Below are 144179 nucleotides of genomic sequence, written 5' to 3' on the forward strand. Positions count from 1 at the left end.
AGAATTCCATTCATAAACACTTCCTGGGATACAGCTTATGTCCTCAAGAACTTCTAAGAATATGAATCCTTTCTCTTCCTTGGCTCCCTGCCCATTTGGATGGTAACTATCTTGAATTTCATTTCATTTGGATGGTAACCATCTTGCATTTCATTTCATTTGGATGGTAACCATCTTGCATTTCATAGGTTAAAACATCTGTTTGAGGGGATCAAGACACTACCTAGGAAAGTAACCTGTAGTTCTAGAACCATAACAAGAAAAAAAAGAAATTCTAGAACCGTATCAAGCCCCAACCCTTAATTGCATGGGGGAGTCTAGAAATTGTTCTTTATCAAATACTCACAATTTGATCAAACTCAGTGATTAAAGAAGCTCAGCTTTTATTACTGTGTGTATATTCATTTTAAAGAAAAAGTATTCTCTATTTGTAGAACAAGTGAATCAAAGTAACCAGATCTACGAGGGTCGCCCAGAAAGCAATGCACCACATTTTTTCAGCCTACAGTAATGGTACAAATGCAAAACTTTAGATATACATTATTTGAATTGTCAGGAGTGCTTGTGTAAATTTTGTGTTTCTTCAGACAGATAGCCCAGCTTCAGCAGTTTCAAAATGGCGTCTGTAAGTGTTGTACGTCACAAGCAGTGTGTCATTGACTTTCTCAATGCAGAGAAAGAAACTGTTGGGGACATTCACAAATGTTTGTATACAGTTTATGGAAAATCTGCAGTCAACAGAAGTATGGTTAGTCGCTGGGCACAGAGGGTGAGGCCATTAGAAGATGGGAAGAGATGATTCACACAGTACAGAAATAGCTTTGTGACCAGAACAAGGAGTCGTACTGGCAGGGCATACATGCTCTTGTGTCTCATTGGAAGAAGACCATAGAACAGGATGGAGATTACATGAAAAAATAGGGAGTGTAGAAGAAACATCATTTTTCTTGTGTGTAAATTTCATTGTATTCAGTAAATAATTGTTGAAGGAAAAAAATGTGCTGCATTATTTTCTGGGCAACCTTTGTACAATAAGCATAGAATATCCGGCACATACAAATAAATCTTTGACCTATTTTACTCTGGAAACTGGGCCTAACTTACAGGAAGCTAACATTTTCCGTCTCACAGGTATTATTCTATGGAAAACTTTGCAGAATACTTCATGAAGTATACTAATCTCAAAGCAGAATTTTCTCCAACAAAATGTAATAGGCAAATGAATTCCAATGAAAGAATTTAAACACAAAGCAGAGCTGCTGACAGCTCTTCAGGAAACCATGCCTTTATGTTGACGTAAATTACCTTCAATGTTTAGAGATCCCTTTCCAAATATTGTGCAAGACTGTTGCCTATTCATTCATCCCAATATTGCTGAAATCAGATGGAGGAAAGTTTATGAAATCCTAAATCTGAATTTATACATTCAAAATACCTTATCAGTACAAAATAATTCTGCCCAACCTGACACCATTCAATACCATTAGACTAGAACCGTCATCATCTCAAGTTTGCATTGCTGTTGGCAATGGAAATGATAAGATGCTCAGTTCAAAGCATCAAGAGGCCAGGGATTTGGAGTGATTGATGTAAAATGCATGTTCAAAAGTTGAACAGACTTGCATTCAGGATACACTTGGAATCAGGTTACACTTAGAAATTGGGAATGTGGGCTGAAGAGAAGGGAGAAAAAGAGTGGTCTAGAGGTTGAGCTCTTACCTCACAATCAGGAGATTGTGAGTTCAAACCTAGGTAGGAGCAGATATTAGATCTCCAGCTTGGGCAGAGGTTGGACTAGATGACCTGCCAGGTGCCTTCCAACTCTGTTAATCTGTTATCTGATATAAATTACTAAATGTATATAGTACTAAAACTTTTGTGCTTGTTTGATACTTTGTAACCTTCAGTTAGGCAAAATTGGAATGTATAGGATAACAATTATCGAACTCAAGTGGACTAACATCCAGAATACTAAGATCTATTGCTCCAAAGGGAATGAAATTTGGGGAACTTGTGGCTGCTTCGGTTTAATTATAGTCAGGAAACTCAATGGAGAAGAAGGCTGTAAGACCCTGCCTCTCCAGTTTTCTCAAGAAAGCAGAACTCTTGAAATGATTATCATTTCAGAAGGAACTTTTATTGAAAGACAGTGGTAGCAAAGGAAATGTAGTCAGGATCTGAACTTTCCCACTTGTTCTATCCCGGGCCTATGCAGATTGAAAACAAAGGAGGAATCCACTCACTGATATTTTAAATCAACCTTTTTATATAGAAAGCATCATTATACAAGACAAATTCTTGCATGTGAGTTTATCTTGGCAGCTTCTTGGTAAGAGGAGTTAAGAGATAACAGTTCAGCGCCTAGGCTGCTAACGGAGATCAAAGTTAATTGCACATTTAACTTTGAGATAAGGATTCTTCAGTTTCACTGACTTATAATTACAGCTTTCCAGACTCTCCACAGACAGGGCACTTTTACTCCAAGGATTTTAGCAGGAAAATAACAGTTGGCTAGTGTAACATAACTGACACCCCAAACCTCAACGGACTCCATTACAAAACAATGAAACTGCACCCCGAATTTCCCAACAGCCATCATTAAATACTTATGGGGAGTGGTCAACAATTCCCTAGAGCTAACCAACTACAAACTACTTCCTTTTCCCATACAAGTTGTTGAGTATGTTAATATGCCATGTAAATAGTTGCCTGAGGTGAATGCTGTTACCAGGCAGATTGGAAATGCTAGGAGGCGTCTGATTGGCTCAGACGCAGGACAGCTCTTTTGGCGCGAGCCTTAAGAGTATAAATAGAGCCGAGTTTCTCATTGCCGGCTGGTGAGTTCCCAGCTGATTGTCACTTGCGGAAAGAGCTGAATAAAGGGAACCACTGTTTTAGCACTTCGTCTGGCGTCTCAATACTTTTCACTGGCGACGAGAACCGGAGAGAACCTACAAGCAAGATGAATCCTTCGCAGATCGGCCGAGCACCCGACTACTTCGACCCCGAAAAAGCGTCTTGGGAAGCCTACATGACCCGCTTCGAAATCTTCCTGGAAGCCGCCGGAATGGGGACCGCCGAAGACGACAGGAAGCGAGCCATCTTCCTTAACTACTGCGGCCCCGAGATCTTCGACTTGGTTCAAACGCTCACCGATCCGCTTCCTGCCAAGAACGTGCCGTGGCCAGACTTACAATCCAAGCTTGCGGGTCATTTCAAACCCACGAAGCCAGCTGTGGTATACCGCCATCAGTTCTCCAGGATGGCCCAACGGGAAGCTGAGTCTATTAATCAATTCGCCACAAGACTCCGAACCGTACTGTCAAAATGCCGTTTTGACAGCCCAGAAGCTCGACTAACAGACGCGATCATATTCGGCATGAAAAACGCCACCGTACGCGGCAAACTCCTCACCGAGGACGAACCTACCTTGCAAACCGTCATCAAGCTTGCCCAGACAGCCGAGGTCGCCAAAGCGGCTGCCAAAGACCTCCAAAGCCACGTCAACAAAGAAACCGTCTCTAAGATCTCCTCCACAGCTGATCCAGCCGACGACCTCAGCCCTCCAGCCGCCACCGACGATTCCTGCCTCCTGCTTCCCAGCGACCCCTCACGACAACCGAGATACCCTCGCACACAAGCTCCATGCCCAGGTTGCCGGGGAAATCATCCGCGACTTCGCTGCCCGTTTCGGGAAGCCATCTGTCGCCGCTGCAATCGGCGCGGTCACATCGCTGAGGCCTGCCGGGCTCCCCAGCCAGAAGAAACCTTTTCCGCTCCGCGCCAACAGCGTTTCTCCTACCAGGCTCCACAGGCCCGTGAAAACCGGCCTCCAAGATCTTTTACCCGGAAAAACAACTCAGCCGCTAACCGCGACTACAACAGAGGTAACTGTCAAACTTACGTAAATTGCGCAAATTCAACGCAAGGCACCAAAATCATTATTTCTCTACTTTTAAATGGCAAGCCTTGTGATTTAGAACTGGACACCGGGTCTAGGCACTCTATTATGCCTTGGGACAAATTTAAAATGTATATGCCACATGTCTGTAAGTCTAAGTTAACTCAAACTGCTTTGATTATAAGGGATTTCCAGGGACATGTAATCCCTGTATTGGGTAAAATTGATATTCCTGTACAGTTCAAATCTGTTAAATGTTCCCTACCTTTGGTAATAGTGGATGGGGCAAGGCATTCCCTCCTTGGGTTAACCTGGATGGCCCCCTTAGGTATTGAGATCTCTGGCATCTGTTTAGTACAGTCCCCCTCTGATACCCCAGATTTTGTACATGAGTTTCCTGAAGTATTCAGTCCCACTTTGGGAACTTATAAGGGGGACCCTATCTCTTTCTCCATAGACCCAAAGATTCCGCCCATTCGCCTGAAACCACGAAGGGTTCCTTTACCTTTACTGCCTAAACTAGACCATCAGTTAGATCAACTTATTGCTCAAGGAATCCTAGTTCCTGTAGAGCAAGGGCCCTGGGAGACTCCAATTGTCACACCATTGAAACCGGACGGTTCGCTAAGAGTCTGTGCAGACTACAAGTCTACTATTAATAAGGCCCTTCAGCATCACCCCTATCCCATACCTGTAGTTCAGCACCTCCTACACTCCCTAGGAGAGGGAAAAGTCTTTGCAAAGATCGATCTTGCTCAGGCATACCTGCAGCTTCCGGTCGATGAGCCTACCTCTTTGGCTCAGACAATTGTCACGCACAGAGGTGCTTTCCGATGCACAAGATTGCAATTCGGGGTAAGCATAGCCCCTGGGATTTTTCAGAGCTTAATGGAGCGAGTGTTAACGGGGCTGGAAGGAACCATACCCTACTTCGATGATATACTAATTTCGGCTAAAACCATTCCCCAATTGAACCAGAGAATCAGGGCTGTCCTACAACGACTCCAATCCAAGGGCCTCAGAGTAAAAGCAGACAAGTGTGTATGGGGCACCACTAGCATTGAATTTCTAGGATATAGAATAGATAGTCAGGGCATCCACCCCACAACTGATAAATTAAAAGCAATTACCGAAGCACCTGAACCAACCAATAAGACTGAACTACAAGCTTTTTTAGGTCTTCTGAATTTTTATTCTATTTTTTTGAGACAGAAGGCAACGGTCGCAGAACCCCTCCACCGACTCCTCCAGAAGGGAATTCCCTGGACCTGGGGCAGACCTGAACGCCAAGCATTTTCTCTAATAAAGACCTTATTGACTTCTAATAGTGTGGTGGTTCAGTACAGTTCAGTCTTGCCCATAAGGCTTACATGCGATGCTTCGGCTTATGGGGTGGGCGGAGTACTGGCCCACGTAATGCCAGACAACACTGAGGCACCTATAGCTTTTTTCTCCAGAACGCTGACCCCTGCTGAACGGAATTATAGCCAGTTGGATAAAGAGGCCCTGGCTTTAATAGCTTGCATTAAGAAATTTCATAATTACTTATTTGGAAGGAGGTTTGAATTAATAACAGACCACAAACCCCTTTTGGGACTGTTGCCTTCAGATAAACCTACCCCTCCGTTCATGTCCCCTAGACTGATTAGATGGGCTCTCTTCCTCTCCAGTTATCAGTATACCTTAATACATAAGGGAGGGAAGTCCATAAGCCACGCTGATGGACTAAGCAGGTGCCCTTTGGCACAAAGAGGGGAAGAACCAGTTCCTTCGGATGAGGTACTACTGTTAGAAATAGAAGAAACCCCCCTAACTTCAGCCAGGGAAGTGGCCGAGCATACTAAGTCAGATCCCATTCTTCAAACAGTGATAAATTGTATACACAGGGGTTGGCTTGGGGGACCAGAGGAGGGGGGACTGGCAGACTTTAAGACAAAGCGACTAGAATTGTCATACATGAAAGGATGTGTACTATGGGGGGATCGAGTGGTCATTCCAACTACACTTAGGAAAAAGGTATTGACTATGTTGCATGTGGGACACCCAGGCATTGTCCGAATGAAGGGTTTGGCAAGGGGATACCTGTGGTGGCCGGGCCTAGATCTCGATATTGAACATTGGGTAGCTCGGTGTGACCCCTGTCAAGAGTCACGACCCAATCCCCCTCGAACTGCCCCCGTAGAGTGGGGAGAGCCCACTGGGCCTTGGTCCAGGATACATATAGACTTTGCTGGCCCCATCGGGTCCCAGTTTTTTCTGGTTGTCGTGGATGCCTTTTCTAAGTGGGTAGAGATAGTGGCTATGCAGAATATAACAACATGTGCCACTATAAAGGCTCTGTATCATTTGTTTGCAACCCATGGGTGTCCTGATGTCCTTGTTTCAGATAATGGGCCACAACTGACCGCACGACAGTTTGAGGTGTTTTTGAGTAATCTAGGGGTCAGGCATGCGCTAATCTCCCCTTACTCCCCATGGGCTAACGGGTTGGCTGAACGTTATGTGCGGGTGGCGAAAGAGGCGCTGCGCAGAGCAGGCCCTGGGGAAATACAAAGCAAATTAGACCAATTCCTGTTAATGCAACATATTACTCCAAATGCTGCCACCCATAAAAGCCCTGCAGAAGTCTTAATGGGGCGAAAACTAAGGTCTCCTTTAGACAGGTTACATCCTCGATATTTAAATACCATGGGACAAGGTGAAATGTCTGTAATACCTGAAAGAAGCATGTATCTAGGCCAGAATGTATTTGCCCGAAATTTTGATGGGGGAGTTCAATGGGTAAAAGGGAAAGTCCTACAACAAAAGGGGCCTAAAACATATTTAATACAATTAGAGGATGGCCGTATTTGGAAACGGCACATTGATTATTTAAGAGGGCGGATTAACTCTGAAAATACGCAAACCGCCATTGTAACCTCTTCCCCCAAAGCAGACTCTTATGTACAACCCGATTTGTTGGATGTAAATTTGGGCTCACCGAGGCTGGAACGCTCCCACGACACCAACGAGCCACCATCATCCTCCTCCGACGTCGATTCAGCTTCCATCCGGACTTCGCTGCAGGCCGGAGCCCCCACTCGGGCCCAGCCAGGCTCCGGATCCGACAGAGAGCCAACCTCCACCAACGAAGTTCCAGACTCAACTGATCTGCGCAGGTCTGAGCGAGCCTCGCGCAGACCCACTCGATTGGAGGACTTCATCACATGGCTCAATTGATGGACAGTTGGCACTTGACTGAGGAGGGAGGGGTGTTGAGTATGTTAATATGCCATGTAAATAGTTGCCTGAGGTGAATGCTGTTACCAGGCAGATTGGAAATGCTAGGAGGCGTCTGATTGGCTCAGACGCAGGACAGCTCTTTTGGCGCGAGCCTTAAGAGTATAAATAGAGCCGAGTTTCTCATTGCCGGCTGGTGAGTTCCCAGCTGATTGTCACTTGCGGAAAGAGCTGAATAAAGGGAACCACTGTTTTAGCACTTCGTCTGGCGTCTCAATACTTTTCACAAGTATTCTTGTCTTTTTCTTAGTCTTCTAAAGCAGGCATCTAACAAAGGCTCATAGTCTTAATAATAATAATAATAATAATAATAATAATAATAATAATAATAATAATAACAACGACAACGACAACAACAATAATAATAATTTATTAGATTCGTGGTGGTTCACAACAATAATAATAACAATATACAATGTAACAAATCTAATATTAAAAGAAAGTATTTAAAAAACCCCATCATTTAAATAACATACAACACAAGCATACCATATACAGTGGTACCTCGGTTTTCGAATGCTTCTCAGTTCGAACAAATCGGTATTCGACCAGGAAATTCAAGAAACTTTTGCCCTGAAATCCGAACAAATATTTGGAACTCGAACACTCGAGAGAGCTGAAGATAGAAGCCGGCAAGCTACAGAGAGAGAGAGAGACAGGGACAGAAGCGGGCAAGCGAGAGAGCTGAAGATAGAAGCCGGCAAGCTACACACAGAGAGAGAGAGCCAGGGACAGAAGCGGGCGAGCGAGAGAGTTGAAGATAGAAGCCGGCAAGCTACACACAGAGAGAGAGACGGGGACAGAAGCGGGCGAGCGAGAGAACTGAAGACGGAAACCAGCAAGCTACACAGAGAGAGAGAGCCGGGGATAGAAGCGGGCGAGCGAGAAAACTGAAGACGGAAGCTGGCAAACTACAGAGAGAGAGAGAGAGACGGGGACAGAAGCAGGAAAGCTAGAGACAACTGAAGAGGGGAATTTATCTTAAATTGTTTCGGTTCTCAACCAAATTGGTTCTCGACCACACTTCCAGAATGAATTGTGGTTGAGAACCGAGGTACCACTGTATATAAGTCAGACCCTATTGTCATTGGCATGTCTGCCACCTCTGGTGGCCTTTCAGGTTCATCCAGGTCTATTTCTCCCTCTCTCCCTCTCTGCATCAGCTGGCAAAACCACTGGCCCAATGCACCAAGATGGGCCTGGCTCGTCCTCCTCAGAATCTATCATTACCAGATTTGGTCGAGGACCACTCACAACACCGCTCAAAGCATTAGGTTAAACCACTACAAACAAAGTCCCTCCCAGTATAAAGTTCAATGTTGAGCCAATCTCTGAAGGGATAACCCAGTGGAACACAGGTTATCCAGCAAATTTATAAAATAAGCTGATCCTGTACTATATCTGCTTGAGGAAGATTGCAGTACATATTCAATTTAGGCCAGAATTCAAACCAACCGACAACAACCAAACCAACAGCGGTGGGTTGCTCTCGGTTTGGTCCAATTTGACAAAGCCGTACTGGTGGTGTTGGAAGGCTCCACCCACCCGCCCGGGATGCTTCTGTGCAGAACCAGTAGTGATGGGATTTACAACCCGCTACTGGAAGTATCCCATTCTCTTTCTATTTCTTTTTTAAAAAACAGCAGAATTTAAGAAAAAGTGTTAAGTGAACAAAAATAAGTAAAAACAATGGCATAATTTACAGAGTAAGGAAACTATTCGCTCTTAGCCTTAATATTATTTATGTATAGAAAAACAAAATATTTAGTTGGAGTGAACAACAATGACATTCCATCTATTATTGTAGTAGGAGACTAGTGCATTGTGATGACAGGAAATTAAAATTGTAGCCTACTATCCCTCAGGATAAGCTGGATTTTTTCCAGACTGACAATATAATTCCAAATTCCATCTTGGAACAGATACCTGGACTTATGCCATTTTTACAATGAATTAACTGGAGTGTGAAATAACACAGCACCAAAGTTGAAAATATAATAAGCCTGCAAATATTCTTACAGATGTTTCCATAACTGGTTTAATTTCTTGTCCTCCCATGTAAAGCTGCTCATGGTTCTCTGTGTGTTTAGCACATACTTTTGTACAACTTTAGTGCAAAGTGAATCCTTCATTGCTATAGTTGTGGTTTTCTCTCTTGCTAGCTGATGTTTCCAGTTATAAAACTACCATGTTTCCTTTAAAATAAGACCGTGTTTTATTTATTTTTTAACCCTGAAATAAGCACGTAGCCTTATTGCCATGCCTTCAAAAGCCAGTGCCTTTGACACTGTGACCAAATCAATTGACCAGAGAAATGCAGTGGACTTAATATACCTAGATTTTTAATATATATATATATTTATTAAATTTTGAAAGCATTCAACAAGGTGGACTACAACCTACTACTCTCCAAAGTAAAGAAGAGCAGGATCGACAGTAACACAGCAAGATGAATTGAAAATTGGTTGACCAATCTCACCCAGTGAAAGAGGTAGGCAGCGGGGTATCACAGGGATCAGTCCTAGGCCCAGCACTCTTTAACATATTTATCAATGACCTAGACAAGGAAATAGAGGGGGAATTAATTAATTAAATTCGCAGATGACAACAAGCTGGTGAGAGTGGCCAATACCCTAGAGCAGCGGCCCGCAAACTACGGCCCGCGGGCCGGATGTGGCCCGCTAATGTCTTTTAACTGGCCCGCAGCAGCACACGAGATTTTACTGATCGATATAATAAGAGAGAGAAAGAGGGAGAAATAGAGAGGGAGGGAGAAATGAAGAGGAGAGATAGAAAAGGAGAGAGAGAAAGGGAGAAATAGAGGGGAAGAGAGAGAAAGTGTGAGAGATACAAAGAGGGAGAGTTAGAAAGAGAGTAAGTGAGAGAAAGAGAGAAGAGAGAGAGAGAGAAAGAGAGACAGACAGAGAGAAAAAAAGGAAAGAGGAAGAGATAGAGATAGAGAGGGAGAGAGAAAGGAAGAGGGAGAGATGGAAAGAGAGAGAGAGAGAGAGAGAAAGAGAAAAATGAGAAAATGATGGAGGAAAGAACGAGGGAGAAGAAAATCAAACAAATGAGAGAAAAGGAAGAGGGAAGAGAGAAGTGGAGAGGAAGGAGGTAGGGAGGGAAGGAAGGAAGGAAGGAGAAACGGAGTTTGTTGATTTAAGTTTAAATTTACTTGTTAATAAAGAAGTATAAATTACTTTATTAATTACTTAATTACTTATTACTTCTTCTTTATTTTAAATATTGTATTTGTTCCCATTTTGTTTTTTACTTTAAATAAGGTATGTGCAGTATGCATACGGATTTGTTCATAGGGTTTTTTTTATAGTCCGGCCCTCCAACAGTGAACTGGCCCCATGTGTAAAAAGTTTGGGGACCCCTGCCCTAGAGGATAGGCTCAGGATACAGAAAGATCTAGACAGACATGTACAGTGGGCTGAAACGAACAAAATGAAGTTCAATGTAGAGAAAAGTAAAATCCTGCACCTAGGTAAAAAAAACCCCAAAACATACATACAAACTGGGCAAAACCACACTCACCATAAGTGACTGTGAAAGGGATCTTGGTGTCTTGGTGGATAACCAGCTAAACATGGGCCAGCAATGTGCAGCAGTGGCTAAAAAAGCCAACACAATCCTAAGCTTCATGAACAGGGGGATACACTCCAAGACTAGAGAGGTAATAATACCACTCTATAATGCCCTGGTCAGACCACACCTGAAGTATTGCATCCAGTTCTGGTCACCACACTTCAAAAGAGATAAAGAGATTCTGGAAAGGGTGCAGAAAAGAGCAACTAAAATGATAAGGGGACTAGAGACCAGGCCATACAAAGAACTGGAACTGGGCATGGACAGTCTATTAAAAAGAACGGCCGGGGGGACATGATATCTGTATACAGGTACATAAGGGGTTGACACAGAGAGGAGGGGGTCCCACTATTTTCCAGGGCACCAGAGGGCCAAACGAGGAACAATGGTTGGAAGCTGACCAAGGAGAGATTCAACCTGGAGATAAGGAAGAACTTCCTGACGGTCAGAGCGATCAACCAGTGGAGGTTGTGAATGCCCCAACTCTGGAAGTTTTCAAGAGGAGATTGGACTGCCATCTGGCTGGGGAGGTGTAGGGTTTCCTGCTTGATCAGGGGGTTGAACTTGATGACCTGTAAGGTCCCTTTCAACTATAATAATAATAATAATAATAATAATAATAATAATAATAATAATAATAATGAAGGGGATATCTTATTTTGGGGGAAATAGGGTATGTATGACTAGACTAAAAAATAATGAAGTGAAATATATAAATAATAATTAATAATAATAATAATAACAACAATAATAATAATAATTTGTTATGAATTGTTCTATTGCTGTTGTGAGCCATCCCGAGTCTACTGAGAGGGGCGGCATACAAATCTAATAAATAGATAGATAGATAGATAGATAGATAGATAGATAGATAGATAGATAGATAGATAGATAGATAGATAGATAGATTTGTATGCCGCCCCTCTCCTATTGCAGGTATTACCTGTGACCAGGTCCTTTCTTTACCTTACTTGCAAGTACAGCATTAGTAGACATTGTATATTTTGAAAACCAAAATAACTTTGAAATTCATCATTGTTCATCTTACACTTTCATTACTTTTACCACAATCATCTGGTAAGCCAAGCAAAAATTTATGTGTAATAATGAGATTATAAAATTAAAATTATATTCCAAAATAAAGAGAAATTCAAATATTTCCACGAACAAATATTAAGATAAAAATAGGAGGAAAAAACCCAGAAACAATTTCATATTCCTATTTCGTAGATACATAAGCAATACAAATAGAGCTACTGGTTTTCAGCTGTAAAACTCCAATCAACCAGTAGATGCCAATAAAGGGCTAGTGAAGTCTTCTGCAGCCCTTAATGGCTAGAACCTATTTTGTTCTATATACCGGTAATTAAATGTTGCAAAATACATAATTGTAAATTGTAAATTGTTTTTTCACTTTGTTGTGAGCCGCCCCGAGTCTGCGGAGAGGGGCGGCATACAAATCTAAATAAACATAAACAAACATAAACAAACATAAACATAATACAAACTAATGAGTAGTAAGTAAAATATACAGTAAAAATAAAATTGTTCCTCAACAAATGTAACAACAAGGCTAGTACCAAAGCCAAAAAACTAACTAGCACAATAAATTCAATAAGATATAACATAATAAATATGCACATCAGATCAAGAGCTAACATAATGTTGGTAATCTGTTTCAAAACATTTAATTGCAATGAATTTCCATAAAGTAATGAACTTAGCCAAAAATCATCTAAAGTAGCAATACTTTTTCCACTAAAGCAGGACATAAAATAACATTGTTTTTAGTTCCTCTTTTAAAATTATATTAACCCAGACCCTAACTGAAAGTTCAGAGGATAAAGCTGGCATTAGATAAAGCGAACCCAGAGATAACATTTTGTAGTCCAGATGAATGGAACTGGCAATAACAAATCGGCTGTTTTATTCACCAAGGAACACCAGGAAATAATAAAGCATGAAAGAGTGTCTGAACTGAGACAACGAATCTAAATTAATGTTAAGACTGGATTAATAGCCAATGTTCTTCTCATAAAAACAGAAGGATATCCAAAACTGTTTTCAGAAGATAGAAAACTGCAATCCATATATCCTGAAAATAAAAGAGGTGGGGGTGAGGAGTAGAGAAAGAAGACTTTGGACAAAAATAATAAAAGACAATATAATAAAATATATGCTGGGTCTTTTGTTTTATGATAGCACAAAGCCCTTGTGGCAAATTTAAAATGGAGCTCTACAAGATCTCCCTGCGTTATGATGTGCTTCATCCTGTCATTCTTCAGCCGCTTTGAGAACAGTGACTTCTTTGATAATTCTTCAGTCAAGATATATCTGCTTTATTGCTTGAATTTATCCTAATTTTTTCAGTTCTTTTCTTGGGTATGGTTTACACCGCTGTTGAAATCAGGGTCTACATATAATCTATTGCTTCTTTCAAGAAAGATTTAAATCCCATGTTGTGTGAGCATAATTCTGCGTGTGTGATTAAATTCTCCCATCCTCTTCTCTCCTCTCCATTCCTCTCTTCTCCCCTTCTAGTCCAGTTCAGCTCCAAAGGCTTCTCTAATCCTCTTAAAAAGGTGTTGAGGACAAGTGGGAAGTTGCAGAGGGAAAGACGCAATCAGTTCCTCCTTGTTTCATTGATAGAAATTGGCCCATTAGTGTCAAAGGGAGGGAAGTTGAATTTCTGGTAAGTGTGTGAACATTCTAGTTTTGTTCTTTGGGACATGCTTTGCAGACTAGTCGTGTGAAAATGCCGCCCCGAGTTTTCGGAGAGGGGCGGCATAAAAATCCAAATAATAAATAAATAAAACTATGGATACCACTGTAATGGAGGTATCATCCGTTTTTCCTCAGATATCAAAATAGAATGGTGAAAAAATGAGAGGAATCAAGACTGCACCTTGATGTTCACGAATATCTATCTACCTACCTACCTACCTACTATCTATCATCTATATACCTATCTATCACCTATCTATTTAATGCAACGTGCACCTCCCTTGGATGTCCAATACCATAGAAACATAGAAGACTGATGGCAGAAAAAGACCTCATGGTCCATCTAGTCTGCCCTTATACTATTTCCTGTATTTTTATCTTAGAATGGATATATGTTTGTCCCAGGCATGTTTAAATTCCGTTACTGTGGATTTACCAACCATGTCTGCTGGAAGTTTGTTCCAAGGATCTACTACTCTTTCAGTAAAATAATATTTTCTCATGTTGCTTTTGATCTTTCCCCCAACTAACTTCAGATTGTGTCCCCTTGTTCTTGTGTTCACTTTCCTATTAAAAACACTTCCCTCCTGAACCTTATTCAACCCTTTAATATATTTAAATGTTTCAATCATGTCCCCCCTTTCACTTCTGTCCTCCAGACTATACAGATTGAGTTCATTAAGTCTTTCCTGATACGTTTTATGCTTAAGACCTTCCACCATTCTTTTAGCCCGTCTTTGGACCCGTTCAATTTTGTCAATATCTTTTTGTAGGTGAGGTCTCCAGAACTGAACACAGTATTCCAAATGTGGTCTCATCAGCGCTCTATATAGCAGGAGCAGAATACCTTTAATCTTTTGATTGGTTGATTACCTCCTAGATAGATTATTTCAGAAAGTTGCCAAAAGGTAGTTCATAATTCAAAAAGGTACTGATAAATTATTATCATTGGGAAGCAAATTGCTGGTTGGGGCAGGGGGGTTGGGAATGTTGGTTGTGGGTCAGACTCACCATCACAGGACAGAGTGACTGACCACAAAAACATTCAGAAACCAACTACTATATAAAATGTATGTACACACGCACAGCTTTTCTAAAATTATACACATTCAACCTTATTTACTGCAATAAGAAAAACATAACCAGAGCCCAGAAGGGGAAAAAAGAAAAAAAACCCTAAATTTTGCTACCGGTACTGTGCACCTGACCAAAATTTTGCTACCGGTACTGTGCACCTGACCAAAATTTTGCTACCGGTACTGCGTACCTGACTGTACCCATAGGAGCCCATCACTGCAACTCATAAGCTAAGAGAACAAATCACCACCCTCATCCTCCACCTGAGCCACAGATATTCACCACAATTGCAAATAAATAGAGTTTTCTTCATATCTCAAATAATAGAATTTAGGAGAATATATTGAAACCGAATAAATGTTTATTTGAGTTTTTTTAAAAACTCAGCATTGAAATTTGCTGTTTCCTGATGAGGTTTAGAAAATATTAATTAATGCCATCAGTGGCTACTAGTATATTTATCACTACCTTAATCCCAGGCAACATATCAGAGGAGACACAACATGGAAGACAAGTTTCACTCCTATATCCTGTTCATTAGCAGCTAGTCATCTCTAACACAGAATATTGCCCTGAATGTGAATATGCTGCTCTTCCTTGAAACCCGTTAGATTTTAACGTTTTAAGCCTAAATTTGCTGGTTGTGAATGTGTTTTTATATGCTTTAATCTTTTTTTATTGTTGTGTTGTATTTTTATTTTTTTAATTAGTTTTGGCAGACATTCATCCAGGAAAGTTTTAGCCTGGGCAAAAGTAGAACTAAGTAAATATATTCAGGAAAAGAAAGAAACATGCTTTTAACATGCTAATGCCGAACTTACAATATTTAACATAATAGCTCCCTAAGAAATTGGGAGTTGTTTGTGGTTACAGTATGGTTGTATAAACATGTATAACAGTAAGCTGTAGTAACATCTGTTGGGCTTTGGTTTTGATATGAAGTAGCGCAGCTGTGCAACGTGTCTTAACCAGCAGGCCCTTCAAGACAGATGCTCTTCTGAGTCAGATAATGAGCAGTTGAAACTTGTAGGCTTAATCATGGTCTTACAGTAGGCTTTGGCAAACAGAAGGTTCCATAGCGGGCGAAGTCATTTTGCCAGGGGAACAAAAGGTCTAGGAGTGAGCTTTGGAAGTGGGAAAAGAATGGAAGGAAGATATTGTGGTTAAACTGGGTTCATTCCAGCACCTTCCAGAATTCCAAATGAGAAAGTAATCAAAGAGTAAAATCTATTTGTTGTTAACTAAGTTTCTAAGTTTTTTGTAATGTGAGGAGTAGAAATTCTTTTCTGGATTCTATAACATGGAAAGGTTCCTTTTCATTGTAAGGAGACATATGGTTTGGATATGCCATAGAGGACACCTATAAATGAGATTAAATTCGATCCTCTATGGTCCATCACAATGGATCACTGTTCAATAATGTAGCTGTCTACAGTACATCCCTGATGTCTTAATGGCACAGAGCACTCTCATCTCAATTCTCAATCTTTTGGTCATTGCTTTTTAAATTTCTTTGATTTGGGGAATTTAATGAACGTGCCAAGTTTCAGGAATGTCCAAAAACAAAAAAAATGGATTTACATTCTACCATTCTATTAGATGAAAGTACAAGAAAGCAGCTGGCAATAATTTTACTTATTTTGTTCCAGCCATATTTTTTCCCCAAAGATGGCATGCTTTTTTTTTTTTTAGAAATAAAAGCATTACTGGTGAATTTTGAGAAGAAATAGCAGTGGTCAAAATGAATACTGAGAAATGAAAACTGACTGTGGCTTAAAAACCATGCTGAGTTATGATAGCTGGTAATATATACGTTATGCTAATAAACACATCTCCATATGTTTAACCAGACAATTCTTTCATAGCACACTGTTTAGGAGAGTATGCATAGACTCTGGTTTAGGCACACTCTTCCAGTTTGCTACCTGTGGCCAGTAAACAAACTTTACCAACATCCCCAATTCATTCTCCCCTAATTGATGTCTATTGAAACATAGAAACATAGAAGTCTGATGGCAGAAAAAGACCCCATGGTCCATCTAGTCTGCCCTTATACTATTTTCTGTATTTTATCTTAGGATGGATATATGTTTATCCCAGGCATGTTTAAATTCAGTTACTGTGGATTTATCTACCACGTCTGCTGGAAGTTTGTTCCAAGGATCTACTACTCTTTCAGTAAAATAATATTTTCTCATGTTGCTTTTGATCTTTCCCCCAACTAACCTCAGATTGTGTCCCCTTGTTCTTGTGTTCACTTTCCTATTAAAAACACTTCCCTCCTGGACCTTATTTAACCCTTTAATATATTTAAATGTTTCGATCATGTCCCCCCTTTTCCTTCTGTCCTCCAGACTATACAGATTGAGTTCATTAAGTCTTTCCTGATACGTTTTATACTTAAGACCTTCCACCATTCTTGTAGCCCGTCTTTGGACCCGTTCAATTTTGTCAATATCTTTTTGTAGGTGAGGTCTCCAGAACTGAACACAGTATTCCAAATGTGGTCTCACCAGCATTCTATATAGCGGGATCATAATCTCCCTCTTCCTGCTTGTTATACCTCTAGCTATGCAGCCAAGCATCCTACTTGCTTTCCCTACTGCCTGACTGCACTGTTCACCCATTTTGAGACTGTCAGAAATCACTACGCCTAAATCCTTTTCTTTTGAAGTATTTGCTAACACAAAACTGCCAATACAATAGTCAGATTGAGGATTCCTTTTCCCCAAGTGCATTATTTTACATTTGGAAACATTAAACTGCAGTTTCCATTGCTTTGACCATTTATCTAGTAAAGCTAAATCATTTACCATATTGCTGACGCCTCCAGGAATATCAACCCTATTGCACACTTTAGAGTCATCGGCAAATAGGCAAACCTTCCCTACCAGATCTTCCCCTATGTCACTCACAAACATATTAAAAAGAATAGGACCCAGAACAGACCCTTGTGGCACACCGCTTGTAACCTGACTCTGCTCAGAATACTCGCCATTCACAACAACCCTCTGGTGTCTATGCTTCAGCCAGCTGCAAATCCATTGAACTATCCAGGGATTAAGTCCAATCTTCACTAATTTATCTATCAGCTCTTTATGTGGAACCGTATCAAAGGCTTTGCTGAAGTCCAGGTAGGCAATATCCACGGCACCACCTTCATCCAACACCTTTGTGACATAGTCAAAGAAATCAATGAGATTAGTCTGACATGATTTGCCTTCAGTAAAGCCATGCTGATTTGGGTCCAATATGTTATTGTTTTTAGGTGCTGATTTATCCTCTTTTTCAGTAGAGTCTCCATCATTTTAACGACAACTGATGTCAAGCTAACTGGCCTGTAATTACCAGCTTCTTCTCTACTGCCCTTCTTGTGGATAGGCACAACACTTGCCATTCTCCAATCCTCAGGAACATCTCCTGTTAACAAGGATTGGTTAAACAAATCAGTCAGGGGGGTAGCAATGACAGATCTGAGTTCTTTAAGAACTCTGGGGTGGATGCCATCTGGACCCATTGCCTTATTTATCTTTAATCGTTCAAGTTCTTCTAAGACATCGGCTTCTAAGATCACTGGAGCTGAATCCGTACAGTTGGAAGCAATGCTATATCCCTCTATAGTATTATTTTGTAAGGTGTCTTTTGAGAAAACTGAACAGAAGTAGCTATTGAAATGGTCAGCGATCTCCTTATTCCCATTAATGCATGTATTTTTCCCGGTACTAAGCTTCGTGATGCCGCAGTTTTTCTTCTTCTTATCACTAATATATCTGAAGAAGGTTTTATCCCCCTTCTTTAGAGATTTGGCAATTTCTTCCTCTTTTGAGGCTTTAGCAGCATATATTATCTGTTTCGCCTCCTTCTGTCTCATTTTATACACCTCCCTATCAGCTATACTTCCAGACTCTTTATACCTCCTATAGGCAGCCTTTTTTTCATTGACTATAGTCCTTACATCATTGCTAAACCATAGCGGTTTCTTCTTCCTTTTACCTTTAGTTATTTGTCTTACATACAGTCCAGTGGCTTTTAAGATGGCCTTTTTAAATACAGTCCACTGGGTGCTCGCTCCTGCCATTTTATCCCTCCCCTTTAATTCATTATCTAAATATTCCCCCATTGCATTAAAATTTGTTTTTCTGAAATCCAATACTTTGGTTGCATTATAGGATTGCTCACAATGAGTTTTTACATCAAACCACAAACATAGATGGTCACTGCAACCTAAATTTTCTCCCACCTTGACATCTGAAACCCAATTCCCATTCGTAAAAACTAAATCTAGAATATTCTCCCCTCTAGTTGGTGTCTTAACCAGCTGTGCCAGAGCTGCTCCTGTAAAGGCCTCTACTATATTCTTACTTTTGCATGTAAGGGCACTGGGGATATTCCAGTCAACATCAGGCATGTTGAAATCACCCATAACCACAATATCTCCCTTTACTGCCATTTGGGTAATTTCATCCACCATCTTGTTGTCATGTTCCTCAGATTGCCCTGGAGGCCTATAGATCACCCCAATTCTAATGACAGAACCTTCTTTATTTTGCATGCAAATCCAGAGAGTCTCTAGATCTTGACATGTATTTTGAATTAGTGTTGTTTTTAGAGTTTCTTTAACATAAATGGCTACTCCACCTCCCCTTCTCTCTATTCTATCCTTCCTATACAGTGTATATCCTGGTATGGATATTTCCCATTCATTAGAATCATTAAACCATATCTCAGTTATGGCAACCAGGTCCAAATTGTCTCTAGATATTATGGCCATTAATTCACAGAGCTTGTTGCTCAAGCTTCGAGCATTCGTGCACATTACACGAAGAACATTATTTTCATTATTAGTTTGCCCCTTATCATCAACAACTACATCTATTTTATTTGCAGCTCCCTTTTCATAAGCTTCCAAAAACTGCTTTATCCTCATTGGTCGGGGACAGAAATCACCCACATCAGTTACATCTCTGTCCCCTTTACCTAGTTTAAATGCCTGTCCAAAAAAGTTCTGAATTCTTCACCGAGTACCTGGGTACCTCTGTATGATGGATGCAAACCATCCCTCTTAAACAACTCCCTATTAGACCACCTACTGACATCATGACTTACATAGCCAAAACCTTCAGCTTTACACCACTGCTTTAACCACACATTAAACTCTATGATACACGTTGTTTTATCCTCTTGGCCACAAACCGGTAACACCTCTGAGAAAGTCACTGAATCTGCTATTTTACCCAGCTCCACACTTAGACATTGAAAATCTCTTTTTACTACATTGACATTTCTCTGGGACAAATCATTTGTGCCAAGATGCACCACCACATCAATGTTATTACCTTTACTCACAGCCTTGATAATGTTTGTAATCCTCCTCCTGTCCCTGCTGGCAGTGGCCCCTGGGAGACACCTCAGCACCTTCACCACGTCCTTACTCTGTCCCAAATCAACACCTCTAACAGTCGAATCACCCACAAGAAAATGTGTCCTCTTTATATTTCTACTAACTGCACTTGATGGTTTGGTGACATTTACAACAACTTCCCCTTTGAATATCCCCTCATTCTCTGCCTGAGGGGCCTTGCTAATATCTCCAACATCCTTACTATTTAAATCCGCAAGAACAGTATAGGAATTCGATAAAGAGAGACCAAAATTACTATGTTTTTGCTCAACTGCACGCAATCTTCCTGAACCGACAGTTGTCCACACAGCCCTCCTCCTCGGGGGGCGCTGTGGAAGTGGAGGCTGGACACATGGCTGCATTACAGCACGTGGCTGGGACAATCTTTCCACTTCTGACTGCAAGCTACAAACTAAGGACTGCAATCTAGAGATCTCGCCATTTAACCTAGATGTCCTAATGCAAAGAGGGCAGTACCCCAAGTTCCACAAGGTACTACGGAAGACAACAGCCAAACAAGTGTTACACTGCACCAAGCCAGTCATCTTAACAATGTATTGAAATACAAGTACTTAGCAATAAAATCCACAACCCCTATTGCTACCAAACTTTGCTGATTTTGGTTTATAGTTATATGATTCGCGCGCTGTTAGGCGCGCGGGCCACTACCTTCCTCTCCTTCTCTGTGATCTGAAGTGCAAATTAAAATGGCTTTTTCCTGTTTTTATCCTTCCCTTTGTCTGTTACAGCCAGTTAAATCTCCCCCTTATCCTTGAATTCCAAAAATGCAAAATGCAAAAAGTAAAAAAGGACTACCTTCCTCTCCTTCTCTGTGATCTGAAGTGCAAATTAAAATGGCTTTTTCCTGTTTTTATCCTTCCCTTTGTCTGTTACAGCCAGTTAAATCTCCCCCTTATCCTTGAATTCCAAAAATGCAAAATGCAAAAAGTAAAAAAGGACTACCTTCCTCTCCTTCTCTGTGATCTGAAGTGCAAATTAAAATGGCTTTTTCCTGTTTTTATCCTTCCCTTTGTCTGTTACAGCCAGTTAAATCTCCCCCTTATCCTTGAATTCCAAAAATGCAAAATGCAAAAAGTAAAAAAGGACTACCTTCCTCTCCTTCTCTGTGATCTATTGCTTCACATGAAGAGAACATTGCATGGGTGTACTGTGTATATACATTCAATGACAATAAATTATTATTAAAAAATATTAGAGGTTTATAACAGAAGAAGACCATAGGAACAATTCAAGGAGCCAAGCACTGAAGGCCTGGTTCAAGCAATAACAGTGACACAACCATGGCCACCCTTTGGATCCAAACTGTGTTTATTTATCAACTAATATTTATTACTCAGCTCAGTCCTTTGTTTTTACTTTCACAACAAACCCAACAAACCCCTTAAATTCCCCCCTCCCCCCAGTTAACCTCTAGACTACAAGCCCTTCTCCTCTTAGCTCGTACCAAGGAAGAGTTTTCTGTTGAAGCACCCTGGTATAGCCAAATAAGGGAGGGAGCATACTGCTTCCTTTTTGCCTCTTGGCCCCTCCAGGCACCATATCCAAGGCAGTTAAACTTTTATAGCCGTCAAACTATAATCTATACGTAGAGCATATTTTTGCTGATAATGAAAAGGAAGGGAGACTAGTATAGATCTATTTCGAGCTTATTATCAGCTAGCCATACCCTTAACAGGTACAGCAGTGGCTTTAACCTCTAGACTGCAGACACTCCTCCTCTCAGCTTGTACCAGGGAAGTTATATGTTATATATGTATATATGTATGTATGTATGTATGTATGTATGTATGTATGTATGTATATATATATGTTTTTGTAGATTTTCACGGGTACAGGTATGATGGTGTTGGCATACTCAGGTTTCTTCCCGTGTAGGATTCAGCAATTTCTGGCAATGTTTCAACGAGGTCCTACTCATCATCTTCAGGCTGGTGCTTCTGTCCTTGTTCTAGGGCAAACACAGCAAGGTAAGTGGGTAGAGCATCCAATAGTTTGCTTGCAGTTTATAACAAGTGAAATAATAAATATTAGCTCTAAAATTCTATTGGGGCCCAGATCGGAAAGCTGTTTACTTCTTCCTAAACAGGGTTGGGAGGCACAACAAAATAAATAAGAAGCATTGATATAGGAAAACACAGCAATATATTAAACCCATTGTATGTCATGTCTCTCTGAGGTATCATATTATTTATCTGAGAATATTATTCAGTTGCTATTTTTTAACTTAAAAAAGAAAAGCAGTCAATACAAAATAAATTGACCTTTAGTTCACAATTCCTGAAGATCTCAACCATGTTAAGCAACTAGAATTAAGGATAATTTTTTTGACGTTGAAAACAGAATGACTTACCTTCAGAAGTTATGGCTGTTCTTTCACTGGAGGTTTTTAAACAAGAGACTAGACTGCCACTGTCCAGAATGGTATAGGTTCCTCTTATGGTCAAGGGATTGGATTAGAAGACATCAAAGGTCCCTCCTGATTCTATTATTCTATATTCTAACTAAATTGATATTTTTTCATTTAAAAGTATAAGTGAATGTGCAAAGGATGGGATTTTGAAGTAAGCCATCATTTATGATGAGTGTACAGCCTGTTTCAAAAGGTACCCCTCTGATATGGAAAATATTTGTCCTCACCTTTCATGTCATGTTGGCTACATTCTAAAGTCAAAACTTTAATAAAAGCATGTGACATATTACATTTTTAAAAATAATTTTGAGAGAGGCAATATCATTTCCACTAATTTGCTGCAGAAAAGCAATCGGCCCCACTAAGAAACCACAGTAACATGTTAAGGTATACAAAACATGGAATACAAAACAATATGTGTAAAATGCCAATGACCTAAGAGGACAGATTCTGTAGCATGTCAACACTTGAGATAGAGTTTTAGAGATGAAATCAGTTTAAATATAAAGTAAATTTGGTAAGGGAAAGGATCTTGAATTCTTTTGAGCATAGAGATTCCAACTGGACAGCAGTGACTCATCACAAAAAATATTCTGACAAAGGATTTAAGACGACGGATGGAAAACTTTTAAAATTAATTTCATTGTTAACAAGGGAGGGAACCTAATCCCAGAATGTGAGCAATAACATATTCTAAAAGGGAATATTAAGAAATGTTTATACAATGGAATACTTTTATATGATTAACTTCTGTTCAAAGTTAAACAAACCCCTCTTGATGAGAGAACAGACACTTTTTGTTCATTTTTATCTATTAACAAAAGAAGAAGAGAAAGCACGTGGTATAGTGCACACATTTTTCAAAATTCTAGTCATTTGAAAATAGTCTCATGTAAATCAAAACAAATTCAGGTGCTCATGATTTTGTACTGCAAATACCACGTAAAGCAATTCCTGTCATTTTCCATTTGAACACTGGTGAAGCCATATTTGGAATCGTGCATCCAATTCTGGTCACCACAATACAAAAAAGATGCTGAGGTCCTAGTACAGAGAAAAGGAACCAAGATGATAAGGTTCTGGAGGCTAAACCATACGATGAACAATTAAGAAAACTAGGTAGGTAATGAAGAGGAAGTCTAAGGATGACATGATTGCAGTCTTTCAGTAGTCAATTTATTTATTCATTTATTTGATTTATATGCCACTTAATCCCATTGTGAATTTAGAAATAGCAATAGCATTTAGATATATATACTGTTTCATAGTGCTTTTATAGCCCTCTCTAAGTGGTTTACAGAATCAGCATATTGCCCCCAACAATCTGGGTCCTCATTTTACCCACCTCGGAAGGATGGAAGGCTGAGTCAACCTAGAGCCGGTGGTTATTCTCCAAAGCACCTGAGATCAGATCAAGAAGTAACAGGTGGAAAATAGTTAAAGAGAGATCCAACATAGACGTAAGGAAAAAATTCCTGGCAATGTGAATAACCAGTGGAACAGGGGGGGGGGGGCAATTTGATTTTTAATAGGGGCAATTGGAACCTTGTTTAAACCAAGTTAATGGCCTTTTTAGGCTTCTTCCTCATAGGAGTTCACTTTTTGAATAGTAAGACATATATGTCACCAGGGTGGGGGGAACTTGAGGAGTTTAGAAAAGTTTAGGTGGGGCATGGGCAAAAAAAGTTTGGGAACCACAGGACTACAGACCTCTTTCCAGAATGGTATTGGGCAGAGATGGCGAACCTTTTAGGCACCGAGGGCCCAAACTATATGTGTATGAGTGTATGCCCAAACTGAAAGATGCATGTGCACATGAAAATGTGAACCTCAGCAATAGATTCCATTAAAAAAAAAAAGAACTTTCAATTTCATATATTTGATCCTATTCATATATTTGATCCTATTGGTTTTGTAACATTGTTTATCTTGTTAACAAAACTTTTTGCTACATGATTTTAAAATGCCCTTGTTTCAGTCCATTTAAATAGACTGCTTCATATATCTACGCTGAAAAAAATGGTTGAAATACATTAATATGTTAACTATTGCCAGTAAATATATAATATCAAAAAGAAGAGTGTGGATCATTTTAAGCAACTTGAAGAAAATAGAATTTATTAATGTATGTGTGTGTGTATGATGTGTCTGTGTGTATGTGTGTATATGTGTATATATATTTGAGAACACATATTATTCTTTCTTACACACACACAAACGCACACACACACACACACATGACAATATAAACGCATATATATTTCAATGTATTTAGCACAAGCAGTTTTTCCATTATGATAAAAGAGTATCATAAAGGTGAGGCTCCTCTCAAATCATATCATCTTTGGCTCTAAAAATTGGCTGTCTTTGTCCATTGGGAAGCAGGCAACCATCACATAGCGTGATTTATACATGTATTGAGAAATGTGGTAGTATTTTCTTTGTGGGTTCTCCCAGCTGTTTTGGCTTTCTTTTTACCCTAATAGCGCAAATAAATCTAAAACACCCTTTGCAAAGTTTTTCATCTTTATTTTTTAACACAATGCAAAATCTTTGGAGAGAAAAAAAGCTAATCTTATCCAATTTAAATCTCACTTTTTATCTTCTGTCCTACATCTGTCGAGGTATGTTTCTCATTAGGGTTTTAAGGAATTTCCGTTTACAGTAAGTTACGGCTGTTTTGGGGTGAGGTCATTTTATTTGTTTTGAATGGCTTCTTTATAAAAGAAACCTAATCCAAAAACGCCCTTAAAGAGTGTTCGACACTACAGGAAAGTAACATTAATGTCATTACATATGCAAACTTATGATAGTAAAATAGGTGTAGTTAAAAAGTACAGTTGTATCCAAAATGCTTACGTTCATAATGGTTTATAATTCAAAATGCTTACGCAAATTGGTATTACAGTATTTTATTTGTTTGATGGCTTTTATTTTATTGTATTATGTACAATATTATGCATTCTTTCTGCTCATAGTCCTTGATCTAAAATGGTAGATAAATGTATAGATTTTAAGCAGGCTTAATCTTCTTAAACCCAGATGTAAATTTCAAAAGAAATGCATTGGGATGATTCTAATTAACAAATGTTATTTATTTTGAAAAATCAGGAAATCCCCAAAATGTAAACATTGCCAACACTTTATAGTTTTTATAGGGTTAGATCTTTTTATAAATTCCATCCCTTGAGGCATAAAAAATATGGTGCAGTATACTTTTAAAAAATTGCTTAACCAATATGTCTACATTTAAAATCCTTTTTCTTTCTTTCCTAAGTAATGACTACTGGTAAGGAATGCATCCAGTTCTGTCAATTGTCGATTTCCAAACATAGTCAACTTTTACTTTCCAAAGAGAAGTTTGAATTCAGACCTCATCTTGAACTGATAGCCTCCAAATTGGTCCAAAGTTTTTTTCCCCAATGGTGGAAGAATCTCAAATTATCTTAATTTGAACAGAATCTCATGGTTGCTGCACATTTCTACTTTGGACTTTTTCTCTGGCTGCATTTCAATTGCCAAAATATTTCTATTCCAAACAGATGGACACAGGTGGAGATAGATGCAGTATGCACCAGTTGTCAATTCAAATCCAATCCATGTCATCATCCAAGAAAATCCTTATTAGGATACCCCCTAGAGATTGCCTTTCAAGACTGCATGCATTTCTTTCCTCTAATCTTTAATCAAGAAATTGATTTGGAAAGCAAAGTTTGGGTTGAGGCAAGTGGAAAGCTTTCTTTCACACAGAAAGATTGCATTCTCAGCCAGCAAATAACATTCCATCCTCCTGATCATAATGAGTTCAGCCCAGAAGGTATTGGCTGCTCATTATTGGCTGGGAAGAATTTTTTCCATCCTGTTTGAACTGACCTAGGGGAGTCACGTCTGTTTGTGATTGCATTTCTGTGACTTGGGTTCATTTTTTACAGTTTCCATACAGTTACCAATATCACAGCTTAACAGGCCAAGAAGGGCAGGGAAAGGGATAGGAGAAATTATCTTGTCATTATTGAAATTATGGCCATCATGCTTTTAAGGGAGGTTCCAGTAAAGACCAAGACCAGTGCAAAGACAACAGGGAAGGACATGTTGGAAGTACGATGGAATCATCTTTATTCTATATACCAGTGTTTCTCAACCTTAGACACTTTAAAATGCATGTACTTCAACTCCCAGAATCCCCTGATATCAAGGTTCACTTAGACAGTGAGGTGGGCAGTATTTACATTTGATAAATTCTGGGAAAATCACACTTCTTAAAGTTGCCAATGTGGAGAAGTACTGCTCTATGTAATGCAAATACCCAATTCTATGGTTAAAACACACAAGACTATAGATAAAGAGACAACATGGGCCCAGATTCATGTTGTTATGTACCCTGTAAGTAATATGTTACTCATTTACATAGGCTGCCCGTGATTGGTTGCTTCATGGGTGGGAAAATCCAAACAGCTGTCATAGCCACACCTACTGAAAATGTAGGCCTTTAAATAGAGATGCCACGTGGCGCGACTTAGACTTTTGCCGCGAACTTCAAACTGTTATATGCTGCTTTGTTGAGAAAGCCGTTTCCTAATAAAGACGAATTTGGCAACCCCGCATATCTCCTTATTCCCCATCTAACAGTGGCGACGAGAGATAACTTATAATGCAAAGGATTCTTAAAATAAACATAAAATTGAAACATCAATTTTTTCTTCTGGCATTATTAGACAAGAAGTTGGAAAAAGAATTGGAACTTTGTAATTGTATATGTTGTCTGTAGCCAGAATTCTATATGCACAGAGATGGGAAGATATATCAAACCCACAATAGAAGAACGGATGGAAAAAAGTGATGGAGCGAGCAGAAATGGCAAAATTGACTATTTTAATTAGAGAGACAATTACGTTTCTACTTGGAAAAATACTTCTGAGCTTTGTGCATGTGACAGGAAAAAACCCTCTTAACTTTGGATTTTGCTGATTAATCTAGTTTGTTGGTGTAGAAATGGTGAATACTTGCTAAACTGGTAAAATAAAATACACTCTAATAAATACTAAATAATAATAATGTTTTGTGTTTTATTATGCTGAAAAAAGTTGAAAGTCAATGCTTTCTCTCCTTTTATTTAGGGGTAGTGATTTCTGACATTCTCAAAATGGGTAAACAGTGCAGTCAGGCGGTAGGGAAAGCAAATAGGATGCTTGGCTGCATAGCTAGAGGTATAACAAGCAGGAAGAGGGAGATTATGACCCCACTATATAGAGTGCTGGTGAGACCACATTTGGAATACTGTGTTCAGTTCTGGAGACCTCACCTACAAAAAGATATTGGTAAAATTGAACGGGGCCAAAGACAGGCTACAAGAATGGTGGAAGGTCTTAAGCATAAAACGTATCAGGAAAGACTTGATGAACTCAATCTGTATAGTCTGGAGGACAGAAGGAAAAGGGGGGACATGATCGAAACATTTAAATATGTTAAAGGGTTAAATAACGTCCAGGAGGGAAGTGTTTTCAATAGGAAAGTGAACACCAGAACAAGGGGACACAATCTGAAGTTAGTTGGGGGAAAGATCATGCCTGGGATAAACATATATCCTAAGATAATATACAGAAAATAGCATAAGGGCAGACTAGATGGACCAGGAGGTCTTTTTCTGCCATCAGTCTTCTATGTTTCTATGTTTATCTTACATGTTTTCCTTTCCCTTTCTTCCCCTTCCCCCTTTCTTTATTGATAGGCCTGAGTTTGTGTGAGTTGGAAGAAACATATCCTGCTGTGAGCCGCCCCGAGTCTGCGGAGAGGGGCGGCATACAAATCTAAATAATAAATAAATAAATAAATAAATAAATAAGTTTCCAAATTCATACTCTTGAGTACAGCTTCCTCAGAGGGCTGTGTGTTGAGTCCACTACAGAGGTGGGCTACAAGCCAGAACGCTAAATTGCGCTCACCACTGCGGCTTGTAAGTTCTTGCAGGGCCAGCACAATTTTGCTGCTGCACCTGTGGAGGCAGCAAAATCACGCATGGAGCTGCAGGTGTGCCTGTGTTTCGGGAGGTTTTTTTGCTTCCATGCAAGCCGAAACACAGGTGCAGTTGCGGTTCCGTGTGTGATTTTGCTGCATCCACAAGTGCAGCAGCAAAATCGCACTGGCCCCGCAAGAACTTGTGAGCCACGGTGGCGAGTGCAATTTAGCATTCTGGCTTGTAGTCCACCGCTGGTCCACTACTGTTCACCTTGGTGACCCATGACTGCTGTGCCAAATCTGCTACAAATCATACTGCGAAGTATGCAGACGACATGCCAGTGCTGGGCCTTATCTGCCATGAGAGTGAAGATGCATATAGGGAAGAGATAAAGGCTCTGATGAACTGGTGCAATTAAAGTAACCTGGTTCTGGCCCCGAGTCTTCGGAGAGGGGCGGCATACAAATCTAAGTAATAATAAAATAAATAAACAAAGGAAATCATTGTAGATTTTAGAAAGAACTGGCATAGTCTTACACCACTCAGTATCAACGATGCAGCTGTAGAGGTGGTCAACAGTATTAAGTATTTGGAGATGCAGATAATTAACAATCTGAACTGGTCTCTCCATACATCATCCTCAGTTAAGCATGCAAATCAGCATCTGCATTTCCTGTATCGAATGAGGAGAGGACATCTTTCTCCTTCTGTCCTGGCCACATTTTACAGAGGCACATGTGAGAGAATTTTAACAAATTGCATCCCTGTTTGGTTTGGTGGCAACAGGGCCTCAGATAGAAAGTCCATACAGAAAGTGGTAAGGACAACCAAGAAGATTATGGGACACTCACTTCCTGTTATTCAGGATACTGCTTATATAAGCGCTAAGTGCCTAGAGCTCAAAGCATTGTTAGAGACACCGCGCACCCACTTTACAGACATTACAGTCTTTTTTATCTTCATTTGTAGCAGGGCTACCAGCTGCGAGAGCAATCATGGGCTTCCCAAATTATGCCCATGTTATACCAACACTCCGCAGTCTGCATTGGTTGCCGATCAATTTCCGGTCAAAATTCAAAGTGTTGCTCTTGACCTATAAAGCCCTTCATGGCATCAGACCAGAATATCTCCGGGACCGCCTTCTGCCGCACGAATTCCAGCGACCAGTTAGGTCCCACAGAGTTGGCCTTCTCCGGGTCCCGTCGACCAAACAATGTCGTTTGGCGGGACCCAGGAGAAGAGCCTTCTCTGTGGAGGCCCCAACCCTCTGGAACCAACTCCCTCCTGAGATTAGAACAGCCCCCACCCTCCTTGCCTTTCGCAAACTCCTTAAGACCCACCTCTGTCATCAGGCATGGGGGAATTGAAATATCTTCCCCAGGCCAATGCTGTTTATGTATGGTATGTTGTGTGAATGTTTTTTAAATTATGGGTTTTTAGCTTTCTAATTATTGAATTTGTATTTTACACTGTTTTTCTGTTGCTGTTGTGAGCCACCCCGAGTCTGCGGAGAGGGGCGGCATACAAATTAAATAAATAAATAAATAAATAAATAAATAAATAAACAAACAAATTCTGTAATAGCTTTGTTCCCTATGCCATCCATCTGATAAACTTGCAAGATTCGTTTTTTTCGTCATGTACATGTATACATCTGAACTAGACTGTGTTGTTTCTTAGTGTCATATAATATATGTGGGTATATGCATTTTATTTATTTATTTAATCATGTTTATATACAATACTGTATATTGGAGGGGGTGACCTTTTTAGAGCTGTACAATTTCATTTTAATGTACACCAATTAGTGTACATTCAAAGTGACAATAAAGTTATTTTAAGGCTTATATTATTAAGTCTAATATTATCTACATTTTCATTTGTATTTTATTCTATGATAATCTTAATAAAATTCTTGGGGTGTGAGGGGGAGAGATTTGTGCAGAGGCCTAGTGTCTTGGGGATTATTCCAATATAAAGAGCCAAAATAGTGCTTGAGTATAACCAGAAGAAGGAGGGACAGAGGAAGAAAGAAAAGATCTCCCACCATCTTTGGTAGAAGTAATTATGAACCATAAATATTGTGATAATCTTCCTTATGATATCAGTTTTTATCAATTTTCTGCTGGCTGAAAGGAAGTTCCCTCCCTCTGGCTCATAGGAGATCAGGAGGAGGAACAAAATGGATCAAATCAGCAAATTTAAAAAAATAACAAGTCTTGCTTGTAATTGCTAAGAAAACATTGTGACAGGATTTCATATATGTCATGACTCATTTAGGTTCATCTCCAGCACTGCTTTCAAATGTAGGAATACAGCTAGTAAAAATTGATGGAAGAACGCAATCCTCTGAGAACAGCTGATGATTTGAAAGTGCTCTCTCCATCTTTTAACTTGCTTTTAATTCTGTGTTAATTCTGCTTTTAACCCTATTTTTAAATGTAGGAATACATTTTATGGTTTATGATTTTAAAGCTTTTGTTTGTAAATTGCCCATTGTCACTTACACAGGGAAATGAGCAGAATCGAACTTTGACAAGTAAATAAATAAAATAAGAATACAGTGGGATCGATCCAATTGCTGACCTAGTCCCCCTACACATACTGATTAAAGAATAATCCTTCAACACACATTTGAAACCAGTAAGTTTCTTTTCTTTGCATTCTCAGAAATTAGGCACTGATGTGAGAAAAAAGTAACATTTGGATACTTGGGTTAATCCTTCAAAGGATGTGATTTAGCTTAAGGATCACCAGTTAATGTAGTACTATGCAAATACAAAAGGAATATCATGATATTGCATATTTTAAAAGCGATATTACTACACATTTACAAGTTTTTTAAAAAGAAGGACTAAGGCTGACATGATAGCAGCATAGATGGGTTCCTACCAGTTCAGACGGGTTCTATAGAAGTGTTAGTAACTTGGCAGCCTGGGTCACAAGAACCGGCATCGACCCAGGCTTGCCAGGCCCCCAATCTTGGCACCATCTTGTTTTCTGCTTCTGCGCATGTGCAGAATCTTTTTTTTAGTACTGTGCATGCATGTGCACACACACAACACACGCCCATCCACGCAAACCGGCAGTAGAAGAATCTGGAACTCACCCTTAGATAACAGCATTTCAATATTTAAGGGGTTGCCACAAAGAGTGGATCAATCTATTCTCCAAAGGCAGGACAAGATGCAATAGATAGAAACTAATGAAAATGAAAATAAACCTAGAACTAAGAATATATTTCATGACAATTAGAACAATTAATTGTCAGAATGCAGCCGGGAGAGCCATTGTGGGGCTTCCCAGATTCGCCCACATGTCTACAACGCTCTGTGGCCTACATTGGCTGCTGATCAATTTCCGGTCACAATTCAAAGTGTTGGTTATGACCTTTAAAGCCCTACATGGCATTGGACCAGAGTACCTCCAGAACCGCCTGCTACCGCACGAATCCCAGCGACCGATAAGGTCTCACAGAGTTGGCCTTCTCCGGGTCCCCTCGACTAAACAATGTCATTTGGTGGGCCCCAGGGAAAGAGCCTTCTCTGTGGCGGCCCCGGCCCTCTGGAATCAACTCCCCCCATAAATTAGAACTGCTCCCACCCTCTTTGTCTTTCGTAAACTACTCAAGACCCACCTATACCGCCAGGCATGGGGGATTTGAGACATCTTTTCCCCAGGCTCCTTATAAGTTATGTTTGGAATGTATGTGTTGTTTGATTTTAATATGATAGGGTTTTAGTTATTTCTTTTAATATTAGATTTGTGCCACTATAATATTGTTTTTATAATTGTTGTCAGCCGCCCTGAGTCTTCGGAGGGGGGCGGCATACAAATCTAATAAATTATTATTATTATTATTATTATTATTATTATTATTATTATTATTATTAATTAATTAATCGGTGGAATGGCTTGCCTCCAAAAGTTGTGGGAGGCTTTTAAGAGATTGGACAATCATTTGTCTGAAATGATAAAGGGTTTCTTGTTTGAGCAAGGAGTTGGACTAGAAGACCTCCGAGGTCCTTTCCAAATCTGCTGTTCTGTTTTCAAATGTTTCTCATCCACAGCACTTATGAAAATAACAAAATTTGGAAGATAGTCTTTTAGCAATCAGGTACATTACTTTTTGCTTTTTTTCAGCAGAAAATATGGATCCAACTTATTCTCTCATTTGACAGTGAAAAAAATGGCAAAAACGATACAAGCATAGTAACTAGAATAGGAAATGTAGGAAGCTAATAAATGGAAACAATTCAACATTTAAAAACAGCAACGAGGTATCACATGAGTGAATGTTAAATTCCAGAACTGAAATATTTACAGGATTCTAATTTATGTTGCAGGATGGAATGAAAAGGTTTCCAAATTCACAGATAACAATTTAGTTAGCTTAGCCATGTCAGAGGAAGTTTCAGCAGAAAATTAAACTGACAATCGTCAGTTCAATGTTTTAGTACTTTAATCTAAAAGTAACAATCTTTGCCAATGTTTAATTCTCTAAGAATCACAATTTATTCAACATCTAACAAATAACTTCATTCCAAAACTGTAAGCACATAACTACACAGGAAATTCATTTATCTCCTGTTTGGTTTTGCTCTGTCTCTCTCTCTTTTGCTTCAGTTTAGACATATGGAACTACTAAATTGATTAGGGAAAGTGCACTGGGAAAAGAGTATTTAATCTTTTTTACATGCATTTTTTTCCATTTGAAATTCATTCTTTTAAAGTGGCGATTAGTTCTACATGAGCATACATCTCCTGCAGGGGAAAAGCCCTAAGTTCAATTAGTCTCTCTTATGGTCTTGTTCTGCAAAAAGTTTTACTAACACACTGTGATAGTAAATACACTGTGAAATACACTGGCTTATTTTGTGGGTGTGGCTTGCTGGCCATGTGACCAGGTGGGAGTGGCTTGATGATCATGTGACCGGGAGGTGGCTTAAAGGTCATGTGACTGACTTAAAGGGGGCCAACTTGACATCACTCACGTCAAGGGTTTGGGTTAGGGTGCCTGGCCTCTCCTCGCCTCAAAGATATACAATTTCCCTATCTATTTACTATTACTGAACATCCAAAATATACTATTTAATTCTATGTATATATGCCATATATATATATATATACATATTAAACACAGGCACACAAAAATATACATTATCTACTATATAAACTCTATGCGCATGTACACACACACACACACACAATTGTTCTAAAATTATAAACATTTAGCCTCATTTACTGCAACAGGAAAAACATACTCAGCCCAGAAGGGGAAAAAAAGAAAAAAAATTCAAAATTTTTCTATCGGTTCTGCATACCTGATTGTACCCGTAGGAGCCTATCACTGATCTTGTTGGGAAAAGTTCTTTCCTCAAATCCTAAGAAGCCACTGGAATGATATTCCAAGCCAACACAAGGTAGCTTTCTATCTTCTCACATCATTCCTACTCAGGAGTGGGCTGTAACTGGTTCACCCCGGTTCAAGCGGACCCATAGCTAACATTATGGCTAATTTGGCAAACCACCAAATCCCACCCCTGGCTGGACCAGCCCACCCCACCCTTCCCCTCCCACGAGTTTCCACCCAACCTGTTTGGATGCGAGGCCAGTGCAGGGCCCATGTGGAGGCTCAGGGAGGGAGGAAAACGGGCCTTCCAGAATTTCTGGAAGTCCAAAACGGGGCTGTTTCCGGCTTCTAGCAGGTTCCTAGAGCCCGGGGGAGGTAGTTTTCACCATCCTAGAAGCTCAAGGAAAGCCTTCGAAGCCTGGGGAGGGCAAAAACAATCCCTTCCATGGTGCAGGAGGATGAGTAAGCCAACCTACCATGGCCATGCCCATGGAAGAGAACCCATTGCTGAAATTTTTGAAGCCCATCCTTGATCCTGCTTACCCTTTATTTTCTGTTCACTAGCACTACTTGTTTTTGTACTGAAGTGCAAATAAAAGGCAAGTAATTTGACAATCACGCTTCTTATACCAGATAATGCAATTATTTCTTCAAAATATTTCTTCATTTTAATCAATTTGCCAACTGCTTTGGACGACTTGCAACAAAAATAAATAAATATCATAGTAAAACCGATCAAACTGAGAGGATGTCAATTCAGAGTAGACAATATTTAAAGCCCAATGTGTATGGGAAGATCCAAATCTTTAACCATTACTTTGATCTCGGTGATGATGTTACTTTAAAAATACAGTTCGATGAGATATGTGTTTCCATTATAATCACTAAACCACAGAGGCCTTTTCTATGAAAGAATTCAATCCTGGGAACCATTAGCATGAGGGAGACACGCCTTGGGTTTGTTCAATGAATTTCATTGACATATTCCTTTATGTCATCAAAAAAGACTAAAGTACTTGCAGTGGTTCAGTATTCCAGAAAACAAAATGGGCTGGACCTTGTCTCAACCACAAGTGCATTGCCTCTCTCATTATCTGCATCTCCCTGCTGTGTTACTAAAGCAAACATTTAACCCTAAGAGTCAGAGATCAACCAAGTCCCGCCCCAGTTTAACAATGGCTCCATATTTTCAAAAGCCTTCCCCTTAACTACACATTTACAATTATAATTAACTGGCTGTTTTAAAGTCTCATTGGAATCCACAGCTGCTTTCAGGAATCCTAGACTTTGATTGGTATTATACACCATTCCATTCCCCTTTGTCCACAGCCTTCTTCTCTTGACACCAAATTCAAATGAATTGATTGACTTGTGGGGGGGGGGGTATCCCCTGCTCGAACAGAGAAAATTTTCTCTGAGAAATGCGCCCTCAGGATAATTCAAATATGGTTTCTATTGTGATGGAAGGATCACAGTGCTTTTACCTGGTTATCAATACAGAAAAGGACCTGAGGTGATCATTAACAAGCATCAAATACTGTACTTTTTTGTTCTAAATTTGGCCATGTTGAAAACTCCATTAGAGTTATTTAACTGATATATTTCATGGAGATTTGTTTAACAGATATTTATGTAAATCAATTAGCAGAGTCAGCTTGCCTTCAGAGGTTGTGGGTGCTTCATCACTGGAAGCTTTTAAAAATAGACTGTACATCCAGTTGTAGAGGGTCTCACATGAGCAGGGGGTAGACTATAAGACCTCCAAGTTCTTGTGTGCTCTGTTCTGATTGATTGGAGGTATCCAGAAAACACACCACTGTACTCTATCACTCCACTTTACTCTATCACTCCAATAAACAAATAATTCACCCAACAGTGTCAAACTATTTACTAAGTCTGCACTACTATTAATCTTTTCATTGTTCCAATCACCCATCTCCTCCCACAAATGACTGTATGACTGTAGCTTGTTGCTTATATCCTTACAATTTATAGTGTTTCCTAATATGATTTGATTGCTTATTTGTACCTGGACTACAATTAAATGTTGTACCTTATGATTCTTGATTAATGTATCTTTTCTTTTATATGCAGTGAGAGCATATGCACCAGAGACAAATTCTTTGTGTGTCCAATCACACTTGGCCAATAAAATTCTATTCTATTCTATTCTATTCTATTCTATTCTATTCCATTCCATTCCATTCTATTCCAGTCTAGTCTAGTCTAGTCTAGTCTAGTCCATTCTAGTCCATTCTAGTCTAGTCTTTAACTACCCTAACATCTCTTAGGAAACAAATTCTGCACTACGTGGAATATTAAACAGGTTTCTGGCATGCTTTTCTGAAAATTTATCACTCAATAGATGGAGGAGAGAACTAGACAGTAAGTTATATTAGAAACATAGAAACATAGAAGACTGACGGCAGAAAAAGACCTTATGGTCCATCTAGTCTGCCCTTATACTATTTCCTGTATTTTATCTTACAATGGATATATGTTTATCCCAGGCATGTTTAAATTCAGTTACTATGGATTTACCAACCACATCTGCTGGAAGTTTATTCCAAGGATCTACTATTCTTTCAGTAAAATAATATTTTCTCATGTTGCTTTTGATCTTTCCCCCAACTAACTTCAGATTGTGTCCCCTTGTTCTTGTGTTCAATTTCCTATTAAAAACACTTCCCTCCTGAACCTTATTTAACCCTTTAACATATTTAAATGTTTCGATCATGTCCCCCCTTTTCCTTCTGTCCTCCAGACTATACAGATTGAGTTCATTAAGTCTTTCCTGATACGTTTTATGCTTAAGACCTTCCCCCATTCTTGTAGCCCGTCTTTGGACCCGTTCAATTTTGTCAATTTCTTTTTGTAGATGAGGTCTCCAGAACTGAACAATGTACTCCAAATGTGGTCTCACCAGCGCTCTATATAAGGGGATCCCAATCTACCTCTTCCTGCTTGTTATACCTCTAGCTATGCAGCCAAGCATCCTATTTGCTTTTCCTACTGCCTGACCACACTGCTCACCCATTTTGAGATGGTCAGAAATCACTACCCCTATTAGATTTAATACTTACTAATACTTACTAAAAGGAGTGAAGAAACTGAGGGAGTGGAAGTTGTAATAACTTAGAGAGACAGAAACTATATCATACTAGAATTCACCATAATGCAGATAAGGATAACCTTGCAGATAATCCTCACTCTGCCAAATACCTTGGAATATTCATATCAAATGACCTATGTGCCAAATCTCACTACAACAACATTGCCCAAAAAGGCTTCAAGAGTTGTTAATCTAATCTTACGTAGCTTCTTCTCTGGTAATATCACACTACTAACCAGAGCATACAAAGCATTCACCAGACCAATCCTTGAATACAGCTTATCTGTCTGGAACCCACACTACATTAGAAAGTGTCCAAAGATACTTTACAAGAAGAACCCTCTATTCTGCTACCCGCAACAATATACCTTACGCAAACAGACTTGAAATCCTGGGCCTAGAAATCTTAGAACTATGTCACCTTTGGTATGACCTAAGCATACTCATAAAATTATCTGGTACGATGTCCTTCCTGTCAACGACTTTTTCAGTTTCAACCACAGTGATACATGAGCACACAACAGATAATAACTCAAAGTGAACCGCCCCAAACGTGACTGTAGAAAATACGACTTTAGCAACAGAGTGGTTAATGCCTGGAACTCACTATCTAACTATGTGGTTTCATCACCTAATCGCCCAAAACTTTATCCCTAGACTGTCCACTGTTGACCTCACCTGATTCCTAAGAGGTTAGTAAGGGGAGTGCATAAGTGCACCAGCATGCCTACCATCCCTGTCCTAATGTTCCCTGTTATCAGAACCCATTTTATGTATATAAACAGTACTGGGTTGCTACCGGAATGGTGGTGGACGCTGTCCCCGTAGCTAAAATGGAGCTGCTCCATCTGAGCAGCAGGTGTGTGTGTGTGTGTTGGCATGAGATTCGGTTTCCCCGCATGTGCCAGAAGCCAAATCTCATGCAAGGACATGCGCCTGAGCGAGATTTTGGTGATTTTCACCAGTTTTTTTCTCCATGCATGCACAGAAGCAAAAAAAAATAAGTGAAATTCACAGAAATCTCACGCTCATGCACGTCCTTATATGATATTTGGCTTCTGGTGCATGCGCAGAAGCTGACTCTTGCATGACATGCACAGGTGCTTGCAGCACCGCAGAGAAGTGCACCAGTAGCAGCGAGGATGAGGAGTCCTTGCTTGTATATAAACTATGTTTTATCTATGTATATTACCAATACATACTTGACAAATAAATATAAATAAAAAGTAAATAACTGAATAAAGTCACTGACTTCAACAAACTAAGAGAAAGAATAGAATGGATTCCATGGATTGGACATTCCACATCATCTCCTCCATGGGGGCATTTGCCCAGGTTCGCCTGGTGCACCATTTGCAGCTCTATTTGGACCGCAACTGGTCCAAATAGGGCTGCAAGTCTCTACTCACAGTTGCTCATGCCCTTATCACCTCGAGATTCGACTACTGCAATGCTCTCTGCATGGCGCTACTTTTGAAGAGTGTTCGCAAACTCCAAATCATGCAAAATGCAGCTGTGCGAGCGGTCATGGGCCTTTCTAGACATGCCCATGTTTCTCCACCACTCTGTGGACTACATTGTTTGCCGATTGGTTTCCGGACACAATTCAAAGTGTTGGTAATGACCTATAAAGCCCTACATGGCATTGGGCCAGATTACTTGCGGAACCGTCTTCTGCCATATGAATCTCAGCAACTGGCTACGTCCCACAGAGTTGGCCTTCTCCAAGTCCCGTCAACTAGATAATGTCACTTGGTGGGGCCAAAGGGAAGAGCCTTCTTTGTGGGGGACCTGGCCCTGTGGAATCAGGTCCCCTTAGAGATTTGCACTGCCCCCAACCTCCTTGCCTTCCGCAAGAGTCTTAAGACTCATTTATGTTGCCATGCTTGGGGCAATTAGATATGGCCAATGAATGTCATGTACGGCCGAAGTCTGAGTGTGTACAATTGATTTCTAAAATATTAGGGATTTTAGGTTAGATTTTAGCTAGTTAATTAGATTTGCCTTTGTATTTTGTTGTTTTTATTATATGTTGTGAGCCGCCCCAAGTTTTCAGAGAGGGCGGCATAGAAATCCAATAAATAAATAAATAAATAAACAAACAAACAAACAAACAAACAAACAAACAAACAAACAAACAAACAAATAAATAATTTCTAGAAGGAAAAACAGTTCAGGATGCTTGGGAACCTCAAAAAATGAGATCATTGTCTCAACAAAACTATGAAAGAAAAATAAGAGACTCCTGACAAGGCAAGCTTGGTTACATAAAGTTATCTGACAAAATAAGGGACAAAAATATAAAAGGACAAGTATAAAAAATGGAAAGAGGGGCTTTCTTTCACGTTTCTACAACACCCCGTGGCCTGCACTGGCTGCCGATCAGTTTCCGGTCACAATTCAAAGTGTTGGTTATGTCCTTTAAAGCCCTATATGGCATTGGACCAGAGTACCTCCAGATCCGCCTGCTACCACACGAATCCCAGCGGCCGATAAGGTCTCACAGAGTTGGCCTTCTCTGGGTCCCGTCGACTAAACAATGTCATTTGACGGGCACCAGGGGAAGAGCCTTCTCTGTGGCAGCCCCGGCCCTCTGGAATCAACTCTCCCCCAGAGATTAGAACTGCCCCCACGCTTCTTGTCTTTTGTAAATTACTCAAGACCCACCTGTATCACCAGGCATGGGGGAACTGAGACACCTCCCCCAGGCTTTTATATTTTATGTTTGGTATGTATGTGTTGTTTGGTTTTAAATGATGGGGGTTTATATGTTTTTTCCTTTTTAATATTAGATTTGTTCCACTGTAACATTGTTTTTATTATTGTTGTGAGCCGCCCGAGTCTTTGGAGAGGGGCGGCATACAAATCTAATAAGTTATTGTTATTGTTATTGTTATTGTTATTGTTATTGTTATTGTTATTGTTATTGCTATTGCTATTGCTATTGCTATTGTTATTGTTATTGTTATTGTTGTTATTGTTGTTGTTGTTGTTATTGTTATTGTTATTGTTATTGTAACACCAGAAAATAGCCCAAATCTGCAAGGACAGAGTCAGGAAGGCTAAGACTCAAAATGAGCTAAGACTTCCAAGAACAACAGTAATAATAACAAGAAAATTTATTTTTATATGTAAGGAATAATAGGAAACTCAAGGAAATGCTCGAGCAACCAATGGGAGAGAATGGCAAAAAGGTGATAAGCAGCACGAAGAAGCTACAACTGCTTAATTCCATTTCTAAATTTATCTTTACACAAAAGGGTGGTGGTGGAAATAGTTCAATCTGTCAAAAGCATCACCGTGGAGAGAGAACCGGCTTGCAGGTCAAAATAGGTGAAGAATTGGTTAGAGAATACCCAGTGTTTCTCCTGGACCCAAGGTGCTGAAGGAGCTGGCAGATGTAATTTCAGAACCAATAAATGAAATCTTTGAGAGCTGCTGGAGTATAGGGAATTGCCAGAGGGCTGGAAAAGAGCTGATAGAATTTCAGTCTTTAAAAAGAGGGGGGAGGGACTGCACCTAGAAGACCAGTCAACAACAGGCAAAAATCAAACAGCAAATTTGTGAGCACCTAGAAATGAATAAAGCAGTAATTAGAAACAGATCATGCCAGACAAATGTTATTGCTTTCTTGATAAAATGACTAAATTAGTGAGCCAGGGAAGTACCATGCATATACACTGCTCAAAAAATAAAGGGAACACTTAGACAACACAATATAACTCCAAGTAAATCAAACTTCTGTGAAATCAAACTGTCCACTAAGGGAGCAACGTTGATTGACAATCAATTTCACCTGCTGTTGTGCACATTCAACTTTGTACAGAACAAAGTATTCAATGAGAATATTTCGTTCCACAGAGAGGGGCGGCATACAAATCCAATTAAATAAATTAATAAACAAACAAACAAATAAATAAATAAATAAATTCGGATCTAGGATGTGTTATATGAGTGTTCCCTTTATTTATTTTTTTAGCAGTATAGTTAAAATTCAGTAAGGCATTTGATATAGTAGACAACAAATATAGCAATGTGATAAAAATAGAACAAATAGAATCCAGATGGATTTGCAATTGGCTGGCCAATCACATTCAGGAAGTGGTCTTTAACGGAACTATATCTATGTGGAGGAGAGTATACAGTGGATATTCCTCAATGTTCTGTCTTGGGTCCAGTACTCTTCAATATCTTTTTAAATTATTTAGATGAATGGATCCATCGAGTTTGCAGGTGATACCAAACTGCAGTGAATTGCCAAACTTTAGAAAATAAGTTCCAGATTCACAAAGATCCTGACAGGCTTGAACATTGGCTGTCATCCAACACAATGCAGTTCAGGGGTGAAAAATGTAAGGTCTTGCACCTAGACAGAAAAAAAATCAGAATAGAATAGCCAGCTCCTGCATCAACAGTAGTAATTATGAGGTGAATCTATGGTAGGTGTCCTAGGCTGTTTCAATAAAGGGGTAGAGATCCAGATCTTGAGAAGTGATAGCGTCATACTCTACTGTACTGTACTCTATGGCCACATTTGGAATACTATGTCTAGTTCTAGTCACTACAACATGAAAAAGATGCTGAAGCCCTACAAAGAATGCAGAGAAGAACAGCAAAGATTTAGAGTCTGAAGGCTAAATTCAATGAATACAGTTAACACAATGATTATACTCTCTCCCTCTGTAGGGAAATTGTAACACAGGGGATTCTAACTCACAGGTTCTGATTTAATATCAGGATCTGGATTCATTACGGTTCTTTGTTGAGACAGCTGGTTCCTCTTCTCCTCCATCAGTGTCCTGGTGCTGCTCAGCATTGAAATCCTGACATTCAGACAGCTGTGCTGGTGTGAAAACATGCTTTATTCACAAGCCTTCTTGAACAGGAGTGCATAGCAATTATCACTTCCCTAGAAAGAGTCTAAGATCACAGCCCCAGTATTGTGCAAAATGGCAGGAGCAATTTTATTTATTCGTTGTGATTTTCATACATTTGCAAACCTGCCTCCTCCAGCTTTTTTCCTTCTCCCTCACCATTCCCAAATGAAAGGGTGTATGCGCTAGGATTTTCTATGCAAAATGCCTTATTCTTATCCTTAAAATCTTTCTACACCCAAAGCAGCCATTTGAATTTTCTGCTGCTCTTTCTCTGTTAAATCCCTATGATAATTGGAAGGCTGAATTGATATGGAAAACACTGTTATCTAATTTCTACCTCAGAAAAAACCCCACCCTTGTCTAAACTTCAGATCGTGCATAATGCAGCTGCGAGAGCAATCATGGGCTTCCCTAGGTATGCCCATGTTACACCAACACTCCGCAGTCTGCATTGGTTGCCGATCAGTTTCCGGTCACAATTCAAAGTGTTGGTTATGACCTATAAAGCCTTTCATGGCATCGGACTAGAATATCTCTGGGACCGCCTTCTGCCGCACGAACCCCAGCGACCGGTTAGGTCCCACAGAGTTGGCCTTCTCCAGGTCCCGTCTACTAAACAATGTCGTTTGGCGGGACCGAGGGGAAGAGCCTTCTCTATGGCAGCCCCGACCCTTTGAAACCAGCTCCCCCCAGAACTGCCCCCACCCTCCTTGCCTTTCGTAAACTCCTTAAAACCCACCTCTGCCGTCAGGCATGGGGGAATTGAGACATCTCCTCTGGGCCTATACAGTTTATGCATGGTATGTTTGTGTGTATGTTTGCTTTTAATAAGGGGTTTTTAGTGATTTTTAAATTATTAGATTTATTGTACATTGTTTTATTGTTGTTGTGAGCCACCCCAAGTCTGAGGAGAGGGGCGGCATACAAATCTAATAAATAATAATAATAATAATAATAATAATAATAATAATAATAATAATAATAAAATCTAGTTTTGGCAAGGGAAAAGTGTTCGCTTGATTGAGGATAATATCTCACATAGACCTTTGTGAACTAGGCAAAGGTCTGAGGGATATAAGAGGGAGGAACTGGGAGCTCTTAGTAAAAACAGTTCATAAGCCACAACGAGAAAAACTACACCATGTACAATACATATCCCTCAATTACACATCTACTGAAGTTTGCTTTTATTGGCGTCAGAAGTAACAAACATAAATAGAGAGAAAAATAAATAAATAAGTACCTCTTAAGAATGATTTCAGTTTCCAATAAGTTCTAACTCCTTGTTCCCAATTCATACCATGATACACAGAATATTGAACAAAATTAACATTATTAGCTTCAAAAAAAAAAAAATACCAACGGGTAGTTGTTGTAAGTTACCCACAACTTTAAACTATTAGTGATAATGTTCGATTCCTCCCCAGCAGAGAGCACTGTACACACTTAAATAGAAGATGCACTTGTAAGTTGAAAATTATCTAAACTCATTTAATTACTGATGTCTCCAATTGAATATTGAAGTATAGGAAGCATTTTGAAAGCTACCAGTACAGTAGTTGTAGCAATTAGCTACAAGTAGAAAAGGAAAAAATGGCACCATATCCACTTTTCAAGTAGATATGAAATCTTTTTCCTTCCTTCCTTCCTTCCTTCCTTCCTTCCTTCCTTCCTTCCTTCCTTCCTTCCTAGTGCAAAGAAGCACAACTGAGCTGATATAATAATAATAATTATAATTATAATTATAATTATAATAATAATAATAATAGATAAATTAGTGAAATGCGAAGATCTAAAAATCGAGCTGCAACGACTCTGGCATAAGCCAATGAAAGTGGTCCCAGTGGTACTTGGCACACTGGGCGCAGTGCCAAAGGATCTCAGCGGACATTTGAAAACCATCAGAATTGACAAAATCTCCATCTGTCAATTGCAAAAGGCTGCTTTACTGGGATTGGCAAACATATTTCGCTGTTACATCACGCAGTCCTAGGTGCTTGGGAAGCGCACGACTGGTGATGGGGTGCGGGGTCCAGTGTGGTGATCTCGTTTGCTGTGTTGTATTGATGATAATAATAATAATAATAATAATAATAATAATAATAATAATAATAATAATAATAATAATAATAATTATTATTATTATTATTATTATTATTATTATTATTATTATTATTATTATTACGGTATTAATTAGATTTGTATGCCGCCCCTCTCCAGAGACTCGGAATGGCTCACAACAATCACAACAATATACAAATCCAATATTTAATATTTATTAGGCCTGGAGACAAACACATATGAAGAATGGTTGCAGGAATAGGGTACGGTTAGTCTAGAGAAAAGAAAGACCAGGGGTGACATAATAGCAGTATTCCAGTAATTGAGGGGCTGCAAAGAAGAGAGGGCTCAACCTATTTTCCAAAGCACCAGAAGGCAAGCAAGAAACAATGGATGGAAGCTAATCAAGGAGTGAAGCAACCTGGAATGAAGAAGACACTTCCCAACAGTGAGATCAATTAACCAGCTTGCCTCCAGATGTTGTGGGTGCTTCATCACTGGAGATTTTTAAGAAGAGACTGGACAGCCGCCTGTCTCAAATGATATAGGGCAGTGATGGCGAGCCTATGGCAGGCGTGTCACAAGTGGCACGTGGAACCATACCTGCTGACCCATGAGCTGTTGCCCTAGTTCAGCTTTAGCATGCAGGTGCGTGCCAGCTAGCTGATTTTTGACTCACATGGGGGCTCTGGGAGGGCATTTTCACCTTCCAGGGGGCCTCTGGGAGTCAGGGGAAAGTGTTTTCTTCCTTCCCAGACTCCAGGGAACCCCCTGGAGCCTGGGGAGGACAAAAAACAGGCATACCAGGCCAACCAGTTAGAAAACAGGTCATTTCCGACCTACAGAGGGCCTCCGGGTGGGGGCATTTTCAGCCTCCCCAGCATTGCATCATGGGTATGGGCACTCGCGATAGTGCACACACCCACGTGTTTTCGGCACCCAAGGGAAAAAAAGGTTCACCATCACTAGTATAGGGTCTCCTGCTTGAACAAGGCCTTGGATTTGAAGACCTCCAAGATCCTTTCCAGCTCTATTCTGATTGATTGAAAAATCAACTAATGCAGCAGGAAATCTCCATTTATTTATTTATTTATTTTGTCCAATACACAATGAGGGTTTTAGTGGGTTTATATCTATATACACATAGTAAAATACATGATGAAGGTTATAGAGGAGATACTCATAGTAAAATATATCTAAGAAATAATAGAAAAGAAGGTATAGTAATAGAACATATCAATGAAAGAATAGAAGAAGAGATATAGGAATAGAAGAAAGGTATAGGAGATATAGGAGAGCAATAGGACAGGGGACGGAAGGCACTCTAGTGCACTTGTACTCGCCCCTTACTGAACTCTTAGGAATCTGGATAGGTCAACCGTAGATAATCTAAGGGTAAAGTGTTGGGGGTTTGGGGATGACACTATGGAGTCCAGTAATGAGTTCCACACTTCGACAACTCGGTTACTGAAGTCATATTTTTTACAGTCAAGTTTGGAGCAGTTAATATTAAGTTTAAATCTGTTGTGTGCTCTTGTGTTGTTGTGGTTGAAGCTGAAGTAGTCGCCGACAGGCAGGACGTTGCAGCATATGATCTTGTGGGCAATACTTAGATCTTGTTTAAGGCGTCTTAGTTCTAAACTTTCTAGGCCCAGGATTGAAAGTCTAGTCTTATAGGGTATTCTATTCTCACAGGTTATTACCTACACTCTTACCAAAAAGAGAAAAAAAGCTCATCCTTAGCAAAAGAAACATTCTGTTGTGTTAAAGGGAAAGGTGAAAGAGAAAACAGAGTGACATAAATAGGAATAGTTGCAGCTCAAAAACAAACACTCCTTTCTTTGGCTGACTCTTAGGAGAACTATGAGACTATCAATCTATGAGCTCATAAAACCGAGACTTTAAAAGGGAGAATCAACAGAGTCCCAGTCTTTCCTGTTTCCTGCCTCACAGCTTCCCAACAGGGACTAACTGTTGTCCCTAACAGATTTCCTCCTGGCTCAATGTAACCTAATTCCCCCTTGCTTCTCCCCTCCAGCTAGCTGTCATTGTAAGCTAATGGAGCCGACCAGGCATCCCTCAAGAGACATCTCAAGTTTGACTCTGCTTTCCCCTGCCAAACTAAACTTTGTAAAAGAAGTTGTTCCCAGTGCTCTTTATAGTCTGTTCAGTGAATGCTTGGCTGAGCAACAAATTTGATTGCAATTACATTAGCATGTTTCCTTGACAAATGAGTGGCTAATGGGGGTTCCTTACCATCCTTTTATTTATTTATCGGTCTATCTTGAAGGGTTGCTAGCTCAGCAGCTTTTCAGAGACCAAGTTGAATAGGGGCCAATGAACCAGTAGACTAGCGCTAGTGGTATTTCATGAATTTGTTCTATAAAGTAACAACAAATCAGAAAGAATGGCTGCAGCATTCAACATTAAATGTATTTCCTGTGGATTTTAATTAAGTAGCTTAAGATCAATTGACTGTTCAGCTTGCTCTATTTTTGTATCGTTAAATTCAGGCTATGCTACTATATTTAGTATAGTTATCTTTAGTGTAGTATATAATATAATGAATGCTCTCTTTGTGCAGGAAAATATATGTTCTGGTTTTCATTCAATGTGATGAAATTTAATGAAAATTAGCTGTGGACACCTATGGTGGAAGATGCTGTTTTTGCACATATTTTGGCTCGAAAATGGCCAACGGATGAACGGGAATGTCATATTCTTTTACCATCAACTTTAGTTACTTGCAGGCTTTTTGGATTGCTTCAGGTCCATTAAATTTCAATGGAAGATGTCGTACATGATATACAAACTTCATACATGAGGATTTTTTCAAATTACAATGCCTGGGCACAAATTGCATGTGACCACCCCAAGAAAGAAAATCTCTGGAAGTCAAAATGATGAAAAAATGTCGCACTATGGCAATACTAGCTAGTAGTTACACCCTTTTTTTGACTATCATATCTCATATATGTATGTGGGCATGTAAGGACTGAAGCTTGTGACTTGGTGTGAAATTATTATCTTTTTGACATAAATAGGAAGTTTCTGCAAACACCATGATATTATGTACAGTGAGTGATGTTGTGAGTGATGTCAGGTTGGCCACCTTTAAGCCAGTCACATGATCTTTAAGCCACCCTCCCATCATGATTGTCAACCCACTCACACCTGGTCACATGGCTGGTAAGCCACACCCACAAAATAAGCCTCGCCCACAGTGTGGTAGTAAACTGAAGAGCTGCAGAAAGTTTACTACCACACTATTGGCGAGGCTTATTTTGTGGGTGTGGCTTGCCAGCCATGTGACCAGGTGGGAGTGGGTTGACGTATCATGATGGGAGGGTGGCTTAAAGGTCATGTAACTGTCTTAAAGGTGGCCAACCTGACATCACTCATGTCAAGCGTGTGGGTTACAGTTAGAGTGCCTGGCCTCTCCTCATCTCAAAGAGATAAACTTATCAATTTACTATTACTGAACATCCAAAATATACTATTTTATTCTATGTATACATGTCATATGTCTGCATACATATTACACAGAAACACACAAAAATATACATTATCTACTATATAAACTGTATGTTTATGTACACGCACAAAATCATCTAAAATTATACACATTCAACCTCATTTACTGCGATAGGAAAAATATACCCAGAGCCCAGAAGAGGGGTAGAAAAATTCAAAATTTTTCTACCAGTTCTGCATACCTGACCAAAATTTTACTTTCTGCCTACCTGACAGTAACCATAGGAGCCCATCACTGAGTACATAACATGATGCAAAACCTGATTATCTGGAAGCTGGGAAATGACCTCCAGTTGTGGAGCTTCAATTATCAACAATGCATCCATTTAAAAGCTTAATTTATATATAACAAATGTTCAAATAATCTTCATTTCTTGGATGAGATAAGAAAAATAATTAAATCAAGAAAATAAAAATGTATTCAAATATTTTAAGGTAATTATTTTATTAGGAACAAAAACTAGCCCCCACAAAATTGACAGCAGGTATTCATTTGGGTTGGATTCTATTACATATTCTCCACTAAAATAAAAATAATGGAGACATTAAATTTCAGACAAATTCGAAAGGCTCCAGTATAATCTGATGTTAGCAATGACATTTCTTGGATTAATGCTCTTTTTCTTGCTACAGTGAATTATGCAACATACATTTAATTAACTTTGAACTTTTAAAAGTTGTATATTGGTACAGAATGTTAACAAAAATATAGCAGTGTGCTGATTAGGATTAGTCTTGCAGTTTCACTAAATTTCTGTTTTTTAAAAACAAAGTACAATGGTACCTCTACTTAAGAACTTAATTCTTTCCGTGACCAGGTTCTTAAGTAGAAAGGTTTGTAAGTAGAAGCAATTTTTCCCATAGGAATCAATGTAAAAGCAAATAATGCATGCAAAACCATTAGGAAGGAAATAAAAGCTCGGAATTTGGGTGGGAGGAGGAAGAGGAGGAAGAGGAGGAGGACAGTCACTGCCAAAGGAAGAAAGTGAGATGAGGGGGATCAAAAAAAATCCAACACTTTAAGGCTTAAAAAAAAAGAGAGGGAATCTGAGGCGGTGAGGAGGAGCACGTGCCTCCCATACACCTGGCACGAGGTTGCCTCCCATACACTGTGCCAGAGAGAGAAACCCAGGTGGGCAAGAGGGGGGAGCCTCCTGCTCCTTTGACCAAAAAGCAGCAGCTGCTGCTATCTGCTTCCTCTTCCTTCCCACGCTGAAAAGCTCCTCTCTCCTCTCTCTTGCTCGCTTTGTAGCCGGTGCCTTTCCTTCACTGTGGTGACTCCTCAGTTTGGCTAAAGCTGAGTTGATTCAGCTGGGGCAAAGCACCCCCTTTTGCCGTTCCACGCCCAGATGCTCCGGGAGGTAACCTTGCACCGGGTGTATGGGAGGCAGTGCAAGGGAATCACCACAGCGAAGTGGTTTATTCCCTCTCCAAGCGCCCAGAGAAAGGAAAATGCTTTGTTCACTCTGGACTGCCAAAGCCTCCTTAAGGGCCACTGAAAGTCTCGTCTGGCAGCCCAGAAAAGCCCGAGATGGCCGGATTAAAGGAGGAATGGGAGAAAACTGGCCAGGCCTTCGTGCCGCTCTCAAATTGCCTGGGAAATTTTTCCGGGCTCAGGTTCTTAAGTAGAAAATGGTTCTTAAGAAGAGGCAAAAAAATCTTGAACACCCGGTTCTTATCTAGAAAAGTTCTTAAGTAGAGGCGCCCTTGATTAGAGGTACCACTGTACTTCATGTATGCAATCCAGAATCATGTAGTTATGCGCATAGATATTTTGAAATTGGTAGTAATTTATACAGAAGTCTTTATCCCAGTAAAGGCAGCTAAGAAAAATATTGCTGTGGTGTGTGTGTGTGTGTGTGTGTGATAGAGAAGGGGGCAGAGAGAGGGAGAGAGAGGGAGGGAAGAAGAGAGGGAGAGAGAGAGAGATAATATAAACTTTTATTTTAGAAATACTGTAATCCTAAAAGGATTATAATAATTATATTTTAAATTTAAAACAAATTCTTCAGAAAACAGGATAATATCATAGTGAAGAATTAATGACGGAAAACAATTTAAGATTTTTTTTTCCTAATGTGCTCAACACCTATTTAAAAATTAATTAATAGATATCATAGTATAACATAATATATGTTCAGTTATTAAAGGAATTTGCCTTCTGGGCCACTACATAATCTAACTGCAATAATGTTTATAACAATGGCTTTCCTATTTCATTTGTTTTACTTTTCCTGTTTTTTAATTCCAACCCTTAGAATGGAATGCTAGTAAACTGAAGCCACATGAATTGGAAAAGAATCAGTTATAACAGTTGTTTTGAAACATTAAAAGGAAATACATTAATGGAGGATTTTTTTAAATGCAGATATTTCCTAAAGTGGCTATGTTAATAATTAAATGTGTTTTAGTATGAAACATGTCTCATCATTGGGCAGAATAATGATAAAGTCTATGTAAGTCTATGATAAATTTTAAAAAGTTGTACATGAGTTAGGTGTGTTCATTAATTAGCACTCCAAAAGTTGTAGGAAAATGTTTATTCAAGTTTTACAGCAGTGGTTCTAAACCTTTCTAATGCCACGACCCCTTAATACAGTTCCTCATGTTGTGGTGAACCCCAACCATAAGTCTAGTACCAATTCTCCCAACAGAGCTTTAAGCTGATTGGCAGGAAGGTCAGAGGAACATCCCCACTGTAAATGTTTGATTGGTCAGATTGTAAAAATATGTTCCAAGATGCCGAAATAGAAGCTTTAGTTCCTAACACTATGGGAAATTTGTCTTTTCCCATGATCTTAGGTGACCCTTGTGAAACAGTTGTTCAACCCCATGTCCAGTCAACGAAGCAGTGGAAGTGATGTGCCGGTGCCTGGAGGCTGTTGGGGCCTGGATGGGTGTCAACAAACTGAAACTCAACCCAGACAAGACGGAGTGGCTGTGGGTCCTGCCTCCCAAGGACAATTCCATCTGTCCGTCCATTACCCTGGGGGGAGAATCATTGACCCCCTCAGAGAGGGTTCGCAACTTGGGCGTCCTCCTCGATCCACAGCTCACATTAGAGAAACACCTTTCAGATGTGGCAAGGGGGGCGTTCGCCCAGGTTCTCCTGGTGCACCAGTTGCTACCCTATTTGGACCGGGAGTCACTACTCACAGTCACTCATGCCCTCATCACCTTGAGGCTCGACTACTATAATGCTGTCTACATGGGGCTACCTTTGAAAAGTGTTTGGATACTTCAGATCGTGCAGAATGCAGCTGCGAGAGCAATCATGGGCTTTTCCAAATATGCCCATGTTACTCCAACACTCCGCAGTCTGCATTGGTTGCCGATCAGTTTCTGGTCACAATTCAAAGTGTTGGTTATGACCTATAAAGCCCTTCATGGCACTGGACCAGATTACCTCAGGGACCGCCTTCTGCTGCACGAATCCCAGTGACCAGTTAGGTCCCACAGAGTGGGTCTTCTCCGGGTCCCGTCAACCAAACAATGTCACTTGGCGGGACCCAGGGGAAGAGCCTTCTCTGTGGCGCCCCCAACCCTCTGGAACCAACTCCCCCCAGAGATTAGAATTGCCCCCACCCTCCTTGCCTTTCGTAAGCTACTTAAAACCCACCTCTGCCACCAGGCATGGGGGAACTAAGATACACTTTCCCTCTAGGCCTTTTCAATTTTATGCATGGTATGTTTGTATGTATGATTGGTTTTTATATAATGGGTTTTTAACTGTTTTTTAGTATTGGATTTTGTTATACTGTTTTACTGCTGTTGTTAGTTGCCCTGAGTCTGCGGAGAGGGGCGGCATACAAATCCAATAAATAAACAAATAAATAAATAATAAACCCCACCAAAGGGGTCCCGACTCTCAGGTTGTGAACCTCTGTTTTAGAGCTATAAGGATTTTCTCTAATTCTTCTACTTTTGTTTGTAAAACTGCTATTCAACTCTTTCTGAAATTCTCCATAGAGGCTAAAATGCAGACACCTATGACATTTATATTATATCATATATTATTATTTCATTGGTGTGGTCGATAAAAGAGTAAGCCAGTTTGAAATTATCATACTGACACTCCATATCCATGACCAATGGCACTAATGATTCTATGGGGGAAATTGTAAGCAAAGTTTATATTCTTTGCATTTTCCGATGATCTAATGAATGTTTGCAATTTGAGTAATCTGTAAGAAAAGGATTTTGGAAAGACAACTTAAACACATAGATTCTGGAATTAATTATAGATAAAAACCCATACAACTGTTCACAATCCACTAGCAGGCTGCTGTTATATAGTAGAAGATTATTGGGATCTCTGTGTATGAAGTTTCTCAGTTATCCAGGTCATGCTGGTCCCAGGGATGCTTTTTAAAGAGGCAACTAGACTTCCTTGTTTTTCTTTGAAGATATTTCACCTCTTCTCTAAGAAGCTTCTTCTGCTCTGACTGGATGGTGGGAAATAGAAGGATTTATATTCTTACATGTTTGGTGAGTGCTTCCAATTCTTGTGTTTTGAGCATGACTCAAGTACCCTGTTTTTCCCAAAATAATACATCTCCTGATAATAATCCCAACCAGACTTTTGAGTGCAAAGCAATAAAGCCAAGCTCTTATTTCAGGGTTCAAAAAATATAAGAGAGGGTCTTATTTTTGAGGAATCATGTTATCATAGAAACATAGAAACATGGCGGCAGAAAAAGACCTCATGGTCCATGTAGTCTGCCCTTATACTATTTTCTGTATTTTATCTTAGGATGGATATATGTTTATCCCAGGCATGTTTAAATTCAGTTACTGTGGATTTATCTACCAAATCTGCTGGAAGTTTGTTCCAAGGATCTACTACTCTTTCAGTAAAATAATATTTTCTCACGTTGCTTTTGATCTTTCCCCCAACTAACTTCAGATTGTGTCCCCTTGTTCTTGTGTTCACTTTCCTATTAAAAACACTTCCCTCCTGAACCTTATTTAACCCTTTAACATATTTAAATGTTTCGATCATGTCCCCCCTTTTCCTTCTGTCCTCCAGACTATACAGATTGAGTTCATTAAGTCTTTCCTGATACGTTTTATGCTTAAGACCTTCCACCATTCTTGTAGCCCGTCTTTGGACCCGTTCAATTTTGTCAATATCTTTTTGTAGGTGAGGTCTCCAGAACTGAACACAGTATTCCAAATGTGGTCTCACCAGCACTCTATATAGCGGGATCACAATCTCCCTCTTCCTGCTTGTTATACCTCTAGCTATGCAGCCAAGCATCCTACTTGCTTTCTCTACCACCTGACCATTTCACCCATTTTGAGACTGTCAGAAATCACTACCCCTAAATCTTTCTCTTCTGAAGTTTTTGCTAACACAGAGCTGCATCCACATACCTATACTGATGAATAGAATAGAATAGAATAGAATAGAATAGAATTTTATTGGCCAAGTGTGATTGGACACACAAGGAATTTGTCTTGGTGCATATGCTCTCAACGTACATAAAATAAAATAAAATAAAATAAAATAATGAAATGAAAAGAAATGAAATGAAATGAAATGAAATGAAATGAAATGAAATAAAATAAAATAAAATAAAAATGAGTGGGTGGAATTCCTCTGAAGGAGTTTGGAGCTTTGGTTTCTACCTCTTCTATGTAGAGATTGGCCATAGGAGTATAAATCCTTCCATTCCCCACCATAAAGTCAAAGCTGAAAAAGCTTCTTGGATGACAAGGGAAACATCTTCAAAGAAAAATAAGAAAGTCTAGTTGCCTTTTGAAAAGGCCCTTTTTGGGACATTATTGGGACCTATTCTCAGCACTCCAATTAGCACCCAAGAAATAAATCAGAGTCAAAACCGTGGCCTTCTTCCAAGTTCCAATTTATTAACAGAGCCATGTTGGTTACGAACTGTGCCAACCTGATACTAACTTTTCCTAAAGTTCTCCAGCCAGGTCAGTCATGTCTGACTCTAGGGCATAGTGCTCATCTCTATTTTTTGGCCATGTTGTCCATGGATGATATCCATGGTCATGCGGCCAGTTACCTTCCCACCAAAGTGGTGCCTATTAATCTACATGCCTTTGCATGCTTTAAAGTAAGGCAACAGTATTACATCCCAGAGAAAATAATATTCCAAATTCTTATGCTTTGTGTAATCCTGAAATTCTTCGCTTTCATTATGACACATACATTATGCTGTCATAATGTATGTCTATATCCTAAAAGCATACATTATGCTTTTAGGATATAGATATATCCTAAAAGCTAGAATTAGTATGCAGATCGGTATTTTTCAGTTCCAGAAATTGTCATCATTCCTTCTTAGATAACCGAACAAATCAATAATTTGGACTTGTTGCCATATCAAATTTTAAAAGTGGCCTGTTTGTGGATGCTAATATTACAAATCAATCTTTGGAAGAGAATAAAAGTCTTCCCATTTCTTAAGTGTAATATTGTCTTCTTAATGAGCTACAATTGGGGATCAGAAATCAGATCACAACTATTGCATTTGAAAGCATTTTTCTACAAATCATATGGTTTTATGATTGTGTGAGTGCTACATACTGTATATGAATCAACAGTAACAGCCTTTATAACAGGTTACATAGTCCAGTGGTGCATCTTTGTTTTGTCATCTATTCTTGTATCAGTAACACACAGTACAACCTGCAACCAACCGACAAGTGGTACAGAAGAATTAATATTGAGAGCTCTGCCTAAGATCAAGCACATAAACTCATGTTTGTTGTGTATTAAATGAAATTGATGTACACAGTAGATACTGGTTTAAAGATACCAACTTAACAAGTGAGACAGAAGAGATCCAGCCTAAGATAAGTTTGTAATAACATCAACAAACATTAACTCGTCTGGCAGCCTCCCTCTGCGTATTAAAGTAAGAGCTGACGGACAATACACAGTAGGGTTGGCAAGAAAATCAAATGGTGGAAGTGCTTTGTATTTGCTCAGAACATTTTAATAGGAGGAAAATAGTTTGGTGGTGATCCTTATCTATTAATAGCAAATACATATTTTAAAAATGGTCTGCATTCCATACCTTGGAAAAGATAAATAAATAAGATTGGATCCTATTACTCTTCAAATAATATTAGAGAAATGTAGTATCCAGATGTGAAACTACTTTTTGCATTTGCTATCTAATGTCGGTACAAGAAACAAATTGGGTGGCATTGATTCTCCAGCTTATTTCTGATCAAGGTTGAGCTTGCAGGGACATCACATTTAGCCCTTCAGCTGTGTTCTTGCCTGAGATTAAATTTATGTACCAAATCTCTATTACTCTACATGGATGATCTAAATCCCACCCAACTATGATATTCTGGTCTATTAATATGTCCTTAATGTGTTCTCCTGATTCAATTCAATTGATCAAATGATTGTTAAATACAAATTAATTAATTGGTATAAAACCCAGCTCCTAGCAACCCTGGGCCACTTACATGAAAAAATATTAAAATCGAGAAAATTGAGAAACTAATAAGAGACAAAATTAAAGGAACAGAAGTCTACAAGGATGACAAAGAATGTGATAGAAAAGCAGACCCACATCTATAGTTATAGTTATAGTTTATTAGATTTGTATGCCGCCCCTCTCCAAAGTCTCTAATTGAAAGGGGATTTGCTCACCCACATTAAAGGTCTTAGCAAAACACCAGTGTGTGTGTGTGTGTAGGGGAGGGGGCATCTGGATCCCAGAGGAAAGCTCATGCTACAGAGAAGACACACTTTCAAGGTCTCAAGAGGTAGCATTGTTTAATCAAAGGAGCCCAACCTTTCAGATAGTAGAGAAAATAGGCATTCCCTCAAGTAACCAGGTTGTCAACTCACAAAGCATCCCTGGCCTGTTCTCGAATTGTCATAGGCAAGAGGGGATGGAAAACCAACAAAGCAGCACAGCAGCCAAAACAAAAGCACATTCCAGACTTATCTCTTTCAAGGCTGTCCCCCAGGGTTAACTACAGTGGCCAGAAGGGAGTGATCTCTACAACCCATGAAATGGCAATTTATTGATTTATTGGTTTATTGATTTGTTTGTTTGTTTGTTTGTTTGTTTGTTTGTTCGTTCGTTCGTTCGTTCGTTCGTTCGTTCGTTCATTCATTCATTCATTCATTCATTCATTCATTTATTTATTTATTTATTTATTACTACATTTGTATGCCACCCCTTTCTGAGGACAGGGGAGGAGGAAAACAGGGTCATGATTGGGGTGATAATTACTAGGGGTCAGAGTTGGCTTCACCTGGAATATGAAGCTCCCAATAAATAACTGGATTTCTTTTGAAGCTTGGCTCGAGGCTCTTGATTTAATTAGGACATCCATCAGAACCATGACACAGGTGCCGCTTTCTAAAGTACCTTGAAAGCAAATATACATCCGCTACAGACATATTGAGACCTATGTATCAACCCAGCACTGTGGCATTCTGGAAATTGAAGCTTCAGGGTAGAATAGCCTCATAGAATGCCTTGCAGTAGTCAGGATGCAAAGTGACCAGGGCATCAGTGATTACCTAAAGGACTTTCTAATTGAGCAAAGGGTGCCTAGATATACCAGATGAAACTGTACAAAGGCGTTCCTGATGACAGGTACTACTACTTGCTCAGTGAGCAGAAGTTGCTCCAATTTGCACACTTTTGCAAAAAAGAATGGGGAAGTGCAACCCATTTAAGGTCAGAAGTGTATTATTCCAGATGTAAACACCCATAGTCATTCAGTCTTACTAAGACTGAGTTGAAAATGGGTTTCCGCATTCAAATCTTCACAGACTCCAAACATGGGACAGGATCTTGATAGCTTCATTTGGCTCACTTGAAGTCAAGAGGTATAATTCAGTATCAAGATACTGTTATTAACAAAACACAAAACAGGAGATGACTTCACCCAACAGTTTTTTGTAGGGTTTTAAAAGGAGGGGAGATGCTGAACCTGTTTTGATGATTTTTTAAAAAAAATAGTCCCAGACTGTGTAGAAACTTCATGTGATGAATTCTGGAAAGAAAAAATCATTAAGCCGCAAAATATTTTTTTACCTTATTAATGTTGGATTCTCAGAAAATCGGAAACTAATGGGTAAGAACTACATAGCAGTTCTATGTAATTTTAATGGAGAAAGAAGAGTTTTTTAAAAAAATTGGAAATATATTACCCTTGTCCCGTCAACTAAACAATGCCGTTTAGGGGAAGAGCCTTCTCTGTGGTGGCCCCGGCCCTTTGAAATCAACTCCCCCTCGGAGATTCAAATTGCCCCTACTCTTCCCACCTTCCACAAGATGTTGAAGACCTATCTATGTCACCAGGCATGGGGGGAATAACTATCTTTTTCCTCCATCACTACCTTTTTCTGATCGTAATATATGAGAATGGTGTGATTGTGTAATAATGATCGTTTTTAATATTATGGGTTTTAAATTTGTTTTTAACTTACATTGGATTTGTACTTTGTATATTGTATTGTTGTTGTTGTGAGTCTTCAGAGAGGGGCGGCATACAAATCTAATAAATCTAATAAATCTAAATCTAATCTTGTGATCTACTGAAGCCACACTTCCAGCGATTAAAGAGTTGAGCTACATGTTTGGTTTGCTTTGACTACCACTTATGGTAAGGTATCTCTTGCTGACTATTTTACGCCTGACAACCCATATACACATTTCTGTCTTATCTTTTGGTCATAAGCAGAATTCCATTGGCATTCCAAGAAAAATGTCTTTCCTATTGATGGCACTGAGGAATAAATCCAGGGAAAAAAACGGAGAAAAACCCATGGTTGAAAATCAAAGATGAGTAAGAAGATACAACTCCTATTTGAACTTGGCTGTAGTTCCATTATAGTTTCATTTTCCCCCAATTAGAAACATTTGCCATGAAGTATTATTTGGCTTCCTTGCTCATTGTTAAGAACAAGTCATACTTGGATGGTACTCAATCTGAAATACTCATAGATTTTAAGATATGAAAAGGCAGAATAGAAGTCGAAGTGCAGTATTTATCAGTAGCCCGATTAATTTCTACATAACCTGCATTTGTAATTCAGAAAATGCATTTCACCAGTGTAGCTTAGTTGTGGATTAATACAAGCGTTCAAACCTGTTTCCTGTTACCCTTTAGTTCCATCTTTGCTTCTGACACTTTGGCATGTTTTTTATTAAGAACATTACTTTATACTATTTCCTGTACAAAAACATGTACAGGAGGCAGTTTACAAAACAAAATCTCCAGAGGAAAACTAGATTAAAAACAATATGTAGTGTACAATAAAAAGGGGGTGAAGAAAATCAAATAAGAAACAGACTGTGTTAATCCAATATTCAGAGAAGCGTTGGGTCTTCTATAGTGCTTAAAATAGGTAAGCATTATAGACATAAGCAGCTTGAAAAGTCATGGAGAGAACATTACTAAGTGTAAGTACTACCATGGGGAATGTCCACCCATGAATCACCACCAATTGATACTTTGCAAAGCTTTCCAGCAGAACTGCATTAAAGATTAAAAAGTACTTCACTCCTTCACCCTTCACGCCTCCACTCGAAACAGAATACCCTACGAGACTAGACTTTCAATCCTGGGTTTAGAAAGCCTAGAACTAAGACGCCTTAAACAAGATCTAGGTATTGCCCACAAGATCATATTCTGCAACGTCCTGCCTGTCAGCGCCTACTTCAGCTTCAACCACAACAACACAAGAGCACACAACAGATTTAAACTTAATATTAACAGCTCCAAAATTGACTGTAAAAAATATGACTTCAGTAACCGAGTTGTCAAAGCGTGGAACTCATTACCAGACTCCATAGTGTCATCCCCAAACCCCCAACACTTTACCCTTAGATTATCCATGGTTGACCTCTCCAGATTCCTAAGAGGTCAGTAAGGTGGCAAGTACAAGTGCACTAGAGTGCCTTCCGTCCCCTGTCCTATTGCTCTCCTATATCTCCTATACCTTTTGTCTATTCCTATATCTCTTCTTCTATTCTTTAATTGATATGTTCTATTCCTATATCTTCTCTTCTCTTCTTTCTTAGATATATTTTACTATGAGTATCTCCTCTATAACCTTCATCATGTATTTTACTATGTGTATACCCACTAAAACCCTCATTGTGTATTGGACAAAATCAATCAATCAATAAAATAATAATAATACTTGGGGAAAAACAGTGACTTTGTATACTTCAATACAGAGGTGCTAGGATCCAAGGGCACACCAAGAGTACTTTTTGAGGCCATTTCTTGCAAATAGAAATAGAAGCACCATAACATCTCAGGTTCACAAAGATGGTTCTGAAAGATGCAATAACTGGCAGTACCAAAAGACTCTGAGCATTTAAATAGGATTAACAGAGTCATGTTCCTTCTCTTTCTCCTGAAAAGGATCATCTATCAGAGTAATCATGGCTAACTAGGTTCAAATCCATTGTAAAATACAGTAGAAATAATTGGTTTCTTTCACGAATACCAGCCACAGCACAAATACCACTCTCAAACACTTTGATCCAAAGATTTTATTTATTTATTATTTATTAATCAAATTTGTATGCCGCCCCTCTCCACAGAAAAGATGGCATTTATCTTTCAGTAATAGTTGATGAAAGCCTCTAGATTTTTTGGGAACTGACTTCTGAGTGTGAACATGCATATCAAATTTCAGAGATTAATGAACCATAACGAATACATGTGAAATTTCCTTTAGTCCCTGACTGTCAAAACTGTTAGTTTGACATGTCAGAAATGTCCTAGAAGGACCATTCTTGGCAAAGGTTGTAGCTCACAAGATATTAGGGTATTCACAGTCCTCTGTCACTACTTCATGTCCCTGGAAAGAAATGCAGCTTGTTTTGGGAAGGTATTATGCAAGTTTTTCCCTTGGTTGGGTAGGCAATAATAAACATCAATAATACCACTTAGTTTAATCTAGACACTGCTTGGCATAGCCAAATTCATTCACTTAACTTTCTGATCAAATGTATAGACAGTAATTTCAACATATACTACCATTCTACCATTCTATTCTATTCTATTCTATTTTCATTTATTAGATTTCTATTCCGCCCTTCTCGAGGCGACTCAGGGTGGCATACAACATTATAAATGCAAAATTATGTAAAAAAAATCTAAATTACTATAAAATAATTATACAAATTTCTAAAAAGTATTTAAAACCCCATATAAAGTCATACACATTCATCCAATTCAATCATACTTAGTATCGGCCGGAGACAATCTCATCACTTATCGCTCCCATGTCCGCCGGTAGAGGTAGGTCTTAAGAGCTTTACAAAAGACTAGGAGGGAGGGGCCGGTAAGTATCTCCAGAGGGAGTTTGTTCCAGAGGGCCTGGGATGCCACAGAGAAGGTTCTTCCCCTAGGCCCCGCCAGCCAACAATGTTTGGCCAATGGTACCTGGAGAAGGCCGACTCTGTGGGACCTAACCGGCTGGTGGGATACATGAGGGTTTCTGTTAACTCTGAACAAATAATATCCTTCAATTTCTATATTCCAACTATGGGGGTCATTCCATCTGACTTCCATTTTACATATATATTCTTCCCTTTCTTTACTAAGAGTTAATCTTATTTGCTATAATCTGAACAATAATGTATGGATAACAAGAGTCATGAACCTGAAGCCAATGTTCTTTCTGATTTTTCATTAAGTTCTGTGGTATGATAGATTCCCATTAAACAGTAATTTCACTTCATTTTATATTGCACAAGTCTTTAAAATTTAAGTTTAAGTTTCAAACTTGCCATCAACTGAACACATATCTATTGATCCGGCTGAGCTGAAACCCATCTTCAAATAATTCTGAACATGATTCCAAAAACCAAATTTTTTCCACTGATATTATTTGAGTTACTATTTACACATCTATTTTTATTTTGTGCCTCCCTTCATTTCCCATGGACCTTAGCAATGGATGAAAATACAATCTGAGCCCCAAGGTGCTTAATTTCCCCCCCCAATATTATTAAAATACCTCTTTGATATGATTGCAGCTGTTCTGTGCAATACCATTTGTCCATGAATTGATTAGCAAGAAGGGATAACTATCAGTAAACTTGACAAGTCTTGGAGTTTGTTCCATATCCTTGATCTATGTTCCTGGCATACACTTTTGTTTTCTTTCTTGTAATTTTGAGTCAACAATCTCTAGTTTTTTAATGTTTTTTTCCCCATTCAGGGCACAGCTGCATGCCCTCTGTCCCATCCTATTATTTGTTCTGCCGTATTTTGCTGCAACAAAACAAGCAAGTCTCAGATTGTTTGCTGTTTTGCTCCGTGAGGGTCATCAGGGGTTTTGTTTAGCTCTAATAAGGTAAATTATGTTTTACAATTCTGTTTTTTAGGACTCTCTTCCCTTGGACTTGTTGATTTGATTGCTTTCCTTGCAGGGGGCTTCTGTCTCCGCATTTCTTGTAACAGTGCCTCCAGTTTTTGAGTTGATCAGTCTTCATTCTTATGAACTTTGATTAGTTGAGTTGTACTCTCAAGATAGTGTTGATCCTTAGCAACCACAGAGATAGATTTTCTCCAGGATGAACTGGCCCCAGTCTGACTCTGTAGCAGATGTGGGTTCCTCCTGGTTTGGACCGGTTCTGTAGAACCGGTAGCAACTTAGCGGCCTGGGTTGCTAAAACTGGCAGTGACCCAGACCTGCCACACTCCTAAGCCGGTTCTCTCTGTGGCACCTTAGATGCCTCTTAGATGCCGTCATTTTGTTTTCTGCTTCTGCACATGAGCAGAAGCTGTGTTTTTAGCACTGTGCATGGGTAAGCATGCTCAATGTGTGTACACAGTGCATCCCTGAGCAAACCAGCAGTGAAGAAAACTGGAACCTACCCCTGCTTTTTAGGTCTTTTGACAGTACACCCATTGCCATTGTAATTTGAGTTCATTTAGCTTGTTTTCTTCTCCCCTTTCCTTCCAACTTTTCTGGCATTGTGGGCTTCTCCAGAGAGCTAAGTCTAAGGAAGTTTATAAGTCTCCAAGTTTTCATCATTTTCATATGAGCTAAGCACACTCATCTGCTTTTCTAGTTCTAATTTTAATTCTCTAATTCTAATTATTTTCTAATTCTGTTTGCCAATAAAGAGGTTTTTGTTCTGCTTAGGATTATTTCTCATGCCTTTTAATTATTTGCCCTATTTAAAATTATTGATTATTGATTATTGATTTTGAGAATGTATCACTTAGATATTAGAGAGAAAGAGAGAGACAGAGATTTCTATAAGTATAGTCATGTTAAGTTTGAAAAAAATGTAAATTAAAAATAGATACAAAGTTAATAGGACACAGCAAATTGTAGAATAAAAATAAAAAGTCATCTATTTTGTTATCGAAAATATATTCTGAATTTCATTGCAGTAATCTGTATTACTCATATCTGTGTGCCAAAATATTGAATTTGAGCATTTTTAAAACTTTCTTTCATGGTAGCGCCCCCATCATACAAAATTTCTGTAAAATGCTATTAATTCAGTTCAATTCAATTTATTAGACTTGTATACCACCCCTCTCTGAGGACCAGGAGTAGCTCACAACATGCAATACAAACAATATGTATACAAATCTACTCAATCACATCCATACATAACATTTAACGGTCAGAGAAAAAAAGGGGGCATGATCAAGCTGCCCCATGCCTGGTGACATAGATGGGTCTTAAGTGTCTTGCGGAAGGCGAGGAGGGTGGGGGCAGTACAAATCTCCAGAGGGAGCTGATTCCAGAGTCTCGGAGCCTCCACAAAGAAGGCTCTTCCCCTAGGTCTCACCAGACGACATTGTCTGGTTGACAGGACCTGGAGAAGGCCATCTCTGTGGGACCTTATTGACCACTGGGATTTGTGCGGCAGAAGGCGGTCCTGTAAATAATCTGGCCTGATACCATGTAGGGCTTTATAGGTCATCGCCAACACTTTGAATTGTGTCGGGAAACCAATTAAACCAAATCTCCACCCATTAATGCATGGTGATTATTATTTATTTATTATTTATTATTTATTATTTATTACTTAGATTTGTATGCCGCCCCTCTCCGAAGACTCGGCTACTATTAAGTAGCATGTTAAAATTTAAAGGAAAAGCAATTAAATAAATAAAGTATTGTAGAGAAAAATGCATCACACTTTTCTGCAACTTCCAAATTGTAAATCATAATGATTTGTGGGAATGACCTTGGAGATAATGGGAAGAAGAAATGCTGCCTAAGGAACAATCACTTAAGGGAGAGCATTGCCTACAAATGCCTTACAGTCAAAAAAAGAAACTCAGAAAAGAATCTAACTAATCAGGCAATGGGAGATTCTGCACGATTCTGTTAACATAACCTCAATTTAAAAAATAGAATTGGTTCATCTGGTCATGTTTTCTACATGGGAAAACTAGCATAAAAGGTGATTAAGATGTTTTAGTGCATTTATGTCTTCATGTTGACTGTATGACTGTAACTTGTTGCGTATATCCTAAGATTTTTATTAATATTGCGTCTTCATTGCTTATTTGACCTCTATGACAATCATTAAGTGTTGTACCACATGATTCTTGACAAATGTATATTTTATTTTATGTACGTTGAGAGCATATGCACCAAGACAAATTCCTTGTGTGTCCAATCACACTTTGCCAATAAAAATTCTATTCTATTCTATTCTATTCTATTCTATTCTATCTCTACTGTCATTAGAGTTTTGAAAAGCAAACAGCTAAAAATATTCCAAGAGAACTGCTCCTTGTATTTGTTTAAATTTTTCACTTTAATATGCATAAGGGCAGGAGGGGGAGAACGTAGAAAGAAGTAGAATAAAAGAAACAAAAACATCTATGTTATATTTGTTATTTATCAATTTGTATAGCCATCTCACATATTTGACTCTGGGTGGTTCACACAATTACAATAACGAAAACTAAACAATCAAAACACTGAAATAATTCAACCTCATTTGTAACCCAATGTTTAAAATGTGATCACATCATGTAACATTATCACTTTTTCCATTACACTGATAAACCAATAGGAAACAGACATAAACAGATGTAATCTTTTAACGTTAAAAATACTCCCTTTTTTGAGTGCTGATTGACATAGCCATACCTCTTCATATAATGCTCCATGTTTTGGGTATATAATGTACCTTATAAGGAAGGCACAACTCTAACAATCTTAATTTTAAATCTTCATGTTCCCAATCATCAAATGTGTCTTTTTGTCGCAGCCACTATAGTTGCTGTGCATTTAGCCATGCTGGGTGAGGTTGATGGAATTTGAAATCCAATGCACTTAGGGAGCATCAGGTTGCTTGACTGAAGTTAGCTACATCAATCATTCTGAAGCCAACTTAACCTCTGTGCAAAGTAGAAGACATGGAAAAGAATAGGAGGAAAATAAAATAATGGCCAAAGATCTGACAACAAATAAGAGGCAAGAGTGAATAGCAGAAGGACTAGGATCACTGATCGCCAACCCTATAAAACTATTATATGCTGGCCTCTTGGACTTAGAAACATTGGTAATTCATAGACATAAAAATAAAAAGACATCTAATGATGGAAGAAGGCATAGCCCTCCTGACCCAAGCAATAGCAACAACGCTAAGAAAACAAAACAAGTCATTCCTTAGCCCAATAGAAAAACTAGTGAGGCTGTCCATATGGTGTTAGTTATAAAAATAGTTCTGGCCCAGCTGTTCCTTCCTTTAGTTTCTTGCCTAACAGACTGTTCTATGAAAAAAGAATTAGTCACAGAGGCCAACGGTGAGTCATCTATTGAAGTGACAGAATGCAGATTGTTGTTCACAGGCTCTGTTTCTTTTCATGAAGGTAGACATCCCTGGAATGTCAGGATGGAGGGGAAAATGAAGGTCATCTCACTTTCAGCCATTGCCGCTCAATGTACTTCATCTGTGTACTTCATCTTTTCCTTAATTCAGTAGAAAGGCATTCTAGATAAGATGCATACTTTGTCAGAACTGGTGAAATACTCAGCCAGTTCCCTTTGCGTGTTTTAAACAGTTGCATTACAATAGACACACATGTCACCCATTACTACGGTAGAGATACACATTTTCCATATTTCCTTTGCATATTTAAAAGCACAATACAGTGACAATTTAATGAGGAGATAAATGTCTAGGATAAACCATGTATTGCTGCAGTTTATATAAATGTATTCTACATTAGTTTTGGCTAGATATCATGTATTCTTCTGGGTTTCGTAGAGGCTATAAATAAAACACAGGTAAGAAGTGCTGTTATTTTAAGGATTGCCTATCTGACCAAAGAGGAGTTTTCAATGTTGAATATCAAGAAATATAATAATGGTGACCCATATGATATCTTCATAAGAACATAAGAAGAGCCATGCTGAATCAGGCCAAAGCCCATTGAGTCCAGCATTCTGTGTCACACAGTGGTCCACCAATTGTACATGGGGATCTTGAGCAGAAAGAGAAGGCAAAACCCTCCCTTTCCCTTGACCCCCCCAACAAATGGTACCCAAGGGAAACCTGCCTGCCATATCTTCCATATTTCATCAAAATGTAACTCCCATCATTCCTAACCATTACTATCATCCTAAGAAGAATGGTGGTTCGTAGTGGTTAGGATGCTGGATTGGAGATTAGGAAGCCTATGTTTGAGATATGAGTGCTGCTGTGGGATAGCCTGAACTCTTGGTCTTCACTCTAGCTCCTGCCAGAGTCATGAAAGAAGTCTCCAACTGGATATACCCAGTTCAATAGTGATGTCACCAGCTAATCCTTTCAACCAGGAAGTACCTTGGTACTTCTGACACACGTCCAATACGTCTATGGTCATTGTGTGATCTTAATAATCTAACTCTTACCAGGAGAGTGTTCTAACTTATCTATCTGCTGGTTCACTTCCTCCCACACCATGTGGGTGCCTGCATGGGGAATGGCAAAAAATCCTCCCCCACCCCCCAAAAAAGAAGCTGAAAACAAGTTGGCAACCACATGCACAGTGTTGGCAACTTGGCTTCTGTGCAAAAGAAAAAAATGTCTGGAAAAATGCCCCCCAATTGAAAATAAATTCAAAAATCCCCTCCCCCCCAAAAAAGTCTAAAACAAGATGGTAACTACATGCACAGTGTTGGAAACATGGCTTCTGTGGATATGCAAAAGAAAAACAAACCAGAAATTCCCTCCCCCCCCCCCCACAAAAAATATGGTAGTTCCCACGGATTGGCACTGACCAAACCAATTCCATGATGTCATTATGACATCACCAGCATCATTTCAGGTGAATCTGTCCAAACCAGATTCTTGGTTTGGACAGAATCTGTCCAAACCATTTCAGGTGAATCTGTCCAAACCTCTGACTCTTACTATTCTTATTTCATTTTATTTATGGATAATCTTTCTTTCTGACCACTGTTGATCTCTAGTTAAAGTTATCTGGGCCCACAATAATTGTGGAAGATGTTGTACATTCCTATTGTTATGAAACCGGTCTTGTGCTTGCTTTAAACTGTCTCCCCTCACCAAACAACAATTTTCCATTTAGGCCTATAATGGTTCTCTCTACTATGTTCTGTATATTCACTTACTATACTAAATAGAGAAAGATGGAATAACTTTGAGTTTGTTAATGTTGAAGTTTTATGTAGAAGCATGTAGAATGTGCTGCCAGTCCTTTCTTTTTAAGAAAACTAGTTAAATTGTGAACTATGTCCTGGGAATTCTTGAACTTTACCGATTTAGAATTTACTACCAGTAAACACTTGGGGAAAAGGAATCCTCAATCTGAATATTTTATTGGCAGTTCTGTGTTAGCAAAAACTCCAAGAGAAAAGGATTTAGGGGTAGTGATTTCTGACAGTCTCAAAATGGGTGAGCAGTGTGGTCAGGCAGTAGGAAAAGCAAGTAGGATGCTTGGCTGCATAGCTAGAGGTATAACAAGCAGGAAGAGGGAGATTGTGATCCCCTTATATAGAGCGCTGGTGAGACCACATTTGGAATACTGTGTTCAGTTCTGGAGACCTCACCTACAAAAAGATATTGACAAAATTGAATGGGTCCAAAGACGGGCTACAAGAATTGTGGAAGGTCTTAAGCATAAAACATATCAGGAAAGACTTAATGAACTCAATCTGTATAGTCTGGAGGACAGAAGGAAAAGGGGGACATGATCGAAACATTTAAATATGTTAAAGGGTTAAATAAGGTTCAGAAGGGAAGTGTTTTTAATAGGAAAGTGAACACAAGAACAAGGGGACACAATCTGAAGTTAGTTGGGGGAAAGAGCAAAAGCAACGTGAGAAAATATTATTTCACTGAAAGAGTAGTAGATCCTTGGAACAAACTTCCAGCAGACGTGGTTGGTAAATCCACAGTAACTGAATTTAAACATGTCTGGGATAAACATATATCCATTGTAAGATAAAATACAGGAAATAGTATAAGTGCAGACTAGATGGACCATGAGGTCTTTTTCTGCCGTCAGTCTTCTATGTTTGTTTATTTATTTATTTATTTATTTGTTTGTTTGTTTGTTTGTTTATTTATTTGTTTGTTTGTTTATTATTTAGATTTGTATGCCGCCCCTCTCCGTGAACTCCGCGAACTATATCCTTCTGAGATTTCTTGGTTTACTACATACCAGCAAATGCTATTGTTTTTCCAGTAGGAACAGACTTTGACCCTCTAAAGTAAAAACATATAACATTTAACATATAACATATTATGCAAGTGTGTATGATAAGGGGAGACATTGTCATCTGAATCGTTACTATTTATGATAGCCAATAATATATAACTTTTATGTGGCTGGCATACTTTTATTTTTGCTTGCTTGCTTGCTTGCTTGCTTGCTTGCTTGCTTGCTTGCTTGCTTGCTTGCTTGCTTGCTTGCTTGCTTGCTTGCTTGCTTGCTTCCTTCTCTTTCACCCACTCATCCCTCTCCTTTCTTATCATTTTGGATAACTTTTCTGGTTATAGAGTCCTTTATGTCAAAATTCTTAAGATACTTACACACACAATATGTAAATAGGAGAAGATAGGCTGACTTGAAGTAGCAGTACTGTTTCTTGCCTGGGATTCCCAGATTTGCTTGCAAAAATTTGGATGACCACTAGATTGCAATGAAGTAATTACAGTATTTAAAGTTTTGCAGGTCTTCACATAAGCATCCTGTGCATAAAAAAAAATCATTCGATGTTGGTTCTTGTGGAAGGCAACTCAGCATTAAACCTTGAAGCTTTATAGAAACCTGAAAAATTGAACCATTACAGATAGAAATAAAAAAACATAGAATATGTTTTATGTGCTGAATCAAAATGAAAGTTTTATACAATTCAGGATTCTCTTTTTCAGTGGCCAAGAAGCAGGACACAAACGCAACAGTATCATCCTATTTATGTTCCCTAGCAATTGATATTGAGAGGGAACACAATGGATACTATTCATGTCAGCTATGCAATATCAAGCTGGGTACAAATAGTCTTTCAAAGTTATCCAACAAATCTGTGTGCAGAGTAATTGGTAGGACAATTTCTCTTAATTTCTCAAGGGAAGGAACAATTCTTCAATAATCTCTCAGGGGTGGGACTCTTCTTTAGTAAGAATATAATTGACATTGGAAAAAATAAACTAATGAGAGAAGTTTCCTCATGCTGCCAATTCTTTATTTTAATATTATTAAATGACCATTATAACATATTCTTGCTCGAAGTCAAAAGAACTATCAGTCTATATGTACCACTAATAACTTCCATAACAAGAAAAATAAATTGCCCATATCAATAAAGGAAATTACAATCCAAACAAAAAATCTCTCTGGTGGAAGAACAAAACTGGCTACTTAGCAAACTTTAAAAACCACTACAAAAATATATGCCACCAGATAAAGACTGAATGCTCCAACTAACACAACAAACAAGAAGAAAACTTTCTTTCTTTCTTTCCTTTCTCTCACTTATCATATATATTTTCTTTCTTTCATATATCCTCTCCTCTAAGTTCACTTTACCCTTATATATATTACTACATGTCTATTTTTATTCCTATGTATTTGTGTATTGGACAAATGAATAAATAAATAAATATAAAAAAGTCTACGGACAAAATTCAACCACACCTTCTATAATTTTGTAAACAACAAAATTAAGGACACGAGACTCTTCCCACTCCTAAAAGGACCTTGCGGTAAAGAATGCAATGATGAAACAGTTAAAGCCAACCTCTTAAACATATTGCTCAGTCTTTGTAAACAGCAACATTTGTACCACAAATAATTACAATGATTTAACACAAACAGACTTCACAGAAGATAACATTGAAAAAGCACCTTGCAGCCTAAAACCATCTTTATCGATTGGACCTGATGAACTACATGCATACTTCCTAAAAAAGCTGTCCACTGCTAAGGCTGAACCACTAAGCGTAATCTTTGAAAAATACTTCAGGACCATTTCCCTATCATACCTATGGTCACTAGTCACAGTCATCCCCATTTTCAAAAAGGGGGATCCCAACCTAGTTTTAAAATTACAGACTAATCTCTTTATGCTGCATCACCTGCAAAGTCATGGAATCAATCATAAAACAATCCATTACACTCAATTTAAAAACAAACAATTTACTCTCTAACAACCAATTTGGTTGAAGGGGAGAAATTATCCTGTAATCTATAACTACTACACTGCAAAAACATATGGACTTCAAAACTTGACCAGGGCAAAACAATAGATGCAATTTACATTGACTTCTGTAAAGCCTTTGACTCAGTGGTACACAACAAACTACTTCTAAAACTAAAATCCTACAGTGTCTTTGGACCCCTACATAACAGGATAGCTGCATTCCTGTCAAACAGACAAGTGATAAAAATAGGGAGCATCCTATCAAATCCTGCACATATTAACAACAGTGTTCCCCAAGGCAGCATACTAGGAGTAACACTGTTTATACTCTTTTTCAATCACATTATAAGCAACTGCATTCTCTTCTCAAATAATGTAAAACTTTTTAACAGCACCGACAACACTGCAGCCCTTCAAAAAGACATTGACTAGCAACTCCAAATCTCAACCAACAAATGGTCTGTCCTACACATTGGCAAAAAGAAGTGCCAAAGCCCACGTAACAACATTGCCAAAAAGGCATTAAGAGTTGTAAACCTAATCTTACATAGCTTCTTCTCTGATAATATTACACTATTAACTGGAGCATACAAAACATTTGCCAGACCAATCTTTGAATACAGCTCATCTGTCTGGAACCCACACTGCATTTTGGACATTAATACAATAGAGCGTGTCCAGAGATATTTTATGAGAAGAGTCCTCCACTCCTCTGCTCATAACAGAATACCTTACCCCACTAGACTTGAAATTCTGGGCTTAGAAAATTGAGAACTACTTTGCCTTTGGCATGACCTAAGTGTAGCCTACCTGTCAATCACTATTTCAGCTTCAACCACAATACATGAGTACACAATAAATACAAACTCAAAGTGAATACAGTACTTGAGATGGCTGTCTCATAGATATGATATATTGTAAGTATTATGGCACTAGAATTTTATTCTGAATTCCCTAATGATTACTAATATGGAATTTGTCCTTTTCCCAACATCTGCCCCCTGTTCCTCAAGCTTTCTTGGTCATTGACTGCCAGGACAAATTAAAACAGCATATAAATAAAATATGCTCCAATGTGCCGCAGTTAAACTTGCATGTCCTTCTGTCACTGGTTCTTTTACCTGCACCCAAGTCAGTGACTTATAAAACTCAAGAGAGCCAAGAAAATCCCACAGATCCTTATGCAATACACACACACACACAGAGGTGGGCTGCTAAGGTGGAACGATGATGTGTGCTCACCCCATGGCTCTGAGTGCTAGCGGAGTCCAGCGCAATTATGCTACTGCACCTGGGCAGGGTCATGGACACGCAGGTGCGACTAAAGTGAAGACTTAATCGGATAAGACAACAGCAGCACAGGTTCTGGCTATTTTGTAAGCATCTTACAATTTATTTTACATTTATAATTTTAGTTTTATTTTCCTATTTGGATTTCTTTGCCATTTTTATTTTCATTTGTGTTAACTACAGTTATGGTAATTTAATAAATAATTGTCAAACAGTGTATCCCTTTATTATCTTCATCCACTGTAGAAAATACATTCTACAACCAATGGTATAGGGTGTCCTGCTTGGCAGTGGTTGGATTAGAAGACTTCCAAGGTCTGTTCCAACTCTGTTATTCTATATTCAAAAATGTTTACCCAAGAAGTTTCTCCTTTTTTGTTCTTCTGTTCTCCCTCCAACTGGAGGATGCTGTAATTTATGAAAGTCATCCTGAGAGAAAGCTATCACTAGAAGTAATAAATGCAATGTGGGAATAATTGAAGCAACATCTGCTTCAAATTCAACAAAAAATTTGCATCTGTCCTAAAAAATATTATTATATGGCTGAAAAAAAAACAGTTATATAGAAAAAGGAGGTTGCTTCAGTGATTAAGTGTTTGTTCAAATCAAATAAACATTTGAAGAAATTATTCATTAGATTTTAGATTTCTCTATCTCCAAACAAAAACTAACGGAGTTAAATAATAAGCACACAAAGTTATACAGGTATATACGTTTCTCACACATATACCTACATAGATCCAGACTTCATACTCTGGGGGATCCAGAGCATGATACCATGGTCTTTTGAGACTGAAGGATGCCAATGCAATGCAATACCTAAATATTCACATACTGTATACATACATGCAGTAATGGGCAGCCAAAAATTTTACTGCCACACTGTGGGTGTGGCTTATTTTGTGGGTGTGGCTTAATGATCATGTGACTGTGTAGGAGTGGCTTGCCGGCCATGTGACCAGGTGGGAGTGGCTTGAACGATCATCATCATTCAAGTGAACTGTTAAGTCCTCGACTTACAACCTTACCAGTGTCGCTCACTGGGGTGACAATTTGCTTCACGTTTCCTGAGTCACCCCCCCGCCTCAGGCTGGGTAGCTAGGTGAACGGGTGTTGCCAGAAACATAAATGCTGCCAGCACCGCTTCCACCCACACTTTCTGCTTGCACCTCAGCTGGGAGGTGGCTGCGTGATGCTGGAGGGAGCCGGGCAGGAGACAGGGAAGCTCATCCGAGGCCAGGAAGGAGGAAAGCAGAAAAAAGCAAGGAGCGCAGATGCAGCAGGGGGGAAAAGGAGAGCCAAGACAAGACCAGTAATCCAGGAAGTGACAGCCGCCGATCAGCTGGAGCTGTAAACGCATCTTCATTTCCGCTGGTGGAACTGCGTTCCATCCCGTCCTGCCTGCTGCCCACCCCTGCATACACATACAGAATAGTGCACCAAAATGTGAAATTACTAGCTTTGAAGCTATTAGTCAAATCTGCAGATCTGATGCTTAACTTGGAACTTTTAAAAAATTGGCATGCATTTTTTTCTCTGGTCAAACATGTCAATATTAGCAAAGTGCAATGAACATTGAATTTCGTCATTTTCCATGGAAAGCAGTGGTATGCTGTGTTTATGTTACTCTTCTCAACGACAACAAAAATCTAAAGGTTATTCAACTTTGGAGTGTATTCAACTCAGTTGCATTTTTAAAAAGAATCTCTATTTTTCTAGCTATAGCTCTAAAGTATTCATAATTTTCCAAAAGTACAGGTATTGTTTTAGATATACATAGAAATATTTTACTGTACAAATAACTTTTTAAAAACTTCTTTATTTTTTATATTTATTTATTTATTTATTATCTTTATTTTTACTTTCTTGTGGAAAATCTTTAAAAGCCAAAATAATTGCTTTTTATAATCTGCTTGTATATTAATATTGTCTCATAGTATATTATGGTAATAGTCCCAGTAGTAGGATGAAAAGGCAATAAGTTTAATTAATAAATAAATGAAATCATAATATTGTAGTGGTTAAAGGTGTTGCATAGAAATAAGAGATTGTGAATTCTATGTCTCCTTTAAGCATAGAAGCTAATGTATGTATGTATGTATGTATGTATGTATGTATATACATATGTGTATGTGTATGTGTGCTGGCATAAAACCTGCTGATGATAATGATGATGATATAGTGATGGGAAAATCAGGAAGAAAAAGAAAACGAGGATAGACTTAAATGCAGTAGTGATGGGTAATTGTTAGAAGACCACAAGAATAAACCTAGATTGGTGGACCTACTTACAAATTCAATCCAAATTTAAAGAAGACAAAACTAAATATGGCTTTCAAAACAACACTTCCTTAGATAAGATTATTTTAGGCCCTGACAAAAAAACAATTTCCAGAATATACAACTTTTTGCTCCATCACGACATGGCCGATGAAGAAGTGAAAGGAACAATCTTGGTCTCAAAATTTTGGATATTCCATAAATTTAGCAGAATGGGGAAAAATTTGGAACACAAACTACAAACTAACTCTAGCAATATCATACAGGAAAACCTATATAAAATGTTTTACCGTTGGCACACACCCCGGCACGACTCAATAAAATGCACTCAAATGTTTCACCGCTTTGTTGGAAATGCAAAAGGGAAAAATTTTTAGTAACTGGGCAGGTCCACCATAAATAGTAGTAGGTTTAGAAGTAGTAGATTGCTAAAAAAAAATTGGAGCAAAATCAAAAGCTATCTAGAGCAAATTGTGGCACAGATAATCCTCCTAAAACCTGAGATTTTCCTTCTTGGTATTGCAAGGCAGAAATTTAAAAATGTCGATAAATACTTAATCCTCCATTTTATAACGGCAGCAAGATTACTATACGGCCAAAATTGGAAAACAGAAACAGTCCCCACAACTTTAAGCTTCATAAATAAGGTCCTTGAGTGCACAGAAATGGCAAAAATGACTTTGGAACTACAGGAAAAAGATAAATCCAAATTTTACAAAATATGGGAAAGTTGATACAAAATATGGGAAAGTTGATACAAATGGTTCAAACAGAAAAAAATACATTAAAAAACTAACGGATAAGTAATACTAGACACTTCTTCCTTTCTTACACAAACATAATGAAAATATAGAAACACTGCACCACAAATCAATGGAACCATAAAAACCCTAAAAGCGAACTCGTACCTTCCTCAGAAATACCTAAAATGAATACAAATATAGTATACAGAATTAAAGAAAATAAATACACAATTCCACACCCTAGACATAAATATCCAATATCAGGTTGCTCGACAGCGATAGTCAACAAAATGGTTGACAACTTATGTTTTTAATATTGAAACTTAACGTCTTATATGTTTTCTCTTATTTATTTATTTATTTATTTATTTATTTATTTATTTATTTATTTATTTATTTACTTATTTATTTATTTATTTATTTATTAGATTTGTATGCCGCCCCTCTCCGTAGACTCGAGGCGGCTCACAACAATAACAAGAACAATGTAAAAAAACAAATCTAATAATTTAAAAAACACTAAAACCCCCATTATTAAAAGCAAACACACACACAAACATTCCATGTATAAACTGTATAGGCCCGGGGAAGATGTGTCAATTCCCCCATGCCTGATGGCAGAGATGGGTCTTAAGAACTTTACGAAAGGCAAGGAGGGTGGGGGCAGTTCTAATCTCCGGGGGGAGCTGGTTCCAGAGGGTCGGGGCCGCCACAGAGAAGGCTCTTCCCCTGGGTCCCGCCAAACGACATTGTTTAGTCGATGGGACCCGGAGAAGGCCAACTTCTAACTTCTAACTGGTCGCTGGGATTCATGCGGCAGAAGGCGGTCCCAGAGGTATTCTGGTCCGATGCCATGAAGGGCTTTATAGGTCATAACCAACACTTTGAATTGTGCCCGGAAATTGATCGGCAACCAATGCAGACTGCGGAGTGTTGGTGTGACATGGGCATATTTAGGGAAGCCCATGACTGCTCTCGCAGCTGCATTCTGCACGATCTGAAGTTTCCGAACACTCTTCAAAGGTAGCCCCATGTAGAGAGCATTACAGTAGTCGAACCTCGAGGTGATGAGGGCATGAGTGACTGTGAGCAGTGAGTCCCGGTCCAGATGTGTGTTATACATTTCTGGGTAGAGTGGAAGAGTCAAGGATGAGTTTGGAAGCTTTTTACATTTTTCAACAGCAACAAAAAAAGAGGAATAGGAAGTTCCAAGGTGACAATAGCAGCTGCTTCTTGTGAGTAATTTGCATCAAATGAAATTTTTGCAGTTGGCTCGTGAATTTAACAGCTGGGAGTAGAAGGATTTCCACTGAACTCACATACATAAATTCTTATGAATTTATGAATTTTCCGTAAAGTCTATTTCTTAATCAGTTTTGAAACTTGCTTCTTAAGTGCTTTTCGACTATTAAGAACCTTTTGATCAATAGGCCCTATAACACAGTTTCCTTTAATACTTAGAGAAAGAAGATTTAAACATAAGTTTAAAACATAAAAAGGGATTGTTTGTTTTAATCAGCAGCAAAGAGGTGACTAGAACATTAATTCTGGAAAGTTATAAACAGATGAAGGATTTTGAGATAAAATTTGAAAGTTAATAATAAGAATCCTTCCTATGGGAACATGCTGTTGCTTTGAATTTAGAAAGAAAATATGATAGGTGGGAATTTGAAGATTGGACAGAGGGAACCCAAAGGAATTAAAGACTGCAATGGAAGAAGAACACTTAAATTTTTTTGACAAATGACTTCATTTCTAAAGTGTTAACAACCGCTAAAATGATGCACCAACTAAAGAGATACTGTAGGTCTCAAGGACTTGGATGGTATGCATTTTTCATTGAAGCTCTCAAGAACATATTGAGAAAGAAATAAATTACAGTCATACCTCGTCTTACAAACGCCTCGTCATACAAACTTTTCGAGATACAAACCCGAGGTTTAAGATTTTTTTGCCTCTTCTTACAAACTATTTTCACCTTACAAACCCACCACTGCCGCTGGGATGCCCCACCTCCGGACTTCCATTGCAAGCGAAGCACCCTTTTTTGCACTGCTGGGATTCCCCTGAGGCTCCCCTCCATGGGAAATGCCATCTCTGGACTTCCGTGTTTTTGTGATGCTGCAGGAGAATCCCATCAGCGCAAAAATGGGTGCCTCACTGGCAACGGAAGTCTGGAGGTGGGGTTTCCCAGCGAGGGGAGCCTCAGTGAAATCGTAGCATCGCAAAAACACAGAGGTCTGGAGATGTGGTTTCGAGGACTTTGGTGTTTCGCAATGCTGTGATTTCACTGATGCTCCCTTCACTGGGAAACCCCACCTCCGGACATCCGTTGCCAGCGAAGCACCCGTTTTTGCGATGCTGGGATTCCCCTGCAGCATGGGAAAAACAGAGATGTTCGGAGGTGGGGTTTCCTATGGAGGGGAACCTCAGGGGAATCCCAGAAGCACAAAAACAGGTTCTTTGGCTGGCAAAAGGGGTGAATTGCACGCATTAATCGCTTTTCCATTGATTCCTATGGGAAACACTGTTTCGTCTTACAAACTTTTCACCTTAAGAACCTCATCCTGGAACCAATTAAGTTTGTAAGACAGGGTATCACTGTATAATTGTGTATAAATTAAGTAGGGCATAAAGTTTTAATATAAGATTGGTGATAGAATGTTATAAAAAAATTTAAATCATTATTTTACATTTAATTGTTTAAATATTATTAATTATGTATAAATCATGATATAAGTTTTTTATATAAGACTGGTAATGGATATATATATATAGATAAAGGAAAAGATACAAATTTAAGACCGATGCTAGAATGAAGTTAGGGATTTGAATTGTTCATCTCTTAACCATAAAATGTATTGTGATTAAATGTACTCAGGGAAAGACAAGAGGAAGGAAAAGAAAGTAGAAATGGAGGTGATGGAGGGAAGAGGGAAGTAGGAAAAGAGAGAGGGGGAGAAAAAATAGAGGGAAGAAAGGGAGATAGAGGGAGGGGAGTCATATGAAATATAGAGGGAAACCAGTCGGGAGATAAAAGTACAAAAAGGTGCATATTTAGGATATTTGTTTATGGCATATTTGACAGAAATGTATAAATAAATGTATAAATGTATAAATGTATAAATGTATAAATAAATAAATAAATAAATAAATAAATAAATATTGATGTGATTTATGGCATTTATATGGATGTCTAAATAAAGTTGGTGAAGAAAGAAACAAACAAACAAAGAAAGAAAGAATTTATTGACTATGACTATACTACTAGGTTAAGAGAGACCTAGTTAACCATTCTGAGCAGTAGAATAAATATGTCATCTAAACATTTACTTCTATATTATTCAAACTTTAAAATTTTATAAGATTTTTAAAAAAGAGAATAGGCCTTAATGAAACAGTGTCTTCTAACATCTGTCTTTCACATCCAAAACATTAATACACCTCATTTGACATGTTGCATCTGGCATATTGCATCTGGGCAAATAAAAGGCAATTATTAAATAAATGGCAATCTATTTTAGTTGTTTTTTTTAAAATGCCAGGATGGGAGCATTTGTGTTTGTGCAGCTTATTGAACATTTGTTGAGTTCTTTGAATGCCTAAAATGAGGAAGCATATTAACACTCTGAAGTTAAGCAAGGCTCTTGGCAATAGTTATATTCTGCCTGGAATATTGAAATCTTATATTGCCTCTAAGCTGTCTCTTAGCCTACCTTGTCCTTTATAAAGACCAAATTGGTGACATACCTCAAACCGAAGGTGTGGCTTTATTTATTTATTTATTTATTCATTCATTCATTCATTCATTCATTCATTCATTCATTCATTTATTTATTTATAAAAGCTGAGAATAATAAGCAAGTTTTCTGGCTATTATTTGAGTGGAAACTGCAAGAATGACAACTCAGAAACAGAGTTCAGGTCTTTTTGGAGAGTAGTTGTGTTATCGGTGGTGTTGAAGAGTTTTACATGATCGGCGAAGGGGACACAGTTGCTTGTGATGTAATCGTAAAGGTCATTGATGTAGAGAATGAAGAGCGTTGGTCCCAGTACACTACTTTGGGGAACACCGCTTTTAACTGGGATGGGAGTGGATATGGTGCTTCCTAATTTGACCACTTGTTGTCTGTTTGACAGGAATGCTGTAATCCAGCTATGGAGGGATCCTGAGATGCCAAAGTATTTGAGTTTTAGGAGTAGTTTGTCATGAACCACTGAATCAAAGGCTTTGCAGAAGTCGATATAAATTGCATCTATAGAGTTCCCTTGATCTAGATGAGTTGTCCATATATTTTTGCAGTGGAGGAGCTGCAGGTTGCAGGATAGTTTTTTTCTGAAACCAAATTGTTTGTTAGAGAGCAAATTATTAGTTTCTAGATGGAGAGTAATTGATTTATTTATAATTGATTCCATGACTTTGCATGGGACGCAGCATATCCTCAACTCTTCTGAAATTTAATATATCCTTATACTATAATTTGCTCGATTTGACCTGATGCTAATTGAATCCATTCTTTAAGTTTCTTTTCTAACCGCAGCTGAAAAAAACCTTCTTTTTCTTTTGTTGTTGCATCCTAATTTGTTCTGACAAATTCTAACTTGACTTCTTCTCAAGAACATGTTTATGACAACCAGTGCTGCAAATCTTTGCCTAGAAACAGTTGCCATTTATTTTAAAAATGATCTGGGGTATGGAAACTTTTAGGCACATCTTGGTATCTAAATGTTATTTTATGTTATTTTTATTTGTTTTCTCTGATTTCTGATTATACTAAAATTGTACCCTCTAGATAGGCAGGCAAATCCCTTCCTCTCTTTCTTCTTTTCAACCTTAAGCTCCCAAAGTTACAGAAAGAAGCTTAGGAATCCTCACCATCCTGAAATAAAAAGATGATAGATAACCCTTTTCTTTGTCCTGACAAATTTCCAGAGTTTTAATATCTGTAGCTTGGTGTATTCCAGTTAATGGTGACTTTCAATGTCCACTTTATCTGAACAAAAAGAATTAATAACACCGTGGTCCAATCAGGCCTTATTGCTGTCGGGGAGCAATAATTAACCTTACAAAAGCACACACACACACACACCAAACGAAACAAACTGATTTTCAGAGTGATGAGTTGATTGTATTGGCATAGAAATCAAATTCTCTCTTTGTGGTTTATAATAGGATAATGTGTAGAACTCTTGGAACAGGAATCTTAATAGCTTGCAAGTATTACATGCACATTTTCTGTCATTACAGCTATATTGGCACTTATAAATAGAAACCTTTCCCAGAAACCTAACAAAATTTACAACAGAGAAAAATCAAAATATGAGCCCCCCCAAAGCCCATTTTGCTTTGAGTCAGAAGGAGGCAGCTTTTAAATTAAAACAGCAAAGAGGCAAAAATGTTATTCTTTTTCAAGCCCACCCAACTCCCAACAACTCTGGATAATTTATAATTTTTGAAAATAAAAAAGTTACAAAAGGTAATAAGAAAACCACATGCAATTTTAACAAATGTGTCCAGCAGGGATTCAGCCATCTCTAGGCTTGGGAGAATAGCCAAGTCTTTAATAGCTTTCTTGAATACCATCAGGGTAGGGCTCATCCCAGATCTCATTCCAGAGAGCAAATACTGCAACCAAGAAGGCAGGCTTCCTGGGTCCCAAGAGATGATGACACTCAATCAATCAGAACCAGAATATGCCCACTCTGCCCAAACACAACTGGATAGAAACAGGTGGTCCCTCAAACCACCAAGCCTTTATGCCATGAAAGGCTTTATACAGTGTATGATAACCAGCATCTAGACTGCAGAAAATACGATTTCAGCAATAGAGTGGTCAATGCCTGGAATTCACTATCAGACTCTGTTGTTTCTTTCAGCTTCAACAGCAACAACACAAGAGCACGCAACAGATTCAAACTTAATATTAACCACTACAAACTTGACTGTAAAAAATATGACTTTAACAATCGAGTTGTCAAAGCGTGGAACTCATTACCAGACTCAATAGTATCAACCCCTAACCCCCAACATTTCTTCCTTAGACTATCCACAATTGACCTCTCCAGGTTCCTAAGAGGTCAGTAAGGGGCGTACATAAGTGCACCAGTGTGCCTTTCGTCCCTTGTCCAATTGTCTTTCCTTTATCTCATATATCATATATATTTTCTTCCTTTCATATATCTTCTCCTCTATTTTATATTTTTCTTTATATATATTACCTCATGTCTATTCTCTTCTATGTATTGTGTATTGGACAAAATAAATAAATAAGAAAAATAAAATAAGACCAGTCTAGAATGGGAAAGTGCAACCCCATCCAAGTCCAAAAATGAAGACCCACAGAGGCTCAAATATTCACAGCCCAATAGCTCAATAGAGCCTGAGTTAGATCCTCCACAATTCACAATAATGACTAAAGTCCTCCCAGGTTTCTTCTGTGGGGAAAATTAGGGGCAGAAATATTAGGTATGTTTGCCTCCTTGAGTTTTCATATGTACATAAAGTTGGGAAAATTAAGATTAAGACTAAAACAGACTAAAACAAAGAAAGACTAATATTAAGAAAGACTAAGACTAAGAAAGAGTATGAATAAGAAAGACTAAGAGTAAGAAAGACTAAGAGTAAGATTAAGAAAGACTAAGAGTAAGAGCAAAAAAGACTAATATTAAGAAAGACTAAGACTAAGAAAGATTAAGGTTAAGATTAGGAGGAATTGTACAACTAATTCTTCTTCTCAGGGGAGAGTCATATAATCAAGATGCAGCAATCAAGGGCAGGTCTTCTAATTTTTCCACACCTTCCCTACCACTCTGTGATATAGTTCATTTTATACTATTAATAATATAGTGTATTATTTTTTTAAAAGATTAATCAATTATGCCTGCAAGTTTAAAGCATGGACCAATTAAAACTGGGAACATTTGTTATAAATATGTCACCAGAGAAATTGTCTACAATAGTGGTTCTTAGTCTGTAGTCCCTGGATATCGGGAAGAGGGGGAGACACAATGTTGTCACAGAGAGGTCTCCAAAGGTTTGATGACATGTTATGATTGAAATCTTGGTGGTCCGTGGCCATGGTCAGTGGCCATAAATGATATTTAATGGTGAAGAATAGGTTGAGAACCGGTGTTCTACAATGTATAAAGGCATCCCAAATTTATGACAGAAATGTAAACAGAAGTTGACATGCTGTTCTGAGTCTGTCATGAGTGTGCTTTATGGGTTTAACTATTAGAAATAATAAAAAATATATAAAACATATATAAAAAATAATCATAAGGCAAGACACAAATTTATAACTGTTCTATGTAGAGAGAACATGTAGCAGTCCAAATAGTGCTTCCTTATTCATTGAGTTCAATGAAGCTAATTCTGATAGAAGTCCTTATGAAGGCTGTGCAAATCCTTCAGAAAAAGATACTTCTCAGTTCATAAGAGGACATACCTCTCTCTGAATCTTAAAAGCAATATCATTCCCACTCTTGCATTGCTGCTTGATAAACTGTTCCTCTTTTGCTTCTGGAGTGAATGTGCTCAGCTCTAATATTTAATACTAATTCTTTTTTTTTTTTTAAAGAAACCAATGTCATTTATTTTCTCCTGAGATTGGAACTCTACCAAAAATATAACACTTATGCAATGAAAATAACAAAAAATGTAGCTCCTTGTTAAATATACAGACTATGAATAAGTGTGTTTTCAGATTCCACACATTTTATCAACATATGGTAGAAATTTCTGTCATTGTGGTCAGGAAGAGTAGTACTAGTAAATTATAACTTTGAATTAAACCAAACAATTTAAAACATCCACAGACAAAACAGCAAATAGAGAAAGAGCTTTAAAGAGGAACAGAATACTGAGAAAAGACTAATAGTTAGACACAGAGGTTCTCTTAATGAAATGACAAAAACATATTCTTTGCATATTTTGTGGGATTGGGTTCTGATTTTGCGTGCAGCATTTTCTTTCATGTTATGAATTCATAAGCTGCTCTGTTTCCTGTAGGATTAGTAAACATGATAAAATTGATGCTGTAGCAAGTTCTGATCATCGTTACATCCAAGACGTGTGTTCATGTGCTGAATTCTAAATCGCTTTCTTCATTTCAGAAGATTTGGCTTATATCCCTTCTAAATGAGAGTCCAACCACAGACGATCAACAGACGAATAGAGACTTACAGTCATATTTTTAGAACATTTGGGCCTTGATCCACCTAAAAGCAAAAAGGTAATGACTATAGCAGCTTTAAATCAAATACTGTTGGAAAGATACACACAAAATATATCCTTTTAGAAATATTTTCTTGTTGATTAAATGTCTCTAGCTTTTACTGAAGGATGAAGGAAATGGATACTTATTTTTAATTTTAGAAGGCCACCATATAACAAAAGACGATGGAATGTGAATTACATTATTCCTTTACAAAATGCAGTGTGTCCAATTAAGGTGGCATGTCTTCTCAACAGCTTTCAATGGCATTCTTCTGCACCAGCTCTGGGAATTTAGGTGAGCAGAACTCTGCTGTGTTTTCTTCCTTTTTCCAGGAACAGTTCCAGTCGGTGTTGATAGGAGGGGGGAGCTCTTCTGCAGCCCCTATTTTCTGTGGTACCTCAGGACTTGTCCTTTCTTCCCTCCCATTTAACTTCTGCATGAGGCTATTGGCCCAGGTACTGGGTGAGGTAATTTGATCATTTGGGGTAAGGTGTCACCAGTTTGCTGATGAGACCCAGTTTTATATTTACACCCTAGGCCACCTAGATGTCCTGTTCCAATGTCTGGTAGCTGTGTGGGGCTGGAAAGGATGCAAAAGACTTTTGCTCAACCCAGGTAAGATTGAATGGCTTTGATTGTTTGGATCTTCTGATACCAAGGACCTTCCATTGTTGGTCTTAGACGAGGTGTCACTGCCACAGAAAGACCTTGTGTACAATTTGGGAGGCTTCACAGCTCTTCCTTCTCAACAATGGTAGCAACAGTACCAGTAATGGGCAGCCAAAATTTTTACTGTCACACTTTGTGGGTGTGGCTTGATGGTCATGTGACTGGGTAGGAGTGGCTTGCTGGCCATATAACCAGGTGGGAATGGCTTGAATGATCATCATTGTGCAAGTGAACTGTTAAGTCCTCAACTTACAACCTCACCAGTGTCACTCTCTAGGGTGACAATTTGTTCATATTTCCCATGCTCTCCTTCCTGGGTTGCCCTCTGCCTCAGGCAGGGTAGCTAGGTGAATGGGTGCCAATCAGCTGTTGAAAAAAGAGGGGGGAGGAAATGGGCTCCCTGCAACTCCTTCTGCCCACCCCTGAGCATTACTTTACTTTGATCCTGATACTGATGGCCAAAGTCTTATTCTCTGTTTTGTAGAAGGCATGATGTACACTTTGCACCTTCATTTAATTACAGCTTTGAAACTTTTGAGGCAAAAGCCTAGTAAATTACAAAACTATATTGGACATTCCTGACTGTTTCTGCTTTTTAATGTCTTAGACCTGTGATGGTGGCACATGGAGCCATATCGGAGGGCATGCAAGACTTTACCATGTTTCAACTCCAGTGCATGTGCTAGACAGCTAATTTTCAGCTTTGGGAAAGGCTGTTTCATCCTCTGGATGCTTCAGGGAAGCTTCCTTAAAGCCCCGGAGGCCAAAAAAATCCCCCCAATGGACAAACTGGAAGTGCAGAAAAACTCACTTCTGGTTTGCTGTTGTGCTGTTTTTTTGCACACCAGAGGGTTCAGGGAAGCTTCCTAAAGCCCCGGAGTGCAAAAAACAGTACAAGGGCAAACAAGAAGTGTGTTTTCCCGAACTTCCAGTTTGTCCATTTGGGCATTTTTTTCACCTACCATGCTTCAGAAGGGCCTGTGCGCATGCGAGAGGGGCAGCGTGAAGGGTGGGTGCGGAAGTGTGAGGGGGAGGGAAGGGGTGTAGGCACATGCATGCATGCTAGCACACACACACACACCCTTTTGGCACGCGAACCAAAAAAGGTTCGCCATCACTGCACTAGTAAATATCACAATGAGAGAGCAAAATGCAGTACAGAGGCATTTTTAATGATCTTTGGGTCTTTGTGCATTACAGAATTAGAGTCATATAATCAAGATGCAGCAGTGATTGCATATTAAAAAAGGGCAGGTCTTCTAATTTTTCAACACTGTTAAGTCTGTATAACCAATGTAAAACTCTGTAAAAGAAAGATTTTGTAAATACTGTCTCTAACTATGAATAAACCTTGGCCGCGTCTGATTGGCTAAGACGCACGGCCGTTTCTTTTAGGCGCGAGCCTTTAAAGTATAAATAGGGCTGTTTTGACACTGACAGCTCAGATGCGTTCCTTGCTGGAGTCACTTGCGAGAGAGCTGAATAAACGGAACCATCTAGTACTTCTTGTCTGAGTCTCATTCATTTCACTGGCGACGAGAGAACGAAGAATCCACGAGTCAAGCATGAATCACCTCCAGATCGGCCGGGCTCCCGACTACTTCGACCCCGAGAAGTCGTCCTGGGACGCCTACATGGCGAAATTTGAAATCTTCCTAGAAGCGGCAGGAATGGGAGAAGCCGAAGACGACAGGAAGCGGGCGATCTTCTTAAACTATTGCGGGACTGAGATTTTTGACCTCGTCCAAACACTCACCGACCCGCTTCCAGCTAAATCCGTTCCGTGGGACGACCTCCAAGCAAGACTTGCAAACCACTTCAAACCAACGAAGCCTGCCGTAGTCTACAGACATCAATTTTCCAGAATGACCCAGCGTGAGTCTGAAACAATCAATCAATTCGCCACGAGACTTCGCACGGTACTGTCAAAGTGCAAATTTGACAGCCCAGAAGCTCGCCTCACAGACGCTCTAATATTTGGGATGAAGAATGCGACGGTCCGAAACAAAATCCTCACAGAGGACGACCCAACGCTTCAGTCAGTTATCAAGCTGGCTCAAACAGCCGAAGTAGCTGACACGGCCGCCAAAGAACTAAAGGAACACGAAAAGAAGGAGACCGTCTCCAAAATCTCCGTTGCTGTTTCCCGCGCCGAGACCACAGATGACCTCAGCCCAGCTGCCACGGACGACGACACCTGTCTCCTGCTGCCATCCGAGCAAGCCAGACAACCCAGATACCAACGTCCCTCCAACCCATGCCCCGGATGCCGAGGAAATCACCCACGACAGCGCTGCCCCTTCAGGGACGCCATTTGCCGCCGCTGCAATCGACGCGGGCACATCGCCGAGGCTTGCAGAGCGCCCCTACCAGAGGAGTCCTTCTCTGCACCCCGCCAACAACGTTTCAACAACCAGGCACAACAACCGCGGGACAACAAATTTTCCAGAGGCTTCAATCGCAGAAACGACTCCACCGCTAACCGTGACTACGCACGAGGTAAAGCACAAACTTACGTAAATTGCGCAACTACTAAAGGAGGGAACAAGATTATCATCTCGCTACTTTTAAATAACAAACCCTGTGACCTAGAATTAGACACAGGGTCTAAGCATTCTATTATGCCTTGGGACAAATTCAAAATGTATATGCCAAATTTTCTTAAAACTGACTTTGTTAACTCAACTTTAGTAATAAGGGATTTTCAAGGTAATGTCATACCTGTTTTGGGGAAAGTAGATGTGCCTGTAAAATTTAAAAATTGTGAATATTTTCTTCCTCTGATCGTGGTTGAGGGAGCCAAACACTCCCTCCTGGGGCTAACATGGATGTCTCCTTTGGGTATTGAAATACTGGGTCTTTGTCATATAAATGCTGAACCTAATATTCCTAACTTTATCCAAGAATTTCCTGAGGTTTTCAGCCCTACTTTGGGCACCTATAATGGGGCCCCTATCTCCTTCTCTTTAGATCCCAAGGTACCCCCAGTCAGACTTAAGCCTCGCAGGGTACCCCTACCACTATTACCTAAACTAGACATCCAATTGGACAAACTTATCGCCCAGGGCATCTTAGTCCCTGTAGAACAAGGGCCATGGGAAACCCCCATAGTCACCCCAGTTAAACCTGATGGCTCCTTAAGGGTCTGTGCAGACTACAAAGCCACTATCAATAAAGCCCTTCAACACCATCCATACCCGATCCCAGTAGTCCAACAGTTGCTACATTCCCTGGGGGAAGGGAGAGTCTTTTCAAAAATCGACCTGGCGCAAGCGTACCAACAGCTTCCGGTCGATGAGGCCACATCCCTGGCCCAGACCATAGTGACCCACAGGGGTGCTTTCAGGTGCACCCGCCTGCAATTTGGGGTCAGTACCGCCCCAGGCATTTTCCAAAGTTTCATGGAACGATTATTAGCAGGTATAAAAGGAACCTCCCCATATTTTGACGATATATTTATATCAGGAAAAAACCAAGCAGAATTAAACATGCGCATCAGAGAAGTGTTGGCTAGACTTCAAGCTAAGGGGTTAAAAGTAAAACCAGACAAATGTGTGTGGGGAGCCAATAGCATAGAATTTCTGGGCTATAGAATAGACAGTGAGGGAATACACCCCACAGCAGATAAATTAGAGGCCATAACCAAAGCACCCGAGCCAAATAATAAGACAGAACTCCAAGCATTTCTGGGCCTTCTTAATTTTTATTCTGTCTTTCTGAAACAGAAGGCAACGGCAGCAGAACCGCTATACCGACTGCTGCAGAAGGGAGTTCCCTGGACCTGGGGCACAATGGAGCGCGAGGCTTTTCATAAAATAAAACAGTTATTGACCTCTAAAAGCGTAGTGGTTCAATATAGCTCAACTTTGCCCATAAGGCTCACGTGCGATGCTTCGGCGTATGGGGTTGGCGGGGTATTAGCTCACATAATGCCAAACAATACAGAGGCCCCCATCGCCTTCTTTTCTAAAACATTGTCCATGGCCGAGAGAAATTACAGCCAATTAGACAAAGAGGCATTGGCCCTAGTCTCTAGCGTTAAGAAATTTCATTACTATCTGTGTGGGAGGAGTTTTGAACTAATAACAGATCACAAACCCCTGCTTGGTCTTCTAGCTGCCAACAAACCAACTCCTCCTTTCATGTCCCCTAGATTAATAAGATGGGCTCTATTCCTGTCAGGATATCAATATCAACTAACACATAAGGGGGGAAAATCAATAAACCATGCTGACGGCCTGAGCAGATGCCCCATGCCCGAGTTAGTCTCAGATCCAACACCCACAGAGGATGTTTTACTAATTGACCTTGAGGAAAACTGCCTGACCACTGCCAAAGAGGTGGCTGAGCACACTAAGAAGGATTTACTATTGTTAAAAGTAATCAATTGTATTAAAAAAGGATGGTTGGGAGACTCTGAGGAAACTGGACTGTCAGATTTTAAGTCAAAGAGGTTGGAATTATCCTACTTGAAGGGATGCGTGTTATGGGGTGACAGGGTGGTCATCACCAATACCTTAAAACAGAAGGTACTAAGTATGTTGCATGCAGGCCACCCAGGCATTGTCAGAATGAAGGGTTTAGCCAGGGGTTACTTGTGGTGGCCAGGTTTAGATAGGGACATTGAGCAATGGGTAGCAAACTGTGACCCTTGCCAGGAGTCATGACCCAATCCCCCGAAAACAACACCTCTGGAATGGGAAAGACCCACTGGGCCATGGTCCCGCATTCACATTGACTTCGCAGGGCCTATTGGAACTCAAAACTTTTTAATTGTGGTAGACGCTTTCTCCAGATGGGTGGAAATAATTGCTATGCAAAACATTACTACTTGTGCCACCATTAAGGCATTATATCATTTGTTTGCCACACATGGGTGCCCAGACATCCTAGTTTCAGATAACGGGCCACAATTGACTGCCAGACAATTTGAGTGTTTTTTAAGCAACTTAGGGGTCAGACACGCACTCACATCCCCTTACTCACCATGGGTTAATGGCCTTGCAGAACGTTACGTACGTGTGGCCAAAGAAGCCTTGCGCAGGGCAGGCCCAGGGGAAATACAACACAAATTAGATCAATTCTTATTAATGCAGCATATCACCCCAAATTCCATCACAAACAAAAGCCCTGCAGAGATTTTAATGGGTCGAAAAATAAGGTCCCCCCTGGACAGGTTGCACCCTCGTTATTGTACTCAAAATGTAAATGATGAAACATGTATAGCACCTGAAAGAAGCATGTACCTAGGGCAACTTGTTTTTGCTAGAAATTTTGACGGGGGGTTGAGTTGGCTGAAAGGAAAAATAATGCAACAAACAGCCCCAAAATCTTATGTGGTACAATTGGAAGATGGCCGCACATGGAGGCGGCACATCGATCATTTAAGAGGGCGCATAACACCAAATGAAGAGCCGGCCGCTAACGGAAATTCTTCCCCCCAAGCAGACACTAATTCGCAACTCGAACTTTTGGAATTACAAAAGGACTTACCACGGCCAGATGCATCCTCCAGCGACGCCGAGCCTTCCTCCTCTTCGGGGCACGGTGCGCCACCAGCATACTCATCTCCGCAGGCCAGAGCCCCAACTTGGGCCCAGCCGCGGACAGGAGACAACTGCGAGCCAACCTCCACCATAGACATACCAGCCGGTAATGATCTGCGCAGGTCTGAGCGCACGTCACGCCGGCCCAATCGATTGGAGGACTACGTCACTTGGCTCACTGATTGACAGTTTGATTCAACTAATGAGGGAGGGGTGTTAAGTCTGTATAACCAATGTAAAACTCTGTAAAAGAAAGATTTTGTAAATACTGTCTCTAACTATGAATAAACCTTGGCCGCGTCTGATTGGCTAAGACGCACGGCCGTTTCTTTTAGGCGCGAGCCTTTAAAGTATAAATAGGGCTGTTTTGACACTGACAGCTCAGATGCGTTCCTTGCTGGAGTCACTTGCGAGAGAGCTGAATAAACGGAACCATCTAGTACTTCTTGTCTGAGTCTCATTCATTTCAAACACCACTCTGGGTTATAGTACATTTTATACTATTAATATATAAAAATAATTTATGCCTGCAAGTTTAAAGCATGGACCGATTAAAACTGGGAACATTGTCAAGTATATGTCACCAGAGAAATTGTCTATAATAGTGGTCTGTAGTCCATGGACATCGGGAAGGGGGGGGGGCACAATGTTGTCACAGGGAAATATCCAAAGGCTTGATGACACATTATGATTGAAATCTTGGTGGTCCACGGCTGTGTTTCAATGGCCAAAAATGATATTTAATGGTGAAGAATAGGTTGAGAACTACTGTTCTTGAATGTATGAAGGCATCTCAAATACCTTTCTCAAATCACTGCACTAGTAAATATCACAATAAGAGGGCAAAATGCAGCACTTAGGCATTTTTTAATGGTGATGTGCCCTTTTTCACTTTGGGTTTTTGTGCATTTCAGAATCAGGTAAGCGGCTTTTTTACTTCCATTTTTTAAATTCATTTTCAGCGATACTGCCATAACCTTTAACCGAACAAATGAAACACTGTTCAAAAAGTTCAGATCTTTTTTCCAGAGCAATGTGATGTACTAGGTCTCCCTTGCTTCCTCCCCACCACCCAAATGTGATTTATGTCTCAGATATTTTGCCAAATTTCTGCTGAAAACTTTTAAAGAAAGAAAGAGATAGAGAATGCAAGTAGCCAGAAGGACATCTGATACAGTCTGAATTGGATACCTGTGAGAATCGGGTATCCAATTCAGTTTTAAATGCAGGTGACTTTTGGTATTTGGTGTTTGAGAAGATGTCTCATATTTGTGGGAATTGTTTTATGCTTTGTTTTATGGGGATGTGCTTAAAAATGAAATATATTAGCAAAGTCTGTGTTGGACAAAAACTGGGAACAAAAGATCAGCTGAGTGAATCTTCTCTTTTATCCTTCTTATATTTAAATGGTAATTAATAACTTCTGCACTGCCAAAGTCATTTGGCTACTTTTCCTCCTTGTTAGAATCATTATTCATTTAATTTAAATTTATGTTAAGGATTTTATTGTGCATTCGCTTTGAAGCCTCAACTGGAAAGAAGCATTAAAGAAACAGATAATCTTACAGCCTGCCTTGCTGCTTGACTGGATTTTGTTACATGAAGAACTTTAACTGCAAAAGCAAATTGCACAGGAAAATTCCCAGTGCTGTGAAGCTACAATAGAGCCTTCTATTTCAGTCTGGTGCCTTCTTGGTGTCCTTGGTCTGTATCTCCTACCATATGTCCCATAGATTTGGGAACACTGTGAATATGTACACTGCCTTCCACCCTTTCATAAGACAGAAATGTAGAGAAGTGCCAAAAAATTATTTCTGTGTGAAATGTTTGTATCACTTTCTCTTTGTGTTCCCGTCCAAGTCAGTGTTAATTGTTGATACCTGCCTGGACAAGTCTCTGCAGCTTTACTGGCCAAATTTAAGAAGTAGTTTGTCATTGCTTCCTTCTTAGGGTTGAGGGAAAGTGATTGGCCCAAGGTGACCCAGATGGCTATCATGTCTAACGCAGTCAGTCTTCCAGTTGCTATGCTATGGTGCTTTAGCCACTACATAAAAGTGGCTCTTGAAAATCTCTTAGTGTATTTTCAGTAATAAATGATGAAAGCAATGGTGCAGTTCAGTTTCAGAGAAAAAGAAGCAAAACATGGGGAAAGAGTGGGTTTCCTCTCTATGCTTGGGTGCAATGTAGAATAATCCAAATAGTTTGTATTATTCCCAAACCATACTATTTTCTGTTAATGGCTGTATATCCTGCTGCATTATTTATTTTCCATCTTCATGCAGAAGAGGCACAGGGATCCAAATTCTCTACTTGCCAGACACAATGCTCTAGAAATCCTGACAGTATCACATTTTTAAGATTCCATCAGCTTTGCTAGATCCAAGTTCATTCCTGCTGCATTTAAAATTGATATTTAGAATATTCAGGCTTGGCAAGCAAAGACTCTAATGCAGCTGCTTTATGTTGAGGATGCAGAAGAAGAGGGATTGTTGAACTGAACATAATCTGGTGTTGCGTTTTGTGGCTGGAAGACAACTCAACCGTTCCTCAAGCTTTGGTAAAGAAAAAAGCTGAGGCCTCTACTACCTATGCTGACAACAAATTATAGGCTAGGGAACCTTATTGAACTCTTGACTCTATAGAAAGGCCAGCTTTGATTTTACTTCCTCTGCTCATCTGGATCTGTTAGGTTGATATGCACCACTTTCTGCTCCAACCATTCTAAAGGTTGTAGTCTGGAAAAAAAAAACTGAGATAAGCAGCCTAATTTACAAGCTATTATTATAATCTTCTGGTTTGCCTTCCTCCCACCCTCCATCCTGTTGAATGGAGACCAGCATGAATTTGGTTCTTCACGGAAAATTGGGCGGGGGGGGGGGGAATTGGAAAGGAGTAAAATTTAAGCATGCTTTTCTTTTCTTCTACAATGGAGAACATCTGAAGTGAACATAGCTTGCTTCTTAGTAAACATGACATATTTACTAAATCTGCACTACTATTAATCTTCTCATCGTTCCCATCACCCATCTCCTCCCACAAATGATTGTAGGACTGTAATTTTGCTGCTTCTATCCTTACAATTTATATTGACTGGTTCCTAATATGATTAGAATGCTTATTTGTACCTGGACCACCATTAAGTATTATACATTATGATAGTTGACGAACTTATATTTTCTTTTATGTACACTGAGAGCATGTGCACAAATTCCTTGTCCAATAATTGTCACACTTGACCAATAAAATTCTATTCTATTCTATTCCCTTCCATTCTATTTGGAACATCTGTAAGGGAATCTGACTTTGACTAATCAAAGAGAGAAAAGACTACCCATAAAAAATCTTGGGTGAGAAAAAATATCCTTTATTTTTCCAAGACTCATCATTTAAATTCCACTGTTTTTACTTTAACCTCACAATATGATTTTTGACTTTTCAAAACTCCATTTCTTATTCTCCCTTGTACTAAATGGAAAACAAAGCAGTTGCTCAACTAAACAGCTGATTATGTTTAATTAGTTGACTAGACAAATTTTTATGAGGTAGAAGATGGAGACTTCAAAGTCATATTTGTTAACACAATAAACAGATGGGATTATTTCTAAAAGAACAAAATAGCAAGACAACTTTATGAGATGCGATATAAACTGTTTATTTAGCGCCCTAGTTCTATAGACCCAGGAGAAAGGAACACAGAATAATTGGGATGTGCTCGCAGATAAGTATCTTCAAGGCTACAGTTTAAACATAAATAATCAAGAGTTGGAAAGAATACTCTTCATATAAGATATACTAAAAAAAGGGAAAGAAGTGGATTTATTTTTATTTTTTGTTAAAAACTGTTTTCCTCTCTTACATTTAAAGTTGCTTATTTGGATTACCAATATAACCCGATAATTAAAAATAGTTCCTGTTCGAACCTTTGTTATAAAAATATAAAAGATGCCCTCAATATGAAGACGAGTCCATGCAACAATCTCACCAAGAGAACGCTACTCTTCCCTTCTTTCAGAATATGTTTTTCTACTTACCAAGTATAAAATTGTTCAGACATCAATGATTTCAGGAGCCAAGGACAAGTTAAGGTTCTAAGAATAAAAGCTTTTGAACTTTGAATAACTGTCCCACAGTAATTAATATACTGCTTCTTTTGAAAGCAAAATGCTCAGTCATAAACAATGTGTCTTTATTGCTTTCCAGTTAGCACTGGGGGGGGGGGGGGGATGAAATGAATTTCTGAAAATTCAAAAATCATATTGTGAGGTTAAAGTCAAACTTTGGAATTTAAAAGATGACTATTGGAAGAAGGTTGGGTGGGGAGAGAAAACATTTGTCTGAGTCTCATCAAAGATTCTTTCTGACCATAGTTATATGGCTCTTGGAAAAACAACTCAAGAACGATAGAATTCCTTAGATTCCAATCTCCAAGACTGCTACAGAGCTCTGATCATACAGGAGGGAATCTAACATTGGAACCATTTTCCTTTCTTCTTGCCAACTTCCACTGCTGGTCCATTTCCTGGCTGAAGCTGAGCCTTCTCAATATGGAAGGACACGATTTGGCTTCAGTGTCTGACAGACCACAGGTAAAAAAGAAGATAATTTCATTTCTTAGTATGGGAATTGTTCCCCACCAGAAAGCCAGCCTTCTGACTTTTTACTGCTAGTTCAGCCTCTACATGATATGTAAAATCATGTAACAGCTGGTCAGAAAAGAAAGCTAGGTTCACTTGAGAAATAAAAGCCCCTGAAATAGCTTTGCAGCAGAGGCGGAGTAACGACACGGACACAAGAGCTGGATTTAAACTGGGTCATTTTTATTAATTAAATTTGCATAATTTATTTAAATAAATTTGCATAAATTAACTATAACCCTAAATAAGGACCCGCAGGGTCAAACAATTGCTTCCGGGGCGGAAAATGGCGTAATAAAAACTTCCAGGGCAACTATGGGCGTAGCTCCATGCTGATCCAGGTGAGGGGCCACGCCCTCACCTGACTCACTGCCATGCACTTGTCATCCAGGGCGAAAAGGAGGCCCTGGAGCCTGTCCAGCCCTTTTATACGGCTGCAGGCTCCGCCCTGGATGACATCACTGGGAAGGCCAAAGCCTTCCCAGGAGGTGGCCGAGATCTCACAAAATCTCGCGAGATCTCGGCCGAAGAGACAAGATGGCTGCCGCATCGAAGGTCAGGGTCTCCCTGGCCCTGCAGCAAAACGGGCCGGGGATAAGTCACCAGCCTTGTATTCTTCCCAACCAGAACTTGATTTGACTAAATAGGGAGTTTTTTGCACAATCAAAATAAAAGACAATGTCTGTGTTTTATGCACATTTCAAGTTGGCTGCAGCAAGTTGACCTATTCCGTTCCTAATAACATTTGTAAGTGGAGAAGTTAATTAGTACTGTTCCAGTAGCTAGATATTTTAATAGAATAAAAGGTAGCCATCTAACTTCTGGAGAATAAATATTCCTGTCTTTTCCTCTCCATTAAAAGTTGCTAACACTCAGTTAAGGAATACTATCCAGGACATTCCATGTTTTAAACATACTCCAACAGAATATAACAATTTAAATATTATATAATACCACTTTAAAAGATTGGCTTAGTGTTTTGGTCTAGTGGTTAAGACACTAGGATAACAACCAGGAACTGCATAAAAGCCAGTTGGATAATTTTGGGACAGTCACTCTCCTTCAGCCCACAATATTAAGGCTTGGACAGAAGCTGGTTGATCAATTCCTGTCACAATCAATTAATCAACACTTAGTTGATCTGGGGAGGAAAAGTGGATTCAGCACTTGTGGAAAAATGCTAGAAGAATGGAAGAAAAAAAAATTAAAAATCACAAACTTACATCTGAGAAGCAATAGCCTGAAGAATGTCAGAACTGAAAAAGTTTATTGGATGAGAATGAAATATGTTCAGGAAGAAGCAATGTACAGTTGCTTTTAAAAAAAAAGCACCTTTGGGACAACCATGATGTGGATGACTAAGAATCTCCATAAACTTATAGAGAAGTGGCACATAGTGTTAGGACCCCATTCTGTATTACCTAACAAATGTCTAGAACAGTTATAGCAAACCTATGGCACATGTGCCACAGGTGGCACACAGAGCGATTTCTGATGGCACTTGAACCTTGCCCTAGATCAGTTCCAACATTCATGTGTGTGCCGGCCAGTTGATTTTTGGCTCTCACAGAGGCTCTGGGAGAGCATTTTTTGCTTCAGAGAGGATGGGGGAGTGCATTTTTACCCTCCCTCGGCTCCAGGGCAGCCTTTGGAGCCTGGGGAGAGTGAAACATGACCCTACTGGGCCCACCAGAAGGTGGGAAAGAACCGTTGAAGTTACCTGACTGGTCTTCTCGATGCACTGTGAGGAGAGTCCAACATGGGTTATTCTTCAGCCTTATTTTATCCTCAGACCTCTGCTTCGGGAAGCCTAGAACTTTCTTTGATTATTCCAGTTTGGAAGGGATATTTTCCTTCTTTTCCTGAAACAAAACTTTGCAGTTGAAGTGTATTAGGGAAAACATAGTCCAGAAGTCTTCAAACTTGGTAACTTTAAGACTTGTGGACTTCAACTCCCAGAATTCTCCAGCCTGCATTCTCCAGCTGGAAAATTCTGAGAGTTGAAGTCCACAAGTCTTAAAAGTTTGGGGACCCCTGACATAGTCAGTAGCAATGTATTGCTCAGCTCCAACTGGCCTAGTAAATCTGCTGCCAGAACTCCCATTGTTGGCACTGCACCTCCAAGACTTCTCAGGCTTTGGCTCTGTGAGGCAAGACACTGAAGCTTTTCCTTTTGTCTACGCAAAAACAATTCACATGGAAAATTGGCTTCCGGGCACACAAAGAAATGGAAGATCCAGAACTCTCTAGCTCTGACTTCTCTATTTTACAATTTTATAATCCTAGAAAATGTTCTCCTAAAAGCTGCCATCTAGAGGTCATCCAGTTTACATCCAATTGGATGGATGGCTCCAATTACTTCCCTTTTGAAAAAGGGAAGATTGTTTTAAAAGACTACATAAGTCCTTTTTTTTATGGTAAGTTTGCAATCGTGGCGATTCTCCAAAGTTCTGGATCTCCAAAGCTGCCCTGTCATATGTTCAGGAGAATAATTGGCTTTTGATTGTTCCAAATCACCATTTCATGAGCCATTCATATTTCCTACAAAAAAAATGTACTTTTTAAAATTAGTCCATGATGATGACCAAAGAGGTGGGTTTTTGGTGTATTTTGGATCATTTTACAAATATTGAATAGTACAGTATTATAACATTGTGAATCAGTAAATAACTATGTGGTCTGCTAAGGTGTGCCTATATACCCCAAGGTAAATTTAGAACAACTTGCTCTGACCTGAATGTGCTCAGGAGCACAATTATTTTATTTTCTCTGCAGCATTGAAACTTGATATATTTCCAAGCATGAATTCAAAGTGTAACATTTATTCTAATTTTCTTAAGGAACAACATTTCTGGCTTTCAAGTCGGCAGATAACTTTGTATCAAAATGTATTTTGCCTTAACTTGTATTTTTCCTTTATCAGCTATACAACAGTAAATCGCACAATTCCAAGAGAAGGTTAAGATTATTGTTAAGCAGAACAATCGATCAAACTATTGTTAGCCATAAAATCATTACATTACACATGCCATGGATTAGTTTCTTGTATACAATAACATAACATTCTTCTTAAACCACAACTAAAAGCAAAATGATGAATGAAAACAGAACACACAAATACCAAAGTCCACAGTCCATTGCATGCTTATTTGAGATAACCATTTGTTTGACATAATACACCAGAGGTTTAAGCAGGAAATGTGAGATTTATGATGATGATGTGGATTTAGCTTTTGTATCTCTTTATGAAGAATAGCTCCGTTCTCTACCAGGCATAGACTCATGTTCAGGCATTTTGGACCTCCTTATCATCATGGCATATGCTTTATAACAACTCCGATTCTCTTCTCCTCCCTCTCCTCCTTCTCCATCTACTTCTTCTCATTCTCCTTCACTTTCTACTTCTTTTTCTTCTCCTTCTCCTGCTTCTCTTTCTGCTTCCTCTCTCTCATTCTCTGCTTCTTCCCATAATGTCTCATATACAGCGTTCCCTCGATTTTCGCGGGGGATGCGTTCCGAGACTGCCCGCGAAAATCGAATTTCCGCGAAGTAGAGATGCGGAAGTAAATACACTATTTTTGGCTATGAACAGTATAACAAGCCTTCCCTTAACACTTTAAACCTCTAAACTGCAATTTTTCATTCCCTTAGCAACCATTTAGATTATTACTCACCATGTTTATTTAGTAAAGTTTATTAAAAAAATATTTATTAAAGGCGGACGAAAGTTTGGCGATGACGTATGATGTCATCAGGCGGCAAAAACCGTGGTATAGGGAAAAAAACAGCGAAGTATTTTTTAATTAATATTTGTGTAAAACCGTGGTACAGCCGTTTCGCGAAGTTAGAACCCGCGAAAATCGAAGGACCGCTGTATGCTGAACAGATATTATTTTAGCATTCAACTAATTTGAAAGAATTAGTTAGTTAGTTAGTTAGTTAGTTAGTTAGTTAATTAATTAATCGGATTTATATGCCGCCCCTCTCCGAGGACTCGGGGTGGCTTACAACATATAAAAAAGACAATGTACATAGAAATCCAATTAATTAAAGTTAAGAATTGAATCTACAAACCCGAAAACCAATTGAAATGCACACATATCCATTCAATCAACAAACCCACCATACATTCATCAGCCAGGGGACAGAGTCTAATGACCCCTAGCCTGGTGGCATAGATGGCTTTTAAAATTTGGTGGCATTACCTTCACAGAAGGTAAGGACCTTACCCTAAAAAAACATGTATATTAAATGAGATATGACTTTTTTGCTATTTTATTCAACTGGTAGGATATATGATGAAGGATTAATTATTTCCTTCAGTTTTGAATAGCTAATTTAATTTGAAAACAAGGTAATTTGTTATTATTGAGAAGTCGAATTGAAAAAGATCTGGTTAATCAGAATTATCCAATAATCCCTGAGCTGTATGGAGATACCACCACATACTCCAAATATTCAGCAAGAATGAGAAGTGAAAATAGTATTTGACATCAAGGAAAGTACTACTGATAAATATTACATCATTTCATAATTCAACTTTATCCCTAAAAATGGCAAATGGGGGAGTCAGGGTTAAATGGTGCCTTTTAGCATGTGCTTTGCATCATTAGATCAATGTTTCCCCGAATATGATAATTCTCTTTTAATTGATATTTTCTTTCTTTCTGATAAGCTGCAGTTTCACAGTGGACATTATGTGATGAATCCACAAAAATATATTATAATATAAATAGACTAAACAAACTAACAATCACATTTTATTATCACACCCAGCAGTATCAAACTGTGAATTGTAGTAACTTTGCTTTATTCTGCTTTCTGGGAAAATTAAATTTTAAATGTGCTTAAATACATGACCACAATTTATTAAAATTAATTGTTAGCTGTTTAGGAAATTTCCAAGTATTACTCATTAAAATAAACTTTGTATTGGTCACTGTTCCCTACCAACGATTGTCTTGTTGAGCACTGTTGCCTTACCCATTCTCTTCACAAAATGTTTAAAGAAGAAATTGAACTTTGAACTTTCCCTCATTTGTTTTCCATTTTTCAGCTTCTGGACCAATAAACACCATGTGAAAATCCTGCGTCATAAATATTGGCATAAACTAATTATATTAAAGGCAGCTCGTTTACTGTGAGAAAACTTCTAGCCAGAAAGTACCGTAGATGCTTCTTATTTCTTTCTCATTAAAAAAGGAGAACCGGAAGTTTATCAAAGGATTATAGCCACCCCAAGCCTATGGAGAGGGGCAGTATACAAATAATCAAATCAAATCAAATCAAATCAAATCAAATCAAAAAATAAATAAAATGATAGATTGCATGTTACTTTGGGACTTGAGTCAGAGAATCCTGAATTCAAAATTCTCCTCAGGCTTGAAGCTATGTGAGTTGAAATATTTATCAAGGGGAAAAAAATCAAGTCTTAAAAATAGTAAAACAACAGACATTCCAAACCAGCGGTCTATTTCCAAACTTCTCAAGTAAATACTATGTAATTATTAGAAATCCTTTTCTCCTTCCTCAACCTAAATTCAGCCTTTTTGGCTCTTTTCTGGCATTCCATATTGCTCTTGCTCCATCGCCATTAAATGATCAGCAAGAGGGTTAGAGTTTGTACACAACCTTTTCATTGAAAAATTTTCCAGTTCAATTTCAAACATCGCTAGGAAGCACTGGAGAAACCTCTATATAAATTCTGGAAAGTAACTTTCAGTCAGTCTACCAAACATTGAACCAGGTGGTTAACCTTGAAATAAACCAGCTTGATTTATTCCGTATGTCAAAGATGACAAATATTATTCCAATTATGAATTGTCAGAGAGAAAGACTAAAGCCCAATTTTCTCCCCTTATTTACCCGAACCATAATTATCAAAATGTACAAGGAATGAACAGTGTTTAATGCAATCATGTGTGGACCATCACCAGTGAGTGAGAATTAATTCCTTTTGCTTAAGATTTGCAATAAATTGATTATGGATAGTAAATACTATTCAGAGAAACTACTTGTGCTCCATACATCAAGAGAGGAAACTGAACATAATTCTCAGCTCAATTTACAGGCATTCTATTGCTTCCTACATAATCACTTCTCAATGTATTTTCTGTTTCTATTATAAACATAAAACTGACACTTTTTGGAAATTTAAATATTACAGTATCTTCAAGCAGTTATTATTATTATTATTATTATTATTATTATTATTATTATTATTATTATTTATTAGATGTGTATGCCGCACTTCTCCAAAGACTCGTAATGTACTTGGGAAAGCTGAAAGTGCTCTGTAAATTTGCCACTTAACACAGCAAAAATGGTCATTAAAATTCACTTAGCAACCTCCTTGCTTAGTGATGGAAATTCAAGTCACAATTGTGGACATAAATCGAGAACTGCCTGTAATGTGAACTGATTAGGGGGTAAAAAAATTCAAATTAAGATTTAAAAAAACAGCTGAAGGTAGGATACAGCACTGAATGACACTTGTATTAGGTTACAGTGGTATCTTGGCACTCAATTCATCAAATTTGGTACTCAATGCATTTTGACATGAAACTTTCGTCCTGGTAGTCATCATTCATTTAGTACTCAATGCACAAGCTAGAACTTGTCAGTGTCAGCTGCCATGTACAGTACCTCCTTATAGGAAAAATGTATTTGGTATTTATAATTTTTGGTACTCATTACACCTTCCACAACCAATTAACAATGAGTAAAAAATACCAGTGTAGTCAGATTTTACAAAATAACCAATTTGTGAAATGACATGTTTCTATTCTACAAACTCTGGGTGGAGTCCTATTGTCTCTTCTATAACTCTCTATCTTTTTCTTCTATTACTATATCTCTATCTCTTCTTCTTCTACTGCTCTTCCTATATTATATTATTCCTACATCTTCTCCTCTATTCTTCCATTGATTGATGTACTATGTGTGTATCCCCTGTAACATCATTGTGTTTTGGACAAAATAATAAGTAAGTAAGTAAGTAAGTAAGTAAGTAAGTAAGTAAGTAAGTAAGTAAGTAAGTAAATAAATAAATAAATAAATAAATAAATGATAAATAAAGTGGGATCCTGTCTTTGAATTATTCTGTTCAGTTACTTCGCCTTTTAAAAATTATGTCACATTCTTTGTATTCTTCAGGAATTATCGAAAGAACGCAAATGCATCAAGTGGTATTTTTGAAAGTATGCTAGAAGGGAACAGAAGTTGTTGCTAGATAACCAAAAATACACAAACATGGGCATGGACAGTGTCACTTGAAAGCAATGACAACTCTAAACAAGTGGCTCCGGGAGCTGTCCACTCAATGTGACTGCTTCATCTCTAGCCTGCAAATTTGTCTGCATCTGGACAACAATGAAACTGGCATTGCCAAATAATCTCTAAATTAAGAACAGTCATTGAAGCTTTGGAGACATTCAGGAGAGGGAAAAATATGCACATAACTCAAAAGTCAACTTATTCAAGCAACCTGTTTTGACATGAAATTATTTTCGACAACTGAACCACCCAGAAAGTTGGGAAAACTAATAAGCACATCAATAGTATGAATTCAATTTAGGAATTCTGAAAGATGAATGTTCAGGAAGGCACCATAATTAAGAAGCCAGAAGTACTGAGCATCAAATGTGCTTTGGTACTGCATGTGAGAATTCAAATGTTGATGCCTTCATAGAGGGCTTAATTGATTGAGTGGAATAGAAATCAAATTTTGTTTGTTTGTTCGTTCGTTTACCGGATTTATATGCCACCCCTGTCCAAAGAAATGAATTGCAGAATGTTTATTTTAAAATTATTCCATCTGTTTCACCTTCATTTTCATTAATGGAATAGAATAGAATTTTATTGGCCAAGTAGGATTGGACACACAAGGAATTTGTCTTGGTGCATATGCTCTCAGTGTACATAAAAGAAAAGATAAGTTTGTCAAAAATCATAAGGTAGAAGGTATGTTGCAAGGTATGTTACCAGTAATGCAAAAAAAAAAAAAAATCCAAAGTATTAAAATTTTTCGAGGAAGAAAGTTGTTAATATTGTTATTGTTATCAGAAAATATTGTTGTCAGAAAAATAAACTTTAAGCACCAAAGATGAATATTTGTATTTCTTTTGCAAGGAAAATATTCCCCTAATATTCTGTAGTGATTCTAGTCTGTGAAAGAAATGTGTCTCTTAATTAATAACATTAGCATTTAGACTTATATACACTGCTTCATAGCATTTGTACAGCACTCTCTAAGCAGTTTACAGAGTTGGCATATTGCTCCCAACAATCTGGGTCCTCATTTTACCCACCTCGGTGGTGCGATGTGAACAACTGAAGAAAGCTAGCAGTTAGCTAAAGTAGCCTGCAGGGCTGCAGACTACTTTAAAACTGTGTGCTCTCGTAAATGTAGATAAACATGAACTTAGGATAAATAATCTCTTGAAAGGTTCTTATTTGCAGATGTGGGAGGAGGGAGGGAAAAAGAGTTTTTCACTTGGGAGAGGAGCAATTCTTCAAATGTTTCCAAGAGATGGGCAAGCGGGTGACTTACCATTCAAAGTAGTTTCTCTTCTTTTCCCCAAGTTCATTATTGCTTGTTTCTATGTCACTCTGTAGTAGCATATTAGGAAAATGTTTGACCATCAGAAAGAGCAGTGGTGATCCTTGAAGAATAGTTGGAGAACTCTCTGTGAAGTTGCATTTTTTTTCCCCTAAGGACACAAGAAAAGAATCCTTAACCCTCTCTCAGACGAATACCTTGTGAAGTGAGTAATCTCAGTTTTAAGATACAACACTAAGGGGGAAAGCTATGACAAAGGGTTCATCTCCATGACCTACTTATGAGCCACTGACCATCTCTTGAGGACAGGAATGCATAATGTTGTCCTTCCCTGAACTTAGTCCCTATCACTTCCACTCATTTGTTCTGACCCGTATCAAAAGCCGTGTTATCTGGAGCTTTCAGAGCAGTTCTGGCAAACTGAAGATGGCTATGTGAAAGCAGAGACACTAACTCTGGCAAAGACTGAAGAACCAGTGGGGTTAACCAGATAGAAAATACAACTAGGTGAGCCAAATCTACTTTATTGTTAGGCTGCATTAATAGAATTTTGCAAATCTGAAAGTACAAAATTTCCATTGCCAATTTTAACTGCTGGATCCATTAGGATCCTTTCAAAGTTTCTGTCTCTGACCATTCAATTGTCAACTGTGCCTTTCAATTGTTTCAGGCACCATCTTTTCCATCCTTTCCCCAGATCATTCCTATATTACATTACACTGTGGATTGATTCCTCCCTGAATAAGGAGAAGGCAGGAGATCGCCCACATGTGCTCTGGATGATCCCTGTGAAACAATAATTTTCCATAAGCGGCAGAGGACTTTTGCAAATGAAGCAGACAGTGGAAGAAGAGAAGCATGCATTAGCTGACTATGTGAAGGAGAGCAAAGAGTCAGCGTTGATGGACGTCAACAATAGAAAGCTTCTCAAGGTGAAGCAAACCAAGGACCAGTATAGAAAAACTGTAACTCAATGTCATATGGACAATTGGCGGAACAAAGCATTGCATGGCCAGTTCTTGGAGAAGATTGAAGGCAAAGTGGATAAAGAAAAGACCTGGTCATGGCTTACAAGTGGAACACTCAAAAAGGAGACAGAAGGACTAATACTGGCAGCACAAGAACAGGCCATTAGAACAAATGCTGTCAAAGCCAGAATTGAAAAATCAACAGATGATCCAAAGTGCAGACTCTGTAAAGAAACAGATGAAACAATCAATCATATACTGAGCTGCTGCAAAAAGATCGCATAGACCGACTACAAGCATAGACATGATGCTGTGGCACAGATGATCTACTGGAACTTGTGCCGGAACTACCATTTACCAGTGGCAAAAAACTGGTGGGATCATAAGCCTGAAAAAGTGGTTGAAAATGAGCAAGCAAAACTACTGTGGGACTTCTGACTTCAGACTGACCGAATTCTGAAGCATAACACACCAGACATCCTGATTGTGGAGAAAAAGAAAGTATGGATCATCGACATCGCAATCCCAGGGGACAACAGAATTGTGGAGAAGCAGCTAGAGAAATTAGTGAAATACGAAGATCTAAAAATCGAGCTGCAACATCTCTGGCATAAGCCAGTGAAAGTGGTCCCAGTGGTACTTGGCACGCTGGGCGCAGTGCCAAAGGATCTCAGCGGACATTTGAAAACCATCGGAATTGACAAAATCTCCATCTGTCAATTGCAAAAGGCCGCTTTACTGGGATCAGCAAACATAATTCGCTGCTACATCACACAGTCCTAGGTGCTTGGGAAGCACCCGACTGGTGATGAAATACGAAATCCAGCATAGTGATCTCGTTTGCTGTGTTGTATTGACATAATAACAACAACAACAACAACAACAACAACAACAACAACAACAACAACAACAATAATAATAATAATAATAATAATAATAATATCATCTCAATTCCCCCATGCCTGACGACAGAGGTGGGTTTTAAGGAGCTTACAAAAGGCGATGAGGGTGGGGGCAATTCTGATCTCTGGGGGGAGCTGGTTCCAGAAGGTCAGGGCTGCCACAGAGAAGGCTCTTCCCCTGGGTACCGCCAAACGACATTATTTAGTCGACGGGACCCGGAGAAGGCCAACTCTGTGGGACCTAACTGGTCGCTGGGATTTGTGCGGCAGAAGGCGGTCCTGGAGATATTCTGGTCCGATGCCATGAAGGGCTTTATAGGTCATAACCAACACTTTGAATTTTGACTGGAAACTGATCGGCAACCAATGCAGACTATGGAGTGTTGGTGTAACATGGGCATACTTAGGGAAGCCCATGATTGCTCTCGCAGCTGCATTCTGCACGATCTGAAGTTTCCAAACACTTTTCAAAGGTAGCCCCATGTAGAGAGCATTGCAGTAGTCGAGCCTCGAGGTGATGAGGGCACGAGTGACTGTGAGCAGTGACTCCCAGTCCAAATAGGGCCACAACTGGTGCACCAGGCGAACCTGGGGCCCCCTCACCCCAGCTGAAAGATATTTCTCTAATGTGAGCTTTGGATCAAGGAGGACACCCAATTTGCGGACACTCTCTGAGGGGGTCAGTGATTCTCCCCCAGGGTGATGGATGGACAGATGGGATTGTCCCTGGGAGACAAAATCCACAGCCACTCCATCTTATCAGGGTTGAGTTTGAGTCTGTTGAGAGCCATCCAGACCCCAACAGCCTCCAGGCACCGGCACATCACATCCACTGCTTCGTTGACTGGACATAGGGTGGAGATGTACAACTGGGTATCATCCGTCTACAGATGATACCTCACCCCATGCCCTTGGATGATCTCGCCCAGCGGTTTCATGTAGATATTAAATAGCAGGGGGGAGAGGACTGACCCCTGAGGCACTCCACAAGGGAGAAGCCTAGAGGTCGACCTCTGACCCCCCCACTAACACCGACTGCGACCGACCGGAGAGGTAGGAGGAGAACCACTGAAGAACAGTGCCTCCCACTCCCAACCCCTCCAGCTGACGCAGAAGGATACCATGGCTGATGGTATTGAAAGCTGCTGAGAGGTCGAGAAGCACCAGGACAGAGGATAAACCTCTGTCCCGTGTCCGCCAGAGATCATCCATCAACGTGACCAAAGCAGTTTCTGTGCTGTAGCCAGGCCTGAATCCTGACTGCTGCATGAAGCATCCAGCCCACGGGCCAGGAGTTTGACAGCACTGAAAGATGACAGAATTAGCCATTTTGCTTGCAAACATGGCAGAATCTTTTAAAAGACACCAAATCCACAAGCCTCCCTTTCTAATCACTTTTAGAAGTCGCTTCTTAACTCTTCTAAGCTATTAGAAATCTGTGGAATGATACTTTTGAAAACACTGGGTGGGCCTGCCTTCAATCTTGAATAAAATAAAATTTTAACCATAAACATAATAATTTAAAGAACCTGAAATAAACTGACAAAACGTAAATTTGATTTCGATCTTAGAAAGTTATAAATGGACAAAGGGTCCACATAAAAATGTAATGTTGAAAACTTTTACAAAAAGATTTTGGAATTAATTGTAAAGAGCAAATAACATTTTGCCGGCAACTGTTCCTGTGTCGGTTTTTACAGAGCATAATATAACTAAATAATTTCATGATTCCAAAAAGTGGATACTTGGGGGGACTAAAGATTTCAGGTAGATTTCACCTTCTATACTTCATTGTAGCCAATCTCCTCCACTCCTATTAGTTAATGTGTACTATGTCAGAAATTCTCCAATTGCTGTTCACTGCCCTCCACAGCCCCCTTTTTAAAAAAAAAACATGGAGAATTAGAGAAAACCTAAGTTTAGTTTAGTTTCTTTTCACTGATGGAGGCTTTTTAAACCTAACTGACAAAGCACAAGAAAATGGTAAAACTGAGCCTGTTGTGGTGATTTCTTTTTAATATAGTCACTGAGGAAAATGGAAGCAGGAGAATCCACCAGTCAGAATTGTGGTAAACGGAAGCAGGAGAATCTATCCTCGATCCACAGCTGACATTGGAACATCATCTTTCGGCTGTGGCGAGGAGGGCGTTTGCCCAGGTTCGCCTGGTGCACCAGTTGCGGCCCTGTTTGGACAGGGAGTCATTGCTCACAGTCACTCATGCCCTCATCACCTCGAGGTTCGATGACTGCAACACTCTCTACATGGGGCTACCTTTGAAAAGTGTTCAGAAACTTCAGATCGTGCAGAATGCGGCCGCGAGAGACATTGTGGGGCTTCCCAGATTCGCCCACGTTTCTTCAATACTCCGTGGCTTGCATTGGCTGCCGATCAGTTTCCAGTCACAATTCAAAGTGTTGGTCATGACCTTTAAAGCCCTATATGGCATTGGACCAGATTACCTACGGAACTGCCTGCTACCGCACGAATCCCAGCGACCGATAAGGTCCCACAGAGTTGGCCTTCTCCGGGTCCCGTCGACTAAACAATGTCGTTTGGCGGGCCCCTGGGGAAGAGCCTTCTCTGTGGTGGCCCCGGCCCTCTGGAACCAACTCCCCCCGGAGATTAGAACTGCCCCCACCCTCCCTGTCATTCGTAAACTACTCAAGACTCACTTATACCGCCAGGCATGGGGGAGTTGAGATATTCCTTACCCCAAGGCCATTACAATTTATGCATGGTATGTTTGTGTGTGCTTGGTTTTATAATAAGGGTTTTTAGTTGTTTTAGTATTAGATTGTTACATGCTGTTTTTATCATTGTTGTTAGCTGCCCCGAGTCTACGGAGAGGGGCGGCATACAAATCCAATAAATAATAATAATAATAATAATCAGTCAGAACTGTGATAAATGAATGCAGGAGAATCCACCATAGACTTGTAGTAAACGGAAACAGGAGAATCCACTAGTCAAATGTGTAGTAAACAGAAGCAGGAGAATCCACTAGTCAGATGTGTAGTAAATGGAAACAAGAGAATCCAGTAGTCAGACGTGTAGTAAACAGAAACAGCAGAATCCACCAGTCAGAGCTGTGATAAATAGAAGCAGGAGAATCCAACAGTCAGAGCTGTGATAAACAGAATTGTGATAAACAGAGTTGTGATAAACAGGAATGCATAATGTTGTCCTTCCCTGAACTTCGTCCCATCACCATGCCAAACTGGGGTAGTAAGCTGCAATCTAGAAAGGGGGTTTCACCAGTCATCTCATTTCTAATTAGTTAATGCAGAGAATAATAATAATAATAATTTATTAGATTTGTATGCCGCCCCTCTCCGAAGACTCAGGGTGGCTCACAACAATAATAAAAGAGAAGAGAAGTGACTTAAGGATGCAGGGTGGAAAAGCTTCAACACTGACTTATTTACATGAATATAAGATTAGAAGTCAGGCTCTGATAATATGAACACAATATTTCATGAAAAAATATTTCAAGTATGGACTGCAAATTCCAAGGTTTGTTGCAAATACCAGGGCTGCTTGCCAGGGGCCTAAAGCACCATTGCAGATGCTCAGGGACAGTCTGCCTATCAAACAATTATTTGTGCTCTAGTTTTTTGTTTGGTAAGCTGTTCAAGTCATCTTTTGTTACCTTCAAAGTGAAGCCAGTGCAAAGGAATTGCCATCAGGGTTGCCGAACCTGAGTATTCTTCATGGGACATTCTGTTCCATTGACCTCAAGTTGTTTTGACACTTCAATAAGATCATCCCTCAAAATAAGTGAAATGAGGGTGCCAAAGAATGCTAAAGTAATTTGTGCTTGCAGAGGTCTGGGAGTACAGATCAATGTGCATTAAACAATTATCATTTTCAAGGGATAGCTTTACCGCAGGTTACCTCTACAGGTAAAGGACCTTGCACACTTTCTTAACTTTGCAACTGTAAATATTTGTTCAAAGTTTCCAGTGAAATTCATTTACATATCTATGTAATACAAAGTTCATGATTCTGATGGTTCATAGAGTTCCATTTAACATTCCTTTCACATTTTGAGGCAAAGAGCAGCTTGCCAGCATTTAGTTGTGGTAATGTTTGCTCCATTTGGTATTTACCAGAAAATTTAATGGATATGTTTTCTGCCAAAGGAGAATCATGGGCTGTTATAATGGTTAATCATTAGGTATTTGGCTCCAACATACTTTAGAGTTTTCTCTTTTAATTAATGTTGGCAATTCAAGTAGCTGATTTGAATATATGCTCAATTTTTTAAACTCTGACTCACAGTCAACAAAATACCATTCAAGTTCAAACTGGACAGAAAGCTGACAACAAAACACAAAGCCAATTTCAGATTTGGCCTTGCGTATGTGGCAGAAGATAAATAAATATAAATCATTATCCCTTCTGATAACTATCTCAGGTGACTGAGCAACTATTTGGCAGTGGACTGAGGCAACTGTAAAATCAATTTGTATTCTTGCCTACCTAGAGCATTCCCTAATGCAACTGAAATATACAAGATTAAACATTAAAAAGGGGATACGAAACCAAACCACCTGACAAAACCAGTGAGCTTTTAATTGGTATGGGGTAATTATGTTAGTTGTCTTAATAGGGGTGAGAAAAGAGCTGGAGTAGACTGTAGTTGCTCTATCTGAGACATCTGATAAATTGGGATGTCTTAAGAAAACACTATAAAAAAGAAGATGAAAGGGTAGAATAAAGAGTTACTCAAATCCTGGTTCCTGAAATCAGTGCATACTATGAGGTTACACATGTTCATGGAACTCTGAAAAGGGAATGCTTCAGAAAGATTAGAAAATGATCTTCTGTCATGTCTGATAGATGCTTTTTCAGGAGGCAACTGGACTTCCTTGATCTTTTCTGCGAAGATGTTGCACTTCTCATCCAAGAAGCTTCTTCAGCTATCCTGACAGGATACTGAGGATTTGAAGGATTTATATACCTTGCAAGACAGCTGGTCATTTGCATACTTTTAGAGAATTGTTGAGGCTATTTGAAGGTTTCTCTGTGTCCTTGATTCCTGTAGTCTGCAATTTTTCTCTGGAAATCCATTTCTAGTCCCACACCATTCAAAGGGTATTTATCGCAAACTGTATAGCTGAAAGTCTATAGAGATTCTCAGTCATCCAGGTCGTGATTGTCTCAAAGGTGTTTTTTCAGGAGGCAACTGGACTTCCTTATTTTTCTGTCTCCTGTTATCTTTCCCATTTTTCAGAAATTATATTCTGACGCTCTATAGCTCTATCATATTTAGACAGAAGATTATTAAGCTGGTCTTTACCATATGGCCCAAGTCCTTGAAGGTGAGAAGAAGAACAATAACAACATTTTTTTTCAGTTCCTCAAACTCCCTGACAAATATTGGAAAAGCAATATTGGAAATATTGGAACAGCAATACAAAGCGTCTTTATGGTCAGGGAGCTTCATAGTGCATAGGAAACATTGCTATTTATACCACACTATCTTTCTGGCAATTGCCTACATCTTTAATGCAAGTCCCAAGTTCATTTTTGTAGCCACTTATGTGGCATAATCACATTTATTTTATTTTATTTATTTTATTAATTGGATTTATATGCTGCCCCTCTCCGAGGACTTGGGGTGGCTTACAATATATAAAAACAATATAAAAAATGCATAAATTATTTTTTTCTGGTTGATTATCTTTTGAAACCCTTAGTACAATTTAGATATAATGAGAGGTAGTCCTTGACTTATGACAGCACTGAAAAAAGTGCTTTATGACCATTTTTCACACTTACGATTGTTGCCACGTCCCCATAGTTACATGATTAAAATTGGGCCCCTGAAAATGGGCAGGGGTTTATGACAATTGCACTATCCTGGGGTGATTTGATCACAATTTGTAACCTTCTCAGCTGTCTTCTGACAAGCAATGTCAATGGGAAGCCTGATTCACTTAACAATCACATGATTCATGCAACATCCGAGCAGGAGGCTCTGCTCACAGTCACTCACACTCTCATCACCTCACGTCTTGATTATCGCAATGCACTCTAGGGCTACCCTTGAAAAGTGTTCGGAGATTTCAGTTAGTCCAGAATGTGGCCACGAGAGCTGCTGTGGGTGTACCTAGGTACACCCACATTACACCAAAACTGTGTGTGCTGCACTAGCTGCCAATTTGTCTCTGGTCACAATTCAAGGTTATTGCCTATAAAGCCCTACATGGCTTAGGACCAGACTATTTACGGGACCGTCTCCTGCCGCATATCTCCCAGCGACTGATCAGAGCCCACAGAGTTGGACTTCTCCAGGTCCCATCAACTAAGCAATGTCGGTTGGTGGACCCGTGTGGAAGGGCCTTCTTGGTGGCATCCCTGCCTCTTTGGAATCAACTACACCCTGTGATCCGCACTGCCCACACCCTATTGGCTTTCTGGCCAAGATATGATTGGTTGAGATGTTTGATGATATGATTGTAGTGGGCTATTTAGGATTTTAAATGTATTTTTTTATTTCTGCATTTTAAATATTTGATTGGCTTTTTAAATCTTGTTGTAAACTGCCCTGAGACCCATGGCATTGGGCGACATATACATTTAAATAATAAATAAATAAATAAATTGTATTGATTTGCTGAATAAGATTTATTTATTTATTTGTTTGTTTGTTTCTTTTGTCCAATACACAATAATACACAATGAGGGTTATAGAGGATATAATCAGGTAGAATGTATTAAAGTGGGAATAGAGGAAAAAATAAAGAAGTGAAATATAACTGTGAGAGAATAGCAGGAAAAGATATAGGTATAGAAGAGAAGATATATGAGATATAGGAGAGACAATAGGACAGGGAACGGTAGGCACTCTGGTGCACTTATGGGCAAAAAAGCTCATACGATGGAGCATAACTCACTAAACAGCTGTCTTGTTTAGCAACGGAAATTTGGGGCTCCATTGCGGTCATAAGCTTAAGACTATCTGTAAAGCAGGCTTCACCCAATTAAGAAGGACCGTCATAATGAAGAAAATCTTCATAATTTCATTAGGCTGACCTTTAAATGGAAAGTGCCTTCAAGCGAACACTAACCTGAGATAACACTTCATATAGCGCAGGGCTGTCAAACTCCCAGATGAGCCCCACGCCCCACCCAGTTTAGCGAAGGGGGGAGAAGTCCTGATATGTCATGTGACACTGCTGTGACAATTGGAGTTTGATACCCTTGAAATAAGGCATTGCCTTTTCTACCTAAGTACATGTGAAAAATCCTTTTGAGGCATCTGCAATCAGCTCACAAATCACAGCTTTTCGGCAATAATACAGCTTGTCCTAAATTCATCTTCCACTGAAAATATCCTCCCCCTTCCCAAAAACGAGACTGGCTTCATCCCTTTTGTTTTCCAGAAGTCCTTCAAATACTGCCATTAATCCTGGGGAGGAGTCCAAAGAACTGGTGGGAAAGTGACTCTGGGTGGCATACAGCATAGCTAGAGAACAATAAATATATCAGAGTGCCCCACCTCACTATTTCATTCATTTAAATAAAATAGTGAGGTAGATTCTATCTCCACACAATATTTCTTCTCTGTTTACCCATGTGCTTTTTTTTTTAAAGTAGTCTGTTTAAATGACAATTACTGTTTGGACATCTTTATTGTTTTCCAGCAATGCTGTATGCCACCCAGATGTCACTTGTTTGTGAAATGGGCAGCCATAAAATTTGTCAAATAAAAATGCCACTGAAGGATTGGCATCAGCTGTCTTTGATCAATAAACTTATTCAACTGAAGCAGGGTTGAGGATTTAATATTACGATCTGATGATTTTTTTTCCTCCAATGATTATTACAAAACATCTTATTATATAATCCCCTTTAAGAACATGGAAGTTAGTCAAGTCCACATTCTGCTTTATATTAACATGCATATTAAATAATGCTCAGATCATTGTTTTGTCCAGCAAAAAATCCTTCGTTCAAGGAGATTCTTTGCTTTCCCTTTCATAGAATATCTTCCTTGGCTCATGTGCTTGAGTATTCTGCAGTTGATCTGTTCTGCAAACACTTTCCTAAAAGGCCACCCACTTTCTTTGACCTGCTTTGGCCTGCTATAATCAAGTGGTTTTATGCTAATTTTCACCTTAAGTCGCAAAGCATCAAGCATACTCTTAAAACAAAACAAAACAAAATAACCATTGGTAAGGGATGGATTCGTTCAATAGGAATACGACTATTAAGTCTGATCTTCTTTCTTTCTACATTATCAGATTATTTATTTGTTTGTTTTGCAGATGCGAGGAAGGTTTATTTGTGAGCTTTCTACACAGCACTAGCACTTGAAACAACTCTTGCAAACTTTTATTCAGTAAATAATCTAAATAATACTGGAGGAATGTGACTGCATAAGGGGTTTTAGATTTTTATCAATTTTGTATATGTCCTTTTAAAATAATTAGATTTCTCATATATATTGTGCACATTAACAATGTTGTACAACATCCTGAGTCACTTCGAGAAGGCCAGCATAAAAATCTAATTAATTAAAATAAATAAATAAATCTTCCCTTACTACTTTCCCTTTAATTTTTATGCCTAGTTACAAAAGAGGCATCCACTGCCCATAATGTGGGTTTGAATGACAACATTGCATTCCATGTCTAGACTTTCCTTACCCAGGAAACAGTCATTATCTGGTTGTCTCTTATTGTTGTGTTATATTCACCATATTTGATAAGAAAAGGCTAGAAATGGAAAGTAATTTTGCCATTCTAACAGAATAATAGAATTGGAAGGCGTCTTGTAGCTCTTCTAGTCCAACACCCTCCTCAAGAAGGAAACCCTAAACCTGTGATGGTGAACCTAAGCTACACATGACACAGCTGGCACGTGGACCCATATCTGAAGGCACATGAGACATTGCCCCATGTCAGCTGCAGCGCGCTGGCCAGCTGATTTTTGGCCTTCCGGAGGGCAAGGGAGCTTGTTTTCGCCCTCCCCAGGTTTCAGGAAAGTCTCATAAAACCTGGGGAGGACAACAAAAGTCCCAACCGGCCTACTAGAAGACCAGAGGCTTCAATGAGGCCTGCACACATGTGCAGAAGGCAGCATGGGGGGGGGGGTTGTGCGTGCACAGATACAGGCATTGCATTATGGGTGCGGGCAGGCGCCCTTTTGGCACCTGAGCTAAAAAAGGTTTGCCATTTCAGACAAGTGGTTGCCCAATTTTTGCCTCCTCCTAATTGCCTCCTACATGCTACTCACACTTTCCCCCCTGCATACTTGGCCAGTATCTTAAAATAGACGTGGTGCTGTATGGGGCAGCATAAAGCAACTATTTCCATGATGGGAATTAGATTTAAAATGAAGATAATGTGTAGGGTTGTTTTTCCCATTAGAAAATACATTATTGTTTTTTTGAGAAAAACAATGCCTACTTTCCTCTTTGATTCTGACTCAAGTGAGTGGAATGGTTTAGGCTATTTCTCCTGAAGTGGCAACGAGTTTTTAAGGCCAAGTTACCAGGAAACATTCCATTCATTCCATGTGGCCAGAGTTTGGAATGAATAATTGTTGGATTGAGCTGGCACCGTTTCCCATCTGCTGCTGCCAAGCAATAAGCATTTAATAGTAAGAAGCCATGAAAGAGGTGTGTGTGTGGTGGATACACAAGAATAACCAAGTCCATAATCCCACTAAAAGACCACTAGGCAATTTGGTGCCCATTAAAGCATAACTTTGATTTCACCAGCCACTGTTGCATTATACACCCAACAATTCAGAAAAACATTTAGGAGACATCCAAATGAGGCAAACCCTTTTTGGATGAAACCACATTAATATCAATCTTTGTTATTTTGTACAATGCTAACAAACCTTTGCCTAATATGGATACACTGATGCTTAAACTTTCCAACTAAGAAAAAATTGGAAGAAAAGCAGTGATTTTTCAGCTTATTATGAATCTTTTGTCTGAAAATTTCATTAAGTCTAAATCAAAGTATTTTCATTCATCTTAATTTATTTTCAAAGGAATACTAATAGCATTTATTCTATAAACTAAGCAGCAGTTCTTATCATGTTATTTCTTATTTTAGTCATTGGAATTTTCAGATTAAGCATCATCTTATTTTTAACTGACTTGCCCATTGCGAGTTTTGGGTTTGTTTTTTTCAAAAAAGAGTTAAACCCTTAATTTAAAGCAGGGTTAAATATGATTAAATTAAATATTAAATATGATTAAATTCGGAGGGACTTACATATGATTACTATTACCTAAAAGGTAGCCCAAAAGATCTGCAAGAAATCTTGTTAAACATTTTTTTAAATGCAGATATAAAAGAGGATAAGTTTGTAAACTTTTACTTGCAGACTCAAAAGTCAGAGTCTGCATCTGTTCTTCTGATTAATTTTTTTTCTTAATTGAACATTTTTAATTAAAAAAAATATTGCATAATTGTAATTGTTTAATTAATTAATTGTTTAATTACAGTTACGGGGGTCCGCAAACTTGGCAACTTTAAGACTTGTAGACTTCAATTCCCAGAATACTCCAGCCAGCAAAGTTACCAAGTTTGAAGGCCTTGTTATAGATGTATCGAACTTCAGTATCCATAAGCATGTATAGGCTAGCTAGTGGCTAAGGATTATAGGGATGTAATTCTAAAACATTTGGAGAGTACTAGGTTGTATATCTCTGTAATGGCTGAATGTGAAAGATATATTTCTTAGAGTATAAGACACACCTTTTTCTGCCTTAAAAAAGGCTAAAAATTTGAGTGCACCTTATACTCTGCAAGTAGGGGATTTTTTTTTTGAAGCTTTTTTTCAGCCCTAAATAGATGTTAACAATCTTCACAGCTCTTACCTTGCAGACTCCTTCATTGTTACTCTCTGTGAAGAATGTTTTTCTAGCCCTAAGTCTTTGCACTTTTTTTCATAGCTCTATTTGTTCAGAATATGTTTTTTTCCCAGTCCAATAAGGTGCTAATGATGTTCCCAGCTCTTACCGGCTTGCAAGCTCTTTCATTGTTATTTTCTCTGAAGAATGTTTTTCCAGTCCTAAGTCTTTGCAGGGTTTTTTTCATGGCTATAAATGCTACGAATATGTTTATTTCCAGCCCTAATGAGATGCTAATGATATTTCCCAGCTCTCATTGACTTTTCATTGTTACTCTTTCTGAATAAGGGTTTTTTTAAAGCCCTAACCAGGGATAAAATAATGTGCTGAAGTTAACCAGACTAAGGATACTAGCTAGATAAATATCTGGTAGGCAGATTTCCCCCCCTATTTTCCTCCTCATAAACTGAGATGTGTTGTATACTCCGGTACATCTTATACTCCGAAAAATATGGTATACACCCAGGAAATTCTAAGTCTGATAAATGAAGTTATTTGAAGCTTCCTTTGAAGTTCTATAACTGTGGTCTAGTGCAGTATCATTCTTTAGTAAGGTTACTAGCATTTACAAGAGTTGCTAAAAACAACAATAAATCAAAGTACAGTCTCAAATATATAGAATATTAAAGACTGAGATTCTTATCCTTGTATAGCCATGGAAATATGCTAAAAACCTTACCAGTTGTTTATAATAATAGATGTTTGGATGGTTGTCATGCATTTTCAATGGTTTAAGAAATCAACAAAGAAAGTTTGTTGATATTATCTTTTATATTATTGAGCCAGTTGAATTACTCATTTCTGGTCAGAAACACTTAATTTCCTCAGAAATAAACCATGGATTACCATAAGAAATTATTACATGTAATTATAAAGTTTTTATCTGAGATATGCTTTTTCAGGAAGCAACAGGACTTCCTTGTTTTTCTTTGAAGATGTTTTACTTCTCATCCAAGAAGCTTCTTCAGCTCTGACTGGATGGTGGGGAATGGAAGGATTTATACTCCTTGCTGACAGCTGGTCATTTGCATTCTTTTAGAGAGCTGTTGAGGCCAATGTGAGGTTTATCTGTGTCCTCAGCATCACCTGAGTAGTGCAAATGGGTGCGAAGCCTTCTTGGAACTTCTGAAAAGACTGTTGTAGACTGCAGATAGTTGATGTTGTATCCCTCCCCCAGCGGTGGGCTAGTAGGCAGAATGCTAAATTGCATTCGCCACTGTGGCTCGTAAGTGCTTGAGGGGCCAGCGCGATTTTGTTCCTGCACCTGTGGAGATAGCAAAATTGCACACAGAGCAGCAGGTGCACCCATGTTTCAGCATGTGCGGAAGAAACAAAAATTTCACTGAAACACGGGCACACCTGTGGCTCTGGATGCAATTTTGCTACCTCCACAGGTGCAGAAGCAAAATCTTGCTAGCTCCGCCAGCACTTAGGAGCTGCGGTGACGAGCGCAATTTAGCAATTTAGCCCACCACTGCCCTCCCCTCTTTCAAATCAGCAGACCTTTCTATCCAAAATATGGGCATCCCCTCTTGGACAGAGAGGTTTGCTGGTTTGAAAGAGGCTCAAAGAGGCTATCTATATCAAAATTGAACAGCCCTCTCTCAACAGAAGGGGGGGATACAACATCAACTATCTCCAGTCTATAACACAGTCCTTTCAACATTTCAAGAAGGCTCCACAGCACTACTCAGATGACCCTGAGGATACGGATAAGCCTCCAAATGGCCTCAGTGGCTCTCTAAAAAAATGCAAATGACCAGCTGTCAGCAAGGAATATAACCCCTCCATTCCCCACCATCCAGTCAGAGCTGAAGATGCTTCTTGGATGAGAAGTGAAATACTTTCAAAGAAAAACCAGATAGTCCAGTTGCCTCTTTCAAAAGCACCTTTGGGATAACCATGGCCTGGATGACTGAGAATTTTCATAGACACATAAATTTATTATAGCATTCATTCATTCATTCATTCATTCATTCTGTATAGTTAGTTAATTATGCTGTCCAATTTTTCAAGAACTAACTTATCTTTGTATTCGAATATTTAACAAAAGGTGGTCAACGGAACAAATTTTAAATCGGGAGGAGGGAAATTAATTAGTTAGTTAGTTAGTTAGTTAGTTAGTTAGTTAGTTAGTTAGTTAGTTACATTTATATGCCGCCCAATTCCCTAAGGACTCTTGGAGAAATGAGAGTGGGAGAGAGAGTACAGTAAAACATGTGCCTCTAACATGCCAGAGCATTTTTATACTTTATTTTTCAAAATGTGTGTGGGAGCAATCAGATAATCTGAGATGAAATACAGTTTATGAAGAATTCCTATATCTTTATTCATCTTAAAGCCACATTAAAATTAATTCAGCTTTTCCTTAGAAAAATCCAGCTTAAACAAAACATCTTCAGCTATTCATTCCATCTTCTGAAACCTTACTGGGAATAGGTTTTTTCCAACATCTTAATTGGAATCTGTTTCCTGAATGTAATTCTATTGGTCTTCTGTTTCACTATCAGTGAGAAAGAAAATCTGAGATAGAATGAAGAAAGAGAGATGTGAAAAGATAAATAACAGTGGAAGTGATGTGATGTGTCATTGTCTGGAGGCTGTTGTGGTCTGGATGGGTGTCAACAGACTCAAACTCAACCTTGATAAGATGGAGTGGCTGTGGGTTTTACCTCCCAAGGACAATTCCATTCTGCATTCTGCATTGGTTGCCGATCGGTTTCTGGTCACAATTCAAAGTGTTGGTTATAAAGCCCTTCATGGCATCGGAACAGAATATCTCGGGGACCGTCTTCTGCTGCATGAATCCCAGTGACCGGTTAGGTCCCACAGAGTTGGCCTTCTCCAGGTCCCATCGACTAAACAATGTCGTTTAGTGGTACCCAGGGGAAGAGCCTTCTCTGTGGCAGCCCCGACCCTCTGGAACCAACTCCCCCCAGATATCAGAGTTGCCCCCACCCTCCTTGCCTTTCATAAGCTCCTTAAAACCCACCTCTGTCGTCAGGTATGGGAAAATTGAGATATTCCCTTCCCCCTAGGCTTATAAAATTTATGTATGGTATGTCTGTATGTATGATTGGTTTCTTAAATTGGGGTTTTTAAAATTACTTTTACTTTTTTACTGCTGTTAGCCACCCCGAGTCTGCGGAGAGGGGCGGCATATAAATCAAATAAATAAATAAATAAATAGATAAATAAATAAATAAATAAATATTGAATTAAACAGCATGTAGAATTAAGCAAGGTTGCAGACAGTTGTGTGATTGCATGTAATTTATTACTATGTTTTGCCTTTTCCAATATCTTTCAGCATCTTCCTGCATTAAAATACGTGTGCCAGCAAATCCAGACTAAGAAATAATAAGTATATTACAAGTAAGAGTTGTAAAAAACTTAGTTTGGAATTTTGGCCATAACAAAATGATGACCATCAGGCTTAAATAGAAAAGTTTATCCAAACTGTCAGATAGATTTAAAAAACAAATTTTAATAAGTTTTTCTGCTTCTGATTTGTAAGACTTATTGCTACTGCATAGTCCAAGAAATGTGTCAACAACCTGGCTGAGTTTAATAGTTATTATGGCAGGATTTAAGATTATGACCTAATCTTAAACGTTTTTTTGTCTGTTAGTCAAGGAGATGATAGAATTAGATGAAAATGGAAATGACAACTTTTTTATTAAGAAATATTGGAATTTTTTGAAAGAAAGAAAGAAAGGAAGGAAGGAAGGAAGGAAGGAAGGAAGGAAGGAAGAGGGAGGGAGGGAGTGAAGGAAGGAAGAGGAGGAAGGAAGGAAGGAAGAAAGAAGAAAGAAAGAAAGAAAGAAAGAAAGAAAGAAAGAAAGAAAGAAAGAAAGAAATTAGAATGGCATAACAGGAAAAAAGTAAGGAAAATCTCAAAATATCATGCTGTATTTTATACCAGAAGTTTTATTTAGGACACCAAATTAGCTGTGATGTCTGGAATTGCTAAATCTATGACCAGAAAATCTTGTGGAATGTAGTGATCTATAATAATCAAATTCAAATAGAAATATTTCAGAATACCTTCTTTTGTTTTTTTCTATTTTTTTCAGAAAATAAATTCAGAAAGATGTTAAAACAAAAATGTTTACTTTTTCTTTTTTAGAAATGAATTCAGACTTATGGGGAAATTATGAATAAAGCCACAAGAAACTGGTCCAGACACAAAACAGACAGACTGGCTCAATCCTACCTGCATGTCAACTACACTGAGATCTATGCAATCCAAAGGACAATTTACAGTAGTTATAAGTATACATTCTCTCCAAGGATGATGAAAATAAAGCTCAATTTGATTTATTCCAATTGTCCAGCCTTTTAAAGGCAATTAAGACCAAATTTTGAATGAATAAAAAAAGTACTGTATATTAGTTTCACACAACGTTTCTCAAGGCAGGAAAATACCAGAAAGAGAAATATTGTCGCGTCTAATCATTTCCAACACAATTGTCTAGTCTCATTTTGTGGGAATAAAAGCTCTTAGTTTCTTTCTGCGATACATATGAAATGATCATCAGTGGCTCTGTTCCATCCGTTTTGGGTAATAAATTATATTGGAAATAGTTTAAAACTTTAATTTATAGCTGTTAAAGCTGCATGGAAATGGATGGTGATGATGGTGATGACTACAAAGTTTTGAAAGGTGAAATCACAAAAAATAAGGAATGCCAATGCAATAAATCCTTTACTTCAGATATTTACAATACTGTATACCTCGATGTTTGTCCCAAGTTAAAAAAACAAGAACGAATCCTACAACAGCCTAAAACCAGAACAGATGGTCACCGTTTTTCTCTAATCTTATGACAGTCTTCACTCAGAAATGGCTGAAGAACCTGACAATCATCTTTTCTCTAAAGCTAGTTGCTTCCCTGGATAATATTAAGTTGCTAGGTGTCTTGATTCCCATTGGTTAATAGTTGCTGGTTGTGTTGTTTCAAGAATCTTGTGACTGATCCAAGAATAACCCATTAAGCCAATGAACTATCCTCAGCCCTTGAATCTTGTGCCTTTCAAGAGGCATTTCTTCCAGGAATCACCCTTTTGCCATTCCCTACCCATAGCACAAAGCTTCCATTGTCTTTGTTTAATTTTTTTAAATTATTATTATTATCCTCTATGAGGGGGTGTATGGGGTGCTCAGGGAGGGGTAGCACTTCTGGTGTAGGAGTATGTCGTGTCCTTTTACAGCAGCTCATTTAGGGCATCTTTTATGGCACCTTTGGTCCCCACCTGTCACTCAGCTCTCACCTGTGGCTCATAGTAGCCGTAGTGTGTGCAGCAGCCACACCCCAGACAACAGCTTCGACAGGCTGACAAAACCAGGCTGAGAGTAGCTGATTAGTGATGGGTGAACCCAACGGTGTTCGGGTTCGGCAAGTTCGGATGAACTTTACGCAAAATTCGGCCAAACCCGAACCGAACCTGAACTCGAACCTGAACGGGGAATCCCTCCCACAAAGAGATTTCAGGGGTGGAGCTTTGACGTCACTGGCAGGTTGCTAAGGACGCCAAGGTGATCACTTCCTGGATTCCATAGAATCCAGGAAGTGATCACCTTGGCGTCCTTAGCAATCTGCCGGTGACGTCAAAGCTCCGAACGTCGAACACAACCCCGAACTTTGCCCGAAGTTTGAAAAAATTTTGGGTTCGGGTTCGGCATACCGAACACCGCAAAATTCGGTACAGACCCAAATTGTGCGGGTTCAGTTCGCCCATCACTATAGCTGATGGGTCATTGACTTTCGACGAGATAGAGAACTTGTCTATCCTGAGCATGTGAAGACAGATTCCAGTGGACTGAGCAAATGAAACTTACTAGAATAGGTCAACGGTCATGAAGGCGGTTTCTGCAAGCGATGTGGTATGCTAAGAGCACGGCAAGGCACGAAAGACACCCTGGTCAACCATTAGGAGAAGGGAAACGCTGACTGCAAACCTCCACTGCCTTGTGCCTATATCCATCATTGGAAAAGACTTCAGGAATAAACCTTGAGGCAAAATCCGGAGCCAGAGTCCCAGAAGCAGTTCGTGACTGTGTACAACCACGTTCTGATAACTCCTACAACATAGCTGGAACCAATCGTATTGGCCTTTGCCATTCCACTGGAGTATTTCAGAGATGTGGAGAAGGGGGATCTGCTGCTTGGGTAACAGTCTATACTCCATATTAACCTACACAGGCTTCATGCTCTGGGGAATCCAGAGCATGATACCATAGTCTTTTGAGACAGAAGGATGCCAATGCAGGTAGAGCTATGTTAATATGAGGTAGAGCTATGTTAATATCAAAAAAGATAATGTGAGAAGGGAAGGCATCCGTGGTTGTTTTTCATTAGACTTTTATCCTGCTTTTATTATCTTCCCAGTCATGCCTATGAGACAGGAAAATCTGTAAATTAAATAAATAAGCATTGTAATTATGGCTCTTTATTATGTATTTTCATGCTTTGTCATACTACAGTAATTTCTCTCTCTTTTTTTTTTTAAATTTTTGTGTAAATGGTAGCCCAACAGTGTATGTTCTTCTGAAAGAGAAAGGCCTATGGTACATTTACCCTACTTTTTTTTTTCTCTGAACAAATCTTCTTTCTTCTATCCAGAGTGAATGCCTCCTAGATTCCATGTGGTCTAGACAATTCTGAAAATTTGGCAACCTCCTGAAGTGGTTAGAAAGGTCAGTCTCCCTTTGATCAAAAGCAGGACTGGACATGATTAGTATTTGGATGAGGCACCTCCATAATTCCCAGAGCTTTAGGTAAGGTTGAGTATTCGGTAAACATATCAGAAGAAAACAGTAGCAAACCACTTCTATGGCATTTGTAGGGCTGCCAAACAAAATCTTATGATGTGTTTATGAAGAAATTTGGATTTGAGCTCAGTTCAAGGGAAACCTTTATCATTTTTGAGGTTCTTACTTTTTAAATATAGCAGAAACTGATAGGAAGTTTTGGACCAGGATCTAACTTTTCCCTGTTAAAAATATGTCACTATTCTGAACTTTAGACTTTACAGTTGTAATAGGTTGGTAGAAAAAAAATTAAACAGTGCTTGCTTTTAATATTGTTGTCTTAAAATAAACATATTTCCTTTAAAAATGGACTGAATTTCACTCAACTTTCCAGACCCTGTCCTCTTTACTCAAAGTTTGCTACGTTTGGATTAATTACAAATTAAAAGCTGTATTATTGTTTCTTATTTTCTTATTACTTATTGAACACTACATATGGCTGATTTTCACATGGCACAAATATATATCAGGGAGGTTTTTTTTCAAATGCATGCATAAGTTGTATATACAATAATGTAGTCAATTGAAAAGATATTTGTTCTTTGCTCACTCACTGTTGCACAAACAGAACAACAGGATTGTTCATATCTTAATGTCTACCTAAAGGTAGTAGATCTGTGCTCATCCAAATGTGACCTATGGTTCATTCAATAGCATTTAGTAGTAGTAGCATTTAGATTTATATACTACTTCATAGTGCTTTTACAGCCCTCCCTAAGTGGTTTACAGAACCAGTATATCACCCCCAAGAATCTAGGTCTTCATTTTACTCATGTTGGAAGAATGGTAGGCTGAGTTAGCTTTGAGACGATGGTAAGATTTGAACTGCTGAACTACAGCTAGCAGTTAACTTGAAGTAGCCTGCAGTGCTGCACTCCAATCCCTGCACTACCCCAGCTCTTAATAGCAGTAGCCTTCACAAAAAATAGCTTTTGTATATTTTTCAAAGACAAGCTATTTGGCTGTTACAAAGCATATCTGATTAACTATATTAGTAAATGAAAATAATAATTATCTGATATTGTAATGGGTTTGTTTGTTTTTTACATACCTTCACCGAATCCTTTGACAGCAGGATTAGGAGAAACATGATAAATCTCTTCCCGAACTTAAGGGGCTGTCACAAGGAAGAGGGGATTGCCTTATTCGCCAAAGCACCAAAGGGCAGAACAAGAAGAAATGGGTTAAAGCCATTGGATGGAAATTAATCAAGGAGAGTACCAGCCTATAAAAATTTCTCCTTGCTAGAACAGTTAGAACAATTAATCAGTGGAATAGTTTGTCTTCAGCAGTTGTGGGAATAAGAAGACAGCCACTTGTCTGAAATGGTATGGGGCTTCCTGTTTAAGCAGGGGGTTGGACTAGAAGCTATCCAAGTTATCAAGTCTAAAGCAAACCTGGCTGAAGTCATCTTGCGCTGCCTCATAGTTGCCACAGTCTGAGAGGAGGGAAGAAGATAGACCAGCTAACAGTCAAAACAAAAAGTTTTCCTGTGGGAACCAAGGTTATCATAATAGGTGGTTTTTGAAGGAAAAGAGGAGCCTGCCAGCTACATTCATTGGTCAATGTGAATCCCGAGAGGAGGGATTTTTACCCTTTGAACTAGGTCATAGGAAATTTTAGTGTTGTTTTTCATCATGTGTGCCAATAGGATGTATCCAGTAATGGGCAGCCAAAAATTTTACTGCCACACTGTGGGTGTGGCTTATTTTGTGGGTGTGGCTTGATGGTCATGTGACTGGGTAGGAGTGGCTTGCTATCCATGTGATCAGGTGGGAGTGGCTTGAACGATCATCATCATTCAAGTGAACTGTTAAATTCTCAACTTACAACCTCACCAGTGTTGCTCTCTGGAGTGACAATTTCCTTCGCATTTCCCGTGCTCTCCTTCCTAGGTCACTCCCTGCCTCAAGCTGGGTATTTATTTTATTTATTTATTTGATTTGATTTTTATGCCGCGCTTCTCCTTAGACTCAGGGTGGCTTACAACATGTTAGCAATAACACTCTTTAACAGAGCCAGCATATTGCCTCCACAATACGGGTCCTCATTTTACCCACCTCGGAAGGATGGAAGGCTTAGTCAACCTTGAGCTGGTGATGAGATTTGACCTACAGATCTACAGTCAGCTTCAATGGCCTGCAGTACAGCACTCTACCTGCTGTACCACGCCGGCTCTTGTAGCTAGGCGAACGGGTGCTAATCAGCTGTTGAGAATAGATGGGGGAGGAAATGGGCCCCCTGCAACTCCTGCCGGTACTGGTCTCCCTGCCACTTTCCGAGGAGGGGGATGCGACGGGGGATGGTCAGCTCAAGCTGGGCACACAGCTTCATTTATGTTGCGAGCCACCCTGAGACCTCGGAGAGGGGTGGCATACAAATCCAATAAATAAATAAATAAATTTCCACTGGTGGAACTGTGTTCCACCCCGTCCTGCCTGCTGCCCACCCCTGGATGTATCCAATAAACATGTTCTTTGAGGAATCTACTTGCCTTGAAATTCTGTTTTCAAAGGGTGCATTGACACAAGGTCCCTTCCAACTCTGTTATTCTGTTCTGTTTGAAACACTGATAACAATGCTTACTGGAAATCTAACAAATTTCTTGCAATTCTGACAAGAGAAAGAAAAAATATGGAATGCAACAATCCCTTTACTTTCTGGCAATGCCATTGAACAAACCCTTCTAAGGGTTTAACATACACACCCATAGTCATCTCATAACTAAACCACTGCTTCTTTAATGGACTTTACCCACATGGTATATTTCTCTTGTGACAACACGCAACTAATATTTTTCCACATTACTGATGATGTGGAATATTACCAATACTGAATACTGACATCTTTGAAAATTTCACACATTATGGAGCTGAATCAGTGATATATTTCTGGGCTATTTGCAAAAAATCACCAAGGATTTCTTATTCCATAGCCTTATTTCATCTTGCTGAAAATTGTACTATAATTAAGAATGTTTTGAAGAAAGTTCCATAAGTGCAGATAGATAAAAATCCAATGTATGGATGCACACTCAGTGATGTGCACCCTAGTGCAGTATTTCCCAATCTTGGCATTTTAAAGATGCATGGACTTCAATTCCCAAAATTCCCCAACTAGCTGCGGGAACTGAAGCCCAAACATCTTAAAGTTGTCAGGATTGAAAAACACTGTCCCACTGGCATAATCCAAGTGTATGGCTATCTTCCTGAGCATTCAGCCAAGCTCTTCCTTCTTCATCTTAGGATACTCAAGCACTAATAAACATGAATAAAATACAAAGGATATTTTGTTCTTTTTTTTTTTTGAAATATTTTTTATTGATTTTTTAAAAATATAAGACAAACAAAACAAACAACATTTAACATATATAGGAGCTACCATTGCTCCTCTTATTATAGAAGTCTCCTTAATACAAAAATGAAAAAGCTAATTCTATTTAGATCAATACAGAAAAGTTAACTTATCAATAAAATATCTATTTGTATTCAATACTAATGTAAAAAATATGCAATTTCAAATATTTTCTATTAATTATATAATTATGGTTAGAATAATTAAACTCAATTAATAAAAATAAAGTTATTCATCAAATCTGTTACATTCAACATTATACATTTACTGTTCCATACTTTATTTTACTATCTTCAATAATCTTTGTTTTTTATTTTTATTTTAATTCCACCATTTATACACTTTTTCCCAAGTTTTATAAAATTCAGATTACACTTGGTTATTTAACCTTCTCATCATCATTCCGCCCCGAGTCTGCAGAGAGGGGCGGCATACAAATCCAATAAATAATAATAATAATAATCATATCCAATTCTGCACATTCCATAATCTTCCTAAAAATCTCTTCATCTTTTGGAGTTTCCTTTTCTTTCCATTTTTGTGCAAATGCAATTCTTGCAGCTACTAATATATGAATTATTAAATAATATACTTCTTTTTTATATTTAATATCAGTGATACCTAGTAAAAAAAAAATTCTGGAGTCTTCCTAATTTCCTTATTTGTAATTTCTTTCAACCATTTTTCTACCTTGTTCCAATACATCTTAGATTTTGGGCATGTCCACCAAGCATGGAAGTATGTGCCAATTTCCTTTTCTACCAGTATCCATTTTCCCTTCATTAAATCAGAAACTTAAGACCATCACCCATAACAATTATAAAATGAATTTACAATTAAATAAATTGAAGCATCATTTTATTAGTAGCTTCCAAAATAATTTTTAATATATTGTAAAATATTTTAATCTTTAACAACAAGCACTGAGGTACATTAAAACATGTAATATTTTATTATCTTTGGTCTGTGTCCACTCACTCCTTCTGGGTTCAAGTGAGCACATGAGTACTGTATTCATTTGAACATAGATTCTCCTACCCAACAGTAAAGACTTTTCAGACTGACTTGGTTTCCCTACTGATAGTCATATCTTCTCTGTTAAATATGTAGAACCTTCTCTATATGAATAGGAACCCTAGAACAATCAGCATTCCTGACTGTTAGATGTATAGAGTTATATGCACAGAAGTCCTTAACAAGGAATCGGTATATTATTATTACATTAAGCTATTCAACATATTAACTTCAAATAAAATTAGGGTGCATTAAAAAAAAGTACAGAATAATACATACTAAAATCATCTATTAAAAGAATATTAAAAACTGATAATTCAGTATGGGCAGACAGCATTGAAAGCTGTAGACCTACAGTCATTATTTTAAACAATCTCATCTTTTAATAATGCAGTCTTTATAAGGTCTGGTGAGCAGGGATATCATGGCAAAGTGGCACGGCCAACATCAATCCCTGAAACTTTTATTACATTTTGGGGAAGCCAGATTGTACAGGATTGCGTAAGACTTCAAAGGAAGAAGCATCAACATGGAGCCCATGCCTTTTGCCCTATTTCAGGAAAGTGCATGACTCAAAAAACCAGTCTCCTGCTGTTATCCAGTTCATCCAAACTACAAAAATGTTAACAGAGCTTTTCCTTCTGTGAAGCTCCTTTTCTGTAGGGTATAATTTTCTCGCCTCCATATAAAATAATTAGGCTAAAGAGATATGAAACAACATGTAATGCAGGCAACGAGGCACCTATCTTGGAAAATATAATTAAAAATTAAAGATTGTTCACAGGCTATGTGATGTTCACAAAGGGCTGATTCGACGTCTGATAGAGCCAGGCTTACATAGAACAGAAGTCTTCACTCTATGAGTCCTTTGCCTGTTACTTAATGTTACTTTATGTTAAGGATCATGTAAGTTGCTACTAAAGGAAAGGCAAGCCCAATCCTACCTAGCAAAACAAACATCTGCATTTCATCTGTATGTATTCTATTGCTCTTTTTCACCTGAATAAAATAAAAAATAAAATAAATGTTCAAGCTATCATTTTTTGATATTTTTATTATATCAGTCAGTCCAGACTTTATGCACTTCATTTATAATAAAATATCATGGATTTTCAATATAGCCAGACCCAATGTAGTAAAAGGTGCAATCCTTTTATAATTTTGTAGTGCTACTATAGTTGCTGTTGATTAAACATAAATTATGCATCTGTACTTATTTTTTCAGTGGAATTTACCTTTCAATAGATCCACAAAAAGATTATGCTGATAAAGTAAACTAAATTTAAAAATAATTAAATTAAATTAAATTAATAACATGACGACACCACACTAATCTGGTGGGTTTTTTTAAACAAAAAAAGAAGTTTGATGTTGTTCTGCCTGACTGGCTCGGCAATGCGTAATAGTCCAGTGAAAAGAAATCAAACACACACGTGCTCTGCTAATCAGCGCACTTGTATTAGATAAACAAAAATAGCTTACTCAAAAAACAGTTCTTAATGTCCGAAAACAATGCAAGGCTTACTTCAGCCGCATACAAAAAACACAGGGAAAAACAAACAGAGACAACCTGGAATGAGCAAAGACGTTTCAGGAGTCCTTTTGAATCTTTGAAGCAAACAGCAAGTCCCAGAGTTTTCACCTCCCACTTGTCTGACAAAGCTGGGTTGAAAACTCCAACGGCACAGAAACTTCGAAGCAGGAACCACAAAACAACACAGATAAACAGCCACAGTTTGCCTTGGCCCTTGTTCCTTTTTTATCCCTTTAGCCCTCATTAAGGGAACCACACCCAACCCATATGATGATTTGTAATACTCCTTAAAGCGATCCCTTCTTTGCATAGCTCTTCGGCTACATAGATCAATGTATTGATCTGCAGACGAACTGAGCGAGGAAAGACTGTCTGAGGGACTGCAGGCCAAATCCCCTGGGCTGTCTGCTGAATCCTCCTGGCTGTCTGCCACATCTTCCTGGCTGTCTGCCACATCTTCCTGGCTGCCAGCCAGGCTTTCACATTCACTTTATGCCGCGTCTCTCCCATCTGTGGGAGCAACGGCTGGCCCAGGCCCAAACACAACAGATGTCATATTTTTTAATGCAGCATGGGAGCCAGTGCTTTGAGCTAAACTAAGTTACCAGGAATTCTAGAAGCAAAATCCAGTTTAGAATAATAATATTATTATTAATAATAAAAGATATTACAAAGATGTTAGACTTGTGTTGTGGTTGGCTTCAGGCCAGCTCCTCTGGCTGCTGATTTTGACTCACAGGAGCTGGAGCCATCCGTTCACAGAAGATCTGTCTGGTTTGATGGGGAATCAGACAGTGAACCAGAAGGAAAAAGGGATGAGGAAGGGGTTGGAGAGGCTGAGAGGGAAATGGAGCTGGTCAGATCTCCAGCCAGGTTTCATCTGAGTCAGACAGAGATGAAATAATGGATGACCCTATTCTAAATGTCCAGATATGGAGAATTCTGGGATGCCAAGAGCAGTTGCGCAAATGCAGAAACAGATTCTAGGTCACAAGTGTTAGGAATAAAAGATGCTGCCGCAGCCTTGAAAAAAGAGAAGTTTTGCAGATGACATTGTGGGAATTTATCGTTCAGTTTTTGGAGAAAGACTTTGATGAATCATGGTTTCGCGTTTGCTTTGGACATTCTAACACTTAAACCATGAGGTATTTGTCTGACGTAAGCCAGAAAGGCTTCTGTGCTGACTTGAGTGACTAACTATGACCTGTTGGACTTATAAACTAGCATTGCTCTAGCAGACGCTGAGGCTCGCAACCTTCTGTACATAAAGAAAACCGTTTGCTTTCTTTTTACAAGCCTGCAAGTGTGTGTGTGTTTGATTAATTACTTTGTTTCTGGGTGGCCCGCGGCCAGGCAGAACAACTTGACTAGTAGAAAACAAAGTTAGAGCAACCATCCTCAGTCAAGTATGTGCCGAACATCAACTTCCTATCTGAGAATTATGAAAGCTGAAGTTCAGCACAGCTGGAGGTCACCAACTTGAAGAAGATTGAATCAGACTGATTTGCAAAATCCTTCCAATTACTACTCCCTGTTGGCCATCTATAATCATTGTGGCATATGAATGAGAAAACAGTAAAAGTCAGATTTAAATATGGAAATAATCTCTCTACTTCAAAGTGACACGTTTTATTTCATTTCATTCTATTCTCGTATTCAGTTTTAAACTGGCGATATATCATTTATATCTTAATGGTTATTTCCCAGGAATAATATTAAAAGTATGTAGTGCTTTTTGCCATATGCGATTTGTTGCAATATCTTGCCTGTTCTTATTGTTAAAGAAGATGGATTAGGACTGAATAACAAAATTTTTGAGCGATCAGCAGGCAAACAAGCTTGAAGGCCAGATGTACATGCCTTCCAGATGCTCTTGTTCCCGGAACTAGCCTGTAATGCATTTCAGATATACTCACACACTCATGCATCTACTTGCAAGAGATGCCTTGTTAAAATACTGTACACTAAGTTGGCCTTTTTTGAGGTTCAGTTTCCTTCCAAAGGGAAGCAGACATATTGTTCTGCCTGACTGGGCTCAGGCAATACGTAACAGTCCAAGGAAAAGAAATCAAACACACATGTGCTCTGCTAATCAGCAAACTTGTATTAGATAAACAAAAAAGGGTTACTCAAAAACAGTTCTTAGTGTCCGAAAACAATGAGAGTGCAAGGCTTACTTCAGCCGCATAGAAAAACACAGGAAAAAACAAGCAAAGACAACCTGGAATGAGCAAAGACGTTTCAGGAGTCATTTTGAATCTTTGGAGCAAACAGCAAGTCCCAGAGTTTTCACCTCCCACTTGTCTGAAAAAGCTGGGTTGCAAACTCCAACGGCATGGAACAGAAACTTCAGAGCAGGAACCACAAAATAACACAGATAAACAGCCACAGTTTGCCTTGGCCGTTGTTCCCTTTTATCCCTTTAGCCCTCATTAAGGGAACCACACCCAGCCCTCAGTAGAAGAACCACACCCGGCCCAGGTGCTCCTATAATGACTTGTAATACTCCTTAAAGCGATCCCTTCTTTGCATAGCTCTTCGGCTACGCAGATCAATATATTGATCTGCAGAAGAACCCAGGGACGAAAGACTGTCTGAGGGACTGCATGGCAAATCCCTTGGCTGTCTGCTGAATCCTGCGTCCCAGTGGCCTCGTCCTCCTGGCTGTCTGCCATGTCTTCCTGGCTGTCTGCCACATCTTCCTGGCTGTCAGCCAGGCTTTCGCATTCACTTTGTGCTGCGTCTCTCCCATCTGTGGGAGCAATGGCTGGCCCAGGCCCAAACACAACACATATGTATCTATGTGAAGTCATGATTGAAGTTGACATGGTCTGGAAAGACCCAGGAACAAATCCATACTCATCCATGTTGCTCTTTGGGTGGCGTATGGCCGATTACTATCTCTCAACTCCATGTATCTGACAGAGTTAGTGCTGTGAAGATAAAATGAGAGAAGATAATTTAATATACATATTGCATCAATTTGAACACTTGCCGGAAACTTAGGTTTTCATTTTTGAAAAGAATAATAGAATTGCCATGCAATACAAACTCTTACCTTTCATTGAACAATGAACTCTGCTTTCTCGGAAATGTTTTGAGTCAAGTAAAACATCTTTTACAGTAGTCCCTTTTCTTAACAAGGCTCACCTGGCTTCTTTGAGTTGACTGTTCCAATGTAATCAACACCATTCTCAGTCAGTACCTGCACAACAATTCCGGAAAATTTCAGGAGATCTAGCTCATTTGAATGCATTAGCATTGTTTAGGAATTGTGCATTTGGATGTGTTGTGATTCCTTCTGAGGCTCCTCAGGGAACGGCTGAACCTCTGCCGGCTCCCTGCTCAGAGGGGGAGGATGAGGAACAGGAGGAGGAGAAGGAGGCCAAGGCAGAAGGGGAGGAGGAATATCAGGCCGAGGGAGAGGGAGAACAGCCAGAGTCCCCCGGGGTGGAGCTCTCCCCAGCAAGCAGCCTGGAGTCCTTAGATGAAAATGCTCAAGCCATCATTGATCACAGGCAGAGAAGAGCAGAACAACGAAGGGGACAATTAGCCAGGTACTTCCAGTCCTAAATAGGTAACAGCTGTGTTTGGGTGTGGTTCTCCCCAGAAAGGCTGAAAAGGCAGACCCACCCTTCCTGTATTGTGGAGTATTATCTTTGGGAGTCCTGGGACCTGGCTGTGATCTTTGGCATCTCTGATTCTGACTTGTGGCCTTGAAGGCTGAAACCTTGGGGGAAAAGGCTTATTCTCTACAGTGGTGTGTGTGCCAGCAAGAAGTCTGCTGTATTGTCTGGCCGTCAGGACTTTGCTGTGAAGCCTCATAGCCTGCCTGTTGGGAAGAACAGGTTTTTCTCTGTGTTTATTTTTCAAACTATAAAGTGCTTTTGCTTTTACCAGCGTGTCTGGCTGCTTTTTCCAGTTGGTGTTGAAGTCTGGGGGCACCCAGACAGAACATGGATGAATCAAAAATCTATTGATAAACAGGGTACCAACTCAGACAAACAAACTAACAGTAAACAATTAAGGAACCACCAAGAATACTCCCACCAATGTTGATAGGGTAAGCCACTAGTACAAAGGTGTCAAAATTGTAGCGTCACGGTGGCATCACATGATGCATGGATGAAGGTGGTGCTGTGGATATTGCCTATCTGGACTTCAGCAAAGCCTTTGATATGGTTCCACATAAAGAGCTGATAGATAAATTAGTGAAGATTGGACTTAATCCCTGGATAGTTCAGTGGATTTGCAGCTGGCTGAAGTGTAGACATCAGAGAGTTATTGTTAATGGTGAGTATTCTGAGCAGAGACAGGTTAAAAGCGGTGTGCCACAAGGGTCTGTTCTGGGTCCTATTCTTTTTAATATGTTTGTGAGTGACATAGAGGAAGGTTTGGTAGGGAAGGTTTGCCTATTTGCCGATGACTCTAAAGTGTGCAATAGGGTTGAAATTCCTGGAGGGGTCGGTAATATGGTAAATGATTTAGCTTTACTAGATAAATGGTCAAAGCAATGGAAACTGCAGTTTAATGTTTCCAAATGTAAAATAATGCACTTGGGGAAAAGGAATCCTCAACCTGAGTATTGTATTGGCAGTTCTGTGTTAGCAAAAACTTCAGAAGAGAAGGATTTAGGGGTAGTGATTTCTGACAGTCTCAAAATGGGTAAGCAGTGTGGTCGGGCGGTAGGAAAACAAGTAGGATGCTTGGCTGCATAGCTAGAGGTATAACAAGCAGGATGAGGGAGATTGTGATCCCGCTATATAGAGCACTGGTGAGACCACATTTGGAATACTGTGTTCAGTCCTGGAGACCTCACCTACAAAAAGATATTGACAAAATTGAACGGGTCCAAAGACAGGCTACAAGAATGGTGGAAGGTCTTAAGTATAAAATGTATCAGGAAAGACTTAATGAACTCAATCTGTATAGTCTGGAGGACAGAAGGAAAAGGGGGAACATGATGGAAACATTTAAATATGTCAAAGGGTCATAAGGTTCAGGAGGGAAGTGTTTTTAATAGGAAAGTGAACACAAGAACAAAGGGACACAATCTGAAGTTAGTTGGGGGAAAGATCAAAAGCAACGTGAGAAAATATTATTTTACTGAAAGAGTAGTAGATGCTTGGAACAAACATCCAGCAGACATGGTTGGTAAAACCACAGTAACTGAATTTAAACATGCCTGGGATAAACATATATCCATCCTAAGATAAAATACAAAAAATAGTATAAGGGCAGACTAGATGGACCATGAGGTCTTTTTCTGCTGTCAGTCTTCTATGTTTCTGTTTCTATGCATCAGGATTCCCCCCCCCCGTTCTAAACTGGGTGGGGGCAGGGCCAGCACGTGAAGCATCCAGCCCATGGATTGACAGCCCTGCACTAGCATATAAATAGAGAGCAAATATGTTACCTAGTTTGGTAATGAAACATCTGTAAAAAAACCACCAAGCTCAGAGAACATCAAGGACTCCCAGTTCAACGCTGAGCTAAAAATATTCTATTTTATTTATTGTATTTATTTGTTTTGTCAAGTACATATTGGAAATATGTAAATATATAATAATATCCATATACATGATGCTAGTAACAAGAAAGAAATAAGAAGAAACATTAGATATAATAATATTCGTGCACATGATACTAGTAAAAAAATAAAATTAATAAAAGAAACATTAGGGCAGGGGACTGAAGGCACGCTGGTGCACTTATGCACGCCCCTTACTGACCTCTTAGGAATTGGGAGAGGTCAACAGTGGATAGTCTAAGAGTAAAGTTTTGGGGATTAGGAGATGATACTACAGAATCTGGTAGTGAGTTCCATGCATCAACTACTCAGTTACTAAAATCGTATTTCCTGCAGTCAAGTTTGGTTTACATTAAGTTTGTATCTGTTATGTGCTCGTGTGTTGTTGTGGTTGAAGCTAAAGTAGTCGTTGACAGGAAGGGCGTTGTAGCATATGATTTTATGGGCTATGCTTAGATCGTGTTTAAGGCGATGTAGTTCTAAGCTTTCTAAACCTAGGATTGTAAATCTAGTTTCGTATGGTATTTGGTTGCGAGTGGAGGAGTGAAGGGCTCTTCTAGTAAAGTATCTCTGGACATTTTCGGTAGGGATTCCAGACTGATGAGCTGTATTCAAGGATTGGTCTGGCGAAAGTTTTTTATGCTCTGGTTAGTAGTGTAAGTTTACCAGAGCAGAAGCTACATCTCAAGCCATATTTCTAAAACTTTGGGGTTTCAGAGTAAATTTCTATATGAAATAGAAAGGCTTCAATACTATGCAGGAATCCCTTCAAATTAAAATGTGCTTAGTGGTCATAAAGTAGGACCAGTCCAGTTCCAACATAATGGTAGTGGGTTTTTATTTATTCATTTGGTCATTTATTTTTTGATTTGTTACATATCAGTTTGTTCATTTTTGTTCATTTAGAGCTCTCCCCTGCCTCTTAGATCCCTGTGATATTTTATTCTTAGTCATCCATTTATTTGATGAGATTTATGATAGCGTCATAAGGTCATCATAGCACCAAGACTTATTCCTCTTTCTTTTGCTGCTATCTGAAAACAATTGTAAAAAAACCAAAAAAAAAGTGGGAGGTTTTAAATGTGCACGCAAATTCCATTGTTGGGTCACACGTTTTTGCAGACGTGAGGTAGAAGTTTGGAGGGACTTCCTGAACATCTGTTTTCTTGCTTCATTTTGTCTGGCTCACTTAATTTCACATCCTAAATTATATCTCTGTTGCTGGAAAGAGATTGTTTGCCTGTCTTTTGAGAACTGGGGAGGATAATACTTTATAGATATAATTGCTTTTTTTAATGTGAATGTTCAGACTTCCAAGCACAAATGTTTTGGGTTTTTTGCCAATTCTAAGTTTTGATTGCCAGTTTGTAAACAATTCTTTACTCAAATCTTTCATTTGTAGAATATTTAAATAGGATTTATGTAAATAGGGTTTATTTCATAGGGGAAGATAACAATAATAAATAAAGCCGTATTTTGGCCATGATGATCAATTTTGGGGGTGTATGTCGTGTAAATTGGCAGCTTTTTTGGTTATGATCCTCATACTCTCATCTCTGTTTGCATTTTGATCCCTCAAGTCATGTTTTACTAATTATTTTCATCTCTATTTTCCCCAGCAGTTCTTTAGTGCTTCTTTATTTGACCATATGATGCCTTTTTATACTTTGTTCTATATATATGTGTGTGTTTCTGGTCTTATACTTTAAGCTATGACTTGAGTATTTGGGGGACTCATAGTATACTGCAGGTGTCGGAAATCCACGGCTCCAGAGCCACATGCAGCTCTTTCATCCCTCTATTGCAGCTCTCTGTGGCCCTTTCACAGCAGATGGATGAAAGAGCTGTCGCCTTGCGGTGGCGGTGGCGGTGGCAATGACCAGAGCCTTAGTGTGAGAGCCAAGTACCCCTGCACTTGCTGAAACAGCATTCTACCTTCATGGGGATACATTTCCTGTTGCTGCCTCCATGTCCTGCCTGTTGCTCTCACAATGCCTTGTGCAGCACAGTAAAATTTAGCATGCTTCATGATGGGGGGAGATAGGATCCCCTCCTCCTGGAGCCCATTACAATTTGGAGCCACAGTGCAATGCTACCCCACTTGCTCCTGCCAACAGCAGCAGCATATTTGGCTTGTTCTTACCTCCCAGATGTCAATTGCTTTTCCTGCAGAGCCACTGGTGTTGTCCACTGCCTCCCTGCTGTGCAGCTGGTCTTCAGCTCTCCACCAACCAGATGATTTTTCCTTTAGACTATCCACGATTGACCTTTCTAGATTCCTAAGAGATCAATAAGGGACGTTTATAAGTGCACTAGTGTGCCTTCCATCCCCTGTCCAATTGTCTCTCCTTATCTCATTTATCTTTTCTTCCTTTCTCCTCTATTTTTATATCTTTTCTTCTATCCTTTTCTTTATATATATTACTAAATGTCTATTCTCTTCAATGTGTATTGGATAAAATAAATAAATAAATAAAATAAAAATAAATCATCCGCACGCTGCTTCTGGGCTTGTTGGCCTCCTGATGTCAGATTCCTACCACCCAGCACCAGTTCAGGGGTTCCATTTCCCTTTCCCCAGGGGACAGACAGATAGACAGAGACAAACATAAACAGACAGACAGGGTAAAGAGAGAGGGGGGAGGGAAAGAGAGAAACAGACAGACAGAGGGAGGGAAAGAGAGAGAGAAGAGACACAGAGACAGAGACAAAGAGTCAGAAAGGGGGAAGAGAGAGAGAGAAAGAAAAAGAGAGAAAGAGTGAGGGAAATAGAGAGGAGGGAGGGAACGCGAGACAAGTGACAGAGAGACTGAGAGAGACAGAGGGAGACAGTCATGTGATTGGGTGGGAGTGAGTGATGTCTAGTTGGCCACGCCCACCCAGGTTTTCCCAGTGTTTTCTTTTCTGTGGGTAACTGGTCCAAATAGCTCTTTGAATGTTTAAGGTTGCAAATAGTGAGTCCCTTCCTGGCCATAGGTTATTAATTGCTATTAAGACAGTTTTTCTTGTTGTATCAGGGGTTAAAAATTAGATGTCATTCACTTGGGATGGTTGTTTTCTTTCTATTTTACTCAATAGAAGTCACTCACAATTATTTCAGAATTCAGCAGCATATAAACTGCCGAAATAAATTAAAAAGAAATTCTGTCCTTTTGCCAGTTTCTGTAACAAATCTGATGAAACCCAATATACAGCACAAACAAGCAAAATGTGATCAAATGTGGAAAAAGTTCAACTGATAAATGTGTCTCTGTTTTTATTGGCTTACTAGCTTTATCTTATCTGGTTTTCCATTTTTTATTTGTACTGTCAACTTAAAATTATACAAACATTTTAACCAGCATAACAAAATGCAATTAGAAAATAAAAACCAAGTAGAAAGTCAAAATAATCTTTCTGGGACTTCCTAAAATAAATGACCAGTATGCAAAGCATTCAGAATAGAAGGCTCGCTAGATCATTAAAAACACTCTTAGACACTCTTTTTTAAAATTTTGTCAAGTATGTATTTGTAGTGTTCATAGATATAATGCTGTTTATATACACAAGATGGTACTAATAAGAGGAAAAGATTAGGACAAGGACAGAAGGCACTTATGCACGCCCACTACTGACCTCTTAGGAATCAGGTAAGGTCATTTAAACAGGTCTCATATATAAGAGGAAACAAGAAGAAAACTTTCTGCCCACCAAATCCAACTGTGCCTTCTTCAATGTTGTAAATAACAAACTCAGGGACTCGAGACCTCTAAGAGGACCCAACAACAAAGAATGCTGCAATGAAACAGTCAAAGCTAACCTTTTCAACACATTCTTTGGCTCTGTCAATGTAAACAGCAATGGCTCATGCCCAAAATTCCCTAGTCATACCATAAATACTCACAACAATTTAACACAAATAGACTTCACTGAAGACAACGTTGAAAAAGCATTATGTGGCCTAAAACCTTCTCTATCAATTGGGCCTGATGGACTATGTGCATACTTCCTAAAAAAGCTCTCCACAGTCATAGCTGATCTTTGAAAAATCCTTCAGGACCAGTTCCCTACCAAACCTATGGTCACTAGCTACGGTCATCCCGATCTTCAAAAAAGGAAATCCCAGTCTAGTAGAAAACTCTAGATCAATCTCTCTCTGCTGCATCACATGCAAAGTCATGGAATCAATCATAAACCCATCCTTTACCCTCCACCTAGAAACTAACAACCTAATCTGTAACAAACAATTTGGTTTCAGAAAAAAATTATATATAACCTGCAGCTCCTACACTGCAAAAACATATGGACTACACATTTCGATCAGGGAAAATCAATAGATGCAGTTTACATAGACTTCTATAAAGCTTTTGACTCAGTGGTTCATGATAAACTACTTCTAAAACTAAAATCCTATGGAATTTCTGAACCCCTACATGATTGGATAACTATGTTCCTATCAAGCAGACAACAAGTGGTCAAAATAGGGATCACCTTATTATATAGTGCATGTACATCTATAAAAATATGTCCATTAATTTCAGGTCAGCAAGCAAGCATGTTAATGTATTAGTGCTACAGTTTATTGTTATTAATTAAATTACTGACCTACATCCAAGGAAGGTAATGAAAAATAAAAGCTTTGGCTAGATCTTCCAAGATGGTTATTCTGAAGATATGCATTCTTCCATTTATCAGGATTTTCTCTCTGAACATTACAATAAATTATATCAGAATCACAAAATGAAAACCAAAGGACAGGTAAATTGTTAACCAGAAAACATTTTCCATGAACAGAGTGGTCACATGAAGTATGGTCACTTACTTCATTTTTTGATCCACATTTGTTGAAAGATCACAGCCAAAATAGGGTTCACTTAATTTTGAAGATGGAAAATAACTCAGATCAACTGACAAATCCAACAAACACATCAGACAGATGAGTTATATTGAGGTGGAATTGGGAAGAAAAATATTAAGAAAATTTCAGGAAGATTGTATAAGCATTGGGGAATTATTTTCTGTAGTTTCAGTGATGAAGAATTTGGAGTGGGGGAACCTCACAAGTCCCATCTCTTCATTGAAACAGGCTTTTGCCTGTCTGTCCTTAAAGAATAGAACCTTTTGCTGGCATCCACAGCTCATATTCTGGGAAGGTATGCTCAAAGTTATGCTTGATTTCCAATTAATAATGTTGCAAAGCTAACCGCTGCTGTTTTGATCCTATGTGACTGCTACGTTCAGTCATTAATTGATTAGCTTAATGTTACAATTTGGCAGCTAATTGTAAGAGTTTCCCGATTATGCTGGCACCAAGTCACCAAGTCAGCATGTTGTGATGCGTCATTGAAAGTAATACAATCACTCTTGAGGACAAAAAACCCCACTGACTTCTGGATTGGAAAATCTCAAATAATGTATGAACCATAAAGTTCATATTGGAGTTGTAAATGACTGAATCACTAGTGTACTGGAAGCAGAGGAAGGCAGAGGGGTGGAGGAAAACATTAAATCTGTCACCAATTGGTTCATTCCAAAGTTATAATTGAAAGAAGAAAATACATAACAGATTTTGATTGCTGACGTAAAGGTTTGGGCAACTAAATCTTGTGATAGAAATATTTTAAATGTAGCCAGGTCTATTTTCATTCAAATATTGCTCAATCTTCATTCCTTAATATTTCTGGGATATCGTTGCAACCGATTGTCCTGCTTCAAGTTTCTTTGGTGATGGATACCTCCCCAGACCCCATAGTTCGTAAACCTGCATACAAATTGTGACTCACAATCCTGAATGCATCAAGCATTTCCATTTCCTGAGAACATTGTGTTAATATGAGTTTAAGAACTCTTTTAAACCCTTAATCAGCAATTGCTAAACAACAGCAACTGGGTGTAAGTGCAAAGATTGTAAGATGATGGGTGAATTGTAGGAAAATGTATAGAATGATCAGGGGAGAAAAGAAGTTGTAATTTAGCTTGTAGAGATTCTCAGTCATCTAGATCATGGTTGTCCCAAAGGTGCTTTTTCAGTTGCCTCCTGGGAAAAAAAATTGTAACTTAATTGGTAAGTAGCTGTTGGTCCTGATGATCTCAACAATGCTATCGAAGTCCTGCAAAAGCCTTTTGGAATCTCCTAAAATCATTTTTCCCAGGTGTAGCTATTTTCCAGAAAATGCAAAATCTAAATGGATGTGAAATAAGTGGCCACAGACATTACTGCCCATAGAGAAACCTATGGGGTCAGCAAGATAGGTCAGGATGACTGTAGGCAAAAAGGCAGTTGGGTAATGCAATGGGACAGAACAATGTCAGAAAAAATAAGTGACAACATAAGAAATGTTGTGACATTTGACAGGTTGAAAACTCTTTTACATTCTTCCAGCATTTTCACTTAGTAGAAACTCAGAAATTAATGTCACATGGCTATCTGGCTATATCTAATACCTACTGATCCTCTGTTATGACTCCTTAAAGAAAGAAAAATAGTAAATAACTAAAAAGGAAATTTTGCAAACATTTCTAAACTTAAATTGTTGCTTATTTAATTCAACTGTGTTAATATTACATTAGTCCCTTCCATGAACATTTCAAAGAACAAATCAGTTGGGCAATCCAGAAGGGAGTTAACATAGTTGTTTAACTGATGGTTTCTTTGCAGGTTAACTTTGACTGCATAGCTTGTCTACAATGCCTCATTGTTTGACTCTTTCTTGGTGATAGGATTGCTGGCATTCAGTTTCCAGTCTTGCATGATTTCAGCAAGCTTTTTAAAAGGAGTATTTGACATTCTTGGTATTAAATAGCATTCTTCATTTCTAGGCACACAACCTAGGCACATTTCAATGTTCTTATCAAATACTTTATCTCTATGTTAGCATTAATAAGTAAACATGCAGCATGCACTACCAACTATCCCATAACACTCTCTTTGTGAAACATTGTCAGCACATTCACTTTCTTATCACTTGGGTAACTCTTAATTTACTTTTGAGGTAGTTGCACAATGTGTGCATCCACGTCCAGTCCAACTAATAGCAGAGATTATCACTGATTGAACTGAACCAAGAGAAACTTCTCAGTCAAAGAACACTTGCAAATGCACATGTCTGTATTATGAGAGTTAATGCACAGTTGAAGGAGCAACAGCATGTCACCAAATCCTCTGGCTACACCCCAGCAAGCAATATGAGGATGTGGTTACTGCAAATGACTCTGCACATTTAATCAGTGCTCGAAGACAGTAGTCAGGAATTTAAAGATAAGTGTATGCTTAAAAAGAATGCATCCTCGAGAACCAATGTGTGCTAAATCATAATACATATTCAGAATTAGATATTGTATTAGTATCTTAAATTATTTGCTGATTGGCATCAAAATAAATGCCATGATTTGTACTTAACATGTATCAAATGTGGTGATAGAGCAATAACACTTAGACATATATATTGCTTCACAGTGCTTTACGTAGCCCTCTTTAAGCGGTTTACAGAATCAACATATTGTCTCCAATGATCCTCATTTTATTGACCTTGAAAGGAGGGAAGGCTGAGTCAACCTTGAGCCTGATGAGATTCAAATTGTAATACTGCTGACTATCAGCAGAAGTCGCCTGTAGTGCTGCATTCTAACCACTGCACCACAATGACTCTTTTATATACTTTAGAATATACTACAAAATAACTTACTATGTGCTTGGGCAATCATACCAAGAAGATCATTTGATACGCCTGTCATATAATTTGATGGTATGGAATATCAAAATATGAAAATATTATTGGGAAATATTATATGCATACATTTTCCTTTTTTGTGTTATATATGCTAGATCAATGGTTCTCAACCTTACAACTTTAAGGTGTCTGGACTTCAACTCTCAGATTTCCCCAGCCGGCAAATTTGCTAAGGTTTAGAAACACTATGCTAGACAATATGGCAGGACTCCTATTTTGCTTCTAGAATCTAGATCCTCTTAAGATGCAAACTGTATACAGCTCAGAAATGTCTGCACTACATTAAAAAGTAAAGTCTCCATCAAGTAGCTTTTGATTCCTAGTGATTTCATGACATGGTGCTTCATATCATTTTCTTGGCAGCAAAATAAGTGTCATTGCTTTCTTAGAACTGTTTTTAATCACTTAGTCTAACCAGTGTTTCTCAAATAATGTGGTGGGGGCATAGTTCCCTCTAAGCTACGCAGCGCGCTATAGTGCAGAGGTTTTTAACCCCCAGCCCGGGAATTTCAAATTCCAGCGCACAGGACCGATCGCTGCGCCGGAATTTGAAATTAAAGGAACTGCCGCTGCTCTGTAAACAACAGTTTGCAGCAACAGTTCCTTCAAGTAAAGGCGGGAAAGAAAGGGGCCAATTATAGGCCCGCTTTCTTCCCCGCCCCTTAAATCCCAGACGTTCTCGGCGTACACCCCTCCCCGCAGCCAAATGGTTGTTTAGCTGCTGGCCCGGTAAGGTAAGAAAACCGTTGGGGGTCTCTGGGTCTGGCGGCGCGGTCTTCTGCCAGGCCTTCTAAGCATCCATGGGGTGGGGGTGGGAACGAGGGTGGGGGGTGATGACCGGGGGCCCTGGGCCAGGCCGCCGGCCTATTGCGGTTCCCCCGCCGCCAAGACCCGGCTGCCGGCTTGCCGCGGCACGCCCGCCACCGCACAGACCCGGCCGCCAGCCTACCGCGGCTTCCCGCACCGCCGCGGCTTTCCCGGCTTACCGCGGCTTTCCTGGCTTGCCGCAGCCCGCCCGCCGCTGCCGAGACCCGGCTGCCAGCCTACCGCGGCTTCCCTGGCTTGCCGTGGCCCGCCCGCGGCCGCCCAGACCCAGCCGGCAGCCTACCGTGGCTTCCCGCGCTGCCGCGGCTTCCCCGGCTTCCCGCAGCCCACCTGCCACTGCCCAGACCCGGCCGCCAGCCTACCGCGGGTTCCCCGGCTTGCCACGGCCCGGCCGCCGCCGCCCAGATCCTGCCGCCAGCCTACCGCGGCTTCCCGCGCCGCCACGGCTTTCCCAGCTTAACACGGCTTTCCTGGCTTGCCGCGGCCTGCCCGCCACTGCCGAGACCCGGCTGCCAGCCTACCGCGGCTTCCCTGGCTTGCCGCGGCCCGCCCGCGGCCGCCCAGACCCAGCCGCCAGCCTACCGCGGCTTCCCGAGCCGCCACGGCTTTCCCAGCTTACCGCGGCTTTCCTGGCTTGCCGCGGCCTGCCCGCCGCTGCCGAGACCCGGCTGCCAGCCTACCACGGCTTCCCCGGCTTGCCGCGGCCCGCCCACGGCCGCCCAGAACCAGCCGCCAGCCTTCCGCGGTTCCCCCACCGCCCAAGCCCGGCCGCCGCCCTGTCGCAATTCCCCCAACCTTCCCATGGGTACTGCCCGGTGCCTCAGCAGTCTACTTCATTACGCGAATTGCTCGGGGTGATGGCGCCAAAAAACATATTTGTGCGAGTGAGTGGTGTTGCAGGGCAGGAAAAATAAGAAGAGAGTAAGACAGAGAGAAAAAAGAGAGGAAGGAAGAGAAAAAGAAGGAAAGGGGGGATGGAGAAATAGAAAAGGAGGATGAGAAAGAGGGAAAGAGTGAGAGGGATGGAGGGGGAGGGAGAGAGAAAGAAGAGAAGGGGGAAAGAGAGGGAGGGAGGAAGAGAGGAAAAGAGACAGAAACAGATAGAAAAGAATGGGAGCAAGAAAGAGAGAAAGAAAATCAAAATCTAGTTTGAAACTAGCTCAACTATTTAAGTGGATTTTAAAGCATAGATTTATTAATAGTTTTGTTTTTGTTTTTGCTGGTTGTTTTAGTTTTAATAGTAATAGATTTTGGTTTTGTTTTATTATTAATTTCAATAAAATAGAAGGGAAATATATATATATATATATATATATATATATATATATATATATATATATATATATATATATATATTTATTTCAGCTAAAAACATTATATATATATATACACACACACACACACACACACACACACACACATATATATATATGTGAATGATGAGGCAGCAGCCATCTCGATCACCGGAACATAGAAACTTTAATAAAACCACTTAGCTTTCGTTAGCGTGCTGCTAACTTCGTCAGAGTTTTAAAATGCCGTGGGAGACAAACATCTTTATAAAGCATTACTCAGTCTGAGTAATGCTTTATAAAGATGTTTGTCTCCCACGGCATTTTAATACTCTGACGAAGTTAGCAGCACGCTAACGAAAGCTAAGTGGTTTTATTAAAGTTTCTATGTCCCGGTGATCGAGATGGCTGCTGCTGCCATCTCGATCACCGGAACATAGAAACTTTAATAAAACCACTTAGCTTTCGTTAGCGTGCTGCTAACTTCGTCAGAGTATTAAAATGCCGTGGGAGACAAACATCTTTATAAAGCATTACTCAGTCTGCTCATTGCCCGCGTCACGGGGCCACACCCTTCCCTCCCCCCTGCGGTAAGCCTAATTGTGGGCTTAATCCTGCTGGCTGAAGGGAGATCTACCACTTTTGCTCGTGTTTGTTGCCTTTTTCCCTCCCCAAGGGAGGGGGTGGAATTGTGAGGCTTAATCCTGCTGGCTGTAGGGAGATCTACCACTTTTACTCGGGTCTGTTGCCTTTTTCCCTCCCCAAGGGAGGGGGTGGAGTGGGCTTAATCCTGCTGGCTGAAGGGAGATCTACCACTTTTGCTCGTGTTTGTTGCCTTTTTCCCTCCCCAAGGGAGGGGGTGGAATTGTGAGGCTTAATCCTGCTGGCTGTAGGGAGATCTACCACTTTTACTCGGGTCTGTTGCCTTTTTCCCTCCCCAAGGGAGGGGGTGGGAAAAGTGGTAGATCTCCCTTCAGCCAGCAGGATTAAGCCCACAATTAGGCTTACCGCAGGGGGGAGGGAAGGGTGTGGCCCCGTGACGCGGGCAATGAGCAGACTGAGTAATGCTTTATAAAGATGTTTGTCTCCCACGGCATTTTAATACTCTGACGAAGTTAGCAGCACGCTAACGAAAGCTAAGTGGTTTTATTAAAGTTTCTATGTTCCGGTGATCGAGATGGCTGCTGCCTCATCATTCACGTATGTACCTGGAACTCGCATTTTTAGGACTATTCTTGATATATATATATAAATATTTCTATATATATAAATATTATATATATATATATATATATATATATATATATATATATATATATATATATATATGTATATATATAAATATTTCTATGCCGCCCAGTCCTGAAGTGACTGCTGCTCAGACACTATAGTTTTCCGCCCACACCGAAAAAAAATTAGAGGGAACACTGGGTGGGGGCCATTAGGGAGGCTCCAGGGAATGTGGGTTTTTTGCCGCAGGGAGTAGGGTTGTTTTGCACCAAACAAAAGCACACAGCAGAAAGTAGCAGGTCTGAAGTGCATATAATAAACCCTTAAGAAACACCATGGAAAATATTTAACAGGGATGAAAAGAAAGAAGGAGAGAGACGGAGATAATGAGACAAACATAAGTCTCCCAAAAGCTAAGATGAGGAAATATGATGAAGGATATGCAGCGCTTGGCTTCACTGTGACTACAGTGGAAGACAAGGAAAGACCGGTATGTTTCTAAAAATGTTGGCATCAGACAGCATGAAGCCAAATAAATTAAGGCATCACATAAACACATTACACCCCAAGCAGAATAATAAGCCACTTGAGTTTTTTCAGCGAAAACCTGCTGGATATTGCAAACAATCATCCTGGCGGAGAGTTGGGGGGCACGCAAAACGTTTACTTCTTCCGGGGGGGTGGGTGTAGGATAACAGAAAATAATTGAGAAAAACTGGTTTAACTTATGACCCTGATTTTTTTTAAAAAATTCCCATCCATATGCTAATCAGACCATACCAGATCAGGTCAGCCACAATTAACATTTGCTGAGTTTAATCCAACTAATAACAGCTTTTTAGATTTTAATGGTCTGATTACTAAAAAGTCCATATACTAAAAAACAATACCTTTATAATAAAGGATAGAAATAGGGGTAATGTTTTGTATTTAAACTGATCCTAAGAAAAATGGGGCAGAGATAACTCTTTCAAATGATCGAAGTTAACAAACATTATATACCGTTTTTAATTGTATGCTTTTAATCTATGGACTTCCATATTAATATGGTTAAATCCAAGAATAATGCAATAAGCAACATCAAATGGCAGATTTTCACGACTTCAATAGAAGAATTGCATAGGACCATAGATTTACTAAAATTTACTAAATGAATGGGATCTTGATGAAGGGCACAAATATTTTTCTAGCTAAAGTTTATTACTGCAATGTGTTTTGTGTTTTCCCAACAGACTCCAACTGACAGTAAAGAGGTTATTGTCAGTTGGAGTCT

The sequence above is a fragment of the Erythrolamprus reginae genome, chromosome 1 (genome assembly GCF_031021105.1).
Source record: "Erythrolamprus reginae isolate rEryReg1 chromosome 1, rEryReg1.hap1, whole genome shotgun sequence".
NCBI classification, from domain to species: domain Eukaryota; kingdom Metazoa; phylum Chordata; class Lepidosauria; order Squamata; family Dipsadidae; genus Erythrolamprus; species Erythrolamprus reginae.